We start from the raw sequence: 105250 nt of genomic DNA on the forward strand, positions 1-105250 counted from the left end.
ATGCACTTGACAGGATTTTCGGAAACGGCCTGTTACTGGGTCGTAATCGATTTTCTCGGAATGGCTAGTCCGCGGGGACACATCTTTCTAGTGTGTGTGTGTGTTTGGGAAAGCATTAACCGAAAACGTTAAATGTTTGTGCATGTGCTCTTTGACAGTGATAATTTGCCGGTCTCGGAACGAATGCATCATCGATGCTGTTTGAAGAGGAACCGATGCTGAAGCGTTTATTATCAGTTTGTTTTGTAGTTTGAAGGTAAAAGAGTGAATAATTGGAGACTATTTAGAATTTGATTGGTCGGAGAAAATATTTATTAATTGTGTTCCGCTAAATGACTTGTACGCTCCTCAGCGCCCGTACCTACAAATCGACTGTCGAATGATTAAGAACATTGCTGCAACAGTAAATGAACCAATTAAGTGACAAAGCATGTCACAAAAAGTACAAATATGCGTTAATAATGTTCCACGCAAGAGCACCTGAGCTAGAACCGACGAAAGACGACAACGCTGATGACGACAAACAGAGGCTTTAAATGTTTTTAGTGCTTATTAGGATAGCTCCATTATCCTGCGTCCCTTTTTTGGCTCCGTTCGCCCTTACAAGTGTGTGTGTTTTTGGTAGGCTCATAACGCAATAAACATTACAACACGAGAACCTGCTAATGGGAAAGCTTTGTAAGAAATCAGTACCAGATTAATATTTTTTATTGTTTTTTTTTCTTAATCACCTGTATATCCTCTAAATTCATAAAATCCCGCTGTGGAAGTGTTGTGGAAACCCCACAATTAAGGAATTTAGCAAATTAATATTGCTAATGTAACGGCACGCCTGTCTACCGACAAACACACGGCATAACAACATAAAAACAACAACAAAAAAACCCCTCGATAAATAAACCGTTTGCACACATTCCCCGTCCAATTACTGTGCCGGTTAAGCGCCACTCGTACGCCCGCCCTGCTTGCGTGAATGAAAGCACCGACCGGAACCAGTGGCGCACACACTTGAGCGCAATCTAACAACTCCCAACAACACGAACAACTGGGCGGCTGGGTGGCTAATCATGATCGTGCGGTTACATCATTTCCCTACGCGCACGCTAAACGCGCCGTTCGCGCGCCAGTCCCACGTGCGAGCGAGTTTCGGGACACCCCGACACTCCTAACGATAAACACGGGTGCTACCCACCATACCCTCCTTCTTAAAAGGGAACAATGGGCAACACCAGTGGGCAGCAGCAGCAGCAGCACGAACGCACACCAATTAAAACCGATCACCACCGGGGCCGGGCGATAATAAAAACACATACGCCACGTACCAAAAACCGCGCATCCCTTTGCTGCGTCCCTTTTCTCACCCTCTGCGTGCCTTCTGGTTCTGCTAAGGGTTCTGTTGTTGTTGTTGTTGTTGTACTGGCATCGTCGAAGAGACCGTGAGAGCGTAGTAGCCCATCGGACCATACCATACCATCATCATCATCATCATCAGCTCCGCCACATGTGGTGTGCGTTGGTGCGAGAAGTTGAGCGTGCAAAGAAGGGACTGCAAACGGACGAAGGAGCCGAAGAGGAGAAGGAGGCAAAACAGGCACTCTCGGACGGAGAGCGTTGAAAATCATTTCGCTGGTCTGCACCTGCCGCCGTTTCCCACGGATCGGATCAGTTTCGGAGCTTGGCCGGGCTCGGAACGTCATCGGCCGTTACTGGGGCGAGGTGGCGTATCCCTGCTCTTTCTCTATGGGGCCGCGCACACGTTCGTCCCACGGTCGCCGCAAGGGTGTGTGTGCTCGCGCGCGCGTTTTTTTTTATCAGGGTTGTTTGTTATGTTGCGTTGTTTTTTTTTGTTTTTTTTGCTGCTCATTCCATCTCTCTTGCGCCGTTTATTTATGCTACGAGCGGTTCCGCTGATGGTGGCACATGTACGAACACGTTCCGCGCCTTCTCAGCAAGTGTGTGTGTGTGTGTGCGTGGTTGTGCGTTTTTATCTGGCATTGCAAAATAACTCCCCCCAGGGTGGTGGGAATGGAGCACGGACGAGGCCACACTCTCCACCACCCTCCCTATGATGGATGCGTTCGACAAACTGCTGGCTGGTGGAGAAAGAGGTTGAAATGCAACGTGTGGATGGCGGTGGATTGGAAAGAGTAACTTGATCGTGAATCATAATAAACACGCGCTGCTGCTGCTGCTGCTGCTGTCGTTACCGCCGTTCATTGATGAATCGCTCTGACCGGGGCCCTTTTTTCTGCGCTCGTCTCTTCCACCGCTTCTCGGCGTGTTGTTGGGCGGTGGAAACGATAAGCGGAAGATAGCGGCATTGGGGCAGCGGTGGCGCCGGCCGGAGAAAAGGGATGATGAAACATGCTGCCGAGACGCAATGTTGTCAATCGGGCAAATCGGGGTTGCATTGTAGCACGCGCGTTTGCGGCTGGCGCCACGGTCGGAGATGCAAATATTTAAATCGTTGCGTGGTTATTGCTTGCATTGTTTTCTTTGATGTCGGCCGTTTTCGTTGCGATCGATTTCTAATTGGATTGTTGTCTTGTTGCTTCTTTTTGCTTTGGTGTTTGCTTCAAATTTTATTTATTCTACATTCTACTTGTTTAATGTTTGAAATTCGTCAGCTTTTATGTGGAGGTTTTACCTTTATATATAATTTTGGTGCTATCATATTTTTTACAATTTAATCCCCTTTTTCCTGTTTCATGGTGAGGGAAAAAATGTTTAAAATGTATGAACCGTTTTTCCAGACATTTCATCAGGCTTTCCAGTTTCTTTTAACGTTTTTTTTCATTTCACACTTTTGCTATTTATAAACCCAACGCTCATCCCTCATTCCGATGCCTTCCAGGAGCTTTCCCCTGTATAAGAATTCCCCCAAGTTAGACGCTACTGCACCGCTTATCGTGGCACGCATGCTGGTTGGCACGTTTAGACACACTTTCTGCCCAAGAAGGGTCGCTTCTTATGACCTCTTCCTCGCCGTCTTCCCGAGCAGTCCCCCTAAGCCTTGCACACTATCGCCGCCGGCACGTTGACTTTCGCGTGTGCGCACGAATTGTGCAGACGAAACGCACGGGCTGCACCCCAGCCGTGGACGTAACGGACATTTTTCCCCCTGCGCTAGAGCCTCGTGCGCCGGTGCGCGTTTGCATCAAGCATTCTTGCCGCTAGGAATGCTTAATTGTGCCCTCGAATGGGGTGATAGGGGGAAGTTTCCTTTGGGCTGGCTGGCGGCAAGCATTCCACGCGCTAAGGGTCAACAGGAGGGGTCCGTTTTAGGAGGAAAAAACAAGGAAGGGAACTCCTAGCGGACGGGATTCTACTTCTTAGTCGGCAGGAATCGGAATTGGTGTGATGGTTGCATTGGTTAGGGAATACATTATGCTGGTTACCTTTTTCCTTGCGCTAAGACACTCGCGCAAAGCAATGCGTCTTTGGTCGGAAAAGCTAGAAGGGATGTTTGTGCAGCCGCAAGGGAAAGGACTATCCGTTTTGGGCAATCGTTCGATTTACTCCAGGTGCACCAGCTGTAAGCTCGAAGGAACTATAAGATGTTTCAAATATTCGTCATTCCGTGAGCTAGGCTTCTTTGGACGTTTATAATTGCAACGATTTTAGAGCACAGATTGAATCTCCGGCTAACAGATTCATACAGAGGCTCTAAAGCGGCCGTTGGTTCTTTAATTTCCGTTTTAATGTACATCGCTCAAACCATCTTGCATGATTCCAAAAACCATTTACAACTGAATCAGTCAATTTTAATCAAATTTGAACGGACTCTGTAGAAGAATAGATAGTTCTACTAAAACAGTGTATGCGTTAAGCTTTATAAAACTTTAAAAACAAGGATTTGAACCTTAGAAAAGGGTTTTAAACATAAGCTAGTTGTTACTGAAAATTATGTAAATCCTTTTCATCAAGAACAAGTCTTCCTTGTCCTGAGAACACTGCCTACGAGAAGTACTGTTGATGCTTCCTTCAGATAATAGAATTTGAAGTCGAACCATATCAACCAACCAACCTGTTTCAACGAGTCCGGAAATTCCACAACAACTGCTCACCATGTTCAAGAATCTCCACCCGACAACCACACCCAATCGCCAAAGCAACCCACTCGTGCCATAAAGTTCCACGAAACCAATTCATCTAGTCGGCCATCGAAACGCCATTACACATTACGCAAACGGACACGTGCTGCGTCGTCGTCGTTGTCGGTCCAAGCGCATGCTGTATCAGCGCGAGCGCGCGCGCGCTCGAGTCCAACGACAGAAGAAACCGCTTCCGACATCACCCACTGCCAGCCGGGCGATCCATGCCTGCTTGCGCCGCATGCCGTCTCGTGTCTGCCGCGTGCTGTCCCCGTGCCCATGCGACTCGATATGACCACGCGCGCCGATGCGCAAGCCAGCACCAAGCAAGAACCACCGCCGCCGCGACCGTGGCCTTCTGGGCTGACCTTTGGCGGGTGGCCGGAAGTACCGAAATCGAAAAGGAAGCCAACCAGCTCGATTCCCTCCCCAACTCCCCGAGACCACACAGCCCATTAGTCGTTTGCGTTTCCTCTTTGCGCACACACTCTCTCCTACCCCAGATTTACATTAACTCGTCTGGCGCCTGGCGGAGGGAGCTAACCACCACCAACACCACCCATTCATCCCACCCAAACGGGTAAGCCACCGCGGGCAAGAGCTTTGTTTCCGGATCCGGAATGCTAGCCATCACCATAGGCCACGGGCCACAACATCCAAGCCCACCAAAAAAAAAAAAAGGGTCTCACGGGCGCACGTTCGACCACGAGCCTATTTGCGCACGATCCGCGGGAGCAAAGAGCATTTACAATCGAAGCGATGAAGATACGACGGAATGGAGAAAAGCCAAAGAAAAGCAAAAAAAAAACGCCATCATCCCAGCAACGGGCAACGGCGGCTAAAAACGGGAAGCTCGTGTCAAACACACGCTTGTGCTCTGTGGGGTAGGGTAGGACGGACAAGGGGATTGTGGATCGAGAATCTCCCGAGGTTGGTTCCCACCGTTTTTGCCCGCACGAGTGCTGCGGCTGCTGCTGTTGCCTGTGGATGATGATGATGGCCAAGAAGGCGAACCTCCCGAAGAGACGTCTTAACGCGCACGCGGAGTTTTTGGCCTGTGCGCCTGCATGCGCCCCGGCACTACTTCCACTTCCCGTAATTCAAAGCACCACAGCACCGGCAGGGCAGGGCAGGGAGAAAGAAGCCAGAAGACACAACAGCAGCAGCGGAAGGATGAAAGGAAGGGAGGTGGACAAAAAGGCCCCGCGCACAAACTGATATGAAAAATACTCCGGCTTCGGCTCCCACGGTCGCAATCGAGCACGCACTCTTGTGGGGTTTTGCTGTTTGCTGTGTGCCGGCCTGCTCTGGCAAGACCCGTGCGCACGTTCCAGCGCCGTGCGGCCGAGCGAGAGCGCACGAGCAACTGATACATATATTTCTCCCCTCTGCGTCGTCACCCCGCTGTGGCGTGTTTGCGCAAAAGCCCCTCCTAACCCGCCGAAGACGGTACGAAAGAAGTCCCAAAGAAAGCAGCAGCCCACGGAAGAAGGAGCGAGAGAGAGAGAGAGAGATAGCAACGCGCATGCATGCATGCATACATTCATGTCTGGGCTCAACCACCAGGCCCTTTTACCACCGAGCCACGGCACCCTTCGTGCCGCCGTGCGTCCGCCGGTCCACCGAACATCAGACCCGTGCGAACGAACGAGCGTAGAATGAGAGGGACCCAAAACATAAAAGCGACAGATGGTTACGATTCCCTCCCGTACACAGCACAAACAGCATAGCAGCAGCAGCAGCAACACATTTGCAGGTGGTGCCGTTCCAGCGTGTGGGAACGACGATGCGAGCGAGTTTCCCACGGATCCGACTCCGATCCGGCAGCCGGGCGCGCACAACACAAACACACATACACGGAAAGAAGGGTCGGCTGCGTCTTCTTTCGCTCTCGCTCTCGCTCTTGCTCGCACGGCCGGACGGACCCGCAGCCGGGCAGGGGTGACCCCCGGCCGGCCGGGCCTACGAACCGGCTCGGCAGTATATAAACGCTCGGTGGTGGAAATTTCGATATCATTTCCATTCATTCGTCCGACCAGAGAGGACATACACACTACACACTCTAGCATAACTACCATAACGCGGTTCGGCGTTCGTCGTTTAACTGTCCTTTAACGCAAAAGTACGAGTTCGTGACGTTTGACTGCCATCAAAACATTGGCAGAACGAGAGAGAGAGAGAGAGCAAGAACATCGGTGCATTTAAAGTGAAGTGGGTGTTTGTGTGCATCGGAAGCAAAGTGCATTCTTCAAGAATTGTGCAAGTGCAAGTGCAAAAAGCAGAAAAAACGAGCTCAAAGAGAGACTTCTCAGTGAAAGTGCCTTAGTGCAAACAACAAAACCACAACACACACAGATATACAAAATGGATTACGCAAACATGGTGTCAGAGTCGGCCGGTATTAACGGCAAACTGCAGGCGTCGCTCGAACCACTGTCCCGCACCTACCAGTACCGGAAGGTGATGAAGCCGATGCTGGAGCGGAAGCGGCGCGCCCGCATCAACCGCTGCCTCGACGAGCTGAAGGAGCTGATGGTGTCCGCGCTGCAGTCGGAGGGCGAAAACGTGGCCAAGCTGGAGAAGGCCGACATCCTCGAGCTGACCGTGCGCCACCTACACAAGCTCCGCCGGCAGCAGCGGCTGGCCGCGAACCCGGTGCTCGATGCGGACCGCTTCCGGGCCGGATTCACCCATGCCGCCAACGAGGTGTCGCGCTGTCTCGCCTCCACGCCCGGCGTCGACATCAAGCTCGGCACGAAGCTGATGACCCACCTCGGCCACCGGCTGAACGATCTCGACAAAGTGTCCCCCCTGTCCGTGCACGTAGAGTCCAGCGGCAGCGGCAGCAGCAGCACCGGCAACAGTGGCAGCTCCCGCAGCCCATCGCCTCCGATCTCACCGTTCTCGGCCGCATCGTCCTCGTCCGGCGATGTCCCCATGTACCAGATGCCGCTGACCCCGCAGTCGTACCGCAGCGAGGAGTCGGGCCTGCTGGCACCCTCCACCACGCCGTCGCCGAACCCGAGCGAGTGCGACGACCACCACCACCACCACACCGGCGGTCTGCTCAAGATCCAACAGTCCGGCGAATCCGTCTGGCGGCCGTGGTAAAGCTCCCTCTACCCGGGCCACGCCATCCAAACAAAACAAAACGAAAAGAAACCAAATCTCTTCGAATCCATCGATCTCACCACCCGGCACCCGGCAGTTGGATATTGTGCAACGACGACGACGACCGCGTTGTGGCACCGCGTTGGGGGAAAACAAACAGCAAAGGAACGGTTTGCAGCTTTAAATAGTGTTTAGGAAGTTTAGTAGTGTATTAAGCGTATTAGTAGTCGAGTGAGAAGCCACCCGATAAGGTTGTTCTTGTTGTAGTTGAATTTGTTGCGAAGAACAATATTCATTGTGATATTACTGTGTACACTGAGGAATGCCAGCTCAAAGGAAACGTAACACGAAGCGCAGGAGAGTAAAAGTGGCGGAGGAAGCGAGAGAGAGAGAGAGAAAGAGAGACAGTGAGCTGGCTTCCCGCTTTTTTTTTCTTGTTTAGATCTATGCATTTACAAAGCCCCAGTTTAGCATTTAGAAAGCAAAGACTTGAAACGGAAGGAAAAGGGATAGGAACAAACAGGAGCAGGATGTACGACTTTTTCTTTAACTATTTTTTGTGTTAGGATTGTGAAGGAAAGGAGAAAAAATTGCAAAGATTTCCATGATGCAATTGCTGTGATTTCAAAAGGAAACAAATCAAAAGGCCCAGTTAGGCGATCGCAGCTACACGAGTTGGGACAGTGGAAGAATGATCAATCTTAAAAAAAAAAGATGTTGAAGAAAAAAAAATACATTGCTCAAACAATGATTCTTACAAAACATAATTTCAACTTTGTTGTTCATTTCGGGGTGAAATTGGGTGGGAACAGAAACGAATATATCACAAATCAAAGGGTAAAAGGGATGGAAATGAATCACGGGAAAAGCAAAAAAAAAAAAAAAAGGATGGCTGTTCGGTTCAAACCACCTGTTGACGTTAACGGTTCCAACGGTTTTCAAGGTTTCAACGACAAAAAAATGAACTCATGTTGGGAAAGGGATTGAATAAAGATGGCTGTAAGAGTATGGATTTCTAACTGAACATTTTGTAGACGAGTTAATGGGGTTGAGAGTTTGCTTTAGAGTTTTTAAAAGTTTTTTATTCGTTTGTCTTAGAATTTGTGCTTTGACCAAACCGGCGGGAAAGAAGTTTGGGCTGTCGTTCTCTCTTTCGTCTGGCGCACGAATTATCAGATCATGTGGATGAGTCATGAGTCGCACCGTCGGAGCGTTGTGCAAATTATTCTCCTTTTCCTTTTCGTCCGCTGTTTTCTCCCTTGTGTACTGCGTACATTCTTGAAGCTTCAAGGTTGGAGGTCTAATTTCTTAAAAACACCGTTTGATGTTGAAACACGCATGCGAAAAGGATGCAAGGTTGCATCCATATAACAGCGAAATATGCGAAGAGCTGTGATGTTTTTGACTAATTTATGAAATAAGTGTCGATAGTAACTTATTCGATGTGCGTACGTCGGTATCATGTGATCAAATTTGTTTATCGTTTGACGAGCCATTGGGTATTTTCAATGTATTCTTTCATTGTAAAATTTGAAAAAGTAATAAAAAACTGTTGCTCATATTATTTTTCGAATTTTGCAAAACAGTTATTTTGCGCAATGCAGTTTGAAAACAGAATGATATGGAATACTGTGGCGCCATCTACTGAGCTTCCGAAGACACGAACCATTACATGGTGGAAATGTAACGCCATGCCACATTGTCTGTAACGCCAGTACAGTGCTGGATATAAGTTAAAAGCTCTTTCTCTATAATTTCAGCTGTATTTCACAGTTTTCACAATTTATTTTACTGGAGCTCAACATGATTAATCACGAAATCAAGTAGATTGTCTGGATTTATTTTCCAATTTGAGTGTGATTAGAAAAAAGCGAAATAAATTAAAAGTTTATGTTGATCTTAGAAAAGCATAGCTTGCATATTGTGCTTTTAGTAAGCACGTTTGTAAGTCAGTGGTCGGCAAGCTTTGCAGTTTGAAGACAAAAATGTTACTCCAGGAGTTCCACGCGATAGTTCTATGAAATATTTGGAAAAAAGTCACCATATAGGAAGCATAGAGCCGCTAGCCGTACTTTCGCGATCACTGGCGTAAGCTAATCATTGCAAAACAAGAGCTTTATAGCAATAATTGTAACGTAGTGTTGTCCTTTATTCCAATTTTCTTGAATGTCTGCAAGATACATCCCCTAATAATCAGATTTAAAATAAATCTCCTAAGCAATAGAATGACGTTTGTTTCTAAATAAACCATCCGAGAACGTGACGGAGATAGTGTAATTAAAATTACGGGATTCTAATTACTTCTCCACAATTGCTCAAGACCCCCGATCTGTACTGCGAGCGTAATATTACTTGATAACGTACTCGAAAAAGACGATGGGGTAATTTTGTTGTTGCCCGGTCAGAGAGTGACGCTTTATGGCAGCGATGAGCGTGAGCTCATCCAGGCAGAAAAAAGGCGCGCGTTCGTACCGCAGAGTCGGTTGGTTTCTTTTATGTGCGCTTCATTCCTTCCAACACACTCCCCACCCCGATTGGCTAAGTTCGGTATGAAGTGTCCAGCTCGGGCGGACGCTCGAGCTACGTCAGCGGGTCACTGTTACGGTTGGAAGGATTCCAGAATCTTCCCACGCGATAATCGCACCCAGGTAAAATGTGTAATAAAGCGAACCGAAGCGTAGCAATTCTGTTGTTTCTATTTCCTTTTCCAATAGGATGCTTAATGAGCAGCGCTAGCTTCGCAGTCTCGAGCATGATTACCAGCAACAATTGCTGCCATTGTGTGCGGTTGATGGCTGGGATGAGAAGAGAGTTCGACGTACATTGTTCAATATCCTTTCAAGCGGTCGGAATCGAATGAACCGACGTTAGCACGTCCGTCCCGAAGCGCCACCGTCGCCCAATGCACCCAATCGCTCAGAGTCGATGACATTCCAGTTTGGACTTTTATTTATTGTGTCTTTACCACACCTTTCGTCCTTCGAACCGTTCGCCCGTCAGTCGATCAGCGTGTCAGGCGGGCCAGCTCGTCCCGTTCGTCCTGTTCGGGCGTCCTTTTTGCGTGCTACCCTCGATCCTGCCTAGCGACCGATGAACTCCGCGTGACCGCCCGACTCGGTCGATAGGAGGCAAAACGGCACACAAAACAGCATACGCGGGAGCGGGGAACGGCGCCAACACGAACAGCAAAAACAACAAACGAACGCAACAAGAGCACAAGAGTGCGCCGACACAAGACAAAATAAAACACACAACCGACGAACCGTTTTTCGGCTGTTCTTGCGCGCGCTGCCACCTGTAATGAGGGGAGCGAACTGGCTGAGAGAACCGAAGCGTCTCCATCTCACGCTCACGGGCTGAGGGGATGCGCTGCTCACGCTATGTTTCAGCATCGAACGCACTATGGGGCTTTGTAACGGGTTTTGAACAAAAAGGGAAATTATTTTGTTGTATTCGCAATAGCAGGACATTGAAGGTACTTGGGATGAAATTGAAAAGATCCCGATGATCTCGCGCTTTATTTTTTATATTATTAAATAAGTCGCATATTTACATAATCATGTTTTATTTATACAGTCACCGAATGGACCTGCTACACCCTTCGCATTGCTCACTGTCCAGGTGCGATAGAGCAGCACCGAGAACAAAAGAGAGCGAAACTGTGTGCGGTGCTCATTGAAGCATGATTTTCCACACGCGCGCGCCCTCCTACTATCTTATTCGCACCGCTTTTTCCTTGGACACCATTTCTCCCCCAATTGCTGGTGCCATTCTCACGGGGGTTGCGCTCTCCACATCGTTCTCACGTTCTCCGCAAAAGCAGCGGGGGAAGAGCGAGCACACACCACCGAGCTCCGAAGCGGTACGACTCGACTCGGACCTTTGGTGCGTGCGTTTTCAGTTTATTTTCAACAGTCGATTAAAACGAAAGTAAAATATACATGCAGCAGGCCACGGCCTACACTGCTGCTGTTGTTGTTGCTGCTACTGCTAGAGCTACTGCTGGGATTACAGTGTGGGTCTGCGAACGCCAGACTCGGTGTGGGTTGTGAACCACGGGAAACGAAAGCGGGCGGAGGAGTGTGAGTGCGGGCGTGCGTTTTCTTTTTATCTAATTGCACGAAAATGTTCTGTGAATAAGTAAGTGAAAAGTAAGGCGCTACAGAAGAGGAAGAAGAAAAAGGATTGTTCTGAAGGTGGAATATTGTGGCTGGTTGGTGTGAGCGCGCGTGTGTGTATACAAGTGTGATTTTCCTTTCGCAGTGTGGAAATTAAAGCAAAGATATGCGAACAAACGTGCCCCGTTATACAAGCGTGAAAAATGGCCAGGTCCTTGGGGCCAGGACTAGCAAACAGCACAATTCATGCAAACCAGCGCACACCAGTGAGGTCGTGTGTGAATTTTTGATGCTCATAAAATCAATACCGAGCATGGAGATCTTGGAGATAGGGAGCTGAAAATTGATTTTATCTCAATTCCGTGCTCCCATGGCGCGACAGGACTACAAAACACACACACACACAGGGACACAAACATATCCACACCAGGGACACACAAACAGACGGGCCAGAGCGCGTGAGAAAATTGGGAAAATGAGCGTAGCGACTTTTCCGAGAGAGCGAGAGAGTAATGTGTGTGATAGAGAGAGAGAGAGAGAGCGTGCGAACGTTTAGTGTGTCAGTGCCAGTGAGGTGAAGGGAATGCTGATTTTATTCTCAATCCACTACAACCACCACCACCACCATCGTCTCTTCCAAACCCTCTGCCATACAGCTTTTTGCACGCGAATTTGGCAAGAAAAACCTTTTCGCCAGCAGAGGATCAGCAGCAGAGGCGGGAGCGAAGGCTGGAAAACCTCTGTCTGGCCCGCATTTCTTTACCCTCGAGGGTTCTGGAATGCGATGCGTAGCTCTTGTGCGGCGTCGGAGAAAAAAAAGGCGCCGGGAAGAAGGTGATTTCCATCGGCAAAATCCGTTACCGCCCGGCGAGGAGGGAGGTTGAAGGAAATTCGACGTGATTGAATCGGATGTGGAGCGGATTTGCATTTCTCCAGAAAGGCTGGAGGAGAGGAGGCGGAGGATTATTGTGTGTTTTTTTTTGTTGCTCGGCTCGATTATGACGCTTTTGGCGTGTTTGATTGCCTGCAAGGTGTTGCAATTTCCTCGTGCTAAAGATTCAATTCAATCTCCTGTAAAGAGAAAGAGAAAGAGAGAGAGGAGTGATGTCTCGAGTGATCGAAGCAGGACATGCTAAAACAAACAGCCGCAGCACGCACGCACCGCACAGCTTCATCTCAACAGTTCGATCTTGTGTACCGTTGCGAATCAAGCAAATGGGTGGCGCTGCTACCGAGCGGCGCCGGGAGGGAAAATAAAATACACTCATCAACCGATTTAGCGCTGGTGAGGCAAGCCGCGCTGGCGACATACAGTATAAATAGAAATTTTCTTTTTCACCGCACCATGTGTGTATGTGTGTGTGTGTGTGTGTGTGTGTGTGGACCAGAAGCACAAAAAAAAAACAACAAACGGAAACGACGATGAGCTCAACAACTCGCGGCGACGGCACAGTGGACACGGTCCTGCTGCCACACTGCCGAAGGACGGTTTGTGTTTGGTGGTGGATGCGTGCGCTGTTATATTTAGACAATCCAAGCAAGTGGTGAATAATCATCCGTGTGGGGGTGGGCGGGAGGCCGGATCGTTTGTCCGAAGGGAAATGCGAATAGGAAAATCAGACATGTCTGGATTGAAAAATCGGTTTCCGATTCGCTGCGGCGCAGGATTAAGCCTTTGCAGCATCCCCGTCGGACGGGTCGGCGTGGGTTCGTGGGGCCAAAGTGCATTGGTGACGTTTTGGGAAGCGTTTTCACGTTTGATTTCTTCTATTTTTGGTGATCGAGCAGATGAAAATTCGTTACGCGCGTACCGTTCGGCGAATGTGCGTCCGATGGCTGCGTGAAAGGAGGTTCAGTGACCACAGTCGTCTGTCGACTGTAGAAGATGTATTTTTATGATGTTTCTTTTTTTTTAAACAAGAAATGTCACAAATGTATGTTGCGGACCTGATTTGATGCTGTCAAACGCGTGACAGCCGAAGAAGGGAAAGAAAAACAACGTCTACTACTAACACCAGCGCGCCGTCCTCACCACCAACAGCACTACACTAACAAGCCGAATACAGCCTGATGTCATTTACATGTCGTGCCCGCGCTCCCCAGAAACCCGTCCTTCTGCCCACCCTACCTCAGTAAATCACACTAATGTTCAACGATTAGTAGCAAAGTTCTCAACCAAAACGGCGATAATATTACCAAAGCCAGAACAAGTGTCTAATTTCACTCGGACAATCGGAGAGAAACATAGAGAGCATAAACGGACAGGTGAATATCGTACTCTCTCTCTCCTTCTCTCTTTGCGCTTTGCATCTCTTGGTGCGTGAGTGTGTGGGTGAGCAGTGTACGTGTGTGTTGCGCGTATGTGTGTAAGGTCAAAGAAATTCCTGGTGTTTTGTGGCCTCCTGGTGGCCTCCGCAGTCGTGTCGAGGAAACCGTACAACTGTCCACGGCACAGCACACACGCGGCACAACGCGCAATCGAAGAATACGAACGAACGAATCCAGCCGAAGGGGTTGAGGAGGAGGGCTACTGGTCGGACGAGGTGGGTGTTCCCTGGCATCAGGCTTCACCTGCCGATACGGGCACCAGGCGAGTCCTCAAGAGAGTCCGGCTTTTTGTGATGTAGGCCAGTGGAAATATGATCTCGGACCTTTCGGAGCACGTCGTACGGCCACATAGCGGAAGTGTGTGTGTGTGTGCGGTTGCTTTCGTTGTTGTGTTTAGGACGAGAGTGACACATTACGGTGACTTATGGGGATGCAATCCTGCCCACAGATGCGGACGCACAGCACAATGCGGTTTGAACCAGGAGTTGTTGGAATGTTGTTGCTTTCAAAAGAGCAGCTGACAGGATGAAAGATATCGTTTTGGGGATGAAGCTATCAATTCCGAGCACGACCTATCGTAACCGCAAGTGCAAAATTGAGTGGAAAATTCAAGCTTCCAGTGACCGAACCAAAGCTGAAGCGCAGCTGGGGCGCTACCAAACGAATAGTTCGAATCCGCTTGCTCAGCCGTCCAGGTTCGTGTGCGGAGATGCGGTGGAAAACAGGCGAAGAATTTTCCTAACGAGCGTGCGTGTGTGTGTATACTGGCGTGTGTGAGTGTGTGGCGAGGTCGCGTGTGTTTGCGTCGCTAGAAAATTGGGTGAAAATTGGGAGCCAGTGCTGTGCTGTGTGCTCCGTATGCGGGTACACGGAGTTTTCCCAAGCGCGCGCGAGAGAGCGAACGATTCGGGCAGATTTTTCATTGCGAAGCGCGGTAAAGAGAGTTGGAGAGGAAAAGAGGGGGGAATAAAAGAGTGTGGAAAATACGTGTGTGTGTTTGAGAGGATTCAAACTGTGTGGCTGTGTGTGTTCGTGTGGTTTTTTGCTGTTCTTTATTGTACTATTTAATTGTAATTTGTTCCCGAAGCATGCGAACCGAGCGCATGCAAAAGGTTCTACGCGTATCGGGTGTGTGCGCGCGTGAGAGAGAGAGCACGTGAGAAGCAGCAGTGATGAGAAAGCACGAAGCGAATGAGAAATGAGAAAGGAAAATCACACTGCAAGGAGAGCAGCACCGAAACCGAGAGCCGAGAACACAATCTCAATGCATCCATCAGAACATTATCCTTTTCGGAACGGAATATATTTCATTCGATTTGTCATGTCACCCCTCCCCCTTCCCTCCACTTCCCGTTTTCCCGTTATAATCCCTTCTTCTCTGACCGCATTATCCTTGAGATTGGGTTTTCCACTTGCCACGGGCCGAATCAAAACATCCATTTCGCTTTTGGGGCGATCGTTATGCGAACCGATTTGTGATAATTTATTTATTTTCTGTCCTCTCCGTCCGTCCGTCCGTTGCGGCTTTCCCCCCCGCTTCATTTTGCAGCTCGTCGGTCGCTGCTCACGGCTGCTTATTTTTAGGCATGACAAACTACTGCTACAATTACGACGACGAGCGCAGCAACTACAACCACCACTACTACTACGATTGCCACTACGACTACGATCACCACTGCAGCAACAACTGCAACATCAACAGCAATACTAATCATCGCTAATCTTTTTGACGCGCGTGCAGAAACAATAGTGTTGCGGAAAAAAAAAACAACCCGCTGGCGCAAGCACGGTCTCGCGCGCATAGATGTATTTATTTGTTATAGATTAAATATTTGAATTTGAATAGTTGGTAGATATGAATAGTATTGTTATAGTGAGTTTATGGATACTCCTGCACATTAGCAATACATCTTGTCAAGGTGAGTAAACGTTACGGGCTGATTTAATTAGTGTTTAACATAGCGTTTCCCCCTTTTCATTCATTCCTTTTCCATAAAATTAAGCATCCAAAAAATCTCTCTCTCTCTGTATTACAAAATGTCGATGAGATAAAAGGTCATTTAAAGCAGTTAGTAAAACTTACCAAAAATCCACGCACCAGCGGAAGTTGGAGTTTGTGTGCCCAGTTCCCATCAGCAAAGCACTCCGCTGGGCAATGAACAGTTATGAACATCGCATTATTCACCCCTACGGTGTTTTATTTTCGGTGTGTTGCTACAACCTGTTTACAACACGGTGCCCTTTTCCCCGGCCTAAAAAGGGCCTAAAGCACCCACGGGACCAGTTCAGCGCGTACGAGTCCTTTTTTCCCTTTTTTCCCCTCACTCATTGAGAGGGTGGACGGACACCGGTAGTTAATTATTTGAACTGTGGCAGTAAAAGGTGTCGTGGAAAATAGCGAGGGAGAGGAGAGAAAACAACAAAAAGCCATAGACAGAAGCATGAAAAACTAATGTCAGGGGGCCAATCGGGCTCGTGGGCCTCCCCGGTGTTGCAAGGTGCAATCGAGACAGTTGGCTTCTATTTGGTACCACCACTACGGTCGGTCGGTCTCGGTGGTCTTAATAGTGTTACCCCAAAGCGGGGGGAAAATTGAGCTGAAACGAGCTGCCGGGGGGGTGATCAGTGGAGCATAAATGCTTGACGCTCTTCCACCGATGGGGTTCTTTGCCAGGGGTTTGCTCGCTTGTTGCTAATGCTAATGAAACTGTGGGAACTTGGGCGACGCTTTTGCGTGACCCAACGCGCCAGCACGTCTTAACGAGGAGCTAGTACTATACAGACAAACACACAGCTGCACAAAAGAAAAGAAAAACTACACCCTGTAGAGGGGTGGGAGCGCGATTTGGAAAAGCTCCCATCATTGTATTGTCTTTGTCGCTGGCTTAAATCAGCCGACCGGTCGCGCTGGATCAGTTTCGAGCAGCGGGCAGATGGTTCCGGAAGCGTTTGCCCTTCTTCGATGATATGGCGGGATGTGAGCAAAACTAATGCATGAGTAAAGCAGCCAGTAGGAAGATCACAACCTGTAAGCGACCAGCAAACAAACGCTTCTCGGAAGGGCACACATTGATTTCCGGCACACGGCGGCGGTATTCAGCGCATGAGAACCGAGGTCTTGTGACAATTGCTCCATGCGCGCATACCGACGAGATGCAGATATGTGTGCTAATAAATTATGCCTCCCACACTGTATGGAATGGGAACTTGAAATGGGAACACACACACACACACACACGCATTACTATTCTCCCCCCGGGAAAAACATACTTTCCACCGAAACTGAAGCTTTCCCTTTTGTTTTCCCGCTGATACGGGTGGTACGGGTTGTAGCTTCCGCTTTGAAGTTTTCCCCTGCGCCCGTTTCAATGCTTCCGGAGACCGTACCGAGAAGGACTTTAATCACCGGCAGGCGTTAGGTTTATCCGGCGCTGAATAATTCGCCCAAAGTTGGCTTGGCACACTCACACACAAATGCAAGAGTTCCGCGGAGGCGCAGGAAGTTTCACAGGATGTGTGAGTGTGTTTTTGTTTGGACTATTGCTAGCAAAACTCTCCCGTCCTGGCAGAGGGGAGCATGTACGTGATGTTGATATCCTTCCCTAACGTCAGCTGCTGGAGGTGATGTGAGAAAAACGAAGTATGCTCTTGACAGGTCTGTCAGGAACGGGGCGGTCTGCTGCTGCTATTACCATTAGCTTCGCCCTTTTCTACCTCCATCCGGTCCAATATTTCCATACCTTGCAGCACAGGTGCTCCGACGTGGCCCGGGCCTGCCCACGAGAAGGAGCCTTAATCACGTTCGCGGGCTTGTATGTCTTTCTGTCTCCTCCCCCTGTCATGCTAGCAGCGAATAAAGCAACTCACACCCACACCCAACACTGTTGACGAAAGCGAAACCAGCGCCACCGCCGTACGCCAACAATGTTGACAGGTCGCTGAGACTAACAGGTTTCGTATTACCAAACCGAATGTCGGCGGTGGCATAATTTTTGACATCCTCCTGGTGATGCTTTTGAAGAGTGGCGCTGTAAGCTTGGAGGAGTCTGTTTGTAGCTCTGTGTGTGTGTGTGTGTGTGTGTGTGTGTGGGTAACGCGTGTGTTTGGTTACCGGCTCCACTTGACGTGATATTATTATGCAGGACGGTACGGCTGATCCTCAGACGAGCGTGTCCAGCGTAGTCTCGGTTATTGCCCTACGGCATTGCCCGCTGAAGTATTCGCTGAAGTACACTATTTTGGCTCCCGCACAAGACGTGCGCCTTGTGTTATCTGAGAACTTAAAAGCTCAGACGATAAACATAGCCCCTCTAAAAACCCCGAGCTCCCCAAGCGATGTTTATTAGTTTATTGTTGCCTGATTTTAGAAACTGATATTGATAATGTGCTCCCATCCTATCACACTCTCTTTGCGCTCTTTTCGCAGATGAAAAAATATCCGTTTTAAGGGGCGAAAAGGTAGAGCTTGCCTGCCCGATCGATATAGCGACCTGCGGCGAGCTGCACTCGCTGAAATGGTTCAAGGGAACCGAGCGGATAGCGGTCGTGTCCGGTGATGGCGAGGTGGCCAAAGTCGAGGGCAGCTACAACGACCGGCTGTCGCTGTCGCACGAGGCGCAAACGAGCCGGCTGATTTTCCGCAGCGTCGAGATAGCGGACGAAGATACATATCTATGCGAGACCACGTTTCTCGAGCCGTCGGAGCTGTGCGAGAACTCGGGCGCATATAGCGTTGCTTTAAACGTTAATGGTAAGTAGTGGGTGGCTTTCGCGCTGTACAAGCCTCTGTTGTTTTACCGACGGGGGTCTATTTTGCGTTTGATTTCAGCGGTGCCATCGGTCATCACGCTCCAGGATGGCAATAGAAATAGTATTAAAAATGGTTCGCACATTGGACCGATGCGCGAGGGCCAGGACCTGCAGGTCGTTTGCGAGGTATACGGTGCCCGTCCAGAGCCTGTGATAAGCTGGCATCGATCTGGGCGGGTTGTTCGAGGTAGGTGTTGCATCACTTCGTAAGCGGCTTATATCGTTAACTCACCGCGAGTTGCGCGTCTTTCAGATAACTTGGTTGTCGAGGAACACAATGGACTGTACACGGTGAAGTCGACGTTGTCGCTCACGCTGTCCCGGCAGGAGCTGGGCGCTACGTACAACTGTCGCGTTGAGATGAAGGATCTCAAGCTGTCCGTTGACAACCAGTTCCACATCGATCTGCAAGGTAAGTGGGCATTATTAGCGTTCAGAGCAGAGTAAATTCACAGCATGCTAATGACATGTGTTTCTACTCTACCCCAGTACGACCCACCAAGATAAACTTATCCGGTGTCGAACATCACACGGTTCAAGGGACAAAGGTTTTGCTTCAGTGTCAGGTAAGTACGAGAAGATGATGGGACAAGATGTTGAAAAGATAATTTACGAACGTTGTTTTCTTTGCGCAGGTCAGCGGAGCAAGACCAGCAGCTAATATGACCTGGTACAACTCATCTAAGCTCATTACGGAGGAATCCAGCGAGATGACTTCAATTAATACCAAAACAGTGAGTGATGAAAAGCGGCAATGTGACAAGGCAAAGGCATGTTTAGTGCTAATGTATTCTCTTTGCAGTATCTTCAAAATGATGGAACATTTGAAACGATCAGTCAGATGATCTTTACTGCGACGCGCTTTGAAAATGGTGCGTCTATGCGCTGCGAAGCCGACAACATTGTGATGCGTGAGGATATGGACCGGCCCCTGCACGACACCCTTACGCTGGAAGTGATGTGTAAGTGTCATACGAAAGGCTACCCCTTCTTTCCAACCAATGTGTTACTAATGATCGTTTTCATCCACTTTTCGCGCTTCATCCCGTGCTCACGTGTGCGTCCTTTTACGTGTTCCGTCATCACCATCATGATCGCAGATCCACCCGTGGTGTCCGTGAAGCCGGAAAACATAACCGTCAACGAGACGCAAGATTTCCTGATCTTTTGTGACTACGAAGCAAACCCGGCCTCACTCGAGAGCGTCAAGTGGTACCGGAACAGTCAGGAGATCAAGCTGAACAGCGTGCGTTACGAGGGCGGCAACCCGGAGCAGACGGCACTGCTGATAAAGAACTCAACACGGCACGACATCGGTGCCTACACCTGCGAGCTTTCGAACTCGATCGGGTTCGATGTGTCTGATAATGAAGTTTATGTTGATGTTATATGTACGTTGCTCATGAAGTTGTGTGAGAAGACATCGGAAACTGGTGCTAATTGGAGCATTTGTTCCCTTTTGCAGATAAACCGACGGTGATGTTAACGATGGATCCGGAAGCGCCGGTGATTGAGAATGATCAGGCGAACATAACGCTGCTGTGCAATATTGTGGACGGGAATCCGATGCTCCTGACCAAGGTGCGCTGGTTCCTGGACGGCGAGTTCCTGAAGGAGCTGCCCGAGTGTGAGGAGGAAACGCTCGGTACGGACGAGAACCTGTGCGAGGTTGATCCGAGCAAGATGTTACTGCAGAACGTTGGGCGTGAGTTTATTGGCAATTACTCGTGCGAAGGCTTCAATGCAGCCGGCTGGGGCGATGTAAGCGAGGAGAACCCGCTGGATGTTTACTACGAGCCGGGCAATGCGTCCATGGTGCACTACCCGTACATCGCGATCAAGCGGCGCAGTGTGACGTTTAACTGCTCGATTGAGGATCGAGGAAATCCGGCAGCTACCCGCTATCGTTGGCTGCGCGGAGGAAAGCCGGTGCTGGACGTGGTCACACCTTCCTGGACGGTTGATCCAGTGGGGCTGGACTCGCGCACGACGTTCTCCTGCTTTGCGTACAACGAAGGCGGAGAGGGCTACCCGGCCGAGGTGAATCTGGAAGTGCACGCACCTCCGGCATTCATTCAAAAGCTGCAACCCTACACGGGTGCCCTGTTTTCGACGGGCAATATGTCGCTGTCTTGCCGGGTGGAATGCATACCGTCGTGCAGCATTTCGTGGTTTAAGGATGGAATTGGAATCGACGAGAGTGACGAGCGGTACTACATTACCAACACGTATCTCCCAGCGGAACCGGCAACGGGTGACTTTGAGAGTGCATACTCTGTGCTGGTAAGGATTGGATCGATGGTGGGGTCGGAAGGGACTGTTTCTAACTCTAACGTTTGATGTTCAGCATTTCAACATGTCCGCTTGGCCGAATGGTATACTGGATCGCATTAAGGACAGCTCGAACTACTCTTGTGTGTCCACCAACAACTCTGCTGGACCGGGCGTCCGCAGTACAACGTATTTTGGAGTTGAATGTGAGTAATGTGTTTTGATCGCATTCGGGCGGAGCTACAATAGAATTTCCACTCTTATTTTTAGATCCACCAGAGAACACGAGCCTCTCGAGCACAACAATCTCGGTGGAGGAAGGTAAGATTCCGCCGAAAATTGTGTGCTCTTCGCGGGCCTACCCTGAGCCGGCGTTTTACTGGACGCGGAACGGAGAGACCATTGCCAAGGGCAGTGCACTCATAGTGGACGATGTGCTGGAGCGTTCCGATGCCGGCAAGTACACCTGTACCGCGTTTAACAAGCATGGCAACCATTCAACGGACGCATACATTGATATCCATTGTGAGTGAAGTGAGGGATCATGGCGAATAGATAACAGAATGCTAATGGATGCTCTACTTCACATTCGATTGCCAGATAAACCCACATGTCAAATCATGCGGAAGGAGGTCGAGGACGAGGATGTGCTGATCTGCGTTGCGACGGGCAGTCCGCGTGAGTCCGAGTTCGAGTGGAGCGTCAAGTACGCTAACGACAGCTTGCAGAGCCACCGCATCAAGAGTGACCCATACGAGAGCTACCTAACGCTCGACGATGCCGTGTCGGCGATGCGCATTTACGTGTGCGTCGCTAGCAACAACGTTGGCATGGGAACGCCGTGCGAGATTGAGGTTGCTGGTGAGTAGTAGTGCGCTGGGACGCGGTGAATGCGGTCAGAATGCACAGGACACTTTACGACATGTTCCGGTATTTATGTATGTTTGAAGGATACGTTGCTTGGTGGCTGAAAGGGGACGTACTGACACCGTACATTCTGATCGGTGCCGTGGCCGCCCTGCTGCTTGCGGTTATACTCGTCTGCATCATCATCATTTGCATCTGCCGAAGGAAGAGGCGACAGGAGAAGTGTAAGTGTTCTTTCAATCTGTTACAGCCACATGAAACAGGTTCCACAATTGTTAGCGAAAGCAATAGAGAAGAAAAAACAATTAAAAAAAACACAAACGGCAACGAATGTGAACAGGTAGTACGGCTTGGTTTTTTTTCGTTTTTGTTTTATGGGTTTTCTCTTTCCGTTGTAATTCAAAAATTGCGATTGTAATAGGGCTTACTTTTCCGTTTTATCTTAATAATGTCTCAAGTGTGGTAGGATCAATGGGATGGATTTCTTCGACGATGAAGCGAAGCGAAGAAATGCTTCCAAGCAATTGATTGATCTACCACACGTATGAGCGATCGGATCAAACAAGTCATTCAAAGGGAACTGCATTAAGGACATGCTTCAGAAACAAGCGATCGATGTACAATATTCCTTTTGACTGACTATTTGATTCGAAAACTCATTTTCATTACCTTTACTCTGGATGTTTGGATCATTTTGATAACAGTCGTATTTCCATAGCAATTGATACTCATTTTGTGCTTTGTTCTCTATCAACTCATGTTCCACTAGTCTGTGTTAGTGTAAGAAGTTTTTTTCACCAGTTTTCTTTTTGGCTCTTTTGTCATTTGTTTTTGGTACACGTATTCTTCTGGCTGTACTGTATACTTTAATCTCACTGATTGTCGTGAATTTTTAAGCCGTTTTTCCTTCAAAACCATTCGTTTTTTTTTCTGTTGCTAACCTACCAACGCATCATTGTTCATCCATACGCGAAGCAAAAGCAGCCGCTGCTTGTTTTTCGCATCGCGTACACCGCAATGCGTTCCTTCTGTCCCCTTCTTTCATGTGTATTGTTTCATCCCCGTTTTTCTGGATATTTTTTTAATGTTTGTTAACGTTCTTTCTTACTAAAACTTTCAAACCTCGTTTACGTGCGTGCGCCTCTCACTAATAGCTTCTATGCACATGGAAGAAATCGAAGATGCCGAATTCTCATTTATGAAAGATCGCAGGTAAGATTGGACTTTTCAACAACACACGTACTTTTGGTATCGCATTGGTATCGCTTTTCCGCTTGGTTTTTTGAGTTTTTGGTTTCGGTAATCGTGGTTGCGGTTAGTTTTTCCTTGGGTAAAGTAGTTTGTAGTAACTTGTGGTGTGTGTGTGTCCTCGTTTATACTAACAATTCGGCTGGCCGTCATACGCATACGGATATAAAGTAAATCCTTAGCAGTCTTGTATATGTTGTACACGTTGGGCTTGGTGTAAGAATTAGGACCGCTAATCATGGACGAGACACTGTGGAGAAAGGATCATTGCTGCAGCCATAACATCACCTAAAAGTACGAGCTAACATTCCAAATTCCATCTCCGTCCCACTATCCAATTCCTTTGCTGAAAGTAGTTAACTTGTAGTTATTATTTTGTAGATTATTATTAATTTTGTACCATTTGAGTTGGAGTTGGTGGAGTAAAATCGGTGCCATGTGGTGGAAATTGTTAAGGGAACATTATTTGCTTTCGAATGACTCATCAGCAAATAAGACGATAGCTGAGAGAGGATTATATCTTTCCGTTTTGGGGATTAGTATGGAAGATTAACAACATTTGACTCGTAGAGCTGAAGATGCTGAAGATGTATTCAATGGATGGACTAAAAGTATTATATTATCATCATTATAAGAAGTTGTAAAATAATGTTTAGAACTTGAACTATACTAAACGAGGAAGAATGCTGCCTTTGAAACCCAATTATATCTAATGAAATTGGAAGATGCATTGGTGATGGAACAAGCTTCATTAGTTCCTGTAGTTAGACTACCATCTTTGGGGGTAGTAGCAGTTGGTACCAACCAACCCAAGGCCTGTTGGTTCCGGCTAGGGTCATAGTTCCCATTGCCGGATGGAACAATTTCGTCTCGGAAATGCATTACGTTTGGTTCTGTTTTTTTCTTCTTCTTCTTCTTCTAATGCTCCATCTTCCACCCCCACACTTCATCAAGGTGTCTGCAACGGGAGACGGATGCTTCCGAGAACATCCGGCACTACGATCAGTCACTCCGGTGGCGCATTCGACGGTTTTTCGAAAAACGTAACAGTATCGATTTGTTGCGCATCTCCACGAGCAATGGTACAGTCGCTTGAGTATTTGTTTTATAATTTTCTTTCCCATTTTCCTCTTTTGTTTCCTGTGTGCGAGTGTTTGTTTGCCCTTCCCAATTTTCCCGTGTGCCGTATTTCCCTTCCCTTCCTTTTAACTTGATTCCTCGTGTGACCTCGTTTTTCTCTCTTCTTTCATTCCTGACCACCTGACCTTATCAGCTCGTTTGTCATGCGTTTTCATGTGTTTTTGTTTTCATCATATGCTTTTGTTTGCTTTTTTTCATTTTTCACAATGTTTTATGCTGGTTTTACGTTTCTTAAAAAACAACCTGTTGTTGCATTTGTCGCTGAACGGCTTACCCATCCCACGCGTTGCGTTTCTGGAATGTTTATTTACGTGTTCAGTTATTACGTATGTTAAAAAGCCTCAAACCATACCCACCGAAGACCCATCGCCCCCCACGTCCACCCCATCAGCAGCAGCAGCACCACCAACAACACCAACAACACCAACAGCAGCAACGGCTGACAACGCAACTGCCACCGGTGCCACCACCACCAACGCACTACCAACGACAGCCGATTGTGCCGCGTCCGCTACGGCCCCAGAACAGGCAGGACCCGGTGCGGCACGGGTTGGGGTCGATGGTGGAAATGCAAATGTACCGGAAGCTGGTACGGCGGTAGGCGGAGGTATGGAACACTGAATCGCTGGAAAAAACACATTTTTGTTTTCCTTCCGGCTGTTTTTTTTTGTGTATTTTTAGCTTCTTTTAGCTTCTTGTTTTTTTGGTTTTTGTGTCGCTTTTGCCGATCGTGCGCTTTCGCTCTCTCGCTCCGGCGTTCGTGTCTCGAAGATGGAGCTACAGTATGGATTTACCCCCAACCAGTGGGGGTTGGTTGAAACGAGGAGAACACATCGAAGATGATATATGGAACACTCAGAATACAAACCGATCAGACACACAAACACAGAAACACACTTTTACACTCTCTCACTCTGTTAATGGGTTTTTGAGACGCAACTAACGCATCCCCATTTTTCGATTGTTTTTCTTTTCAACTTGCGCGCATCTTGGGAGTAACAACAGTTACTGGAGAATCATCGACTGCTGGCGGATCCCAGATCGAACCAGGAGAATATGAAAACCTTCCGTTCCATGGATTGCAAACACCGCCGAAGAAGGTAAGCGCGGTTGAAGCGAATCGCATGCAGCAACGTTTGTTTACTTAACCTCGAAATGTTTAATCCATGGCCTATCAATTAATGCGCGCCATTTCGAGGTTAATTAACGTGCTTGTTATTGTTTCCTTTGAACAAATCTTTTCATCTGCTAACAAACTTCATATTGTTGCGTGTGTCTGCGTGTGTGTCTGCGTGTGTGTGTCAGGCTATGCTGTGTAAAACTAACCTCGCACCATCGCTGAAGCATCATAACAAAACGCTCACCCCGTCCTGCTTCCCGACGCATCCGTACAACTACATCAACTACCAGAAGGACTGTCAGAAGGGTGGCCTGCAGGCGCCCCTCCATCCCACCCTCCAGCACTCCGGGCTTCCGGCCCCGCCACCGTCGTCCGGTGAGCCGCCGAGTCTGGACGATTCGTGTAAATCCGCCGAACGGAAGCTGGCCTCGCTGGACAACAGCGATACGCTCTCCTCGCACAGCTTCACCATCGGTGGCACACGGTCCATGAAACGGTCCGCGGAGAAGAAGCTGATCGATCTGGAAACGGTGACACCACTGTACGAGAACCTCACCGATTCGATACAGATCCACGAGACGACGGCACCGACCGCGCTGGTACCGCCCGGGAAGCCGCTCATTCTGGAAGGTCCCCACCAGGAACGGTATCGCATCAGCTTGAAGAAGCCGGGCCGAAAGGGAGGAAGCAGTCGCTCGAACAGTGCCGTCTCGAACAGCTACTACGATTGCATCAAGCCAATTCCGGCGCCACGACATCGCAAGTACGCCTCGACCAACTCGCTCGTTTCGAAGGCACACCCGGGCGGTGGTGGTGGCGGCGGCGGCGGCGGCGGCCATGGACTGAAAGCGTACGGTGGCAATGGCGGCAGTAGCAGCCGGCTCGATCCGATCTACATGAACCTTCCGTTCGGCAACAAGGGGGGACACGAATCGTCGCTCCGGCTACACTCGGACACGGAATCGGGCTCGGAGGGTCACAGGGGCATCGCTGACGTAAGTATTGCTGTACTAATCGAAGTGTGAGCCTCTCTACTAACCTTCACGCGTGTTTGTGTGCTCTTCTTTAACAAATAACCAACGCCAACGGCAACAGTATCCAGTGCCGCGCGATAACCACTACCTGGAGATAACGCAGCACCAGACGCGGATAGTGATCCCGCGCGAACTGTTCCCGGTGGATAGTCGCGAGCAGCAGGCCAAGATCAACCAGCTGCTGCGCAAGAGTGGCGCCCCGCCCGTACCGCCCGCCCTGCTGGCCACCGGCTCCACACCCAGCACGACCACCCCGTCATCGTCATCCTCGAGCAGCACGAACAGCCGGCGCCACATCAAGCTGCCTTTACAGAAACATCATAGCTTTAATTTCCAGTCGTCGCAGACGGTCGAGGCAACGGTGCGCGATCTCAAGATCAAGTCGCACTCGATCAGCTCGAAAACGCTGCGCGACTACCGTGGCGGCAGCGGGCAGCGCAATGGGCAGAGCAATGGCACCAGCGGCAGCAGCAGCACACTGAACCACCACCATCACCATTCCCATCATACCGGCATGCTTCACGAGAACGATAGCGAGAACGAATACTACGACCAACAGCAACAGGAACAGCAGCACCAACATCAACAGCAACAGCAGCAGCAACAGCATCGCCATCGTGCGGCGTCACACTTTCCGTACGACACTAGCACCGTAGCCTTTAAACCCATAACTCCCGTGCCAACGAGTACTACAGCAATAATAACTACCACTAACAGAAAGTCGGTTAATATGTGTAATAATGACAAATTTGCAATCAAATAAAACAACCACAAACCATCTCACCATCTTCTCTGACTTCAAAATGGCAAGTCCCGGTAGTTGGCATCGCTTTTGTTCTGTGTCTGTGTGTGTGTGTGTGTCGCTTTTGTTGTACTAATTGTACTAATTTACTAATGTACTAAAAGAAATTCCTTGCAGGTGGGTATACTGATACAAGGTACGTTGAAGCATCATCTTTTTTTTTCGAATTAACAACCTGCTGGCGGACAAGGTATGTCCACAAGAACACTGATACCTTCCCTATGCGTGTTATGCGTTTGTCGGGGTTTTGACCGTTTGATGTGCGCCAACGCGAAATTGCAGAATAAAAATTGTAATTTTTGCCACTCAAATGCAAGCCAAACGTGCGCCCGTCTGTCTGCCTGTGTGTGCCTTTGTGTGTTGTGAAAATTGATACTTAACTATTTTGTGTCTCGACATCCTTTCTTTCCGTTTTAGGCGAACGATACGATCACAGCCAAAAGTAATACGTACATTTTTTGAGGCGGTGCACATTAACTTTATACAAGTAAAGCTCATAAATCCATTGACGACAGTTTTAGTTCAATTTTAAATCATTTAGCCTAAGCCAAGCAGGACAGCACGGTTTTGCTGAATACATTAAATAAGGATCTAGACAGTGAGGACACACTAATTGGCGGAACAATACTGTTACAGTGTCTGTACACCACAGTTGTTCGCACATCGCGTGCACATCGCGTGCTGCCGACAATAAAGTTGACAATTTTTATTTTGCAATACACAGAACGCGCGCCTATAAAGCAACTGAAAGTAAATTCAAAATTTAAAAGTGAGCTTATTGTGTGATTCGATGACGCTCGAGGCGCAGGGTAAGTACGGGTCGTGGAGATCTTGCTGTTCTAAAACCGTGTCCCGATCTAGTAGCCCGCTTTAGTGTCTTCCGAATGATGGATGTTTTTGTTACTACTACTACTACTACTAGACTGTTATGGTTTACACGTGCGGCGTTGAGTTCTCGGTCACTTACCTTGCTGCGTAACACTAACCCCGACACTGCTGTGACTTGTTTTGATGACTTGCGCGAGCGGAACGTTCTACAAATCTGCCGATCCCATCTGGCTTCATCCACAGGACGGTATCGTGTACCCGGAGGACGTGATCTATGCCGACCTGGAGGAGAACAACTACGGTCCGATCAACTACAAGGCTGCCTCGATCTACAACATGATGAAGTTTAAGCGAAGCAACGAATAAATTATCCCCTTTTTACCGCTACTGATCCTTTTTTATTTACGCCGCTTCGTTCCACTACACTCTGTTTTGTAAGCAAAAAGTGTTACTGTCCACAAATAGTGCGTGAGCGTCATGCACTAAGAAGAATGAATATTGTCACATGTTAGTGTACGCCTAGTCTGTTTGCTGCGAGACAGCTTGCTTTCCTGCGCTACTGAAATTAATAAAGTTGTGTATTAGTTAAGTGTCTTTATCGTTTTGTAAAAAAAAAAACACACACAAATCTAGTCTTTGTTTAATTGTTCCTCCGAAGAATGTCCCACAAAACGCTCCCAATTCGCTTTATCGTTCCAAAAACACCGACCTGATGCTTACCATATGGCCCCATATTGGAAGTGTGTGTTTACACCAACGTGTGCAACGATAATTTAATTTGCCTTCTTCTAATGATTGCTAATGTACTGCACAGAGTTCCAGAGCCACTTGTCGGTCCGTTGTTGTTTTCCCTTCGCAACTCTCGAGGCACACACTTGTTCAATTACTGTCCCACTTCGGAGCGCATTTCCCCAGGGGAAACAAACACCCAGATACGATCAATCTCTCAATAGCCCGGCCCTCCGTCTGGCAAGACAAATGCTGATAGAGTGCGCGTGCCTTCGAAGGGAGCAGAGGGTGTGCACGGGTTCTGTTGGAAGGTGTAGAGTACATTACCACAATTGCAGATTTGTTGCTGGCAGGGCTTCCGATGGCTGGCAGCCTAATTGAAACGGCAGGAGTAAAGTGATGCTGACATGCTTGTACCGGGGAGGGGATAGCCTCTTAGTGAGGATATCAGGCACTCGGGCACGTTGATGAGTCCATTAGGGCGCTGTGAATGGATTTTTTTGCTGTTGGCTTTTTGGAGGTGTAATGCGATTACCATGCTCAAAACTACCGCACTTACGGTAAATTTGCATCACAACAAATTATTATCAAAACTGAGTGGAGTGGTTTACAGAAGCTGGGAAGAGATGTGTATCGTCAGTTCTAGAGTGAAGTTTTGCGTCTTTTTACTTTGAACGGTATTTGTTATAAGATATTGCCCTTGAGATCCTTCTTTGTTTTTATCTGTTTTAATTATAACGTTTGTTTATGCACAAATTTACCAATAAATTTATAAAATCTATATAAATTGTCTGTATCAACAGTGCCTCAAAGCACAGCTCTAATTGATATGATACTATTGTAATTTTAAGTGTTTTTCCTCACTTTCACACACTTTCTTTCGGACTTATCACTACTGTTAATTTTTTTGTTTAAAAATAATGTAGCCTTTTGCAAGGAAATTTAATTCACTTCTGCAAAATGGCACCAAAAATTGAACTAATGTTTGCTGAAGCCCTTGGTTTCATCCCGTGCCACGCCGCCCATACGACGAACGGCGACGAGAAGTATCCAATTGCTGGCGGGTTTTTGAGCTCGAGCCGCGTCAAGTGTGTCCTTTTATACTACTCCCATGCCCATGGTCACACTTTGCATTTGCGCAGCCTGCGATCGAGGGAAAGTCAGAACACTCGGGGGCGCAGTGACATTTCATTTGCTATTTTGCCCGACCGCCCCGTTTTTCTTAACGGCTCACTGACTGTGCTAGATAGATTGTCGTCCTGGGTGGTTTTCTCCGGGGGATTCGCAGCCCAGGCAAAAGAGCAGCAGCAGCAGCAGCAGCATTTTCTTATTATGCAACCATATGGTCATGTTTTTTAGAATTTTGCGTTCTTTATGGAGATACTGTTTGGTAGCTGGCCGGAAATGTGGCAGAAAGGACACTCGAAGGGTGATCGGAACGGTTCGGCACAACATACTGCGGCATCGGCAGTGGGTTACAGAGATTTCGGGGCCGTCCACAGAAGAAGTGACCAATTGAACGTCTCAATAATGTATGGGATATATTGATGGGCAATTTATTAACCCTAGCACTTAAGGAACAAAGGGCTGGAAAAGCCCGAGCAGAACGATTTTGGGGTCGATCGTTTTAAATCGCAATAAATCCTTGGAGATCAACCATATCAAATCGCTTTTTAAAGCATGTTTTTGTGGGTGAAAGAGAGTATTGAAAACTGACTTTTATTCAACGAGTTTTGGAACTGTATGACCGGTTTCTATTCTATATTGTTTAAAGATTGTTACTATTCGTATTAAATATTCATCAAAAACCACATCCACACAACCTTCGCCCGTGACAAATTGAGTCTCCGTGACGAAAGGTCACTGGCATATTACCAAGTTGGCAACATTATTACCATCATCATCATCGACGATGATAAATGTGTCCTATCATCCTAAAATAATTGGAAAGGAATTGCGGCTGGATTAGGCGCGGATTTTCACCATCAAAACCACCAGTTCTAGTACCAAAACATTACGCCCGGGAGAAGGGCCATTGCACTACACTTCCCTTAGCAGTGGTAGTACAGCATTTGTATGATATGTTGATACTTTCCTGCCAATGGGGAAGGCGCATGTGTCTCAACAATGCCCGCCCTCCCGCCCTTGCCCGTCACAGTGGCACTCGGGGCCATTAATCTTGACGGCTGTCGGAACACGGAAACTTCGGCTGCGGTAAGGTTAATGTAGAATTATTCACGCAAAGCGGCATAACGCCAAACAAGAGAAATGTTTTGCGCGAGCACGTGTCCGAGGCTTTCCGGCGCGTTTCCGGGTGGATGTCAGGAGTTGGCAAACTAATGGACCGAGAGCCAAGCGGGAGTTTGTTGGCGAGTTGGTTAGTGCTTGCGGGGATTGTAGTCAGCGTTTATTGACACCACATCCGATCGAAGAAGTTGTGGTACGCCATTAGCAATGGTGCTAAACAGCCAAACGCACGGGCATTTGACGTGGGGATTAAAGTAAGGAAAAGTGCGTCAAATAGAGAAAGAAGTGGATTTTATGTAGAAACTCAGCAGTAGCTGTTTAATAAATATTTTTGGAACAGTTGAATGTTGTAGGAAGATCCTTTAGTTTCCAAATGATGATTAACTTTGTATGGATTAATGCTCATCCTCAATTTATACCAAGAAGTCTTCCAAACATTTGCATAAGCATTTGCTTTCAATGCACTGTTTTTGTTTGTTTGCTTTAATTTTGGTTTCGTAAAAAATGTAAAATCTTAATTTGTCCAATAATGAAACTAATGGTCAAGCACGAATCTCAACTGGCACCATCCACGTTTTTATGTTGATTCATACATTTGAGAAGTAGGCGTGGTTTGTTTCACAATGGAAATAGCCTGCTTCTGACACCGAACGGAAGAGGGCGCTAACCAGAGAAATGTATGCACGGCGCCGTTGTTTTGGTTTTCGATAGCGCATTTGAATTCACATGAACTTTATTACAGGAAATTAAATACTTAGTTGTAACGTAAATAAGTGCTTTAAAGGTCACCTTGTTTGGTGAGCAGTGACATTGACACAACCTTCAATTCAAATTCCATCCTCCACCTCAACCGATAACGGGACATTCGAGTTGATCGTTTCGTACTATCTCATGCACTGAATGTAATTAGAATGAAATCAGTCCTGTGCTTAATCAGTCAGTCCGCGAGCTTATAAATAACAACTGCAAGGAAGCACCAACCGCTATCGCGCCAACGAACGCGTCTGATCTTGAGACGCGTTAATGAATTCAAATGCGATGTCGAGAATCCGAACATTAACCTGTTCCGGAGAATATATTTAAATTCTTCATCTCAGCGCTGATTCAGCGACATAAAAATACCCCTCCTTCTCCCCTTTCCACCCACTATCGAACGAATTTATGCCACCCGGATTAGTAAAAGTCAAGCTCCCAGCCGTGCTTGACCTTGCCAAAGGGGCAACTTCAGTGCCAGATTCATACCAAATGGGGGTCCTCGCTTTGGGTCCCCCGAAACCGGACAAGATGGTTTTTTAGAAACCTGTTTTAATCAGTTGCATAAGTGAACGAGCGGGAGACCCCCACTAACTGAGCCGATTGAGCTTTGAGCGTGAGCGCCCGTACGCGAGAACTTGAGTTAGTACGAGCTTAACGTTGCCCCCGGTCGGGTGCTAATTGGCTTGTGTTTGGAGTGTTTGAAAGTGAGCGTTAGTGTTTATCTTAGACTGTTTTCACTGCACCACACAACAACCAAACAATGCAGGAAGGAGTGCCAACGGACAGTGTCGCGCTGGAAGCGATCGAAAAGTTAGGCCCGCGGGAGAAATGGCGCATTGTGAAGAACATTGCCGTGCTGGGGATTGCGTTCATGATACACTTTACCGCGTTCCACGGGACGTCCAACCTGCAGAGCTCGCTGCACAATGATGGATCGCTGGGAGCGTACACACTGGCCTGCATCTATGGGTCGTTGATTTTGTCCAACCTCTTCCTACCGGTACTGGTGATAGGGTACGAAAGCGGGTGGAGTGGCGTGGAGTGCTTGAAGGATGTTTTTAAAAAAATGAATCTTCCACTTAACAGGCTGCTGGGGTGCAAGTGGACGATCGTGGTGTCGTTCGTTGCCTACATGCCGTACATTGCGGCCCAGTTCTACCCGTCGTTTGCCACGCTCATACCGAGTGGGCTGGCCGTTGGGTTCGGCGGTGGGCCGCTCTGGTGTGCCAAGTGTACCTACCTCTCGATCATAGCGGAAGCGTTCAGCATTGCCACGCGGCGCAAGGTCCGCACCGACTATCTGATCGTAAAGTTCTTCAGCTTGTTCTTTGTGTTTTACCAGCTGGCACAAGTGTTGGGCAATTTGATATCGTTCACCGGTTCGTCGCCTGCTCTGTCGGGCACAAGTGATTACCTTGAGCTGAATTAGCAAGTCGAATTAATCCCGCTCTCTTTGCAGTGCTGTCCTACGGGGAGACTGAATCGGCGCCGGTGAATGGTAGCGTGATCGAATCGAGCGTGAATATATCTGCAACGTGCGGTGCAAACTATGCGGCACCGATCCACCAAGAGGCACAGACTGCAATTGACCTAAAACGGCCCGAACCGGAGCAGCTGAACCATCTGACCGGTATCTTTCTGGCGTGCATGGTGGCAGCATCCATTTCCGTGGCGCTGGGTGTGGATTCCCTCAAAAGGTAAGGCAGGAGGCAAATTCCAATGCCGGGCAGTAGGTCAACATTTCTACACTTTCCAGATACAATATGGTGCGCAAAGCTCCCGATAATCGAACTTCCGGCATGAACACACTTGTCATCACCTTGCGTCACCTTGGTCACAAGTATCAGCTACTGCTGATACCGATCACCGCATTCATCGGCATAGAGCAAGCGTTCATAACGGCCGATTTCACAAAGGTAACGCCATCTGCAGCTGCGATTGTTCATCCTAACAACAGTCACTAACAAGCTCCCGGTGTCATAATCTTCCATTCGTTGCAGTCTTTCGTTGCCTGCGGGCTCGGCATTAGCTACATCGGTTACGCGATGATAAGCTTCGGGTTGGCGAATGCCGTCGCTGCCGCCTGCACTCCGTACATCACGAAGCACCTTGGCCGCCGGCTGCTCATTCTGGTGACGTGCCTGTTCCACGCGGCGCTAATCGTGTTCATGCTGCTGTGGACACCGACCGACGAGTATTACAAGTATTCGATAATCGTCGCCTGCTGGGGATTGGCGGACGGTGTCTGGCTGATTCAAATCAATTGTACGAACGTTTTTTTTCCACCCTCTTTCGTGGCATTCGAATTCTCATCGCGGTTGTGTGATTGTTCTCTCTCTATCCCTCTCTCTCTTTTCTCTTGCTCTCGCCGTTATAGCACTGAGCGGCGTTCTGTTCCCGGGCAAGGAGGAGGCTGCGTTCAGTAACTTTCGATTATGGGAAGCTTGCGGCTCGGTAATCATGTACTCAGCCAGTTCGTTTTTCCCCACCTTCCACAAGCTGCTGTTTGTGCTCGGCGTGATGATTGTTGGCACGATCGGGTAACTAGCAATGATGGTGTGCGCTTGCCTAATCTTTTAATGAAACAAATTTCCTCTTTTCTTAAAGGTACGGAGCAATAGAGTTGATGGAATATCGAGCAAAACGCATAGATCCCGGAAAGCGCTTTGAAGCTGTTGATCAAGAACCGCACGATAGCTGAATTACAAATTGTAAAGGATAGTCGGAACGACTGCGAATCCTTTGCCACTGTTCCTCTCTGTATGGTAAGCACTATCTGTGCTTGCGAAGGAAAAATGAAAATCGAAAGCTCTAACATAACCGTTAAACGGCTGCGTACTTTATACGAGCTTGCTTTTTCAAAAACGACTATACGCAGCTTAAAAGTAGTTAGAAGACTTCAGGCGTTATTAAGGCTTTTTGGACATTTTCATGTGAAATTAGAATGTAACGTTCGCCACATACTGTTCACGATACTCACAAATTGTTGTCAGAATAATGATTTTATTCGGATATATGTTTGGTTTGTTGTTGTTGTTGTTGTTCAGCTCCGATACACAGTGATCATATCGCACACGACTTTTACAAAATATTGCATTGCAAAATGTATTTTTCATAGGTTCTTTAATTATTACTCTCGTACAGGGGGTGCCTTAAATCTTACATTTTAACGCTCTCGGCTTGATATGACGACCCGGCCCATTACACTGCTCAAATTGCACCTCTTGCATAACTCGTACAGCTTCGTCCCTGTGACAACGTGACACTGATCATCAGCGTTCCTTACCCCTCCGAGTCGAGTTCCGATTATTAATGAGTTTTATTCAATCTTTTCCACATACTTGACGGTGCTTGTTTTGCGCTTCATGGGATGATATCAAACAGTTAATTGGACTTTTCCACGTGTGATCCTCTCGTGTTTATAGTATAAGGTGCATAGCATTTGTTGTTTCCTGTTCTATGGTGTGTTGCTGTTTGTGATTCGGCTGCCTCTCTGTAGACTTTGTTCCTTTATGTTTATTTGACACATTTTCCTACCCAACAGATATAGATTCTTCATGGTTTCGTGGGATAAACGTTGCTTGCAAACATAAAATTCATACATTTTACACCGATCGCTGAGATACGTTTGTTGTAGTGGGATGAATGCTCATCGGTACGAATAATAATTTCAATGGCTCACAACAAATAGATACGGTTTGCTCTTGCTAATCGGTACTAGATATTTGTTGTACAACATCTGTGCTGTTTGTTAATACAAATCAATATACAAAACGCCTCGAAGGTGGATCGATAACTGCACGAATTTCATTTGTGATACGACGATTTTCTTCTGTAGGTTTTTTTTTATACAATTATTACACACTCACGGCTATTGGGTTGGTTTACAACTACAGTGTTCCAATCAGAGTTATGCTTTACACCGCCGACGGTATCTCAGAGGGAGATAAGGAGCGTTTGTCTTCATTTTTCGATAGTTATCATGTACAGATAGTTTCCAGCAGCTATGAGTTGGGTACTGTGTAGGAAAGGTTGCTTTCCATCTGGGGTTTTGCTGACAATGTGTTGTGCTGAATGGATGTGTTTGCTCTTTTACGTGGTTTCTGTGTGCTGGTTGTCTTACTATAAAGATTAGGAACTTTGGTTTCACGAGTTCACACAAGATGCGAAGCAAACAGAATCGATCGACGAATGTTACAAAACAATTACCAAGGGGAGTGTGTTGTGCCATGGTGCATTTGTTCGCCAAATTTATCGCAAAACAACGCTGGAAATCTAACTAAGCATATTTTGAGATAAACTCAACACTACTACTCCGCTGTTGTTAGCTCTCTACCCTTTTCCTATCTGACAGCTTGGAATGTGTTTGTGGAACCAGAAACGGTGGGAAGGCAAAAAACCGAAGTCATTTCCAATCTGAAGCAAAGCTTTGTTTGTGTCACAGTGAGGGTCGTCCGGGAAAACAGAACAAAACTAAAGCAAAACAATCCTACATCGCCACGATCACTCACATTACGTACGTATCTCCTAGAATATCATGCTACCGTATATCCTACATAACTATACAATATTCAAATATCGGAATGGCACCTTATTTTATATGGCTACGGTTCGCGATTAAAGTTGTCTGTCCCGCGGGCACGGTTTGGATGATGTGTGTGTGTGTGTAGTTTTTCGTTTAAGTATTCTCCATCTTGAAGCTCTTCGACATCATCCGCACGGTGTTCTTGAGCGCTTGGCGTTTGTTGCAGAACCAGATGCGTATAACTTCCCGCTCGTACCCGAGCTGATGGGCTAGGCCGGTAATTTCCGTTCCTGCAAGATGCGTGTTGTGGTTAATTTTAGTGTATGCTTTACGCAGCCGTTTATGGCACGTCAACCCTTACCGGAAGGATGCGTGTTGCGCTCGAAGTGCCCGTTCAGCAGCTCGAGCGCTTGCGGCGTAAAGGACGTCCTTCGTTTCCGCTTCTTGGACGGTTCCACACCGATAAAGTCTGGCACGTGGTTTTGGCCCGATTTGTACCTAGATGAATGACTGTGAACGTGGTTTATTTGGCAAGGGAAAGGCGAAACGGCACAGCGAAAGCCACACAACCCACACAACAGAGTTCGAAAAGAGAAAAGAGAGAGAGAGAGAGAGAATAAAAAGAAAACCAAAAGCGTGCATTAAATGGATGAAATGTTGCCTGTTTCGGCAGCTTCTAGTTTAAATAATGGTGCATTTGCAACGCTACTCACTAACCGATCGAGTTAGCTTACCTTTCTTCCGCCTCCTTCATCCAGCGCTCGAGCACGGGTTTGATTTTTTGTGCGCTTTTGGGAGTAATGTCTAACTTTTCAAACCTGCCCCGATGTGGACGTGTGTGGGTTGAGTGGAAAGAAAAAAGAAAAAAGAAAACAAGTGTGTAAAGAAAAGAACGTATAAGTGTTGAAACGAGTGTGTAAACAAGATAACTAGAACCGAAAATGAATACCAATAAAACCATACGAAACAGTAACACAGTACCCTAGTGTTTAGTTTACAGCCAATCTATAGAAGGGGAACAGGAGAGAGAGAGAGAGAGAGAGAGAGAGAGAGTAAGAGGGAGAAGGAAGTAGGGTATAAAAGATTGCCAGGACATTGATCAAATTTGTTAAGTGTTTGCAAATGTTAAACGACGGGTGAAAAGAAGAGAACCATACTAAAGAAAGGTGAATAAATAAACATACATAACTCACTGGCCAATCGATAAAATAAAGATAAAACAATACAAAAAGTACAAAACAAAAGTAAAATAGCAAAAAACAAATAAAAATAACAAGGAACATGGGAACACTTACGCTTACCTTTGCTGGTCAATATGAAAGGATCGTATGAAGTAAACAACACTACACGACAAAACTACAACTACTTGCATAAAGTGGCACATAAAAGAGATTGCGAATAACCAGCTTCTTGTTGTTGTTGCTTCGCTCGCTAACATTGTTTAACTGCCCCCGAAGGACGGCGCTCGATTGATGATCGATGCTCGAAAATTAAACCCGATGTCGGTTTGATTTACGCTCATTAAAATGTTAATGGTTTTTAATTTCGTTCGTTTAACCGGGCATGGAATGCGGGACCCGGGGTGACGGTGCGCCATCGTGTGCAGGGGCAGGGTTGGGCGGGAGAGATGGAGGAAAGCAGTAGGCGGGAGGCGACGAATCTTACCTTTGAGGGATGTGTTAGTGTGGTTCCATTAATAATCTATGCGATGCATGCTTAACTACTGCATGCTGCTACTAGAGCATATAGAACCAAAAGCCAATTGAAACTGAAAATGTGTGTGTGTGTGTGTGTGGGTTAACACAGCCAAGCGTGTAAAGTAACAGGGGGTAAAGGGGTGAAAGGAACAAAACAAGAGCAAAGAAAGCAGAAAAAAACGGAATATTGCTACCATATTGATATCAATTAATACATACATTTGCTGCTGCTGCGATGAAAGTTGCGCTGCACAATACATCTGGGCGGCGAGAGCACTGGTTTTGTGTACGTATATGTGTGTGTATGAATGAAGTATGTGTGTGTTGGTACATGTGTGTTGATTCGTTTCGGCGTGTCAGCGGCGCAGTTCACGCGGTTTGGCAGTTTTGGGCGGGGGATGGCAACATCACGTGTTTGTTTGATTTATTTTTGTGAGCATGGTTTTGTTTGTTTGTTTGTTGGCAAAAACCAAACCAAGAAAGAAAAGGAACCAAGAAGAAAAGGAAGAAACAATGGAAAGAAACAAACGATAAGTACAGCGTGTAACGGATGCTTTTGGTTTTGTTCGGAACGTCCGTTGCCAAGAGCCTGCCGGACAACGGACTCGCGTTGGTCGCGTCGGTCGCGTCGGTCGGCTGGTTAATTAATGTCGATTAACCTCGAAGCCGCGCCCGGACCAGCGAAACCGCTGTGAGCCGTTGTCCGAAATGCTAAGCGGAACGAAACAATGTCCTGGCAACGTGTGTGTTAACCGGTCGGATACATAAATATATATGCATGTTTTTGGGCAATGGGAATAATTTTGAATAGGCCAAAAAACGTGTCGCTCGTAATGATGTACTGAAGTTAATGATTAAAGTTAGCTTTGTTCAAGAGATTATTCTTTTTTCTGTTGTCTTTTTCTGTTCGAAAACAATGTTTTAATCTTAAACTTGGTTATTGTACGAATTGCCCTAACCATCCCCAATTAATGCAAGTCTCTTGAGTGTATAATAATTAAAGCATTTTTACCTGCAGATGGCACTCTGGCTGTAGGCAGGTCCCTCGGTGACGGACAGCGCCTGGCCGACCTGGGTTTGCGTGAGCCCGAGCGACAGTCGCCGCAGTTTGAACGCCTTGGCGAACTCCTTGATGTCATCCAGATCGATACCGTCCACCACGTTGCAATTAGTTTGATTGATTGTTAACTCATCTGGAGCCGATGGAACGCGGACAAAGAAGGTGGGGGAGAAAGATAGAGAGAGAGAGAGAGTGGAGGTAAAGAAAATTAAACCAATATAGACCAAGACCAACCAAGGCACACTGGCACAAGGGTGGAAGCTGTGGCCGGAGCGGGAACGCGATACGAGAGCAAGAGACAGAGAGCGAAAGAGTGATATTATTGAACTCGCGTTATTGGCAAGAGCCCAACCCCACCACATGCCAGTTGCGATCAACCGGTGGCCACAGAAGCAAATGTTCTACAATCATGTATAATGTAAAAAGACGCTCGAGCGCGCGCGTTGGAGTCGCCGCCCCGTTCCGAAAGTACCAGGAACGCGACTAATAAAGCACATTAAGGGAAATGTTTAGCGTAAATTAAGCGTTAATAAAGAATGTCAAATTAATTGACTCGTGGAGCCGGGCTCAAGCTGTCCCTGGTGTGTCGCTGCTGCTGGTGCTGCTGCCTGCAGCCAAGAACGGAGGGCCCAGGAACGGGGGCGAGTTTGTAAAGAATTGAACACGAATGACATATGCTTCAGCCGGCAATCCGTTTTCCGCACGGAATGAGGGTCGATCTTATTTGTGCGATGACGTAAATGCAGGGCCGAAGGGACAGTGAACTTAATCTTTCGGTACAGAACCGTTAGAGGACAACATAGAGTAAATTATGATACGGCAAGGTTCGACAATGTGCCTTATTTTTTTCAAAGGGTAGAAGCACTTGTGATCGAGATTTAACGATCGGGGTACGATGACGTCCGCTGACTCGATTTAATTGAGATTGATCGAGAGCAAACAGCGGAGGGCAACTCATTTCAGTTTCAAGCCGCTCGGTTCAATTCCAACACATTAACACCATGATTACATTTGAAAACACTCTGTTCTTAGAAAACTACGGAAAAATTGACAGCTAAAATCAGAAGAACTAAACCTTTGGCTTACTTGGATGCTCTTCCAGAAACTCGTGGTTCGATGCGTCGTCATCGTCGTCGTCGCTGTGCGATAGCCGGCCGGTCGATCCGGCCGGACTCAGTTTCGGTGGCGGCGTGCTGGCTGCACTGTGATGGGATCGCTTCTGTAGCTGATGCACCGTACCACTGCTACTGCCGACGGTGGACGGTTTCTCTAGCTCCAGGTCGTCCGCCGACGGAGCCCGGTGATGCTGCTGCTGTTGGTGCTGATGCTGCTCTATCAGCTCCAGATCGCAGGACCCTGGCCGACCAGTCGATCCCGGTGCCGACGGTCCCGAGGAGGAATGGTGGTGCAATGGCGACACTGACGCATGGGGATGACTTGAAGGTTGATCCTTGGTGAGCGGTAGGCCAGAGCTGGACGAACCACCGGGCGATAGCTTTGACTTGGATGGGAGCAGATCCACTCCACCAGTCGGTAGACCAAGTCTGGAGATGAGAAACATCGAACCAAAAGTCCAACAGAAGACGTTAATCGATCGATCGTGCATTGATTGCAGCGTTGAAGCCTACCTGTTGATTGCACTGGCGTCCGACGGAGAGCGTGGACTCGCTGCACTGATGGCACTGTGGACGTTCACCTGCAGATGGCCGTTGCTGGAGTGGCCGCTGCCGCTACTGCTGCTGCCCGGCGTGGTACAGTTCAGCGTGGCCGGCGGCGACAGGGCACGCTTCAGCGTCATCGATTTGTCGTACGGTGAGGACGAGCAGGAGGCGTAGCTGGCCGGTCGGCTATGGGTTGACACGGGTGGAGAGGATGCGACGAGCGAGATTCGCTTGGGCGAGTCGCCCGCCTGCAGTTTCACCCGATGCATGTCCGGTGTCATGCGACCAGCGACCGCCGAACGATGGTCGAGCGTGTTGGAGGAGGCAGACGCGGACGACAGCGAGTGGCCGGGCGGAAGGTGTTGCTGCCGGTGGGTATCATGAACCGAGGGCATACAGCTCGCCCCCGATACGACGACCGACGAAGAGGAGCAGGACGAGGAGGAGGTGGAGGAAGCGTTTGGCTTAAACTTCACATCTCCATGGTGATGGTGGTGATGGTGGTGATGGTTGGCGTAGTGCAAACCTTTCGGGGAATGTTGCTGCGAGTGCGCTCCAGCCGCCGAACCGAGCAGCTGCGTCGAAAGCAACCCACCACCGGACCCGGTTCCTTGGGCATCCCTCGGTGGGGCGAAGAGACCACCACTGGCGGCAGCGGCAGCAGCGGCCGCCTGGGCCGCCTGCGAGCTAAGCGTTTCGCTCAGCGAATTGTTAAAGTTCAGCGATTGTAGTAGCGCCTCACTGCTCATGTTGGATATCACCTGCTGTCCGACCGGGATCGTCAGGATGGTTTGTGTTGCAATGCCTAGGATCGGAAATAGATCAAGTGCGTACAGTAGTACCCCTAGGGGGAGTGACACTTTCCAGCAGCGAGAAAATTACCTTGAGACGTCGGTATGAGTAGCTGGGCACCTTGAATGCCCTGCATAATCTGACCGGACGCGAGCAGCAGCTGAGGCATCTGGGGTGCGGCCGCTGCAATTGGGGCAGCCGGCCCGAGCCCCAACACCTGCGGGCTGTGGTTCTGACCCGAGAGGCTTAGGTTGAGGGGAGAGTTGCCCAGCAGCGGGGACGTCGGCAGCCCCAAACTCGGCCCGAGAACGCTGGCGCCCGTTAGCTGGGCTAGGCTTTGCAGCTTCTGCAGATTGATCATGTCTTGCACTGGAAAGGAATGGGGGGAGGGTGTACAGTAGAGAGGGAACGTGGTGTTAGCTTAACCTTCGCTCGTGGGTGGTTCAGCATGCACGGGAGGCGGTGGTGTTCGATATGTACTCACTAGTTCCGTTCAGGTGTACTTGGGCGGCGGCCACGGCTGCGGCGGCTGCGGCGGCCGTCGTCGATGTGGCGCTCGGGCCGGTGGGCATCGAGAGTGGTGACATCTTGTCCTGGGCGACGGTACGCAGGATTCCCGTCGGTTTGCTGCTGTTGCTACACCGGCCTTCTAGATCGGCCGGCGTTGGGTTGAGAAATGGACTGTTCGACCGGCTACAGTGCTCACTTCGTCTTCTATTCTGTGGGGCAGAAAAGGGAGGAAGATTGAGTTAGTTCTGTAGTAATATGTATAAAGCAAATAAAGTATTATTTCATTTAAAATTAATTTCAATTTATGAAATTAGATGTGTTGTTATTGGACACAGCATAAAACGTATTGCTTTGTATGTCAAATAAGAAAAGAGTAGAGACACGTGATCTCTAGCTCTCTCTCTTACTCTGTCTCTTTTTTAAGGCTTAGCTACTCCCGTTGAATCTCATGATGGATGTTTTTTTCTGTATCCCACGAAGGAAGGCGTGTCTTCATATTTTACTCTAAACCACTTGTTGAATCTTACCAGCTGGAGAGGTATAAAGTATATGCCTCGCAAAAGCAACTAATCGTTTATAAGAAATCTAGTTGAATGTTAACAATATCACATTAAACTGATATTCTTTAAACTATCTGTACATAAGGAACAAGTTCATATTAAACAATCATTCTACCACAATGCCAATCTCATATGCAAAAGATTGAAATGAAGAGAAAACCGCCTGATGGAAGCAACCGAACAGACTAAACGTCGATTAATTTTTATTTCAAAATTTTCATACCACAGGGTGGAAAATCAACCGAAACATGTACACACACACACAAAGTGCCTTATTTGGTTAACACCGAGTCGCCGGGTGCCAAATTTTACCCTGAAGGCACCTCGAACCCTATCCACTCAACGTATGGCGGTACTGTGTATGTGTTTATGTGTCTGTGTGTGGAAAAACACGACCATAACGAAGGAAAATCTGCAATCAAACGTCAGCACGGGCAAACACTCGCATCGAGACACCGGGTTCACCAAACGGTTCGAAGCGATAATATTATTGACACTCGTTGCGCCCCTCTTTCTTGCCCTCTTAGAAATAAATAGAGAGAGAAAGAGAGAGAGATGGAAAGGGAAAAAATATCCCACTCACATGAACCATATTTCCAGCAGCACATGTTTATCGGCCTTAGTTAGTGATGAGTTGATTTTTAACTTCAGTGCGCCATACCATACCGCGGGGTTGGGGCTCGGTCCACCCCTCTCATGTTGCCCCCATTCTCCTCCGGAACACATTCCCTCACCTTCTCATCCGATGCCGGACCCGATGACGATGGTCCAATCTATTTTAATTATTTCACCAAATTAATGAACGAACTGGCCCGAGCTGCCCGGGCCCGGTTGAAGTGAACGAACGAGCGAACGGACGGACGGACGGTCGGCCGGACCATCGAGAGCCATGTCCAGCGGCAGCATTATTAAGTCTCCGGTGCGTCTCCTGCCCTTCCCAACCCGCGCAAACGATTCTCCTTCATCAATTTCCTCCCACAAAGTAACTTCATATGCCAGCGCGCGTGTGTCGGTGTGTGTGTGTGTGGAAATTTTCCTCCCGTTTTTTCCAGCAAATTTGCGATTTTTTTGCTGTAGTTTTTCTTTCGCTCTCGCTGTAACCCTCGCGAGCTGATGAGGCTACTACACAAGCGCTGCGTTAAGGATGAGGAGCCGGTTAAGCCGTCCGCACGGTGTACTCCAGTGCGATGGATGCAATGGTAGTCTCACCCCTCCACCGCTGCTTCTCCCTCAATCGGCCGCTTTTCTATTGCAAGGATACGGGCAGAAGGACGGCCCAGGCCCAGGGCCAGATGCATCGTTGGATTGCAAAACATCGATAAGTTGCTGATATAATGAGAGAGGGTGGGAGAAGGTTGAGTGACGGACAGCGGTGATTGCCTTCCGCGCGGTCTAGCAGGGGTGGCCATGTAAAATGTGGGTGGCGTGTGTGTGTGTGTGTGCGTATGTGTATGTTTGTGTAAAATATTTTCGCCTAGCAGCAAGCGCCTAGAGAAATATGATTATCGTCGGGATGGCGAGAAACTCAAACATCCCACCCATTTCTGTGTGTGTGTGTGTGTGTGGAAGGGTGAGAGAAAAATAAGGGTACTTTTTTGCAGTCGCGTTATCCAACCTCCCTCCCCGTCTTTGCGCTGCAGCGCCGTCAGGAATCATGATTACTCGCTAGTACGGCTCGGACGATTTTCGTTCTGGATCGTTGTCCCCGCCAGTCGAGGCGTTAGGATGATTGAGGTTCGCGTCGGGGTGCAGCACTACGTGTGCAATATCCTCCCTCCTCTAACCGGGGGCGGTATGTATTGATGAACGACGTGGGGACGCGATTTCCCCGTGCTCCCTTCATGCGCCCCGTAACCTAGATGGACGCTGTCCATCGCGGGAATGGAAATGAGGTAAGCTTCGAAAAGATCAGCGCAAAAGATATAACGTGTGTGAGTGACACAGAGAGAGAGAGAGAGGCATACGAAAAAAAGAGAAAAAGGATCCCCTCGCCATTACACCTGTCTCTGCAGACCTTTATCCAGTCGCATAATAATCGCCATAATGATATAAGGCGTGGGTGTTTTAAATTCAGTTACCATACGTCTCTGTCCGATGCGATGCGATGTGTGTGTGTGTGTGTGTGTGTAGATTTTTATTTTCTTCTTCGTTTTTTTTTTACACCCACTGCATTCTCTCGCCGCGTCCCCACAAACGGTAGAACACGAACGAAGGAGATGAGTCGATGTTGATGTTGATTACGATCAACAATAAAGTTGAATCTAACGCGAGGGTTTCGGTCGTACGGGGTGGCAAGGGGAGTGGGTGCGAGAGTTGGAAAACGAAACGCGCGAAATTACGCGCGCACGTTGAAGGCAATTGCGATGGAACAAAAGCGCACTAGAAAGAAGGAGTGTTTAGCCGAGGGAAAGCACATGGGGATGGGGAACGCGCAATGGGAAGGGAAGGGACAGCAAAGAAGCGAAAGCAAAACTGCCCCGTACATTGTACATGGGAAGGAATAATCATTTTGCCGTGTGCAGGAAAAATTCAAATGAGTAAATTAACCCTTCATTGGCAGGGGATATGTGACATTCGCTTACAACTGGCACGAACTGGCGAGTTAGAAACAGTTAAGCTAAATTGTGCAATAAATCACAACTTCAATGGAATGCAAGGTAAAAGAGCGCCCCACAAAGCTGTGTTCGATTCGAATCGATTGACACGTCGTTTAGTTGTGCTGGCGCAAAACGCTTTCCCGTGTGATTGAATGTTTGAATTGAAAACATTCAAGGGTTAAGAAGAGCAAAAAAAAAGTGGTTCCCCCAGGACCACTGGCGGACCAATACAGGGCGCGAACGAGGACGCGATTTACCTTTTTCCCCCCTTCTACCCTTCTGCTCCCCGTCCAACCCACCGGGTTGACAATCATTTTGTTCGCTATAGCTACGTTCGATGGACGACGATAGACGACGACGACGACGCGTTTGTTAGACGATGGATGGGAAGTCCAGCCACTGCCCAGCCAAATGACCAGATGTTGGAACGGACGGACATCGCGCACACCGTCGTTGTCGCGAAAAGCACACCCCGTCTCCCCCCCCCCCCCCGCGTTTCACCTGCACCTCGCTCCCGCCTGCAAGCATAGAAAACTCCAATCCAATATATGCGCACCGTGGTAGACGAAGACGATTAAAAAAAAGCGCCCGTTGACAGGACACGTCCGCTTCATTGTGTTGGGGGGAAAGAAGGGAATTTGACTTTTTCATTCCATCGAGGGTGCCGGAATGACCACCCTCCGTCCTCGCTCTCTCTCTCTCTCCCTCTCTCTTTACTTTTGCTCGTGTACGTTGGGTGATGTTTATAATGTGTGCAATGCTAATGCTTTATTACGTTGACTTTTTTTTTCTTTTTATTTGCTCGACTCCCATTTCCTCCACCCCACGCTTTGGTGCATTTTTTTGTTCGTCCCCGTGTGTTTGTGATTATTTTTCTATTCTTTTTTTGTTAATGCGAGGAAACTCTTCCACGTCTGTGGACATGTGAGAGTGCGCGTGAGACCAGCCACATTACAGCGACGAAGCGTTTGCGCGAACTTTGCGCGACGATGTGTCGTCGTTGGCCGTTGGTAATGTAGTCAGGCGGGAAGGCGGGCGGGAGGCTGGAGGCAGAGCATAGCAAATCACTTCAACCTCCTCACATTACACTCCATCATCCCCCGAAACGACTTTGTCGATATGAACGATGTTGTAAAGTACAATATGGTTAGTAACGGCAGCACCAGCGAGAGAGAGAGAGAGAGCAGTGGAAAAATGGGGAAATAAAAACGATCACCCCTTATCCTATTACTGAAGAGAATGGGGAAAGGTACTACCTAGTGCCACAAAGTGCAACTGGATGCAACCCCCCCCCCTCCCCCCATCCAAAACTATCCTCCCATCGCCATGAGTTTCACGGCGGAAAAATAATAACATCAGCCAGTCTCTTACGCTTGTCTTCCCATTCCATGCGCATCGATACCCATGCCCAGCCAGCATTCCGCACAAAAAGCACCTCGAGCGCAGCAGGCCACGTGTGCCTGGGCCGCTGCTCCTTGCGCGCAAAGAGTTATGCGCGATGATGTTTTAATTTATATCTGTGTGTGCCTGATTTTTTTCTGTTTCTCTGTAAGTTTGTTTGTTTTTTGGTAGTGTGCATTACTTTACTGTGTACGAGGAAGCAGGGCGGGGGATCGTAATTCCATTTTTGCCATAATTTCTTTTCGCCTGCATGCTCGCCGTGGCCTCCTTCTGCCTCTTTCCGGATCGCTGGCTCCGTTCCATCTCCACAGAGAGGGCTTTTGCGGGGCAAAACTTTGCTCACTTGTGTGTGTGTATTATTTGCATCAACTAACGCTCCTTTTTTGCTGCCGTTTTCAAACACATTTTCCACGTTTCCGCTAGACAGATTTTCATTCGATTTTCCCGCCACCGTTCCCCAAAAGAGAATGGGGGAGGGTGTGTAAAGTGGGGGTTCGTGTGTGGTGCCACTTCACTGCTACCGCGGGTCGTGGTGGTGGTGGTGTGTGTCCTTCGGCGTGTCCATATTTCACGCCTGCAAAGGTGTGATTCGGACAAAATATTGCAGCCGTTATCAAATTTTCCCCGTGCACTGGTAGCTGGCTTAGAAGTTGTTTTGGCGAACGACGACATTTGGCGGGAGGCTGGAGCGGAGGCTGGGCGCGCGCGTGTGTTCGCGAATATTGATGGCAGCTTAGATGTGCCCGGGACCCGGCGTTTGGGAAGTTTTCTGGGCAAGTTTTGTTTTTGCGGTGCCGCTTCGAGTCCTAAAATAAGGTGCTTTTTTTTTTGTTTGCTGCGCGGTTTCGTTTTGCACAGGAACAGAGCGAACCATGCCCGTGTCCTGCTAAAACCGTGCAATGCGCGAGTTTGATTGGATTGGGCGTAGCGGGATTTGGTTATGTTTCGCTCTTTCTCTCTGTTTCTCCTCTCCCCCTCCCCACTGGCTAGATGCTTTGCATGAATTAATATCTCGTCGTCGTCGTCCGAAATTTGTGCGCGCCTGTAAAATGTAACATCGTTTGCATCGTTATGGGGCTTGATGAAGGGAGGTTGTTTTTTTATGGTTTTTTTCTGGATCCCGGTTTTTGTGAGCACATTGCATTGCGGCACCAGGGGGAATGGCCTGATCGTAGTTTATGGACAAACATGTATTATGCTTGCGCATGTACTCTGTGCTCGCACAAACTATTCGCTGTAGATTGTACAGTAAAATACCGGCAAGATGTGCATATTACGATTTAACAGAAAGGGAATGTATTGTGCATAGGAATAGAATGGAATGTGTTGTGTTGTGAAAAATGTTGAAAATATACTAAAAGGCGTGAAAGTAACACAAAGATGGTAAAAAATGCAAACATTTTTACTTCTAAATGTTTCATATCAAATTCCATTCCTGAATGGGCGATCAGCGCGGCGAAATGAACATAACCATTTTTGGCTGAAAAGCATTCTATATGCAAACAGTAAAGAAGCGACTGTGAGGCTTCATTATTCGCGAAATTTCCGTCAAGCTCGGTGCAAAACGATGCAAATTCGAATGAGGAAGGGGAAAAAATTAAATCGCATCTCATTGCCATCCAGCTGCCGCGGCTGCTTGCTGGGCGACTGTTGCGAAAGGTGGCCCTTGGCTTTGGCTGTTCGCATATGTGTGCGTATGTCCAAACACGATTTCCACTTCCTACCCTTCTATCTCCCCCCCCCACTTCAAAAGAGTTGGCCAAAAGGGGACACAGGAGACGAGCGTTTGCACATCCCGCTGTTGATCAGGATCGCTAGGGGTTTTTTGCGCATTTCGCGAACCACACCATAAAGAAGGAGAAAATCAACTCAAAATCTCATTGCCCCAAAAAAAAAAGAAGCTGGAAGCCAAACCTGGTTTTCACCAAACCACCCAAAGAATAAAGCGCAGTAGAAAGAGTCACGGAAGCTGAGAAAACGAAAAAAAAAACCCCGCTGGAAAACCCCGCTTTCCCGCGTGGCTTTTTGCGCTTCCTTTGCAGTTGCGATTTTATTTCTCACCACAAAAAGAAGTCGACGGACGGATCGGTCCCCCGAAACGGCACCCAAAGTACCACTCCACCCACCCACCCACCCACCCACACACACACACATTGCATTGGGGATCGGGAAAATAAAAATCCGCGGCACACACGGCACCCGAACTCGAACGAGCCTTTGCCGTTGATATATTTGCAGTCCACGCGCTTTGTTATGTATTTTCTCGGCGGGCGTCCACCCACCGATCCCGCACACACTATCATCCACTGCCCAGTGTGTGTGTGTGTGTGTGCGCCTGTTTGTGTACTTCATTGCAAAGAAAAACCAAAAAAGTAAGCAATGAGTTGGGTGGTGTTGCTGCTGGAAGAAATAAAAAAAAAACATCTTCCGGACCCTCGGAAAAGCGATGTCCCCTGGACAGCGTCGCAGGCGCACACACACACACACACATGGATTTGGAAATTCTACCCAGAGCATGGGTGTGTAGCGGGGTGTGAGCGTGTGTTTGTGTGTGATTGGAGAGTTTGAACGTTAGAATTTCCATTCCCCATTTCCCGCCCCCAGGAGTCGCAGGCCACACACACTCGTAGAGAAAAATCGCTTGGTTCCCATTCGGAAAAGATGACCAATGGATCGATGGTGGACGCTGTAGATAAGGGATGAGGGAAAACGAAGGAGAAAAAGAGAAAGAAAGAGAGAGAGAGAGAGGGAGAGAGTTTGCATATTTTCTCGTCCTCTCTAAACCTCATACCGCTACTGCACACACCCCGCGCCAGCAACTGCGGTCATTTCTAGCTGTGGAAGCTTTCCACGTGGGAAGAGCATTTGAGAATTTTATGGTGATTTTTTTGTGCCTCCACCTCCCCAAACGCCACCCGCCACGGCAAGCAGCATAGAGAGAAGGTGGATATTTTTCCCTTTATTTTTGTGTTTCCGATCACCAAAAGTGCAAAGTAAAGCGCACATGTGTGGGAAAGAAAATACATGCATAACACACACACACACACACACACACACACACACACACACACAGAGAGAAGTGCACAGCGTTTCAAAAACCAACAAGAAAATACACACAATCGAGATTAAAATGAGGCAAAAGCAGTGCGGCGATAGAGTAACGGCTGACCGGCCGTCAGTGGAGAAGAAAATGAAATGTGACCAACGAAAAACTAGGGAAAATAAAAACAACGGAACATAGCTGCCCCCACCCCCCACCCACCCCCCTCCATTCCATTCCACTGCGTGATTGCGCGCCCTTAGCGCTTCCGCCGTTCGCGATTGGGTCCATTCCGCTAAAGGTGTGTATGTGTGTTGGTTAGGATGGCAAGACAAAAAGTGCAGCACAAGATAGCCCTACCGTCCGTGTCGGGTGGCTAGTCATTTCCCCGTTTTGTAGTAGGCCGAAAATTACGTACGCATCTACACACACACACACACACACACTTGCTCGCGGATCTAGTTTCGTCCCCTCACATCCCCTTCCACTGAAATGAATTGAAGAGGACGATGCACGCATGCCGAAACAGCCCCACACAGCATTAGGCTCTCGCTAGGTGGTGGGCGCGTTTCGTGCGTTTGTGTGTGGAAGTGCTTTTTTATTGCAGTTTTCCCGCTCTCTCTACCCGTGCTGCATACGCAGCTCGACGCGTAAGAACGATCGCATCATGTATGTGCGTTGGGGGTGTGTGTTTTTTTTTTTGTTATGTGGACTCCTTTCCTGAAGCTTAAGAGAGCAAGCAATAACCACTAACAAAATCGTCCCACTTCACTCTCCTCCCCCGTCCTCTATGTCACACTTTTTTGGAGCATTTTGGACAACGATCTCGCTCGCGCCTTTCCCCGGGTTTTGGGATGATTTTTGCAAGTGGCACCGGTTCTGGAATGTTTCTGCCTTTCCACTACAAAAAAACGACCCCTGACTACCGGTGCCACCTATGTGTGCACCCACACACAACATAATGGAAAGCAATTCCGTGGCTTTAGTGTCCTTTTTTTTTTCGACCCCTCTTCCCTCCATCCAATTACCTGTGTAGTCGGGACGGGGAAGAAAATAAAAATTAGAATTTGCAAGCCAGCACTGGCAAAGGCGGCACAGTATCGTTCGCTCCACCTCCGAAAGTGCATTTATATTTAAATAAATTTTTATATCGAACGATATACCCTTTTACTGCGGGGGGTGGAAAAGCGGCAGTCGGAGTTGGAAAAGTTAAGTTCTCGAGGACTTGAGGGCGAAGGAGGAGGCATATGTACATTTTTTTTTCCAAATTCAAAGTGTATGTTTCTCCCATACGCCCACAGCTGGAGACTGTAGTGGAGAGTTTTGCAGTACTTTTGGGGGGGGGGGGCAAATGTCTGTGCTTTTTTGTTGTTGTTGCTGCCGTTGGAGAAAAAGAAAATCGAACAAAAATTAACGAACAAATGGTCATTTTTCGTTGGCGAGAGGCTTCTTTTTTATCCGTCCAGTGTCCATGCGAGGGATCGTTGCATATATTTTTTAGCCGCCATGAGTGTTTTGCCCGCACTCTCTTTTGCTCATACGCTTCGTTCGACTGCTGAACGGGCACCGAGCTATTGCGATGCTTTGGAGCGTCACGCAAAATCGAAGTAGACATAGGAGAAACTAGCTCCCGGACTTTACCTCCCTGCGCCATGTGTAAGTATGATGGGTGGTAGCAGTAGCTTAATACATTTTTATTTGACGCTTTTCGTTTACGTAGGCGATGGTTTTTTTCCGGTTTCTCGCTTGGAATCGCATCGCCAATGGAATGGGGGAAAGAATAACAACCCCGCCCCGAACACCGCCAACTGAGGACTAGTGTATTGAAATTTTTGGCCACATTTTTTCCCCCTTTCTTTCTGGTCAAACAACTGCCGTCTCGTGCGCCCCTGTGCGCGCTCGAAGGAGTGTGGGGAATAAATACAGTTTGATTTAGCTTCCCAAATAGAACGGTTTCGGGAAAAAGTTTTCCCGGCGATTTTTTTCTCCCCCGTGCTGAATAAAAAATGCCCAATTTCGCGTGTGGGTTCGCGAATTTGTGCGGAATTACGGAAACGGTAGCCGGGTGGACTGAAACTGTCTCACCCTGCCTGCTTCCTTCGTATCCCAGAAAGGATGTAATTTTCACGCTGACCATCAGCGTCCCAATCCCCCCCCTTTTCGGGTTCAACCGGAAATGGAGATACGATAGGAGACGGCATCAGTGTTGTTTTTATTATGCAAAAAAGCGAACGGCGCGCGCGAGTGTGTGGAGGTTTCTCGCTTCTCCAGCATTCTCCAGCACAAATCGCGAATGTCATTTTTGCGTAAGGAAAACAGGGGTTGCTGATCGTCCACCCCACTCAAACCCCTCGTGAGTGTGTGTGTGTGTATGTGTGTGTGAGTGAGCCGAAATGCATCACGGTCGGTCGTTCGTTTTATGGAGCGCGCGCGTACGACACCAGGGCGCATGTATTTAGATTAATCTTCCAAAAACCCCGGACAGCGCATACCACCCATCGCGGTAGTTTTTCTTTTGCTTCGCGAGCGCACACAAACCCCCCCCGCCTCTTCCACTCTTCTCGGTCGGCATTTAAGCGGCATTCGCCGAAAAATACCCCCCAAAAAAAAAGGCTACTGCGCCGTATCAAAGTAAGTGCTGCAACGTTTGAGATACGTTATTCATTTTGCTTTTTGGTGCTTTTTTATTATTTCCGTCACCCCATTCCCCACACATGCACACACACACACACACTTTGCTTTTGGCAGTGTAACGGTTCCATCGTGCAGCACTCAATGCTTAGGGTGGTGTGGCCACCGTGTCCGACCGTAAATGGCTTTTTCGCGAAAGTGTGCGGAAGTGCCATCGATGAGGTTCGGTGTGTGCACGATTTCCTCATGATGTGTTTTTTTTGGTTCCCCCTCCTTTTGACTACCATATCCGCTAGCGGCCCTTCCGGGAGTAGGGTGGGTGGTGGTTTTGGAGCGATATTTTTTTTTGTCCAACCAAAGAGACAGAAAATAGATGATGCCGGAATGGAGTTTTGCACACGTTTTGGATTTAATTTTAATTACTACGCCATCGCCGCGGATTGTATTCGGTTTTCGTTTTCGCGAATTGACCATTCCACACAACTGGGTGTGGGGGGGGGGGGGATAGGGGTGTCCATTGTTGCCTACGAATGTCCTCTCGTATGGGTTCCCGTACGTTCCCGTAGATTTTGTTCAATGCACACACAGAGAGGACAGTCGGTACAAATTCTCTGCAGCAACGCCCAATAATAGAGGAATGGGGTTCACAGGGAGTGAAAAAAAGGAAAGAAAACAAACTCCTAACGAAACCGGTGTTCCCTTTTTTGTGCACTCCCATTCCCGATCTTCTATCACGGGCAGGACAAGTTAGGCATCTCTTGGCACCGCCGACTCTCGGAGGGAGTTTCGAGTCATTTTTCACCCTCGAACCGGTCACACCTGACGCTCATGGCTAGCGCTTTGTGCCGCGAATGGATCGAGCGCGCGAGAGGCTGGACAGATAATAGAATGAGTTTTGCTCGAACAAAAACCGGAAGCGTCATTGTGCAGCATTTATGAGCATTTAGATTAGGATCGATATTTTTTTTCTGCTGCGCGCGCGAGTGTGTGCCATTCCACTTTTCCGCACTTCTTTTTTTGTTTTCGGCATCGATATTTGGCGGCGGTGGCAATGGCAAGATGGACCCCGCATATGGAGCGCAGCAAAAAGTCTCGCTTAGAGCTGCCGCTCCGGCCTGCCTGCTGCTGATTCTATTAATCATGGCACGGTGGGGCGGCAAGGGGCGCGAGGGAAAGGAAAATAGAACAAAATAAATGTAAAAGCCATTCCAGCGAATCCATTGTGCATTATTATTTGCGCAAAGTGGAGCATAGCGGATGAAAGATTTATATACACGGGCAAACATTTTTGCCAGCCCGCGAGAGACTGTCCTGGCTTGAGTCCGTTTTGAGTTTCTGGGCTGCCTAGAGGATCCCCCGGTCAGTGCAGAGGATTTGCTAGTGCTTCTTTTGCTCCTCTATATGTGTGTGTGTGTATATGCTGCATTGGGACAGGTTCGTTTTTTGCCTTCGTGAAATGTATTTGCAAATCAATGATTTACGTACGCTGGGGGGGTGGAAAACAGTGAGCTCGACCTGACTTGTCCGAACCACAGATGCACGGTTTTAGCGCAGGGTGTAGTTTGCACAGCTAACAATCGAAACTCACAACGTTAAGGCAGTGTGGAAGAGTACAATTTTAAAAGGTAGTAAATTAATTCGATTCCACCGAGATGGATTGTCGAAACGGTCGTTGAGTGCGCGAATATTAAGCAAATATAGAAAGCTTTTACGTCAATAAAAGCTGCCGGAGTGCTGGCGATCAAAGCTTCTAGCGTTTGGTCGAACGAACTTCGCGGGAAATAAATGATAAAATAGCACTCAAGTAAAGTGTCGCTTTTAGTTTCATCCAAGAAGGAGCTTCTAACTACAAAAAGTGAAGTAATTAAAATGTAGCTCAATGTTTTCGAGCTGATGCACCCATTTCGCAGATTAACTGAGAGTGTGCTTCCCAATAAATCTCTTCCAAATTCTCGTATATGTGATCAACATCTACAAGCTAAACCAGTGAACCAGTGTTCGCAATAAACTAATGCACATCACATCTGGCGAAATAACAAATTTTGTTTGCGAGTAATGTTCGTGTTTTTTTCCACGAAATGCAGCGACAGAAGAAGAGAGAAAAAGAAACGAAAACATCCCAGCAGCAGCAGCATTACAGCCATTCGCTCGGCAAGGCGAGTTTTCCACGCCCTGGACGCGAAACGAAGAGGACAAAAAACAAACAACCCATACTCAGAAGAATGGCAAATAGCAGCACACATTGGTGGGAAATCGGGGAATGAGCAAAAGACCACAATTCCAGAAGACTTTGCGCGAAAGTTAAGTAAGCAATTCATTAGTGACCACCTACTTCTGTGTTCGGGTCAACTGTGCTTCCGCACCGGGGCGGGCGCCACAAACCGAGCACGCGAATGGGAAATCCTCCAGTCCTTGCTGTTGTGGTTTGCAATACAGCAGAACGAGAGAGAGAGAGAATGCGTGAGAGCGAGTGAGATAAAGAGCAAAATCAAAAATGCGCTACCACCGCGTGACGCAAAGCACGTGGACGGTGGATGAAGGCGCAACAAAAAAAAGCACACACACACACACCCGACGACAACAGGTCGGGGAAAAAATCCGCCCGAAGTCGGAAAAACGACTTCAACCCTTGCGCGCCGTCGTCATTTTCCTCCCCCACGGAGAGGGGTGGCGGGGGTTTGAGGGGTGGTCACTGGGTGGCAAAATAAATATGAACCATTTGGCTCGAGAGATGACAAATCATATCGAAGCGGGCTTCTTCGGGCGGCGTTTGGGCAGCCGCAGCATCGCTGCCGGTGCTGGTACTACCTTCGGTCGCATCATCCTCAGCAGCAGCAGCAGCAACAGCGTGGTTATCGTTTACGTTTTGTTTTTGCTTCTGTATTATCTTAGTAGTGGGGAGCTGATGGGGTGGGATGGAGGGCACACACATATACAGAGCGCATGCATGCATATATTTTCTACCCCGTTTTTCGCGTTCCCCTGCTGGGTTTTTTTTACTGCTCTGGCGCGCGCACATATGCCGAGCGTTTGCGGGGAGCTTTTGACATGTGTGTGGTTTTTTTTTTTTTGCTGTTGCTATCGTTCGTAGAGCTGTTGCTCTTTTTTGTTGTTGTATGCCACAGCATCCCCTGGTGTGGAGTTGTTGTTTCTAAAATTTCTCCTCCATTTTTCTGCGCGGCCGTTTTATGTATTCGCGCGCTCGTACCGTCGAAAACATGTGCTCGCGAGAACTTTTTCTTTGGCCGTGCGCAAACAAAAAAAAAAACCCCGGGAGCGAAAGAGCGCGCGCGAGAGTGCGAGTAAATAAAGCAGCCCCAGTCAGGCGCGCCCCTTGCCAGGTGGATGCTGGTTGGATTGGGGATGCTCCTTGCTGCACACACAAGCACGGCACGCAGTACATAGGAAGCAGCGTGGATGGCGAGCTCGGAAAAGCGAAGCCGCGCAAAAGATGAAAACGGAAACTGACGAATCAAGCTTCGCGGCGGAGCGGGAGCGCAAATGTCCACACGATCCACGCGTGTGCGGTGTGTGCGCGCGCGGAGAGAAGCTGTGCGACGGGGCGTGTGGAAGCTGCGAGGCATTGATAAAAAAGATTTCAATGCACGGATTGTGACGAAACGGCGTTTTAGGTTAATCGAGTTTTTAGAAATTTAAGTGTAGAGTGTGTGAGTGGTTTTTTGTTGGTGGTGATGGTGGTATGGTGCGGCCAGTTTTACAGGAAATGTGTTTGCACAGGTGGCACTTTTAGACGAACAAGGACTTATTAATGTTCTGATTGGTCGCAATTGTTGTAAACACTTTGTGTAACAACCAGAATTTATATCAAAACTAAGATTAAATCAATACAGTAATAATGTTTGGAAACAGATTGAATATTTTAATACATGAAACGCACGCTTAAGAAATATGTTTGTAAATAAATGCACTTTCACACGGTCATATCAGCCTATACAACTTTCGAGACTTACAAGCATCCCGCAGGATAGTCAGCCCTTGCTACGGCAAGACGAATCTGTTGGAAATCGATGCTGTCCGGCCATGTAGGAGCCGGCGCATCTATCAAATAGACCACCGAGAGGGCCCAGAATCTTTATACAAATGGCAAAATCTCCATAACGCATAGCGAGTGCAATACAGGAACACATTGAGCTAGTTTTTAAGCTATTTAAAAGTTTCAATCGATATCGCTTGAAATATTCATGCTTATTAAACTACATTTTTTGTCCCAATTTTGATTCCAAAAGATGATTTGGTGCACAGAAACATTGATTAAATGACTCGAGCATTTGATGCAGCATGTATTTAAAATTGAACAAGCTTATTTAATAAATTTTCTATAAATAATAACTATATGTCCATCCCTGATGTACAATTCAATCGTGAGCGATTGAATACTGAGAGATAAAAAATCACGTGAATTATTCTTATTATGTTTCTTTTCTTAACTGCTACAACAACGATAATCCATCTAGACTTGTGCTATCCAATGATGGACTTAATTTAATTGATTGGAACTTGGTTGAAACGGGAATTGAACCCATAATGTATATGTTGTTATCTTGTATGATTCAGCAACCTTTCCTAGGGAGCCAGTGGATCAAATTTAACCTGACTCGAATCTAAATTAATCAAAACCTGCTTTCCAAACATTGGGATAATTATCAACCTTTCCAACACTCCAATTTAGTGCCAACGGATCTCGATTCGAAATCGAAGATGCAACGAAACTATCTCAAACAACCTCCCACAACATCCTCCACCTTCGTCAACCCGCTTTTGTGGCGAAAGTAGAAAGTGTACAGTGTTAGACGTTGATAGTCGTACTGATTAGTATTGATTTTATATGAGCTCCTTTATTTATATGCACACCAGGTACGGACGATGTCTTCCACCCCTCGTCGGCTCTGTCGAGCTGCAATCCTTCCTTGCAAACACACGGTACACGGCTCGGACGGTACTCCTGCCCGGTACTTATATATTATAATTTCAAATAACGTCCAAAGAGTACTCCAATGATCATTCCTGCACCGTTCCTGCCGTTCCCGTCGTATCGCATTGGAACATTTGGGAGGGAAAAGGTTAAGTTAATGTGCATATGCACTCTCGTACGTCTCCGCTCACCCGCAAACACACACACACACCCCTACGATTTCCTCAAGATCCGTTCCGTTTTTTGCCAAACCCGGGTTCGAAAATGCAGAAATATTTGCTCTCTAATTGTACACGAGCTCAATCCGTGCGGTGGAAGACAATGAGGAGAACCGTTCCTTACACTCACACACAAACACACTCACAGGAACGGTGCATATAGAATGCAAGCAAGGAGTCAGCACACCCGGCCCGATTGCTATAGCTGTAGTTGTTGTTTATGCATTATTATGTGAAGGTGTGGGGAACGGAAGGAACGAGAGGAATGGCACTACATCCTTCCCGCCGCCTGGAACAGGAAGGCAGGCTTTTCGGGGATGGATTTTCTAATTCTTACAGTTTCGTCTCGACCCGCTGCCTCCGCCCGCTCCCGTTCCATCCGCAGCAAATTATGTACATTTATAATTGCACCCATATCTGCAACACAATGCTAATATCAATTTGATTGCATCTGTGTGCAACTTTGTGTGCTTCGAGTCGGTGTACGTGTGTGTGCGTGTGTTTGTGAGACGTGTTTGTATGCTCGACACCTTCTCCCCCAAAATAGGGTGGCAGTTTGTTTGGCTGTGTGAGTGTGTGAGTTGGGCCATTCGTCTTTCGGTGCAAGGCATTCGTTGGCCGGCAGCCTGGAAGTGGGGGTAGGGGTGTAGGGGGGGGGGGAGGTGAGTGTTTTTGCCGGCAGACCGAATGGCGCAATACTTAATTACGGGTGCCGGGGCCTAAGAAGTGTGTAGTGCATTTCATAATCAGAATAATAATGCAATCGATGGACTGCGAGGTGCGACGGCATGTGGTAAAAGGGGACCACGGGGGAGGCGTTTTTTATTATTTATTTGCGGATGCATTTTCCCATTTCCATTTGGCGCTCCGTCCATCTGGTGCCGGCGGCAAGTAAGGATTGGATGTGTGTGTGTGTGTGTGTGTTGCATAAAGTCTATCGGTTTTTTGAAGCGGACAACGATCTTTGGGCGTTGTGGGGCTTACATGGGATTCGTTTTGATTGGGTGCGTAAGAACGAGCCTGGGATGAGATTATGCTAATTTCATGGATTTAGGGCAGAGGTAGGGTCGGGCAATAAATAATGATACTTATCGATTTGTTTTGCCACACAAAAGCTGGCATGTAGAAGTAAACACATTTTGTTTTAATGGAAAATTCGATAAAAAAATGCTCTTCTATATTTTAAATATTTTAGAAGAGTAAATTTCGTAACCAAACGATGCATATGTTCATTGAAAACAACTATTTAAATGCTCTTTCCATTATCTTTCTATTGTTAATTAAGAAACATGACTCCGCTCCGCTTAACATGCGACACAAAGTTCGTTTTGTGCCTGCCGGGGTCGGATTCTTATTTAAATTTAGTTTCATTATCTGCACACGGCGCTGCCAGTTGCCAGTTGCACTCATCGTGTACGTGCCCTCCCCATCGTGGGTTGGCCACACCAACAGCGAGTGCATCAAAAATCGCAATAATGAATCTAGCATTCGAAATCAGACCATCAGGCCGTGCTTACTGCGAGAGAGAGCACTATATGTCGGTCGATCAGTATGTGCCTGTATGTGTTCTTGTGGATGCTCGTCCTACCTTCTTCCCACCACTCCAACGTAGCGAGCACGAAGACGCAAAACTGCATCTCCACCACCACCAGCAGCAGCAGCGGCAGCACCGGGCAAAAGGAGCTTTATGCTAATTTCACAACACATCCTGCATCGCTCTCTTCCGAGTAGTGCTGTACTCCCTGCCAGCCCCCGCGATAGAAAAGAGTTGGCCACTCACAGGCATCCCGGTACACCAACCCAAACCCCTTTCTTTGACACCCCCCACCCCCGCCTTTCCAATCGATACAGTCATGTGGATGTGGCAAAAGATATATTTCGCATGAAAAACGAGCAGTTCGATCTTTCCGCAAGCTTGAGCACACACACGCAGAGACACACAAACACACACACACCGATACTCGAAAAGCTGAAAGGACGACGGTGCACGGTACGCTCTCTCCAAAGTGCAAGTTGTTGTGGCGATGGTGCGTATTGTGCGATTGTAGTTTATCCCCGGCACACATACAGTGTACGTGTGTACGTGTCTGCCCCACACGGCGTGGCAGCGTCAGCCCGACCGAGCCTTTGAAAAACGGAAAACCAAACCGGCCAGAGTCCTTGGTCTTGCTTGCCGGGTGGGTGTACCAGGGCGCCAGTGCTGGAAGGAATGAGCGAAACAGTTGAGCGCACCTGCATGCGCAGGAGGGAAAGAACGCGCCAACCATAAAGAGGGAGCACCCGCATCGTCGTAGATATAATATTGAACAAGTTTAATAAGCTTGTTTTCTAAACATAATTAATGCATTATAATTTATATCGTATTTTGCTACATGTAGCCCTGGGGTTGGGGTTGAGGTTGAGGGACGGGAGGTCGACCACATACACATATACACATAAGCCGAGCTATTCGTCGTTAGCGAGGATAGGGGTTTGGCTGGCTGGCTGGCGTCGCTCGGAAGTGCCGGAAGAAAATTGAAAACTCACCAAAAATGTTGAGCCACCAGCCATCAAGAGGTCGTTTGAGTGAGGAAGCGTTGTCCCGTTGCAGCCCCGATGGGTTACGGGGGAGAGGAAAGGGAGCCGGTAGGGATAGTGTTTGCCGTCAGTTCTCGGATGGTGGAAAAGAAGTCCGGGAACGGGAACTTCTGCGGGCTGGCGACGGGTTAAAAGTGAAAAGCAAGAAAAGCATACACCGAAGACCAAGTGACCGGAACCTGGGGAGACTGTGTCCTAGCTAGACTGTGAGAGTGTACGAGTGTGTGTGTGTGTACAGTCTCTACATGACGGCGGTAGTATTATCATGGTGACTGTATTTCTTGTGCGTCCAATGAATCGAACAGGTCACACCGGACGGCCGAGCACGACGGCGGGATGGGACAGCCTGGAGGAAGGATTTGGCTCGTGCATCGAACATCGAACTAAATGCGGAAGTGGGAGAGTGTGGAAATGGAAAATCCCTGATGGGAAACTATGACGAGCATCAACGACGACGACGACGACGACGACAACGGCAGGACGAACTTCTGGACTTGTGGATCTACTCGGCCGAAACCCAAGGTAGGGTGGTGCAGGCGACTGGAAAATAAGTATTTATTCGCCAGGTTTTGCTGGGCAGGCGCTATAATTGATAGGGTGCACCAAACCTACTGCAGTGCACGGAGGATACATTTGTACGGCTTTCTGCACGTGTACTGGTGGTGCAATTGCATATAATAATGCATCTGTGTGGGTGTGTTGCATTAAAATGAAATTAATCAATTTTGATTATCAAACTACAGCGTTAAGAAACATCAGCATATGCATATGAACTGCGTTTCAGTGTAATTTTTGGATACAATCGACTTATGTATTTTGTAAGAAAAATTATAGAATGATTTTAAAATGACTCTGAGTAGCATCAAATGTTTTTGATGTTTCATATGATTTTATGAAACATGATTCCATACCAAAATCGTTTAATTTTACCTCATAATTCAAAACTCAAAGTAAAACTTAGAAATAGGTGTTGGTATTATAATATATCCCTCACTGTAACATATTACACAGCCCGCTTCGATTGCATTTGCCTCCGAAAGCTCCGAATAATCCCTCGGAACCTCCTCAATCCATCACGCTCACACAAACCACCCCAAAAACCGTACATTTTCTTCCCGAACACCGGACCTCGGCGCTCGGCACATTGTAGCATATTAAAATGCCTACCGGACGCTAAGGCGGGAAGGTCAGCAAAAGGGAAGGAATTGTTTCTGCTACCATAGCTGGCATGGGCCACCATGTGAGCCCGGCGGAATGGCTTCAAGAGTGAAGTGGAATTTGAAGAAGTGCATGTGCACCAACTACGACTCTGCTCGGGCTCACGCAAAACTTGCACGCAGCTGTCCTCCTGTCCTCCGTTGGATCAGCTTCTGCTCGGTCTCGGTTTGCCAAGGAAGAGCGCGCTATCCCACATGGAGCGTACGTGGAGCGTGTTTCTCCACCCGGTGAGGTCGTGGTTGAAAAGGACAGTGGCAGATCTATAAAATAATTTTGTGTTTAATTTTAAAATCGTAAGTAGTAATGTCCATCCATGTCCTGCTGGGTTTGAGAAGAGCTCGGGCAGTTCGGGCCCGCTCGCTCGGACGCAAATGAAATTATAGAGTGTGTTCGCTTGCCAAGACCTACCCCAGCATATCGGTACGGCACACGGCACTGGGAAATCATTGGAAGCAACTCGGCCTGTTCCTCCCAAGCCACCCCCCTCATAGACCCTGTCCGCCCCGGTTTTAGGGCAGAGCGTTATGGGGGGGGACGCAAGCACTGCACGAGGGACGTCACGTTGTCGGCTGTTTTTAAATGCAACACCCTCATTTACCCCTCTCCACACGCTGCTGGTGTCGCTGGGAGGTGCAAGAGTGTAGGGGGTTAGCGATGGTGTGGAATGCATGAAAATACATAACACTCCAGAACGGACACTCACACAAGAAGAGGCGAGTCCGGGCGCTTGTTCGAGACGGACATGTTCGAACGACTCCTGTCAGCCGGCGGGTGGGTGGTCGGGCTGGTGGGTCGAATGCTCGAATCGAATCGAAAGGATACGGCCGGCCACCGATGAAGCCCCAGTACACACGTACTCTTCTGCACACGTACACAAGAAATCGCTCATATGTGTGTGTGTGTGTATGTGTTTGTATGCAGGCGGCTTCTCCATCGTCGTCGTCGTCGTCGTCGTCGTCCAGAGGACTTGCCTTTGGAGGACCTACTCGTGCTCCTGCTACACATAAAATGTACGATGCGAGGGACGCACACAGAGGCACACCCACATACGTACACAAGCTGCCGGCCACACACCGCTACACACACACACACACACGAAGGTAGCATTAATATTTCGAAATGAAGCTCATTTGCATTTAAATAAGGTGGCGAGGGTTCGTTCGTTCGAATGCGGACTTCTACAAAACCCCGTTGCCGGATAGTCCTTGGAAGGACGGGAAGCGGGTCTGGCTCGGTGGTGTATACGGATGGCTGGGATGGAATGGGTGTTTGTGCGGCCGGAGGTAGACTAATTACTGTAACAGTATGAAATTTAGGGTAAAGATGGTAAAAGATGTGTTCCCTGGTTGGATGGTTGGGTGGTGCTTGGGTGGTTGAGGGGCTGGTAGGAGGGGAGTTTCGCATAACAACATAAACCATGCATCGATTCCGGAAAACCTTCCAGCACGACCTGCCCCCCGTGTGCGCTAACCTTGCTCGTTGGCCATCCCCAGACTAATGTCTAATCGATTGGGAAAAGTTGGACAGCCAGCGGGCGACTGCACCAGCCCACAAAGCAATGAGGTGGTGGGCTACTTGGCACTCACACACACACACACGCACCCACACTCCACACGCGCCTACTTGGTTACTTCTTCTCGAACCTTGGATGATTGTCCATTATGAAGTATGGCTGGGAGTGTGTGCGTGAGCGACAAATTCTTCTTTGAGCTTGCTCTCAGTGTGTGTATGTGAGAAATTATTGACCGTCGGCCTGTTCCATTACTGTCGAGATGCACATTTGCATCCCATTTTCGGGGTAGTGGGGGATGGGGTGGAGTAGCAGTACGGGGGAACCATTTCTCGCTGAGTGCACCACACTAATTAAAAACTTGTACCTTTGCATCGGTTGGCTACCTTTTTGCATGATTGAGATTGGGTCTACCAGGACCGCCATGAGCCACACACACTATCACTGGAATCGGGAGCGACTCGGAAAAGAAACCGGGAAGAGTCGAAAATTCCGGGACATCCGCACCGCAATCGGGCTACACACGTCTTCGGAAGCGGGAATACATTAAGCGACCGAAGCACTCCATCAAGCACTCGTCAATAGTTCATCTCTGGTTGAAAAGGAGGTAGAAGAAGGGTGGCTCTCGAGGGCACTGGGAACTCAAGGAAGAAGGGAAAACAAGAACCACCGGGGAAGTTGTCTGTCCCAAACGCTACCCCCCCCACACACACACACACACACAAGTCACAATCAGGGGGAAGATCACGGAAGCTCGCTCGGTCCCGGACTCCAGCGCTATTTATTTCGATTTATTTCACTCTGTTTTGACCTCCGCCTCCTGCCAGCACCACCACCACCTCTCTTTGCTCTTGTTGTGTGATTCGGAAATTTAAACATTCAAATGAGAACCAAATCGTTCGGCGAAGTGCCTGCGCTCTGCCTCCCAGGACACTGCCAAAGAGGGAGTAAGGCAACGGGCAAGCCTTTTCTTCTTCTTCGTCGACCAGGCAGCACAGGCAGCGACCGAAGAGGGCAAAAAATCAAACAAACTTTTATTCCAATTCCCGTTTTCCGTTTGTGGCCCTCCTGTTGCCGTCCGCCATTCTTCACGCCATTCCCCGTTCACGCCCGGGCTTCATTATGTTTGAGGAAGAATAATCAATTTTATTGAATTTTAAATGAACTAATTAAAATTTTAAAAGTTGCTGCTCGCTCCCGCCCGAATGTGTTTAGTGTGCATGTCTTTATTTTTCCCTCCGCTCTCCCGCGCCCGTATCGCGAGGGGGGGGGGGGGGTTCGGTTGTCTGTCTGTCTGATCCCCGGCCCATCTTCCCGGGCAGGGTACAGCAACTGCGGGAGAGGAAAACTATGTCTACCGTTGTCTCTCGGGGCCCTCGAAAAGCAGCACGGAGCGCACAGATCCGTAGCTTATCTTTTGGCCTTATGATGATGTTGCTGCTACTGCTGTTGCTCGTGGTTTTGCGTCCCGTTTGCGACTGGTACATCGTTTCCAGCGATCCAGGGAGCCACGGGCGCGCCATGGTACGCGCTCGGACTCGTCTTCGGCGCTCGCCTTCCGTCATTCTGCATTCAGGAATCAATTTAAATTAAATCAACCATTGACAAAACACAGTCACAACACACGGGAGAAGCAGCAAACGCCGAGCGAACATCATGACTTCACGATAATTCTTCATCTGTAAGCGTATGCGGCAATAAATTACCCTTCCTTCCCGGCCCGGGAGCAAACCTCCCCGCAGCCGGGCGATGTAAAGTTTTCGGGAAACTGGCAGTGCCTCCCGCTCAAACCGTTCTCCATAGCTCGCTGCTCGAACCAGGCTCACGTGTATGTACATCTTTTGCCTCAATCTTACGCCAGCCAACATTATAAGTTGGTCCTCCCTCATACTTTGCCTCATTGCCTTTACACCCATCCATTCCCAGGCAGGGTGAAGAAACTTTGCCGAAGTGGACCGTGCGAAGTAAACGGTTTTGATATGTACATACACAAATTCAAGACATCTGATTTCCTTCCTGCAGCACTGACCAGACCACTGGACACCGGGAATGCACGGACACTGGGGAGCGCCGTATTGGTCCGGGTCCGCCCGGATGCTGCTCCATTGTTCTGACGTTTTCTTCCTCCAGGAGTTGTTATTGCTCCGGAACCAACCGATTCTCCCTAAAACCTCTTCGCTGTACATAGGACGCACTAGCTAAAGTTTCAACGGTTGCATTAGAAAACTGTTCTACCATGTGCTCTTCTGCCCACCCGGACCATCCATCGCAGCTCGAAGGTATTTGGCCAGTCGGAAGCATACCGAGGGCAGGCTGTATGCTCGGCTATAAATTGAGTCGAAAATCAAATTATACAAAATCGTAAGAAAAGGAAATTTTAGGGGGGATTAGTATTTCTCATTAATGCAAAACTATGGCTTAATTGGAAGCCATACACAATATTTCCTCGGCCGGTATGTGTGCGTGCGTGTGCGTCAAACACACACACTTACATACACGTGCAGGCTGCTGTATGTGTGCTGGAGCACTCTCATCCCTGTGCGCCTTTATGTATTATCGTTATCATTATTTTCATTATTTCCTATGTAGTATCCCGTCCAGCCGTTTAAGATAGTTCCCATCACCTTCCGTATCATCATCATCATCATCATCATCATCGTGTAGTCATCCTCATCGCTCTGTAAGAGCACTCCAGAGCAGTCCGTGTTGTAGTCCAGCTCAATTCCAACCCGCCCAGTACCTTTCCATCGTCCCAGCGTCCCGGATTGAAGAAGATTCCAACCAAGGACGACGACGACGACGACTACGACGACTGCTTTCTGCTGCCCCGACCAAAGTCGACTTGGTTTCGGGCGAGATCATCTTTACTCTGTACCAAAACCCTCCCCATCCTTCCCACCCTAATGCAGAGCGCTCTCAAAGTGAATCCCAAAGTTTCCATTCCAGCCAACATTCCTTACCGATTGTGTCTTTCCATCCTCCTCTTCGTCCCCCCCAAAAGTGTCCACCGTATCTCCCAAAGTGGACAGAGAGAGTGTATGTGTCCCGTTCCAGGATTTCTTGCCCCCATCGGGTTGCCCAGGGACGGAAGGACATTGTCCAGCTAAACGTGCCGTCCGCTTTTCCACCTTGAGTTCTACCAGCGCTCCCCCTTTCGGTATGGATCTTCATGGAAGCCTCCACCCCACCCCCTTCCCCATCAGACAGTGCCACCTTTCGCTCGGATGCGTCCGTCGTCTTCGTGTCAAGGCTCTTCGGCCCCAGAGGTTCCTCGCGTGGTTCCGTAGGCAAGGAGGACAAAACATTATCTAATTTCCAGATTTGCTTTCGCTCTACAATAATAATATGTAAATCTGTTTATGGGCGCACGAAAGCCCCGGTTTCCCTTTTCCCATCCCTCCCGTTGCGCCCCAGTGTTGTTACCTTTCCCGGCAGCTAGCGCCGCTGGACGGTGGAAAGGGAGATGAAGTGCCGGAGGCTGGGGCTCGCTTGCGAAAGCTTTGTGGTTTCTCGAGAAGAAGGTTCGTTTCATCGTTCGTTCAGATTTCGGTGAGGCATGGTTCATCCCGGGAAAAGGGATGTTTGGTGCCGTAGAGGGTGGAGGGGATGTTGGTGGGTGGTAAAGATTCTATGATAACACTCGGCCGCCCCGAAGAAGGCAAGCAAGGAGCTCGTCGAATCAAAAGGAGAGAGAGAGTACGAGAGCAGCACTGTCAGACAGACCTGGGGGTTGGTTGGTTGGTTGGTCAAAACCGTTGGCGAGTGACGGGGGCGACGAAGGAACAGGAAACGGTTCATGTACTTCACCCATCTTGCTGGAGGGAGAATGGAGGGGGGGGGGGGGGGTGGGCAGACGGCGATCCCGAGAAGAAGTGGTTGCAAATGCTTAAAACCCCGAGACAACGTAATTGTATCACTGATTAGTAATTTAAGGAGGAAGCACACCGGAATCGTAGAAGCGCCAGCAGCTCACCGTTAGCACCCGCTTGACAGTTTTATTCATTCGGGTGCCCTTTTTTCACCTGGTTGAAGGGGGTGGGAGGGAGTAGGAGGGTTTAGGATTTATGTAGCGCTGCTCGAAATGTGTCCCCATTTCGATGTCTCATTTCCTGAACATAGTGCATCGCTTTTGCAAAACGGAATATGTATTTAAACATATAGTTATGCGAATGAACACTGAATTCAAGTTCAAACAAAGATTTTTTTATTCATTACAAGTTCGTCATCATGTTGGTCAGGCAGAATCGATGTGCCTTGTTCTATCTCTGAACTTATCGCGTCGCTGTTAGTAAGCGTTGAGATCACACATTTTATGCAGACTCAGCATACGATGTGTTCTACGACATTCTTTAGGGTGCAGCTATGATCAAAGGAAGTGATCGTCTGGATGACTTCCGTTCGCAAGTGATCTGCACACTGTGCAGATAAGGTAACTTAATTCTTATTTGTACATAAAAACTGTGTAGTTGTTAACCATTTCCGTAAAAATTGGAATAAATGCTTGAAGAACGACTTTAAAGTAAATATAGTAAAAATATCAATAAAATTGTTGTGTATGACTTCAATGCATAGAATAGAGAGAAATAGCCACGATAAATGTAGTTAATCACCCGCTACTGATATGTTTGAAACGACACCAAAGATCAATCAAGCACCCCTCTCATTATAAAATCACAGAAGGATGGGAAGAAAAACAAACAGCCACGAAAACGATTGCCTTCGTGCTTCTCGCCGTTCCACCGTTTGCTTCAGAGAACTGTGTCAATCTTATCCGCTTCATGCCATCATCGAAAGGTTTCACCGGTTTTCGTTGCTTTGCTTAGCTCCCTCGACATCCATTGATATTCTTCGAATGGCTTTACATGGCCCAACCAACACCGGCAGCGTCGTTGCTAACCCCGTACAAAACCGAGAACCACACAGACACGAAGAGCCAAGACGAAGCGCAACGAATTGATCGACTGGCGCATTAATCGGTTCGGCTTCTCGGGAAAAAAGCAAGAGAAGCGGTGTCGAAAAGGAGTGCGATTTCAAAGATTCCTGTCCCAGCTGCATCGGTGATGTCGGGCTGCAGCGTGTGCCGTCGCCGCATGGTCGCCGCGAATTCCGACCCGTGTTAAACTGGCACCAAAAACATCCAACCGAAACTGGGCTTGGCCTGGGCCCCGGTGAAGCCGTTCCCAGCGCGAGCGTGTATGTGTGTGCTAAATAATTAAAGCACCCACTTACATTCCATCGATGATCGTGCATATAAATATGTTACATGCACACTACTCCCTGCCCTTCCCTTTGCCCCCCCCCGTTCACCTTCACAAAAACCCCTCCAAAAGGGGGTATGTCGAACACAAAAGAAATAAAATCCAAATTATCATACGCGCAGTGCCCGCAGCTCCTCTAAGCAATCGCTCGCAGCCATTGCGCTGCATTAACTGCATTTACGTGTGCGTCATACACCGCCCTTCGTCGCCCCTCTGCCACGCATCGGTCCAATCGAACGGTATCAGCCTGCATAATTGCTCACGTGAATGAAATGCAACAGCAGAGCGGCAAATCCATCCCCCATCCATCGGGCGCTCGTAAAAAGGGGCTTAAAAAGGGGGCAGCAAATAAGAAGGCGAACCTCAAGTCAGAATGAATTAAACAGCGCAGAGCTATAACACAAAAAACCCTCTCTCTTACACACACACACACACACACTGAAACTGAAACGGTCGAATGGATGAGAGACTCGACAACAGCAGAGTAAAACAACAACAAAAACAATCCACCGCGCGCGCATACACACACAGACAAAAACGGAGATTCGAACGCGAACATATTAAATAATTAATTTTCTAGAGAGCAATAAATAATTCGAAAAATTCGCCTGTCAAACGCGCTGCTCCGGCCCGGCTGCGAGGCCGACATTCGCGCACATTCCCGGGTGCCCCGCCTCGGCTGGGTGTCAGAATTCGTTGCTGCGCGGAGCCCCAGAACGCCGACTCACACGGCTAGAGGCAGAAGAATACAAACTCGCCCTCGACCGGTCCCCGGATTGAGATGGAGGGATGGAAGTCCTTCGCGGATGACAGGTAGGTTGGTGCGTTGGTTTGGGGTAAAGAGTTGCAACAGCAACAGAAGACGAAAAAAAATACAAAACTCAAGACAAAACATTAAATCATCAAGCCCCGAAATGCGTTCCCCCCAGTCGGGCCGAATGATGAAGCTTATTTAATTAATGCTTATAAAAGTTCGCCTATAATAATTACTAATTATATTAAGCAGCCTTCCCGGAATCCGGTCGAGCTGGCGGAGGATGAGGCAAACGAAGTGGAGCTTGTTTTTTTCTTTTTCTCGTGAAAAGGAACGGTCAGAAAAAAAACATAAATCGCAAAGGAATGGCCCCATGCATTTATAATTGCACCCGGGTTGAGCCTGGGAGAAACACGCACGGTTTCGCGTGCATCGGGCGTTGCATTCGAGCGGCTGCAATTTGTAAACCTTTTATGTTTATGAGGAGGGCAATTCGGGCAAAACCAGCAAGATTTAATGTATCACGTTAATGTGAATAAAGTATAGAACTTATTTATCCAAATTTAGTATTTTGTTGAAGTATATCAGAAATAAACTGGATTTTAAATGAATAAATCCAGTCAAAATGTTGCACGACTGTTCTGGTACATACATTTCCATAATTTGTTACACATTGCACAGCACAATGAAATAGTGAAAGGTAAGGGGAAAAAATACCGTGCAAATACAACAACCCATCATCAGTCAATCGGCGAACCGCCGCGCGTCGACACAAAATAATACCCGATCCAAGCACCATCAACGCCATCGCTTCGCTCAATCATCACGGCAAACAGAGCCGTAAGCTAATAAAAGTCGCCTGCAGATATAACCCCCCCCCCCCTTCTCAACCCCTCCCATCACCCTCGCTCTGGCCAATTGGATGCACATACAATATACTGAAACAAAGATTTTTACAAAACAACAAAATAAGACTTTCAACATAGGCATGAAAGACATACAGATGGAAGGGGGAAAAAACGAGCAAGAAAGCCTGGTTCAATCTGGTTCGAAAACAAAACAGTTGACAAATAAAAAATCAAAGCAAAAAAAAACAAAATTAAAACAAAACCAAACGCACAATGCGCACATCAAAAATAGAAAACAATCAACCAGAACAAATAACAAACGCACCAGGTAGGTAGGAGCACATATGCAACCGTTACCATCCCGCACCCGCGGTTTGGTGCCGGTTCGACCCTCGTGCGCCAGTGTCAGTGTTGAGGTGCTCGCAGCAAGAGAAATACATTTATGGATATTATATTTCTCCAGCAGGGATACAGGGAAACATTTTTAATGCACGTTTTCCTTCTGATGCTGTGTCGCCCAAGGGCATCCCTTTTGTAAAGGCATTTGAAAATGGGAATCGGGTTTGGTTGGTTTTGTTTTAAGCGCGTGTTCGTTTGTTTCCCTGCGCTTTTTTTGTGGCCAAATCAAACCGAACCGAGCCTTGTGCCTAAGCGTAGTGTAGTAACTGGAGCAAATTGATTGATTTTGTTAGGGAGCAGCAGCACCGGAAATGCATCCGCAGCTCGAATATCTAAAGTAAACGCTGCTAAAATAGAGCTCAATTTTTGGTTTATTTCGCGATAGAGATCTCTCCTCTCGCTGCACAACGCACTTGTATTGAGTCAACAGTCGCGTTCGAGAGCTTTAAAAATAAAATTAGACCATCAACACACAAAAAAGTACCGAAAAACCATACTTTCAGTACTAGCAATATTATCGTAACACGGTACATTGAGGTCGGTTTTGTAACCATAAACAAAAAAAATCAAGCCTCTACCGGCCCACAGGTCCACGCGGCACGGTGGTGAAAAGCACTCACAAAACTTTCGCCCGTCCAGCAACGGTTACAGACACCAACACACACACACACGTGGAGAAGGAAGAGAAATATGCAATTCCGCATGCATTTCCATGCGCCGCCAAACACGCGGCGGGACAAAACTGGTAGCAGAAAGAAGTATAAAAATGAGCGCAAAACCTCTCGCAGGAATGGGGGTGAGGGTAGGAGAGCAGAAGGACACGCGTATACAATATGGTAGAGTTTACCGTTTTCGTACTGAAGTTTGTGCCGGATTGCAGTTTGAAAGCGGCAGCTTCCTTCTCCGGCGAACGCTAGGAAGCTGCATTCTTTTCCAACGGTCACTCGAGCGGCAGTTTCAGGAGCGGGAACGAAGGCCATGAAGGGGACGAATTGGAAAATTGGTTTGTTTATAAAGGCCGGGGAGGCCGTGGCGAGACTCGGAGCTGTGGCGATGTAGAGACACTCCCGGTTCTAGGGAAACGGATCGCTCGAAGTGAATTTTACGCTCCGTGCGATAATATGCATTTGCGATAGTCTGGGCAAGCGACCAAAAAAAAAAAGGAAAGTTTGCACTTATAAAAACGAACACCGACACACGTAAACAGCCAGAATGGGAAGCGTGTCGCGCGAATTATAACGGGCGTGCATGCATGTATCACGTTTTCCGGATGTAGTGGCCGGATCGAAACGATTGTGAGATTATGAGTACGCGCGGAAAATTGCCAAGTGCGAGTGTATCCATTTGTTATCGCGCGTGTTGTTGTTGCTCTGTCCGCTTGTCTGCCCGTTTCTGTAAGGAAGGACACCGGGCAAAAGGGTTTGCATTTTAATGTCCTTCGATTATGTGCTTTCTGCTGCAGGACAATGCCCCGATGCCGGGATGTAACAATGGATTCTAAATTGGTTGTTTCGGTTAAAGAATATAAAGCTTAATTTATATGAAATATAAGAACATTATGAAAATAACTCTATATACAATATGTTTTAAAAATGCTCAAACTATACGCACAATGCCAATATGCTTGCATCGAACGGCAAAAGGTCGTCGCGTTTTTTGTTCTTGTTATGGCCCAGCTAAATAAACATGAAACGTCAAGATAATTGACCGGTCAGATGGATAGAAGTTATTCTATTTCACTGATGAATGTCCCAGGCCTCCCCCCCTTCCGTTTGCATTTTATTTATTTTCTCAATAACGTTGCCTCTCATTTTGTGCATTGCGCTGTGTATGTTTTCAGCGCCATTATTTTATTTTTCAATTCAAACCTTCAAACGGGCTGCGTTTGGTCCCTCGACCACCTCCCTGCTGGCCAACAAAACTACAATCGATAAAAGACAAAGAACCCGAAATTGGAAACAAGTTATATACTTCTGTTTGTTCGTTCGTTCGCACAAAAATCCCCCCCCCCCCCTCCACAATGGGAAAAATGTCCGCGCGGGCGACAAAAAGAAGACACAAACCAATCTTCAAATAATGCCAACGTTTTTCGACAAACGGCGGTAAAACGCAAAAGGACAAGAACGACAAAATAAATATCCAATTTCATCACGCGGGGAGGGGCAGGGGAGAGCGATTTGTCGCCCCGGTGGTGGTTGCCCAGGACCGGTGTGAGGACGCTCATGTCCCTCCGCCACATGCACATGCACACAAACACAACGAAAGCAGGCAAATTTGGCTATCCTCGAAACATTCGGCCCGAGAGTCAATCAGTCGGTTCACCCCGGCAACGGACGGTGGCCAGCCACCTCATCCTTTGGCAGAATCACACACACACACACACACGTACGCACTCACACACTTTCTCGCGTACACTTCTGCATGCATCCCGTTGCGTAGTAAATCAAACGGGAGTCCAAAGCTGTCCAGCGGATGTGCATATCCTGATGTATGGAGAGCGTGAGCGCAAAATCGACAAGCAAGACAGGGACTCCCTCCTCCTCTCGGCCCTTTGCCACGCACTCCCTTCCGGAAAATAAAGAAGGAAAAGTCCCGAAAAAAATAAAGGATCCTCTGTGCCGATATAATGAGAAGCAGCGTACACACACACACACATATGCAAAACACACACCCGGCATCGATCGGCCAATATCGACGATGAATTGATGAAGAAAATAAATGGACAGCAGCAGCAGCAGCAGCAAAAAAAGCACCCAAACTCCCCCTTTCGCTGGTAGAATTGCCATCAAGGGATTCGTCCTAGGCACAGGGACACACACACGTAGAGGGAAAAAATCGCACCAAAAGAATAATGCTGCTATCCGCGGATTCCGCGGTGCAAAGGGTGTGCCCACAACACGCACAACCCCCCTCCGGAGTTACTGCGGACGGGATACGAGCGAGCGACAACAACGAACGAAAAAAATTGGAACAAAAAGAAAGATGAACTCGAAAGTGGACACCACTCTTTGTGTGTGTGTGTGCGAGCACACCGGACTGTCTCTCGATTGTGTGGACCAAAGAGCGAGAGACGGGGGAGTGTAAAAAAAAGAACAAAATATGCTAAAAACCCCCCACCGACACCCTCCACGATGCTGGGGGGGCTTTTGTCCTTTTTATTCGCGCGCAAATGCTCGCTGCTGCTGTGTCCCCAGACGATTTCTACACACACTCACATGGGCTGGCTCAGGGGAACCATTGTTAGCACTCCCTGTTCTACACCCCCTTGTCTCCACGTCGCCACCCCACCAGTCCCACTCGTGCGGGCTGAGGGGAAAATACATAAATTTCTAGTCGGCGAAAAACAAATGCAGTACCTAAACACACCGCCCCACAACACACGGTCAAAATGGCAGTTGTTGAGTGGCGGTGGGCGGGAGGAGGGAGATTCGTGAAAATTCCACAATTTTCACCCGGCCAAATATGCGTGTTTGTGCAGCAGCACATCCTTTCTGCCAATCCTGTTCGCGCGGCTAGCTGGCAGCAGTGGATGACTTTTTCTGACCATTCGACTCAAACCTCGAATGCAACCCTTTTCCCCCGCTGCCACCCAGCCCGCGAACGGGATCGAACCGAAGGAATAAAAGCAACACACACACAGAGAAGCGCACAAAGCGCACCGGGAGTCGCGCTGGAATCGTCGAATTCGTCGGACCGGGCCGGGCCGGGCAAAAAGAAAATAGAGCAAATTTTGGTAATCAGTCGATTTTCTTTTCTTTTTTTTAGCGGGGAGGAATATGCCACCCTGTAGCCACCTTCCTTCCCCACCTAGTCGCGCTTTATTTGCGACCGGTCATCACGCGGGCATCTATCGGACGATTTTGCTCCCGACACAAGAGGACATTCGGTTGAGGCTGCAGTTGGTGTGTTGCTTCGTTTTTTTCTCTCTCTTTCTCTCTCTTTCTTCTCGCTCGTTCTATTTGTCTGTCTCCCTTTTCACTTTTCACGTCATGTGTGCGTGCTTGGAGTCGATATAACACCCCGCAGGACACCACAGTCACGTCCCCGTGCCGGGGTCTCGGAAAAGTCAACTGTCGGTTCTCTATTTTCCACCTTCTGCCTATTGCGCCCGCCCCATCTTGACCACCCGACACGCAGGGCAGTCATATATAAATTGGAAAAGCACACACATTCGAGGCAAAATCGCACTCAACGCAAAGCGGGCGTAGAGGGAAGGCAGGCAAAGTAAGGAAATTGAGTTACGTCAGGCACGGAAAAGCGAACGGTCGAGATAGAAACGGGGTGGAAGTGCAGGAGACAGAGGGGGGAGTTTGTTAAGGGGATGAAATGAAATCGAAAAATTGTACATGAATTCGCGAAGAAAAGAAGCAAACAAAAAACCAGCGGGCAAATTCGCCAAACGCATTGCCACACGGCCGCCATCCTCTCGCCGCTCCGTTCCGCTGCGGCCAACGAAAAACACACTCCCTCTGGTGGTCATCGCTGACCGAGGGACGGCGTTACGTTCAGTTTGCCGATACACACTTGCCTACATCATTACAGCCAGCGGTAGGTGGGGAGTGCGATTGTGCATTTCAAGAATGGGGAGGCAAAACGCGCGCAAAAGCCCTTTTTCGCTAAAAAATCCCCCCCCCCCCCCCCCCCCCGGCCCGATCGACCCTCAATTTCCTCGGGCGCCTGGATGGCAAATGTAACGGGTGGCAAAACGGGTTTTGGGGAGGGGTGGTTTTTTTTGGTTGGTCCTTGTTGTTGCTGCTCTTGGTGAGTGAAAATTTCCTTTTTCCACAGTCACAGCTCTAAGGACGCGCTGGTTGTTTTTCGGGTCAGTTTTTTACCATTTTTTTGGTGCAAATTTTAACCCACCCTCACCCCTACATTGGTGGTAAGCGTTTGACCGTACGGAGACACCTCCCTCGCGAGGCTGTGTGTGTGTGTGTGTGGTCATTCGTGGTGATTTTAATGCTAGATAAACATTTACTGGGGAACGCGAGAAATTTCATATTTTTTTATCGTTTCGGGACGATTTTTTGTGTGTGTGTTGTATCGCGTTGCATCCTCACTCGAATGGAGTTTCTGGTTCTGGTGTTTTGTGTGCTTTGAGGAAAAGGAAATGGAAAATAAAAGGGAAAATGTGTGGGGAATGGGCGCCGGCAGTTATTATCCTGGTGCTGGTGCAATTAAATCTATCATTATAAATAATGTTTAGACGACATGGGGTTCGCGCTTGTAAGGATTCCGGCTGCTGGCGGCGACAGTTCCGTGCCGTGGACCGTATGTCGCCACACTCACAGGGAGATCTATGTAGGTGTGTGTGTGTTTTTTTTCGCAATTTAATTTTTTATGGTTTCCAGTCTCTACGCTTTTGCGCACCTTTCAACGAGTTAGCGTAAAGAAGGGTTCATTTCAGCACGTTTCCTTGGCAATGAAGGCAATTGATAGAAGAGATAGCAGCATTTGTTGAATTGTAATTTAAATATGATAAAAATACACGTTGCTTAGCATCATTGAAATGCTATCAAACAGTTGAAAAATGGCTCATTAGACGATATAAATTACAATGAAAAGAGATTTATGTATTATCGTCAGCGATTTACACTCCAGATCATGATCGTGCGCTTCTATATGCTCTAAAATGAAGCCGTTTCTTGTGCAGCATGCGTCTAGCATGTTCCAAAAACACTCCTGTCCTGTCCAAATCGATCGATCCGGGCCAGAACAAGCATCACACACATCCCTTTTGCTTCACCGCTTCCGCCAGCAGTTTGCGACTTTATGTGAACGAAACGCCCGACCGAAAGTGTCCGAGAGTGTCGATCAAGAAAGCAGCACGAAGAGCGGGACGGCTGCATTGGACAACAACAAAAAAGGGAAGGCTAGAGCTGAGCTAGAGAACACTGGCAACAGCGGTCAGTGTATGTGGGTGAGTGAGCTTAATTATGAGTAAATTAGAAGAACAGTATATGCCAGTAATGCCTGCCCGGTTGCCTGCCAGGCTGCCTGCTTGCCTGGTGTGCCGGTGAATTGTGCGCACACGTACAAAACTGCCCGGTTCCGAGACCTCCGCTCTAGGCTGCACCACCTCCCCATCCAGCCCAGTGCAGTGCGACCGAGCGGGGTGTCGACGAGGGGCCAACGAGACGCTGGCCGAAAGACACAAGATAGATAATATGCAGATAACTCGACGCTCGGCCATATTTCTTCTAGCCCGCATGCACACACACACACAAACACGCCCTATCATCCACACACACACACACAAAGCTTGTGTCTCGTGTTTGGCCCCATCGATCCACATTGCACAGGCGGAGCGGATAAAATGATATGATTCGAAAGATTGTACAGTTCGGTTCTACGTGCCCAACGGGTATGTGTGCTTGCGCGTGTGTGTGTGTGTGTGTGATTGTAATGTTGTTAAGCTTATTTAAATTTTAAATTAAACCCAACGTCGTCGTCGTCGTCGTCATCATCGTCTTCGTCCGGCCCGCCGCAGCCTTGGCCGACAAAATGCACTCCAGTTGCACTGCAGTCGCCTCTAATGCAATGCCGAACCGGAGCAGGGAGCACTGGTTGGAACTCTGTTTGGCCGTGTACCGGACCCGGGCACACACAAACACACTCTGAAGGCACACTGGATATCTGTCGTTTAGCGAGCAAGTTTGTGATCTTATTATCATGCACCGAAATCTGCTAGATATTTTGTTGGCAGCAGCTTTCTGCTGCAAAGGGCCGTACATGGATACGATGTTTAATGTTCAATTTATTATGGAGAAAAAATATTAAATGGTAAAGGCTGCCGGGAGCCATTTTTCTTATGCAAACGACACTCTGCGCTGCTACTCGATGGATCTGTTTGCAGTTACTCAAATAAACAGCATTTAGAGTAATCAAGCTCAAGCAGAATATTCCAACTATTCAATCTCTAAATGAGAAAACCGAAAAGAACAGCAAGACATTAATTATTGCATACCTCTATGCTATGCTTGGCCCGCTCCGGCATGCGCTTAGAATAGAAATCAAATCCCTCCGCCACTTCTCCCACTTTATGACTTTATGTGTCTTTCCATCCCCCCCCCCCCTTTATCAAGACATCCCCTGCACACCGCAACCTAGTTGTTTGATTATTTTTCATTACACCTCAGCCAGGGTGTGCCAGAAGCATAACAAAATTCCATCACACTGCGGGCTGGCAGCACGAGCAGCAACGAGGCCATCGACAGCCAGCCCCCGGGACTGTCGGGCGCAATTTGGGATACTCGCCACACTCGGCCATTTGCCATTCCGGCCGACTACTTGTTACGAGGTGGCGATTGGCTATTTATTTAGGTACGACTTCAGCATACCTCCAAATTGCGTTCGTCTCTTGCCTGTTCACTGCGCTCGCTCTCGTTCGCACAAGACCACGGGACATCCTGATGACACACCGCTGCTTCGGCAGGGGTAAGACGAGCAAATGGTGTGAGCAGAAAAGAGCAGACAACACAAACACACGAGAAAGCGACACTGTGTAATTCTAAAATAATTTAACGTGCCATTTAATTCATTACTCATTTTCTCCTGTGTTTTTCCATTATTTATTATTTATTATCGTGCGTATAATTTTGCGCTACGCCGACGAATTCCCTTTCCCGCCCGTCCCGATCGTGTTGCTTCACGCCGTGTTTGATTTCTGTGCGCATTCCCCCCTGCGCTGCGTCTTTGCGCGAGTGAGATTTTGCGCGATCGCGATCGGGGTTGGTTATTAACTGTACCACCGCAGCCGCAGTTTCATTACATTTCTGTCGTTGAATGTAATATGGCAACATATAAATTAGCAATCGTACGTCGCAGCGAGCGGCGGGCCAGCGGGAGCGGGGGAGCGGGACATTCACAGCCGACCTCTACGCAGGCAGTTCCAATGTCGGACGCGGTCCAGCAAACCCGCCCCAGCCCAGTCCCAGACGCACAGACACACCGAAAAACGGTCCGCCCGGACGAAGGATGGACGGGGATCGAGGGTCGAGAGCCGGAGCGTGTCCCTTTCGGAACTTTTCTTCGAAAGCGTTCAAAGTGGGGTGGTTCCCCCAAGGGGGAAAGGGAGCGGTGAAGCAATGAAAACAAAACACGACCCAAGAAATGACAGAAAAAAAACATTGGTGGGCGCGATCCCCGGCTGCCCTGGAGCCCCGAAACGAGCGCGCGAAGGAGAGGAAAAGAGGCAAGCATAAAAATTATTTAGTGGATGAATTAAAATTATATACATACGCGCTCACTTCTGTTCGCGAGCTGAACCGGGTAAGCCCTTGCCTGGCCCCTCCAACCCCCTTCCCCTCGCCACCCAAGCCCCAGGTCGGTGCGAAACGAGGCAATGAAGGAGTAGCCGTATGTTGCAGTTATAAAAATTTATTGAAGAAACGTAGGCGTGTGTAATTTGTAATTAATTATTAATGAGATGCATATGACGTTTGAAGACAGCGAAACGAGCGAAACGAACGTGAGTGTGTGTGTGTGTTTGCGCTCGAAACGAGTGAGCGGGAAAGGAACGGAGGAATAATAATGGAAGAGGGAAAGAAACACATTCACACATACACTCGGACTAAATGAAAATAACAATTTCAAGCAGGGGGCAGGGGGCTAAGTGTAATTCACTAATACTACTGGCGCGCTCTGAACCAATACCAACCATATTTCCAGAGGTCCAGAGATCCGAGTACAAACTTGCGTATTAAATTATATCTTTCGACCTACTTGCCCTCTCTCTCTCTGTGTCTCTGTCTCTTTCTCACCCGACAACCTTTCTTTAATTGTCCCTCTAGCATCGTCCACCCTCCTCCCGCCGCACGCCTTCTCCAACAGCCAACATCCATCAAGGCATGAGTCAGAGACAGTGGCTGTGGCCGAGTTAGTGGTTTGGGCTTTAGATATTCATTATGCGACGTGCGAGTTCTGGTCCGTGGGCCGCATTCAAGTGGCTTTCAAAACGCCTCCCCCCCCCCCCACGGCCCCCTCTCCATCAACCCTTGTTGTCCTTTCGTTCGGCAGCGAGCGGAGCGGCTCGCGGAACGCTGCAGCGATCGGAGACGGATCGAACGAAATAAAAAGTAATTTGTCATTTGACACGATTATCGATTAGCCGTGGTGCAGCGCGCGGTGCCGGCAGTCGATCGGCGATCGAAGGGGAAGCCTTTAGAGATTAATTGATCGATCGGTGTGTGCGGGGCCCGGTGTGTGCGCAACCGGCGACAGATGCTCCGTGGCCTTTTTTAGGCACACCGTTTGTGTCGGGCCGGGAATTGATTACGCTAATCGCTATGCTCGAAACCGGCCACTACTTACCACTGGTGTGTACGTGTGAGAGTATCGATGTTGATTCGCGATCGTTATCGCTGGTTAACAGCCGTTGAAAAAGGGTTAGAAATGAGCTTGAGTTTGTGCTGCCAGCCGCACTGTTGAATAATGCGGCGATGGAGTAGCGCCTGTCGTATGCATTACAAATTACTAACACGACATCGACCAGCAGATTATGTGCACGTGTGTGGTTTGTCTGCTTAGCGGGGAAGGGGTAATGTTTAACCATGTATTCAAAATTACTGCACATAAAAAACAATGTATTGTAATTTAAGCGAGAAAACGTGTTTGATGAAATACGATCTTCGCTTTTGATTTCACATTGTTAAAAGATAAATATTGTCAAAATCGCAATTAAGAGCATCCCACAGTGTGACCGAATCCTTGGTATAGAATCTTCCAAACCCAGCAAATGATCTTTCAAGCTTTATACAGTTATATATCGCTCAAAACTTTTACCAAGACAACATTGAACAAATAGGTTTTGTATTGATCTGATCTAGGAAAATAGGAAAACTTTGGAAATTTGGAATAAAAACTATTTGAAGCATAGTAGATGGGAACGCATACTACCCATAAAACAACTGAATTAAGCTACTCTTGAACCGAGCCTTGTGAAATCACTTTTCAAACCACAATGCCGCCTGCAATGAGCAAAAATAAATTTTCAAATCAAATCAATTTATCTATCGTTGCTTCAGAATGCACACAATTTTGTCGACTTGAAGGCGTCAAGCAAAGTTGTTCAAAATTTCTGAATTCTTTTCCCACTCCCTCCAATCGCCTTTCACCTTTCACCATTATCTGGCTCTTCCAACGAACGCTTATGTACACCTCTAGCTGTGCCCACAAATGCACCCAAGATTATATAAATTCTTGACAAAAGTCGGCCCTCGGGAAAACGGGCGGAGCACTCCAAGGCAGCCATCATCGAATGCACACTTCCTCCTGGCCGAGCTTCAGCCGCATCAAGTGCCTGCATATTATCTATTATCTATGGACATCCTTCCACCTCATCTCCCCTCGCAGCACAGGCGACGCTCCCGTCCCAGTGCTAAATAATGTTTCTTCTTATTGATTTGCAAAACTTTTGCGATACACACAGCCACACAATGCAGCCGATGCACACACTGCTCGAGTGAACAAGCACACATACACACACACACACACACACACACACACACACACACACACACACACACACACACACACACACACACACACACACACACACACACACACACACACACACACACACACACACACACACACACACACACACACACACACACCACACACACACACACACACACACACACACACACACACACACATACATACGAATGCAGGAAGATAGTTTATCTTTCAAAATTGCAAAGTATAGTATAACATTTGCTGTTTTAATTATAAATCAATTGCATTTTGCCTCTTCACTTTTACATGCACACAGCATACCACCCTCCCTTCCCTTCCCCGACTCTTCGACTGCGACTGAACTTTTGCCTCACCCGACCCCCTCCCAACCCCCTTGCATATTATTGAAGGGTGTGGGAGCATATTTTAGTTGCAAAGTTGCCCCGTTCCTTCCCACAGCCCGTGCGATGTGTCGATATATGCACCACTTTGTTTCGCTTCCAGTGGACCATATGTGTGTGTGTTTTGGCTTTATTGTGTTAGTGGTTATTTGTGTATGTGTGTGTGTGTTGTGGGCACAATAGGAGGGGTTTTCCGGCTTCCTGTTTTCCCGTGTTTTGTTTCCATCCTTGCCCGTTTCCTTCCATCACGCCCTTGCCAGTGCCCAGTTAGAGAACGAAATGGAAATTATTTACTTTTCTAGTGGCATCGTCCCCATGCCAGCAAGCCAGCGCAATGGCAAACGCCCTTCCCTCTATCCCAAGCATATGTGTGTGTGTGTGGTTGCTTCGTTTTGCTGTTCATGTTCTAATTTTGTGGTAATTTAATTTTTAATGAAGATGTTTGCCTTTCGGAAAACTCCCCGTCGGAAGGTCCGGGGAGCTTTGTGTCTGGTAATTGGAACCTATTGCTTCGTTATCAACCGGTATTAATGAACCGACCTTCCTTTACCGATTGGATCGATTCGTTTGTGTGTGAGAGGGAGAGGGTAGAGCAAGGACTTTTATTTAAACTACTTACCTCTAATTTGTAGCTAAGGATGCGATCGCCCTTGTCCGAGGCGGCGCCGTAGTGCGCTGCTGCGATCGCGTTCGCGTACTCCAGTTCCTTCCGGACGGTGCTAAAGTCATGGCCGGCTCCTTCGCATGGCATGCTGATACCTAACATTCCACAGTGGCTACTATTGTTGTTCTCGGGGTCCGCTCCACCGTCCTCCATATTCCATCGTTTCGTCTCAGCAAAGCATCGCCGAAAGTGGGTACATCACTACCAAGCGGGAAGCTGGGGAGGAGCATTTTGTTGTTTTTTTTTTTTTTGGTAAGAGAAAGAAGAAAATTAAAATCAAACTAAGCCTCTAATTAAACTACAATGGTATGCAAATGTTCCAAATAAATCCAAATTATCTCTTCGTGTCTTAATTTCGCGCACATCTCTCAGCGTGAAGCGTGAAGGTAAAACGTGCACACTGCTCAGACTGCACTCGACATAGCATCACAGAATGCGGTCAGTATGCGGTATCCTCTCTGCCCTGGACACTGCCCAGTTGACCGACAGTACCGACGGCGCGACGGCAATCAGAGCCCGCGCGATCGCGCGCGCTAGAACGAAAATAAAATGTAGCGAAAAGGGACGCAGCTGAGCCACAGGCGTGTGCAACAAATAAAAATAATAAAAGCAAAAACGCGCACACACACACACATGCACATGTGCGGGCGACAGTCGTGGCAAGGCGAGGAGACTCCAGTTTTAAAATTAAATCACATTAACGGTTGGACAGAAACGGGCAAACACAAACATCGACACGGCGGCGCGTGTTACACACAGCCAGCCACGGCCAAGCTTATGCACACATGCGGTCAGTGCGGTGTTTCGCGCGTGGGCAGTCCGGGTTGGAATGAATTAAGAATATGTGATTTCACTTCACCTTCTGCAGCCGGCCCCTTGGTTGCCTGGCCGGCCTGCCTTCCCCGGGTGCCAAGCACAAAAACACAACTGCTGTGGAGCTACTGCTGCCTCGGAGACAGTTGGTGTGGGGGGGGGGGGGGGGGAGAATCGAGAAGCGGCCCGGGAGCGGAGGAGAATATCGTTGCAGTTCACGTAAAATGGCAAATTAAATTAAGACAACTTTTGCTTCCTCGTCGATCCAGGCTGGTCACGATAGAAAGTAAGAAATTACATGATGGAAATAGCAACCCGTGTGTGTTTGTAAGAGTGCTGATAGTATGTTGAGAAGATTGCAACGAAATTTAAATATATGTACGTCGAGAACAAATGAAATAATCCAAAGAAAATGCGTAAGAGACCCATTTTTTGACAAGCGAGCGACAAATCGCAAGCGAGCGCGTGATGCATTGCACAGAAAGTTGCGCTCCATAAATCAGCTCCCCGGGGTTTAATGCTGAACCCGTAGGAAGCAATGGGTTAGTTCTAAGCAGCATTAGCCACGAGGCTAGCGCCGGGCAAGGGAGAAACCGAGAGACTTGGGAGGACAGCTGCAGCGCGCTCGGTTGCGTTGCTGGCGCGTCGCTTCTGGGCGCCAGCCTGCGAACACTAAGATTACTGATCAATAAATCAGCGGCTAATCACATGGAAACAATGTGCTAAAAACCGGCATTCCGAAAACCGGTAAAGATATCTCAGCCACACTTTGACGCACACCCGAGGAACGGGGGGGTGGGGGGGGGGTACTGGCTGCAAACACACAAGCGGTCGTCGTCGTCGTTGCCGTGTGTCCCGGGGCAGGAATGTTGCAGCTGTGGTGCATATTCATTTGCATGGGCTAGGTAATTCAATATATGAAGCACACGCTGGTGTGCGTCTGTGTGTGTATGTGTGTGTGCGTGTGTTTGCGTCAAATGCATTGCTTAATTACGCATCGTACGTACGTCACCGTAATGAGGTTGGATGTAAGTGATTAATATTGTTTCCCGTCCAGCCAACGCGCTTCTAGAAGTGTTCCTTCCTTTCGTTCGCTGTTTTTTTTTGTATATACATTTGCGAAGGTGCGCCACCATGCCCTGGGGGGTTTACTCGTCGCCTGGACCGACCGAATCGATTGCAGAAAGTTGAAGAAGGGGCAGAAAGGAAAATTATACACTTTATACGGCGAAATTCGGGAAAAAGGGGTTGCATTATGGAAGGCCGGAAAGGGTTTTTTTGAGTGTGCGTGTGTTGGTGCGTGAGTCGTTTGAAATTTGGGAAACATTCTGTTGCGATTGGCAGAAGGGTCATTAATGCGGTTGCTCAGCGAAGCGGCAAGGGTTTTTTGATTTTTAATACACTTTGTGCCGGGTGTGCCTGGTGGTGATTACTCGATTAATTATACGATAATGCACAAATGCGATTTAAAGTAGGGCGTTCCCCTTCTTTTTTGCGTTCCATTGAAGCTCAAATACAAATACAGTATACACAAAAAATTGATATTACGGTACATTTAAATTCCTAAAATGCGAAAATAAATGATAATAAGTAGCTTTAAAACATTTCTTTAAAATTAAAAGTCATAAAATCTCACTAGAAATCAAAACTAACAAGCAATAAAGAAGGTTACTCAAACTCAAATTTCTAACACAAGCCACTGTTCAATCTGTTGTTCAATTCGTTCAATCTGCCAAACAAGTCACTCTTTATTACTGTTTCTTTTGAGAAGGCAATTGCCTTGTTTGTGAGCTGAAAAAATTCGCCACCGTACGACGATGACAACTTACAACCATCAATTCAATCACTTTCAATTAAACACCACAAAGGACTTGCCAAAATAACAACGGATCAGTTTTAAAAATGACGGCTAATCACTTCCTAATGATTGAAAATCAAAACTGACATGTGCATCGGGACCTATTTTCATTCGCAGCGTGTCGCTTCTTTCTATGTAGCTTGTTGAGAATCGTTTTCCCTTTAAAAGAAGCAAGCAAGTACGGCCAGCTGGGCCGCACCGGTAGAAAGACCCTTTATCGTGGCAATATCGAAGCAACTAGCTGCAGCAACCGGGCCACCGGGCTCCTCGTCGTTTCACCTTGCCTTGAGTATCCCAGCTGCAAACCTGAAACTATGTGGCCCCGCGTGCATGGCTAGCCCATTAGCCGATAAGGTCCCCCCCCCCTGAAAGGAAAGCCCGAAAGTAAGATTGGCTACTAGTTTTATTTATTTATTTGCTTTTGTGTTTGCCCTCCTTGCCAAGGCGAGCTCCCTCCCGATACGGAGGAAAACAATCGAGACAACAATCAGTGCTACAAGCTGAACCGTTCGTCCGTCCGACCGTCCGTCGTCGTTCTCGGTGGAAGCGGGCCAACATAAATCCACACGTGGTGCTGCACATACCCGCTTTGGAAGGTGAGGAATTGCAAAGCATGTGTGTGTGGGTGTGTGGGTGTTTGTGCAGGGAAAGGGGTTAATTTGCACGCGCCCGACCTTACCCCTGTTCGGCACAGTGGAATCCGTGTGTGAGGTCCGTGATTGTCGAGTGATATACCCCCGAAGTGCCGACCGGCCGTACACACGAATGCACACTCAGCCCGGTGCTGGGCCGAGGCCCCCACCCGCCTATCTAATCGAGAAGAGATTCTGCAACATCACACCACCACCGAAACCCGACCATTTAGGAAGGGAGAAGAGGAGGAGGAGGAGGAGGAGGAGGATTGTGTGGTCTCCAGCAGGTCCTTCCTCTCTCTCGCGCGCTCTCTCTCTCTCCTTTCACAATGCGTGTGGGTGGATGGCAAGCGGGGATGGCGGGAGGAAGCTGGCAGAGCATATCAACATCAGTAGCAACCAAAAGGGCTCCAGCATTAATTTCAATTCCATGTTTCGGTAGACAACGCGGTCACCGGGGTTATCCGAATCTTAAAGGCGTACCTACTGCACTTAATCGGATGCTGCACACACACTGGCCACTGGACTCGGCCCCAAAACTGGCCAGCACTGGGTGAAAAGGGAACGGGCGGACGGTTGGGTTGGGAGAGAGTAAAAGAATTCACCTCACAAAGCGGTGCATTGGAGAGTGCATAATGCAGAGCGCGTACAGATTGATCCAGGTGTGCGTGTGTGTGCGCGTGTGTGTGGGAAGCAAGATAATGGCCGAGAAAGTAAATCTTCCACTGGATAATATCGATTAGCACACCATTTCGGTGTGCCGTTCGGGTGTGTTGCTTATTATAATTTTATTTAAATTGCTTTCCGAGCCTTTTGCATAGTGGCATCTACATCAGATCGGTTCGCTCAATGTGTGGCATGTAATTTTATATGAAAAATTAAACATAACTAAAAAGTTGTTACAACGAACGATTGCCTTTGTTTTGTGGTATACATTAAGCCGTAATCGCTTTACAAAACGCATTTCTATCTGTTTTGCAAAGTATTTTAATCGATTTGCTAATGCTCTACATGCTACTAGCTACATCCCCCCCCCCCCACCCGCTCCACGGCCTTCACCACGAGCCCAATTGTTTTGCCGGGCAGGCGGAATAGCTCTCTAATTAAACATTTCGAACCATCCTTTGCCAGCGCCGGCGTGGCACAAGTGGCCGAACGGTATTAGCAGCCAGCCCCGTGTCTTTGTGGCGATGCCGTGTCTTATTATACCCGGGGTGAATTATTACACTCGTATCGCATTAGAATCGCAACAAAGCGTGCTTGCAAGTGTGCAACAAAGCGGATGCGACAGTAAGTCTAGGATGAGGGGGAGAGGGGGGGGGGGAATCCAGGGAAGGGATTGGCCGGTAGAATACCACACCTCGCATAATAACGATTAGAAAGAACGATGGAACGGCGCTTGTAAACGTGTCTGTGTGTATGTGTTCGTGTTTGCTTCTTGCTCGAACCATGAATCGAACCCCGTACGAGGCTTCATTGCATGGCATAAATTATCCCATTCACGGTGCAAAGTTTTGGCCAATTTGATGGTATAGGGGGCGAAGAAGGAGACGGGGGTTTGTTACAATAACTATAATTGGCCATTTTAAAATGGGTTTGTAAGCGGCGAGCGGATTGCTGTAATAGAGGTTTAATTTCATAACATAGCTCAGCAAGTGTTGAATTTTGAGGTTTTTTTGTTGTTGTTACAAAATGGAGTCTTGCAATGACTATAGCTCCACAGTTTTGCTCTGTATCGTTCCTCTAATTCAAAAAGCCTCTTATTCTTTCCACAAAAAACCAATTTTCACCTACTTTTTATAAACATTCGCACAGAACTCCACACAAAACTTGTCCCACGTGCGAGTTGCTGCGATTTGAGCGCGAAACAGCGACCCGAACGCGTCGGCAACCGTCAGCAAGCAGAGGAGCACACACCACGGGGCGGCAGCCGGTGAGTCACACACGCGGGCTGTTTTTATATACTTTTCCCGCACGTGCTGCCACGTGTGTGTGAGCGCGCGGTGGCGAATTCTACATAAGCACATGCATACATTTATTATCCGCAAACGTCAAAATTTGCGCTTGTACATAAATATGGTTGCAGGCTGCGAGCAGCATGCCGGCATTTCCCCGCTGCAGCCGGATGGGCGCACGGCACTCCTCCCACTGCAGTTGGGGACAGCCAGCTGATGTTGCGCTGGCACGGCGGAAGCAGCGTACATAGTAAAAGTCTCCCACAACCCCTTTCCAACGGCCGGTGCGCCGTGCAGCATGGAATTCGTGGCCGGCACTTGTTGGAACGCGCGTTGTCATTTGACACTTGCGCCTGCATCATCATGATCATCATCGTCGGGCGACACTCCGAATGGCATTCTCCACATTCCCGCCCTACGAGACTCACCTGCTGCACAACACCAACAACAACAACAACACTGCCGGGATGGATGGATGAACGGAGGCGGTGTCCCGTTGCAATACGATCCCTTCTTCCCGGTGTCACGGCGCTTTTCCGGTATCACTCAACACTCAAACGACGAGCTGGCGTGCGTCTCTGCCGATGACAGGCCGGTGTGATGCGATGATGCGTGCAAAAATACATAAAAATCCCGCCAGCTCTCGCGCGCGCACTGATGATATTACTCCGGAGCGGAAGCGTTAATGAGTAGAACAACACCAAGTCGGACGTGTTGGAGTCGTTTACGACAATCACATTAGCGCTGGCGAAGGGTGTTAGCGCTGAGACAGACAGCACGGACAGACCCGACCGACACGCTCGCTTGTTCCTTCCGTGGGCGAGCTTTATGGTGCGTGCAATCAAAATTGAAGAAATGGTTTGTTTTGGAGATGGTTGCGGAATTCTTCAGTACATTAGTGCTGCGCACGAAGCTCCCTTCGTAGCAGGAAACGACTCACTTCGACCGACACTTCACTGGTTTTGCATCGCTTTGGCACTGCCCTTTCCACCACTTGTGTACGTTTTATGCCACACATTAATCGTTACCGGTTAGGACACCTTCAGACGGGCGTAATAATTAACGGTGCTGCTGGATTTTGTTTCTGTGAGACCGCACAAATTGTTCCCTTCACCCGGCACGGTTCGATTTACACGCTGCACTTTCACTGTCAGTATCGGCAGACCCACAAGCAGTTTACAGAACGCACAAACAACAGTTAAACAATCAACACTCACACACACACCTTTGGCAAAGTATCAGCTGGCTTGGCCGTTCTCGAGACGGTGGGCCTCGCGCAAAGCCTACTCGATCGTGTACAAATCCCGCACTATATTGTTTTCATTTCCGTACTCGGAAGGACATTTTTACGCTGCAATTTTTAACCCTTTCTTTCGTCGACTTTCGTCCCACCGAAAACTAAACCCCCGCCCAACAAAACCCCCGTCACGAGCACCGTGGATCGAGCGCACCAAAAGCTGCTGCGGTAGACACGCGCGCAAGTGATACGCAAAGCACGACGGCGACGGCGGCCAGCCCCGGTTCAGACAGTGTGTGCGTCAGCTAGAGACTAAAGACTGCGACTAAACTAACGGTCGCGTTAAGGAGTGTTATTATGCTGTGAGTGTGTCTCGCGTGGTGCCCTCCGCTCAGCTGCGAACCGAACATACGGCGTGTGCGGGCTTGGCTGGCTGCTCGGCTTTCCAAGTGACGTTTGGTTTTAATTTTTCGCCCCCTTGTTCGGTAGGGGTGTATTTAATTTTTGTTTTGTTTCGCGTGCCTCCGGGGGCAGGAGGGGGAAGAGAGGAACGGAGCGGTAACACACATGTGTGTCTATTATTCTATCAACATCCTCCACAATAACGTTCACTCTCTTTCTCTCTTTCTCTCTCTCTCTCTCTCATGCTCGTCAACAGTTGTTGAGTGTATTGAGGCCCCGCGCACTTCGGGCGGGCGAAGTGTGTATTAGTCATTTTATAATTATAATACATAATAAAACACGAATAAAGTAGCGTATGCCGGTTTGCCAGCGCGCGTGTATGTGTGCGAGTTGATCGGGGGTTGATGTTGTTGTTGCCTGCCGCTGCTGCTGCGAGTGTGTGAGTGTGCGGCTTCGTTTGGTATTTGACGACGCATACAAATTCAGCCAGCACGCATGCTACGATTATTATTTCTCGCTTCGGTCGGTTGTTTTTCTACCCTTTCGTCAGTCGCTGCAGCACCCTAGCCGGGTCTGTGGTGGGCATTTTAACCCTTTGTCGGTTTTATTTCATTGGTTTAGGACGCAAATGCAAAGTATTTAACCTGGTATTGCGATATAATGAGCATAATGCTGTCTATAAAATAATTGTAGTAAATGCTATTGGAATCGGATTGGAAATTACATATTCAGATATCCCAAGTTTTGCTATAAATTTTGCACAATTTGTATTCAAAATAAAAAATAAAAATCAATCAAATTAAAAATAAATAATAGAAACATACGAAAAAAATGTAAAAAAAAATTTAATGTAAATTAAAAAATGTATGAAAATGTGTAAAAACATATAACAATCCAATAATAATAAAATTAACCACACGCACGGTTACACCAGTGTCAAATGGGTATATGTAATCAACGCGCTCGAAAAGCCGACGAAGGACCGACGAACAAACCCGAACCTAAAATCACACATACACCAACAGCGATACTTACTGACACACAATAAAACTGCCATGCCCCTTGCACCACCGCCACCAAGGGTGCGTGCATTAATGCAACTGCTTACTCATTCATACAAATTCGATGCACAATTTAATTTCTTCACCCCTTCATCTCGTACGAATGGGACGGAGTTTTTAGTTCGGGAGAGCGCGCTCCCTACTGTGGTGAGCTGAGCGAGTGAGAAAGAGCGAAAACGCGAGCGAGAGAGAGAGATAGAGTGAGCGAGAGCTTGTCAGTGTTGGCAACTCTCTTGTTTGACTTTTTACGCTGGCTCTTGCTCCTTTATGATAGTTCTTTCTCGCTCTTCAGTGCACGGGGATGCATTCGGGGATGCAACTGTAGTCGAGAAAGATGCACTCGGAGTTGTTTGTTGTTATAAATTTTATTTTTGTTTTTTTATGTTGTGGAGTCTGTTAAACTGTTTTTATATTGTTTTATTTCATGTATGTATCGTGTTTTAGGAACCGTTTTCAAATTTATTGTGCCATTTGTTATATTATTCTTTATGTTTGACTTTCTTCTCTATCTTTTTATGAATTAGTACAAGATAATCAACACTTTCTTTTCATTTCTTATATGTTTTCGCAAAATTATCTGCTTTATCTTCCCCACATTACTCGAACGCATTACTTATAAACGCACTCACACACGTACGCTGACTGACATGCTTGTGTGCGATTAAAAAGGAGGCATATTATTTATCCTTGCCCCCCCTTCACAATCTCCCTAAATCTTTCGAAAAGCCCCCCGACAGTACTGCAGTTGATTGCTTGCCCCTTGATGATGCTCCTCCGTAGGCCGGGATTTTCTGAAGTAATTTTTCTCTGACTCTCGTTCTCGCTCACCACAGGCGCTTTCTCTCTCAGCTTGTACTTGTGGCTGGCGGAGGTTGCGGCGCGCACTGGTGTGGGTAGATTTCATTGAGAAAAAGGAAAATACAACCGAACGATGCTCACCTACATAAACCAGCCCCTTCCCCCGTCCCGTGCTGCATACATAGACGCTGAATCTTTGGTTTGCAATCTGTCTCTCTTTCTTGTCCACTTCAGCACACTCTTTCACTTTTACTCGCGTGTGCGATTTTAATGCTTCCTTCCACTTCCCGAGATGATGTGTTTAATTGCAGTGTTCTGTCTCGCTTGCACCGGGCAGCACCAATACCAATGGCTCAGTGTCTCATTTCCCGAGCCACTACGACACACAGACCACGACGACGATGACCAGGCTCACGTGGAAAGGCGCGCGCCAAATACGGTGTGGACATGCGAAGCACAAGGTCTGACACTAAGAAGGGGAAAGGGGCATGGGGTGAAAGGACCACTGAAAGGGTTGATTCCGAAGCGGCAATCGAAGCGGCGAGCATGCGCCGGATCGTTTGTAAACATCGCTCGAGCGCGCGCGGGCACTAGCGAGCGACGAAAATTAAGAACGAAAGCATAAATTCAAATTACGGACCTGCTGCTGCTGTCCGAGCCTTCTAACGGTCTTGGGGCTCCACACACACACACTCTTTGGCGAGGGGGACCTCCTTTGCACATTAGACACAAGCAGCGGCTATCAATTAATTGGCAGTCGGTTTCGTGTTTCTTCGGGACCTTCGGTATGAAGTCACGCCCGCTCGCATCATCATGCAGGTTGCATTATCAAATGGCATTATTATTAATAGCTACTTATTACGCCGCCATGGAGTGCATTGGCCATTGCCGTAGCTAGACGAAGGGACCCGCCACTGTTCCGCGCCAAAAGGAAGGATGAAAATTAACGCCATTGTGTCGCCATTCGAAGGCGCTGCTGAATGGTGTATCGCTTGCAGAAACCCGTAACATTGTAGTTATGGGCATGCAAGTCAGGGCGAGATTGTAAGTTATGTGTTTTCTGCTTTTGAAAAGGGTCTAGTTCCTTTTAGTACTGTTATCATTGAGCTTATGGCATATTGTATTGCAAAAACGTTCCTATACTGCAATTGCTAAATCATACTTTTATTGAAATGTAATAACTGTTTCATAAGTTAATAAATACATTTCCATAAAACCAACAAGTTCTCAGTTGTTTATAAATGAATAAATATACGTTTATTGCATCAGTTGCGATGGAAACCCGCATCTCTTTTCCATACCTAATTGAGGAAAGTAGCTTTCCGTGCCAGCCGTAAGTGATCGCTGATGAAAATAATATTCCGCCTCTTAAAATGCATGCTCGGGCTATTGAAGATTTGCATCAGCGGGTCAAGAGTCGCCAGCTGTCGAACGGATCGCATATCGTTGTGTGTGTATGGGCATGTACGGATCAAAATCCTAAATTTGACGCGATAGCCATCAGCCATCATCTGCCGACGGGATGGGCAAGATTGGCAAGTGGCTAAAAACCTAAAGAAAGGACGCCAACCACTGCCGTGCAACAGTCCTTATCCTCGTGCATCGGACGCACGTTTAACACACACACACACATGTCCGTGAGGAGAGCGATTCGGGCTTGTTGGGAGGATGGTAGCGTTACACGAGTGTTATAATAACTGAATTTGAATTATACGAAATGAAAATCTCCGACAGCGCTTCCTCTCACCCGGTCCGAGTCGGCGATCATCATCATCATCAGCATCATCAGCAGCAGCATGGGCTTCAGGATACGGACAAGAAGCGCCAACTTGAACTAGCCCGAGATGGGAAACAGAAGAGTTAATCCCATACCAAACACCTTTCCCCCTTTTCACCATCCACCCCCCTCCCTCCCCATGCTTGTGGCTAGGTTTTGCTTCCGGGGTTTTGTTGCCGGGTCGTCCTCATCGTCGTCGTCGTCACCGTCGATATCGGGCTCCGGGAGTCTGGGCTGTGTGAGCTTCCCTCCCGAAAACGCGCGCGGCGCGGTCCGGCCAGGAGGGACGACACACAATACCCGGCGTTCACCTAAAAACACCCTCAAAATTCTATTAAACTGTACACCACATTAGCATATTCTAATTTTGTACTCTTCTGAATTTGAATATAATTAATTAATTAAAATAGATTTACAATTCCTGGTGGACGTAGGGGCTTGGACGCAGCACGGAGTGCAAGGCTTGGTCTTCCCGAAACGGACGGGTTATGTACAGCCACGCGTAGACGTACATTAGGACGTACCATGGTTTGTACGTGTGTGCGCTCGAAGATGGGTCAGATTTATGGAGAAACGCAGCAAGAGGTGAGTTGACAGGCAGCACACTTCCGGTTCCTTGTCATGGAGAGTGCAGCGTTTCGCATTCTTGGTTCACAGCCAGGCCGCACATCCGAAGCCGTTTGCCGACGAGCTTCTTCGTCTTCAGTGCCGGCCCTATGTGTGTGTGTGGATGTGTGTGTGTGGATGTAGTCGTTCCGAAAACAAATCTCCATCCGATCGGGACCAGTGGAAGGTCCGATGTGAGTGTGTATTCTGGTGGTCAGCGTCGTCTTCGTCGTCCAGTCCCGGTCCTCCTAGACACCCGTCGGTGTGCTCGAACCACGATACTGTTCCTCATTTTAATCGCATCCTTCTGGCTTCTTTGCACCCACAACCAACCACCCCGTTGGCTCGACCCTGGATGGATGCAGAGCTCCACTGCTGGATATGATTCTTGCTCATCGCAGTCGAACGGAACATTGAATTTAAACTTAGTCCGGCCCGAACCGATGGAGGAAAGAGCTCTTGGAAAGCGGGAGCGATAGGTGATGGTGAATGCAGGATGGAAGAAATTATAAACAAAAACATCACCCAGCACACCAGCAACAATGGATGGGCGAGAGCTGGATGCTTAGGACAAGGAGCAAGATTTCCACCCTTTGCCAACAGCCGTCTGTTTCGTCCTCAACAGCTACGCATCTAATGATAATGATGGTCCGATAGGACGGTCTTAGGATCCCTTTCCTTGGCTCGAAGGCAGTATGTGGCACATGGGCATCCCATCTCGCATCGTCCAACGCCAAGAACCTTGCTGTTCCCTTTCCATCGAACGATGGGTCCAGTCTTCTTGGTGCAAATTATGTGTCCATCGGGCGCAAACCACTGCAAACCAAACACACCCGGACACACACACACACACACACTAACATCTCCTACATTCCCTTTCCCCGTTTATAGTGGAAGGAAGTCAGTCGGCAAGGATACAGGGAGGAATAAATATGCAAACGAGGTGTGCTGCTTCCGGGCAGCCGTTTTTTGAGGAGCCGTTGGCCACACACACACACACACACCAAGGGATGAAAGATGACCGGAGCTGTAAGATTACAATAATTTCTTGTGTGACGAAGTTCCGGCCTTCCTGGGGCTGTGGGTTGTATGGGTGGGGCTGATGGAATGGGCAAGCAGAAGGAAGGAAGCTCGTTTCATTAGCCAACTATGCAAAACACATTATTAGCATTATGCCTCGGTGCCCCGTGTGGGCGTCCGTGTGGGCAGGCAAACTCCGAGGCAAGACCGAGCGGCTCATTACAATGTACGCCTGGATGGGAAAGCGTGTGTAGTTGTGTCGGGGCTTAGTGTGAGAGAGTGTGAGAGTGGGTTCTATTTCTTTGACAATTTTCAAAACTATTAATTGAAAAGTTTTGATTGAATAGGGTGGGGTACAGTCAGCGCTATTGTTTTGAAATGAATACTGATTACGGTTTACGATGACGCCGCTATAAACTAGGAAAACAACAGGCAAACAGATTGAAAATTATGTTTTTAATGGTAAACGACATTCCATGATTTATTTCAATTCCACTTGAGCCATACAGCAATGTGATCTACAGCTTCTCTAATCCATCAACACTAACTTCGAAAAAAAAAGAGAGAAGAAACAATCCATTAGCTTGATGTAAAATTAGCTCCACACAGACCTGCTATCGCCCATAATTATGATTTCAATCGGGCTCACGTTAATCGCTCCGTCCGTATGTTGTAACATAATTGAAATTAGCTTCCTCCATAAGTCCACACTTTGTCCCTTCGCTTCCCATTTCCGCACCTTCCACGGCAACAACACATTGTCAAACAAATAATGAACACACAGCCACAATGATAATAGCGCCTATCATAATCACAATAACTGCTCACTGCCACAGCAATAACTCATTCCTGGGGGTGTCCTTTGTCCGGGGCGTTAATCAAATGATAAGTTGCATAGGTGCGTGGCTCAATGGCTTTTTTCCCCTCATGCATCCTCCTCCCTTCCCCAGCAAATCCAACCCACCCATCCCAATTGAAACATTCCGAGGAGGGGGGGGGGGAGAGAGAGAAGGGAATAAGGAGGCAAAAGGTCACCGATTGGTATGCAAAACGATTTACATGGCGTTTTCACTACTAAAAGAGTGCCACTGGATGCATAAACAGACACACACACGCTCACGCACAAAACCGATGAACATTATTAAATACAAAATTGGCACAAACGAAACGAAAAAACAAAAAAAAAAACAAGTCAAATAAAAACCTTCAACCACAAGGACTCAATGGGAGGAGGAGGGCATTGAATGGGTGCGTGATCCACCGGTGTCATCCACCACCGGACCGGACCGCCTTGCCTCGGGATCATAATTGATTCAGAGCACACCACATTTTTAACAACAATGCGATTGACCGGGCCCATTCACGCCCGCTCCCCCCTGCTCCAATGCTTTATGGAGCCTCGCGGATGGTTTATGTGCAATTGGAGCGATTGGTTTTTGCGTACGCACATAAAAGGTATCAAATCGTGCCACGCGCGAGCGCCATTCTGTGGGCGCAAACCGTTAGCATAATTTCGCTGTTGTTTCGTTTTTTGTTTGGTTGGTAGAAATGGTTTGAATTAAGTCCATTTAAATTATATAAATCGATCGGACTCATTTGTGCAACACACATTGCAATAGTACCACAATTTCATTTGTAATTTACCTTCACTTCATGGCATGAACAAAAAAAACCCCGTGCGTACGTTTGCATCTACAAATCCCTCAAACAGCCTACTTAATTCCAGTCGATTTCTGGCCTTGCTTCCAGCTTATCGCTCCACTGCGAACGCAACTCATTAACCACAAACATCACACAGCCAGCCCCGATTAAGTAGGCCTCTTCCCGCTTCCTTGCGCTATCAGGTTGCGAATCGGCTGGCGAATGGTGGAGGGTGTACAATTAAGCGCCGATTTTCCTTCTCCCTTTCCTAATCCGCTTGAACCGCACCGGCGGAGTCACATTAGCATTGCCGTTCGGGTGTTTGCCACTTCTCCTGTCTGGCGCCTTGTCTGCGCGTGAGCGGGGACTACTTTCTTCCTTTGCCAATCGTTTGTTTATATTACTGTTTAAAGTGCTATAGAATAGTAAGGAAAGTCGATAAATATTGCAATAAAAAGGAATTAAATAATGCGAAAAATGTTAAAGGAATAAAACACAATCAATGAAAACACAAAGTCGCAAGCGGAGAACGAAACACCGGAGAACAAACGCAACCGAAACCGAGAACGGGATAACGCTTCGAAACAAGCAACATTAATTCAACAGTTTAAGAGTGCGCAATTGCAAAGCACCCGGGCCAGCCTTCTTGTAATTCATCCCAACCAGGTATTTGTAAATCAGCAACATCGGTAGTAGTAGCATCATAACATAATTTAGTCGTTCCTTCGCATTCCCTCTTCAAGCTCCGTCCAAACCAAGCCAAACCTCAAGCCAAACGGAAGCAACCAGCAAGCAACCAGCAACCTCGCAATGAAGGTGTCAATGGTCCAGTAGTTTGTGCGTGTCGCTCCTGCACCAAGCGAAAAGGAACCCAACCAAATGGGAAAGGAAGCCGAAGAATGGAGAGGGGGGGGAACAGAGGATTTGTGATGAAGGGGGTGAGGGCTCCTCCCTGCGCGCTGTGGGCGGCGCGCTGTGCTCTAGCTGTGCTGTGCACCATAATAATTCAATAATAATTATAATTTCTTCTTCCATTTCTCATTTCTCATTAATAATAATTCGTTCGCTTAAATGTCGCCGGGAAGAGGGGGTGGGTTTTGCCTTTTTCGGAAGGAGTGCTGTCGAGGGTCGGGTGGCGTAGGGCGCGTACCGGGACGATAGTGTGCGAGGCTTGGCCGACCCAGATAGGGAAGGCTAGCGAAGGCTACGACGATGAGTAGTAGCGGGAAAGAGCAATGGTTGTGGAACAGTGCCCGTCGAAATTGATCGTCATTTGCAACAGGAATCTTCATTGGAAATAGTCTCTAACAATAAAAGGGTTTGTTCCCACATTTACGTGCACAAATTGACCTTTAACGAACAATGCTACCCTTTTAATGGGGGGGGTGTCACCAAAACCTGCACAGCACTGTAGGCGCAGCAGTAAACGGCAGACAGAATTAAAACGCACCCATGGGCTGGCACCTTTGAAACAACGCGCGAACCGCTTTCGCACGGCGAAGAGGGCGAATATTTTGCATTCACTCCTTCCTTCCGTGACTTTTGCACCACATTTTCCACTCATAGGTTACCTCCCCTCCTCATGCCATCCCATCCCACCATTGGGTGGTGCCTTTTAACCTGTGTGTACCGAACTGAACTGGCCCACTCGCCCTACCCCCAAAGGTGTTCTGCTCCTACCGGGGACAGCAATAAGGCTCACCACCAGTAATGTTCTCGCCTTGGCCACCATTCCTTCCTGCTTCCCCCCCCCCCCCTCCACCCAAAAGTGGGTGGGCGCGCGAATGGAGCGCTCGCGTAATATTTTTCTCCTATATTTAATTTATTTATTTCGATTCCTTTCAAATGTTATAGTCACGTAATTAGGTGATTAAAGCACAGAGGGTGGCAGGGTCACAGGAGCAGCAGCAGTAGTTGCAGCACACCCTCACCACGCCCCCCCTGACCCCTTACCAAGGGGCTCAGGGAGGCAGAAACTCAATTAGCAATTAAACGTGGCATTTTTCTTAATTACACGATACTTTTTCACTAATTAATAGGCAGGGTAAGGCAGGCAGCACGGCGGTGAAGGATGAAATAAGGGAAAGGAAGCACACATACACACACACACACACACCGAGCAGAGGAACTGGTCGTGTTGGCTTTTCATTGGATTTTCTTCATTCGGTCTTTTTACTAGGCACCAGGGTTTTTTTGTTATTTTTGTTTCCCCCTTTGCGTTTGTACGGAAAGCGCTTCCGAACCAGAAATGAGGGCTTCTTGGCTTCCTGCGCGGTGGTCTAATGGGCTGTATGTGTGTGTGTGTGTGTGTGTGTGAGTAGCTGTACACACACACCCGTTCGTCCCGATCGGCGTTCGATACGATGACTTATACTGCCCGTATATTTATTCCGTAGCGCATTCATCCCAACATTTCCGCGTTCTTTCGCATTCGACAAGGGAGTTGATGGCTTTTTTTTTCCTCTGGCCCTCCACAGTCGGAGCCAATTTCGCTCGTCGATGGTTTTGCATACATTATGAGTGGGTTTTGGGACCGCCCCGAGGGGGAAGGGGGGGGGAGGGAAGGTCGATACGGTGGAGATGGTGAAGGAACAGAAACAGGACCCGATTACGATTACGATTCCTCATTTGCTCGCGGCCAACCGCCAGCAGGTAAGGCGAGTGTAGCAGGAGCGGGGGTGTTCTCATTCGCTTTGTCCTTCTTTTCGCTTCTTGTCTTCTAATGTGCTAATTTCACGAATCAATGAAGACAAGCGGGGTGGCATTCTGGGAAGACGGTGGTGAGATGAGAACGGGAGCCAGGAATTGCATGAGCATTGCACCACGATTCTTTTGCCTTTTCACAACCTACAGGTTTGGTGTGTATTCCGGCTGCTCGAAGAAGGTGTTTATCGGCTAATCAGACGGGAAAGAATGGAACAAAACCTGCAAAGTGCTTGCACACGAGTGCTTGTTCCACGCTGGGACGGATTATAATCAATGCTGCTGATGTGTGGATGAACTCTTAGAACTGCAAAATGAGTTAATTTGCTTCCCGAACGGCATAGAGAGCTTTTTATTGACTGGATTATTCAAAAACATTGTTGATAAACGAAATAAATGTCATAGTTTATCGTTTAGCTTGATAGTTTAGCCTTTGCTATTATTTGAACAAAGATATTGTACTTCAGCTGCATTATTGCACAATTGATTTGCGAATTGCATACTTTTAGGCGTACTGGACAACCGGGCTCCTTGCACAGGACATTTGCTATCGAAAACACTTATATTATATTTATACGTTTAAATTAGCTCTATGTTAGCATTAGTTTTCCCAAGTCTTACGTCAATATTCTTATAAAACTCTTCAAAGTAAGCTGTTTTTTACACCATACATGAAAATGGCCCTCTACATTGTTTGCGCTGCATAAAGGGAAATTGAATTTTCGAGCAGTTTCAGCACTCGAAAGCAAAGGAAGCCTTTCAACCCTTTCCTGTCGCTCGCCCGGCTCAGAACAAAGATCAATGCAATCAAATAGGTGGCGGGTTCGGTCCGCCAAGTAACTTCCACATGCGCCAAGTAACCGGATACCTCTCAATTGCCGGCACGTGAAGCATTTTGCGCTGGAAAAGTTGCTACGCAAAAAAAAGGGCTCCTTCCACACCGAAAGGGTCTACTTGAGCGATGAGACCCGCATGTCCGAGCAATGTGTCCCTGCCCACCATACTTTCTTTCTTGCGAGGCTTTTTTCCTCCCACTTTTGTTTGTTTCACACCTGCTACAGTGCGCTTGCCAACCCCCCCTTCTCCCCCCATCCTATCGAGCGGAAATCTTGCTGAAAGTGAATGAAGTCAAGCGCAATTGCAAAGTTAGCGTGATGTTGCTTCGGCAGGCCTCTCCAAATCTTATTACGACTCCTCCCAACCGGTTTCCCTGTTCTGTTCTGACTTTATTCGTCCCCTAACAATACAGAAAGAGGGAGAGAGAGAGAGAGAGAGAGAGAGAGAGAGAGAGAGAGAAAGCGAGAGGGACGGCTACTCTTTCCGGTTCAAAACCGAAGGGTTGACGATAAGGGAGTGTGTTGACATGCCGTCCTCACACACAAAAGGCTCAAGAACGCACACTTCCAAGTCACACTTGGAAGCCGAACCGACCCGGGTCAGTAGTGAACGCAGGCACACACACACACACATGAAGGTAAACATTTATGCAAACAAACACGTGTTATTAACAAGAAAGGGAAGCTGCTTCGAACAGCGCAACAACAAAAAATGCTTCAAAACAAACGGAAGCTCTTAGGGAAGCTCCGTTCTTTGGCCCGGCTAGGATCAGACGAAAGAGTGGTCGAAGAGTTGTATGCACACACAAAAAAAAACAACAACCGGCGGAGCGGTCCTTTGCGAAAGATCGCTTCCGGGACGCCCGCTGCGACAGATAGCGCCGTCCAGGGTGGACGATGTCTTTGGCGAGAAGGTGAACACTCTCATAACCGTGGGTGAGCGTGAAAAGGGTGGAATTCCCCCCTCCGGGAATGCCAAGGATGTGAAATCCCCGAGAATGAAGGGGAAGGGGGTAGCGGATGACGGTCGCCTTTTGATTGAAGTGCAATTGGCCTTTGTTAATTTTATTTCTTGCGGCTCTATGTGCGCCTCCATATTGTGTTTCTAATTGTGTTTAAATAATGGAGCCGAGAGAGTGTGTCCTGCGGAAGGAGGTCGTTGATGCGCAAGCAGTAAAAGAAGGACTGGCCGGAAAGGCTCCAACAACAAAGGCATTCTTGTGAGAGTAAAACACACACACACACATATACGCAGGCAAGCAGGAAAAAAGGACACAACAAAAGTTGCGCCAGCGAGCAAGAAGTGGCGAGTGACATGAGTTAGTGCATCGCCTCCGGTGACGAACTCCACGCAAGCACAGACGGTCGACAAGCCGTGCTGTAACCATTTTTCGCAGCAATACTCATCAACCTTTTTGCCTATTGTTTTCGCAAGAGCGCACTGGGCCTGAGGCGCGATGCATGCGTTAAAGGTGCAGTTGTTGGATGCAAACAGACTGCAGGGCAAGGATGCCGCGTGTTAACGATGGCGTGCAATAATGAGAAACAACATTACAACAATGAGATGTGTGCAGTGTGTATATGTGTGTGTGTGTCGGTACGTTGCATCTTGTAAAAATGGTGAATTTTAATTGACAGCTACAGAACGGTCTACCACGGAATGACGATTTTACATTGCTTTTTATTCCAGCTACAACATTCCCTTACATTGCTGGTGCTTAAACCCTCCATCTCGTTCTCTCGTCCTCATCAAACGACTAATAAATGTCAATTCCTGCAATTGATGTTCCCATTACGCGGATGAATGTATACAGCAGAACAATAATTATGAGGACAAAACTATCCCGGAACCACCGGGTCGAAAGCGCACGGCACGAAAGCCACCAGAAGCAGCAGGACGCCTAAATGTATGCAAAATTAGCATTTGTCGTCCAGCGCACGGCCAGCATCCAGGCCGGCGAGCGTCATCTTTTTCTTTGGATATTTTTAATTGTGACCGGACCTCGGTAGCCTTCATTCCCCATTCCACCCCTTAAAAGTAGTGCAACCAGCAGCAGCAGCAACAACAACAACAACCACAAAAAATAGCATAAACACACAGCCCCACCAGCGGGAGGGAGGGCACACGGCACACGGCGGCGATTGTGGCATAAAATTTGAATACGATTAAAACTCGTTTTAATTATATTTAAAGGAGTAAAAGCTGTAAATACTCCCTGCTAGCCCGGGACACACAACGGGGCATAGAATGTAATTTTATAATTAAACCTCAATTAAGTTTGTATGCAAATCATTTCCATATTTCATGATTTTTAGCCATCGCCGTCGTCGTCCACCTTTCCCTTCGTCAGCATCTGCTTTTTTTTTTTGGCAGCACCGGAAACGAAAGCCAAAAGGTTTTCGGGGTACGGGGTACGGGGGGGGAAAGGGACATTTCCGGCATTGTTCGCGGTTGCGGGAAACCCAAACGAAAAGCGATGGAAATGCAGAGAGAGAGAGCGAAAAGCAGACGACGGAATTGCCGGGTTGCGGTGGGTTATGGTGGTGGTCGATGGCTACTTTGTTCGTGTGACGTTTCATGTGACGTTTTGACGGGTTTCTGATCATTCTCGTATTTAGTTATTTTCACCATTTTTTTTCCTTCACCAGCAAGCGCTGCGCGGTGTGTGAACAGAAGAACAGAAACGAACGAAAGTCCTTCCGATGGTGTTGCGCCGCAGGCTCCGGACTCCGAATGCGGTGTAAGTGTTTTAATATTTCATTTTACCGTTTTCCGTCGCCGTTTTTTTTGCTTTTTTCCCGTTCGTCTTGCAAATTATAATGAATCCTTTTTACAACATCATCATCACTTCGGGAGGGTTTTTTTTATTCGTTGAGTGCTACTCGGAAACGTGCGACAGTTCTAGCAAGAGTGGTCAACCCTTTTGGAGATAATGAAGTGTGTGTGTGCGGATGGGGTAATATTTTAATTTTTATTAGATAAAATCTACCCACAGCAGTTCAGTTCGTGCAGGCGAATGTACTGTGGTGAATTGTGTGAAAAGAGCTTATAAGCGGTAAAATACCTTTGTTTTTCTCCATGCAAATCGATGTGGAACTGTGCTCAAAGAAACCTTTCCCGCTGTTTGTTTCCGATGCGCACCCAAAAGGTCCGGGAGTTATTAACGATTGCACTAAGCTACCTGGTATCCGTCGGGAATGGGTGTCCCACGACTTGGGAACGCATCTCGTTGGCGCTTTGATGAAATGGGATGTTTCATAAATTAATTTAAAAATATTGAATGCACTTTTTTAATTTATGTCCATAATAATGGAATATACGATGAGGCACACAAACACACACATAAACTCTACGCACAAGAGATGCTGTGTGCATTGGCCGCCAGTGGCACGCCTAACCCACCAGTAGCAGCAGCAGCAGCAGCAGCAGCAGCAAGAGCAGAAAATGGCTGAGTGGCCATTTCATATTTCTAATTGAGATTTTGATTTTTCACCCAAATGTTCCCCATCCGTCCGTGAAGTGAAGCTCGCCAGGGCGCGCTACCCTTATATTGCGCTACCGCAAGTGTTTTTGCGTGCGTGCGTGTGGGTGCGTTTTATGTATGCAAGCTTTTTGCCAACTAACCCACAGGCAGTAAAAGACGAATAAGGTTTCAGGAGCGGGAGCAAAAAAAAATAAAATAAAATAAAGCAAGACACATTGCTCTCTCACGCATACAACGCACTGCCATCAAGTGGAGATTGGTCCCGGGCTTTTTCCTAGGGGTTTGCCCCCTCCCATCGCACGCAATTTCGCGAACGTGCCATCATGCCGGGGCCATGTTGGAAAACAAGAAAACTTTCCAACCCCCGCACTACAAACAAAACCGCCAAGTAAATGCGTACAGCGAAAGCCTCCTGCGCAAAAACAAAAAACCCTATTTTGCCTCCATCCCGTCCCTCCCGTCCCCCTCGGGATCGGGAGGGAAAAGGAAAGCGAACCGATCAAACGGACAGCCAGCGTGTTAGGTTGGGCCATCGTCCGCGAGTGCGACCCGCTGCATCGCTTGTGCTCCCGTTCACTCAATCGCTCGAAAGCATTAAACGCACTCCAAACAGCCAAACCAGAGCGAAAAAGAGGAGAGAAGAAAAAAACAAATCCCCGGTACAGGAGCTGGCGATGAAAATTGACAAAGCAAAACAAAAAGAAAGGACTTGAAGTCTGGCTCTAAAAACTAACAACATCTCCTCTAGGATCCACCACCACCACCACTATCATCGTTCTCCTATGCGGGGAAAGGGGCGAAAGGTTGGTCGGGTGTGTGCAGATGGTAACATTTTGCAGCCTCCTACCGACACGGCGCAATAAAAGGCGTGTTGTGTACTGCCGTTGTTGCTGTTGCTGCCAGTGCTGGTCCGGTCATCGTCGTCGTTATTGTAGCCCCCGCCCGGTTAAAAATCCCAAAGAACAGCACGAACAGCACTGAGCGACCGGTGCCACCGCGGGTGACGCGGCTGGTCAAATGCAGAAAAAGGGGACAACAACGAAAAAAAAAAACTAATCCCACAAGCCGCAGAAACAAAAAAAAATGTAGCAATGAGGGAAAGAAAGGAGAAAGTGGGAGCAACTGATACAATGGGAAGAAACAAGCAAAACACACACACATGTAGACATATCAAAAGGAGGAAAACAAGGAAGCGCACACGTTAAAGATAGATACACAAAAAAAGGAAGAAAGCAGTAAACGTAACGCACAACGTTAAACAACTACCAGCAAAGGAGATAATGCAACATGAACAGCAAAGAAAAAATATGCAGAAAAGAGAAAGAGAGAGTGAGAAACAACACATATCAACCGAAAGCAATCACACAACGGGGAAAGGGCAAAAAAGATGCAACAACAGCAAACGAACACCAAAGCGAACAAGTAAAGAAAAACCAAAGCAATCGAGCACAGACCGCTCCCTTTCGGGAAGAGCGCGAGAGAAGGGGAAAAGAAATGGTGCCCACACACACACACACACACACACATACGAGCAAAAAGGATCAAACAGGAAAGGGAAAAAAAGAAAGCAAGAAAGATAGAAAAACAAACGCCGCGACGAAAAGCCTGCAACGACGCATCGTAACGCATCGGGATGATTAAAAAAAAGCGAAGTGGACGAAGTAGGCTGAACAATTGGGAAACAACAGGGCCCACAAAAGAAAGGAAGGGGGAAAAAATCGCTGACGCTAGCTGCCATGGCACACTGGGGAAGAAAAAAGCTATGTGCGTGTCGCGGGTCAGCCTAGTTGACCATGTGTCCACCTATGTGCATGTGTGTGTGTGTGTGGCGTATATGTACAAGCTCACAAGCAAAAGAACGAGAAACAAATCTAGCGAGGCGTTTGTTTCAATCGTTTTTCTTCGCAACCACTTGAAAGCTTCACTATCAAACGGTGGGAGAAGGAGTAGTAGTAGTACACATATACTAAGGGGCACGCACACACACACGCGTGCAAAGTGAATGCGTTCGTTTGTCCCGTAGGTTGATCCTGGGTGGACGAAACATACAAAAACTGCGTCCCTCTATCGTCCATATCGACCCTTCTTCGTGCTATTTCCGCCCGACGAAAACTGTTCAATTCTTCCCAAAGACTCCACTTCCTGCTGGCCCTTGTTACAGCACGCATAGGCCATGTTTTTTAGGCCACCCTCTCTGCAGATGCATGTCCACACATACACAAAGGCGGACCATTTTTGCATTGCGAGAAAAAAATCTTAGGCCCCACACAACAGGCCTGGCACAGCTTCCCGGTCGCGACATGTGCGTCAATTTCCCGAATGCGTCCCTCCACACTCCCCACCCTCCCACCCCAAAAAAAAGGAAAAATCTGCATCCCGATAGCAGCAAAAAAATCCCGATTTTCTCCCCATCACACACATGTGCATCTCTCTTGCTCTCTCTATATCTCTCTTACTCTTCATCGATATTCCAACATTCCCTTTGCACAGCCCTTTCCGTCTCCCCTGAAGGGTGGTGGGGTGGATTGGGGACCACTTCACGCGAAAAAATCTAAAAAAACGCGCCTTGAACCAATCGACGTCCGGCCGACGGTTTTGTTTTGTTTTTTTGCCATCCTCGCTGCCTCTTTCATGCTTTATTGTGTGTGCGTTCGTGTGTGTGTGTGTGCCGAGCGACCACCTCGCGAAAAAGGAACACCAAAGGAAAAAAATGTTCCCCCCATTCACCTCCTCTGCTTTGCTCCCGCTCCCGCTGCCATATTATATTGACCAATCGACAGACCCGGTCGGCAGCAGCCGGCCGCCACTCGGTTCTGCGGTGCGTTGCAGCAAAAGAGGAAAATTCACCCTCACTTCCCCCATTCGCGGAGCGGGAATAAAACACTCTGTTCACTCATATTTGTATTATGTATGGGGCTGCTGTGGGTGGGTGGGTGGCCAGGGCATTTTTCTTGCAAAAAGATGCGGACGCGCCGGTGTTTCTCACAAGCGGTCATATATTGGGTCTGCACTTCGACCGTTTCTCGATCGGTGGGGAGAGATGCAAAAAAAAAGTGCCCGGAAAGCACACACACACACACACAGCCAGCCCCCGATGGCGCGGTAGGGAGATGAGAAATCCATCTACCACACAGAGGCAAACGCGATAACGCCGAAGGCGACCGAACCGATGGAGAGAAAAAAATATAAATTAAAAAAGCAATAGTTTTGTT

The 105250-nt window shown here is 48.0% G+C and overlaps 4 protein-coding genes across 12 annotated transcripts; 3 read left to right on the forward strand and 1 right to left on the reverse strand.

Annotated features, from left to right (window-relative positions):
* Positions 1-6109: 6109 nt before the first annotated feature.
* Positions 6110-7972, forward strand: LOC121600036 (enhancer of split mbeta protein-like). The gene has a single exon (XM_041928305.1). The coding sequence runs from the start codon at positions 6459-6461 to the stop codon at positions 7203-7205; it is 747 nt and encodes a 248-aa protein (XP_041784239.1). The 5' UTR covers positions 6110-6458; the 3' UTR covers positions 7206-7972.
* Positions 7973-11053: 3081 nt separating this feature from the next.
* Positions 11054-26918, forward strand: LOC121598808 (hemicentin-1). 6 transcript variants are annotated; one of them, XM_041926092.1, is made up of 20 exons: positions 11054-11345; positions 15201-15570; positions 18078-18401; positions 18480-18647; positions 18714-18872; positions 18950-19026; positions 19096-19194; positions 19263-19422; positions 19561-19851; positions 19926-20743; positions 20808-20937; positions 21002-21256; positions 21332-21592; positions 21682-21822; positions 22753-22810; positions 23801-23928; positions 24306-24593; positions 24992-25086; positions 25292-26101; positions 26202-26918. In XM_041926092.1, the coding sequence occupies exons 2-20, from the start codon at positions 15507-15509 to the stop codon at positions 26901-26903; spliced, it is 5028 nt and encodes a 1675-aa protein (XP_041782026.1). In that variant the 5' UTR covers positions 11054-11345; positions 15201-15506; the 3' UTR covers positions 26904-26918. The 6 variants fall into 6 exon arrangements, with proteins under 6 accessions (XP_041782026.1, XP_041782028.1, XP_041782032.1 ...); XM_041926094.1 differs by having other exon boundaries at positions 11054-11287; XM_041926095.1 differs by lacking the exon at positions 11054-11345 and adding an exon at positions 11411-12608.
* Positions 26919-31969: 5051 nt separating this feature from the next.
* Positions 31970-34529, forward strand: LOC121599446 (UNC93-like protein). The gene is made up of 7 exons (XM_041927255.1): positions 31970-32516; positions 32589-32881; positions 32962-33199; positions 33259-33418; positions 33503-33767; positions 33880-34042; positions 34110-34529. The coding sequence occupies exons 1-7, from the start codon at positions 32263-32265 to the stop codon at positions 34201-34203; spliced, it is 1467 nt and encodes a 488-aa protein (XP_041783189.1). The 5' UTR covers positions 31970-32262; the 3' UTR covers positions 34204-34529.
* A 52-nt stretch (positions 34530-34581) lies between these two features.
* Positions 34582-88130, reverse strand: LOC121599445 (POU domain, class 6, transcription factor 2-like). 4 transcript variants are annotated; one of them, XM_041927251.1, is made up of 11 exons: positions 86901-88130; positions 81170-81430; positions 41722-41956; positions 41328-41606; positions 40413-41250; positions 39871-40328; positions 38737-38917; positions 37944-38000; positions 36762-36845; positions 36389-36525; positions 34582-36317 (listed from the first exon to the last, which is right to left on the reverse strand). In XM_041927251.1, exons 2-11 carry the CDS (start codon positions 81365-81367, stop codon positions 36181-36183), a joined length of 2604 nt encoding a protein of 867 aa, XP_041783185.1. In that variant the 5' UTR covers positions 81368-81430; positions 86901-88130; the 3' UTR covers positions 34582-36180. The 4 variants fall into 4 exon arrangements, with proteins under 4 accessions (XP_041783185.1, XP_041783184.1, XP_041783188.1 ...); XM_041927250.1 differs by having other exon boundaries at positions 36389-36537; positions 86901-88129; XM_041927254.1 differs by lacking the exon at positions 36762-36845.
* Positions 88131-105250: the final 17120 nt, after the last annotated feature.

This window comes from Anopheles merus, chromosome 3L (genome assembly GCF_017562075.2).
Source record: "Anopheles merus strain MAF chromosome 3L, AmerM5.1, whole genome shotgun sequence".
NCBI classification, from domain to species: Eukaryota; Metazoa; Arthropoda; class Insecta; order Diptera; family Culicidae; genus Anopheles; species Anopheles merus.

What these genes read in the sequence shown, in the direction of transcription:
- LOC121599445 (XM_041927250.1), bottom strand. Translation starts at nt 81,367, where the DNA reads ATGGAGGACGGTGGAGCGGACCCCGAGAACAACAATAGTAGCCACTGT. An exon ending in ATGAAGGAGGCGGAAGAAAG is followed by an intron (nt 36,538 to 36,761) that starts GTAAGCTAACTC and finishes CCACGTTCACAG; the next exon opens with TCATTCATCTAGGTACAAAT. An exon ending in GCGCAACACGCATCCTTCCG is followed by an intron (nt 36,318 to 36,388) that starts GTAAGGGTTGAC and finishes CGCATCTTGCAG; the next exon opens with GAACGGAAATTACCGGCCTA.
- LOC121600036 (XM_041928305.1), top strand. Translation starts at nt 6,459, where the DNA reads ATGGATTACGCAAACATGGTGTCAGAGTCGGCCGGTATTAACGGCAAA.
- LOC121598808 (XM_041926092.1), top strand. Translation starts at nt 15,507, where the DNA reads ATGAATAGTATTGTTATAGTGAGTTTATGGATACTCCTGCACATTAGC. An exon ending in GTGCGAGATTGAGGTTGCTG is followed by an intron (nt 21,593 to 21,681) that starts GTGAGTAGTAGT and finishes GTATGTTTGAAG; the next exon opens with GATACGTTGCTTGGTGGCTG. An exon ending in TGCAAACACCGCCGAAGAAG is followed by an intron (nt 25,087 to 25,291) that starts GTAAGCGCGGTT and finishes TGTGTGTGTCAG; the next exon opens with GCTATGCTGTGTAAAACTAA.
- LOC121599446 (XM_041927255.1), top strand. Translation starts at nt 32,263, where the DNA reads ATGCAGGAAGGAGTGCCAACGGACAGTGTCGCGCTGGAAGCGATCGAA. An exon ending in CTACCGGTACTGGTGATAGG is followed by an intron (nt 32,517 to 32,588) that starts GTACGAAAGCGG and finishes TCCACTTAACAG; the next exon opens with GCTGCTGGGGTGCAAGTGGA. An exon ending in GGTGTGGATTCCCTCAAAAG is followed by an intron (nt 33,200 to 33,258) that starts GTAAGGCAGGAG and finishes TACACTTTCCAG; the next exon opens with ATACAATATGGTGCGCAAAG.